At 47.1% G+C, this 138,934-nt stretch overlaps 8 protein-coding genes and 1 pseudogene across 13 annotated transcripts in view; 7 read left to right on the top strand and 2 right to left on the bottom strand.

Annotated features, from left to right (window-relative positions):
* The window catches only part of Rrad (RRAD, Ras related glycolysis inhibitor and calcium channel regulator), a 3,335-nt gene extending 1,906 nt beyond the window's left edge, over positions 1-1,429 (bottom strand). The window contains exons 1-3 of the mRNA XM_042700673.1: positions 1,319-1,429; positions 680-1,085; positions 1-13 (exon numbers count right to left, since the gene is read on the bottom strand). The exon at positions 1-13 is cut by the window's left edge and continues 61 nt beyond it. Of these exons, the coding sequence (XP_042556607.1) occupies positions 1-13; positions 680-1,067 (401 nt within the window). The 5' untranslated portion in view covers positions 1,068-1,085; positions 1,319-1,429. The remainder of the gene's footprint in view (positions 14-679; positions 1,086-1,318) is intronic.
* Positions 1,430-6,135: 4,706 nt separating this feature from the next.
* Positions 6,136-9,116, bottom strand: Ciao2b (cytosolic iron-sulfur assembly component 2B). The gene is made up of 5 exons (XM_042700674.1): positions 8,914-9,116; positions 7,703-7,782; positions 7,332-7,457; positions 6,830-6,875; positions 6,136-6,375 (listed from the first exon to the last, which is right to left on the bottom strand). The coding sequence occupies exons 1-5, from the start codon at positions 9,050-9,052 to the stop codon at positions 6,278-6,280; spliced, it is 489 nt and encodes a 162-aa protein (XP_042556608.1). The 5' UTR covers positions 9,053-9,116; the 3' UTR covers positions 6,136-6,277.
* A 1,095-nt stretch (positions 9,117-10,211) lies between these two features.
* Positions 10,212-39,494, top strand: LOC122126094 (pyrethroid hydrolase Ces2e-like). Of its 5 annotated transcripts, none has more exons than XM_042700661.1 (13): positions 10,212-10,348; positions 11,386-11,793; positions 32,621-32,825; positions 33,804-33,939; positions 34,571-34,704; positions 34,785-35,043; positions 35,438-35,536; positions 35,821-35,961; positions 36,102-36,182; positions 36,421-36,565; positions 37,071-37,208; positions 37,727-37,799; positions 38,232-39,494. In XM_042700661.1, the coding sequence occupies exons 2-13, from the start codon at positions 11,718-11,720 to the stop codon at positions 38,413-38,415; spliced, it is 1,671 nt and encodes a 556-aa protein (XP_042556595.1). In that variant the 5' UTR covers positions 10,212-10,348; positions 11,386-11,717; the 3' UTR covers positions 38,416-39,494. The 5 variants fall into 5 exon arrangements, with proteins under 5 accessions (XP_042556595.1, XP_042556591.1, XP_042556592.1 ...); XM_042700657.1 differs by lacking the exons at positions 32,621-32,825; positions 33,804-33,939; positions 34,571-34,704; ... (6 more) ...; positions 37,727-37,799; positions 38,232-39,494 and adding exons at positions 14,095-14,299; positions 15,194-15,335; positions 15,874-16,007; ... (6 more) ...; positions 18,900-18,972; positions 19,337-19,771 and having other exon boundaries at positions 11,620-11,793; XM_042700658.1 differs by lacking the exons at positions 32,621-32,825; positions 33,804-33,939; positions 34,571-34,704; ... (6 more) ...; positions 37,727-37,799; positions 38,232-39,494 and adding exons at positions 14,095-14,299; positions 15,194-15,335; positions 15,874-16,007; ... (6 more) ...; positions 18,900-18,972; positions 19,337-19,771 and having other exon boundaries at positions 11,617-11,793.
* Positions 39,495-48,280: 8,786 nt separating this feature from the next.
* LOC122126070 (pyrethroid hydrolase Ces2e-like) lies at positions 48,281-57,077 on the top strand. The gene is made up of 13 exons (XM_042700616.1): positions 48,281-48,356; positions 50,413-50,617; positions 51,554-51,665; positions 52,305-52,438; positions 52,520-52,778; positions 53,198-53,296; positions 53,585-53,725; positions 53,866-53,946; positions 54,181-54,325; positions 54,841-54,978; positions 55,464-55,536; positions 55,963-56,137; positions 57,060-57,077. The coding sequence occupies exons 1-13, from the start codon at positions 48,281-48,283 to the stop codon at positions 57,075-57,077; spliced, it is 1,656 nt and encodes a 551-aa protein (XP_042556550.1).
* An 8,488-nt stretch (positions 57,078-65,565) lies between these two features.
* LOC122126069 (pyrethroid hydrolase Ces2e-like) lies at positions 65,566-76,169 on the top strand. Its single transcript, XM_042700614.1, has 14 exons — positions 65,566-65,641; positions 67,724-67,928; positions 68,845-68,980; positions 69,618-69,751; positions 69,833-70,091; positions 70,435-70,533; positions 70,820-70,960; positions 71,094-71,174; positions 71,404-71,548; positions 72,056-72,193; positions 72,654-72,726; positions 73,366-73,536; positions 74,205-74,302; positions 76,093-76,169. Exons 1-14 carry the CDS (start codon positions 65,566-65,568, stop codon positions 76,167-76,169), a joined length of 1,833 nt encoding a protein of 610 aa, XP_042556548.1.
* A 7,609-nt stretch (positions 76,170-83,778) lies between these two features.
* LOC122126099 lies at positions 83,779-91,791 on the top strand (annotated as a pseudogene).
* A 4,114-nt stretch (positions 91,792-95,905) lies between these two features.
* On the top strand, positions 95,906-103,911 carry LOC122126098 (pyrethroid hydrolase Ces2e-like). 2 transcript variants are annotated; one of them, XM_042700670.1, is made up of 12 exons: positions 95,906-96,047; positions 98,056-98,260; positions 99,186-99,306; positions 99,911-100,044; positions 100,126-100,384; positions 100,770-100,868; positions 101,162-101,302; positions 101,444-101,524; positions 101,752-101,896; positions 102,413-102,550; positions 103,058-103,130; positions 103,539-103,911. In XM_042700670.1, exons 1-12 carry the CDS (start codon positions 95,972-95,974, stop codon positions 103,705-103,707), a joined length of 1,641 nt encoding a protein of 546 aa, XP_042556604.1. In that variant the 5' UTR covers positions 95,906-95,971; the 3' UTR covers positions 103,708-103,911. The 2 variants fall into 2 exon arrangements, with proteins under 2 accessions (XP_042556604.1, XP_042556605.1); XM_042700671.1 differs by having other exon boundaries at positions 103,058-103,135; positions 103,539-103,619.
* Positions 103,912-108,029: 4,118 nt separating this feature from the next.
* LOC122126100 (pyrethroid hydrolase Ces2e-like) lies at positions 108,030-115,818 on the top strand. Its single transcript, XM_042700672.1, has 12 exons — positions 108,030-108,174; positions 110,175-110,379; positions 111,303-111,423; positions 112,042-112,175; positions 112,257-112,506; positions 112,903-113,001; positions 113,296-113,436; positions 113,578-113,658; positions 113,886-114,030; positions 114,520-114,657; positions 115,160-115,232; positions 115,641-115,818. Exons 1-12 carry the CDS (start codon positions 108,099-108,101, stop codon positions 115,816-115,818), a joined length of 1,641 nt encoding a protein of 546 aa, XP_042556606.1. The 5' UTR covers positions 108,030-108,098.
* Positions 115,819-119,583: 3,765 nt separating this feature from the next.
* Positions 119,584-127,508, top strand: LOC122126096 (pyrethroid hydrolase Ces2a-like). Its single transcript, XM_042700667.1, has 12 exons — positions 119,584-119,656; positions 121,659-121,863; positions 122,741-122,876; positions 123,502-123,635; positions 123,717-123,975; positions 124,395-124,493; positions 124,788-124,928; positions 125,070-125,150; positions 125,378-125,522; positions 126,012-126,149; positions 126,657-126,729; positions 127,137-127,508. Exons 1-12 carry the CDS (start codon positions 119,584-119,586, stop codon positions 127,321-127,323), a joined length of 1,671 nt encoding a protein of 556 aa, XP_042556601.1. The 3' UTR covers positions 127,324-127,508.
* Positions 127,509-138,934: the final 11,426 nt, after the last annotated feature.

Below are 138,934 nucleotides of genomic sequence, written 5' to 3'. Positions count from 1 at the left end.
TCATATGTGTGCCCTGGACGGAAGATATAGCCAGGTTACCAACTGACTGTCAAAAGCTCCCCCCCTCCTACCCATTTCCCTGCTGTGGCCACACCCTATCACTCCTTCCTACAGCTCTCCAAACACTTCTCTACTTGAAGAAGGCTGCTAATAGCAACAGAATGAACAAGACTAGAATCTGGGAATGGTGAGTGAGCATGTTATGCCTGATCTCTACCTATGTCCCCCAAATTAGCAATGTCCCAAGTGTCTACACCAGTGCTCTCTGCCCTCCTGCCGCCTAGGCTGGGCTCTTTGTGATCACCATAGCTGGAGTCAGAATTAGTGACTGTCACGAACCCGTGGAGGCCTTGGTCAACCTAAAGCTTTTCTAGAAACTCCCAACTCTTGCAGGGAGAAATGTCTTGCCCTCATGCCACAGAGAAATCCAAACCTTGGGTCTTCTATTCTGGGCATTTCTTCCCTATCAAGGGCTGGCACATGGCCGAAGGGGAAGAAGATGGTTGGAGGTGGTCCTTCCTCCTTTAATTTTCCCGTCTTGAAGTGGGAAGATAGAGGTATGCATATTAGTATTTTTAGGGTCTCATAGTATTTTGCAACTGTTAGTTGTGGGCCCCCCCGTGTTCCCTGTCCTAACCCTGGGGTCTTCCCTCCCCCAGAAATGTCCCCTTCCTCTCACCTGCGGTCTCTGCTTCAGGACCATCCTCGACACCACCGAAGATGCGCGCCAGGGCGCTCTTGCCCACGCCGGGCGCGCCCAGCAGCAGCACCTTGTACACGCTCTCGTCGGAGCCGCTGCCCCCGGAGCTGAGCGAGTCCGAGGAGCCCTCGGGCCAGTCCAGCCTTCGGCCCTGGGTCGCGGCGCCGGCGGCAGAGGCGGCCAGGGCGCCCGGAGTCAGCGCCGCCTGCAGGTCGCGCTCGTCCACCGGCATGCTCCGGCGGTGCAGCGGGGGCGCCGGGCCCCAGGGGGTACTGCCCCGACGGCGCTCGCGCTCGCGGCCCGCGCCGCCGCGGCTCCCCGCGGCTCCGCCGCCGCCGCCGCTGCCGCTGCTGCCATTCAGGGTCATCTCGTCCGACGCCGCCGTCTGGAGGAATAGGAACCAACCGGGATGGCCGTGTAAGCCGCAGCGGGGGGCAAGTGGGACCCCGAGTCCGGCAAGATGCTTGGCCCAGAGAAGTGGGATCTGGAGTCAGGAAAGATGCTTGGCCGCAACCCACTCCCGGCCACTAGGGTCTTTAACCTGTAACCCCGCCAAAGCCTGGCCCAGCCATCGGCGACTCAGACGGCGCGCCGCACCCCGCTCCCCGGGACACTCACCCACTCGCGCACAGACACCGTGAGGACCAGGGTGGGGCTCCGACGCAGGCCGATGGGGCTCAGAAGCACCCCGCTCGCAGAGCTGGGCTCAGACCCTCGGACCTTCCGCGCGGCTGGAGTCCTCAGCCCGCTCTGGGTCGGCGATTCCAGAGCTGCCTATTTAAGCCTCCGCCCGCCCCCGCCCCGCCCCGCCCCCGCCCCCCGTCCACGCCGCTGCTGCGGGCTGATGTGTCCACACTGCGGGGAATCCCCACCTTCAGGGGAGGGCCTCGCACCCACTGAGATTACCCCCCCCCCCCCCCACACACACACCAGGGGCTGGCTAGACAGCTCCCAAGGACTGGGCGTGTTAGAGAAGGAGGGAGGGAAAAGAGGGAGGGGGAGAACGAGTGTGTGTGTGTGTGTGTGTGTGTGTGTGTACTGTGGGGGGTTTGGGGGGAGTGGTGGACACGGGTGGGGAGGCAGGCTAGACCAGCCAAAGTGCAACTCCTCTTGGGGAAAAATTAGGTCTGTCCCTTTAAGAATGAATTCTCCCTTCCTTTGCCTGAGCCTGTAGACCAGTTAGGACTGGACAAATTCTCAGTCCCTAACCCCCCACTCCTCACAGGCCCATATGAGAGCTAGAATTTATTAGAGTTCCTAAATCATTGCTAGAGTTCCTAAAGAGTCCACACCAAATCCTTCTGGCACTTCCCTGTCCTGGAGAATTGAAGATTGTCTGTAATAAGACTGTCTTTAGGGATGAAAGGTAGAGGTGATGGTGGTGTCTGTGAATCCCTGGGGACCAGTAGCAGGTGGCTGGGAAGGGACCAGGAGGACCCCCTGGTAGTGCCTAGCAGGCAGGATTGCATGCTTCAATCCTAGAGGGAAGACACAGGCCCAGAGATGGGAAAAGGTGAACTCAGCCCCACAACTCTACCTTCCAAGCAACTGCCAGCAACTCTGCTAAAAATATCTGCCCCTGGCACTGGTTATTCTGCCCCTGGGCTGGAGGTTGCCCTGAGTTGGGGAAATCCAGGCAGACAGTGTAGGATGCCAGCAAGATGTAGACACTTGACTCTTTAAGCTTTTCCTGCTTCCTTAGCCCCAGGAAGAGCACATGCAGACAGAGTATGGGCAAGAGGTGGGAAGTGACTTGCTACCACTTTGGTGTCTAAAGTTTACTCTCCCTCAGACCTAGGGTTGGGGGGGGGGCACAGAGGAAGGAGAGGTGATCAGGAAGCTGAGTGTCTAGTGCTAGCCATTCCTCTGGTCTACTGGATCTTGGCTCTCTCCGGCTTCAGGGAGATAAAATTGGACATAAATTGGACATCATGACCTATTCCACCTTGTTCATCTTTGTCATAAGGACTGGGGGGTGGGGAGGCTGTGACGTATTTTAGAACAAGAACTTGCTATCAGTCTCTGATGTTAGATTGTGAGAAGTACGGGTGTCAGTGGGAGGGCACCTATTCAAGACTCAGGTGACATCACAGATAGATGGACCCTAGTGGGCTGTAGCAGGTTGTCATGGAGACTTGGGCTAGAGTTTCTGACTGCTGCATCAGTTTCCTTGGCAACATCTAAGAAGTCCTTGGATGGATAAGGGCCTGACTAGGAAAGGTTAGGGGTTCATGAAGGGCTCTCTTATTCTTGAAGTCTTCGAAGTAGGCAAGAGTTGGTCAGAAGGAGCCAGCCCGTGTGTCATCCCCATTAGGAAAGACCTTGGAAACCTGGGAAACCTTGGAAGACCTTGGAAACTTGCTGGCTGTGGCTTCTCGGATAAGATCTAGCAGGAAGAGAAAGTCAGCTCAACCTCTCATCAGAGGATAGAAGTTTCTAGAACCAGCATACCATTTCCCATCAAGAATACTGGCCACCTGCTTATAACCTTCCCCCTGCCCCCCTCCCCCCGCCTGCCCAACATACACATGTGGTGTAGCTGGGAAGAACCCCTAGATGTCTGGCAGAGGGGTGGGGGAGGGCAGTAGCTGTGGCCCTTCCCAGCAGAAGGCTGAGCATATAAACAGGGCTGGCTTTCCCCTCTGGTAATTTGAGCTCTTGACTTCAGCAGTGTGTCTTCATTGCCAAGGAAACAGCATACACACAGGCCACTCAGATCCCAGGCATTCTGGTAGCTGCCCCAACAGGGTAGAGACACTTATCAGGAACCTAGGTAGGGCCAGAGGACTTTCACACCAGAATGTGACCTTGAGACACATTTTTCTACTCCTTCCATCTAGTCCTCCCAGCCCTCTGTGCTGAAGTTGGTCGCCTAGAATGCACAAAGTGAGTCTGGAAGCAGCCCTAAGGCCCTCTGTTCCTTTCTAGTTATGTCATCCTTTGTGCATTTATCCTGGCTGAGCCTCAGTTTCCTCCTGTGTCCACTGCGGTTAATATTTTGTTGGGAGTTGTTCTGAGATACACACACACACACACACACACACACACACACATATGTAACATAATACGTAGAGGTACTGTAATTGGTTCAAGACACACATGGAGCCATCTCAAAACACTTGTATTATTACCACCCTTGGGTGGATAGGGCAGGCTGAGTGAATCAGTAGGCTTTCTCTTGCTTCTGCACCATTCTCTCTCCAGGATAGTGGTTTGCTCAGGATTGTTCCAGGGATCCCTTTAACAATGAAGACAACTCTTCCCTGTATTCTATACCCATCTTCTTCTTCCTTTTTTGTTTTTTGGGTCCGGTCGTGAGGCCTGAACTCTGGCCCTGGGCGCTGTCCCTCAGCTCTTCAGCTCAAGGCTAGCGCTCTACCACTTGAGCTACAGCACCACTTCCGGCTTTTTTCTTTTTGCCTGTGTGGTGCTGAGGAATCGAACCCAGGGCCTCAGGGATGCAAGGCAAGTGCTCTACCACTGAGCCACCTTCCCAGCCCCTCTATACCCATCTTCTCACTGTGGTACCCCACCTAATCTCAGGTGGGGTGCAAAGGAAACTTGGGAACTGGCTTCAGTGTCCTCAGCCCTCCTTGACCACAGCCTCCAGGTCTCAAGGACTGTACTCTGTTCTAAGGCTTCACTCATCCATCCATCCATCCATCCATCCATTCATTTTACTGACCTATACTCAGTATCTGAGTATAGGCCCTTTTACCAGGGGCAATATAATGAATAGACACGGCTGGGCTTGTTCATGTGTCACCTGATCTAGAGATCAATCTCATTTAGCTATGATTTGTTTTCACATTTTGTAGACATGGTAACAGAGGCTTCAGGGGTCACTGGCCAGAAATAGCAGAGCCAGATATACCTAGAGATGGGTTTCAGAGAACTTGAGCTCTTCCCCCCTACCGTTACTTCTGCATCCTCACCCAACAGCTGGGGGTTCCAGAAGGTTCCCTGGGTGCTGGCCCAGTATGCACAGATGGTGTCCCACAGGCAGTCAGAGGCCAGGCATTTATGAGTCAAGACTGTCAAGGGGACTATCTGAAATCCCAACCGTGGCATGAACAGCTTGGTATCCCTTACCCAATCATGCTCTGGCTGCCAAGAGGGCCGATGGAATGACTCAGTGACACATCCCTTCTCTGTGACCCCCACTTCCAGTTGAACACAGATACATCCAGTAGAGGCCGCATGTGATGAGGCTTATAATTCAGGAAGGCTGCCTGGGCCTGATCGCCCTGATCAGGCACCATGCCTACCTAGAGCCTTCAGCTCCTTATCTGTGGAATGGGGGTCTAGTCCCTGGAAGATCATCTGAAATAGGACCAGGGCCTATTCATATCCCCTACAGAGCAGTCCCAAGAGACTGCCACGACTATCCCAATCATGTATGAAGAGTGACATGTACTGAGCAATCAGTTCCAGTGTCCTCTCAGTCATCAGTGAGCAGTGATCACAACAGAAGCTGGGATCTGGGGTGGGCCTAGGCCTTTCTATGGAGGTAACAGCGCCCCCTACCAGATGTTTAGATTCCCTTTACCTCTTGAGCTATAAGCGTTGAAAACTATTCTAGAAGCTAATTTCCTCATGGATAAAAGCAACTGCCACACAGGGCTGGATGGAAAACTGTAAACAGTAAATAAAGCTAAACAGTAAACCCCTGGGCCCAAATGCCCACTCTCAGGACAGGCAAAGTGTTGTCAATGGGCCATCAAGAATAGATTTGTGCAGGCTGTAATCCTAGCTACATGGGAGGCAGAAGTCAGGAGGATTGATATTCAGGGCTAGCCCAGACAAGAAAGTTAATGAGACTTTCATCTTAACTAATAGAAAACTTGGGCATTGTGGTGCATATCTGTCATCCCAGCAGAAGCACAAACAGAAGGATCATGGTCCAGATCAGCCCAGGTATAATGTGAAATCTTTTAAAAAAAACTTTATTATTATTGTTACTATTATTATTATTACTATTGTTTTAGTTGGTCATGGGGCCTGAACTCTGGGCCTGTGCGCTGTCCCTCAGCTCTTCAGCTCAAGGCTAGCACCCTACCAGCTGAGCCACAGTGCCACTTCCTGCTTTTTCTGCTTATGTGGTTCTGAGGAATTGAACCCAGGGCCTCATGCATGCAAAGCAAGCACTCTACCACTGAGCCATCTTCCTAGCCCCTAATGTGAAATCTTATTTGAAAAATAATTAATGCAAAAGTGGCTTGCGGTGTAGTTGCACATGCTTAGCCAGAACAAGGCCTGAGTTAAAACCCCAAAACAACCAACCAACAAAACAAAACCAGACATGATGGCCTGTGCCTGACCCAGCTACCTGCGAGGTCTAGGTAGGGTCCACTCTGCAGGGACACCCACTGCCCCTGCCTTCCCTCCTAATCCCAAATGATTCCAAGACAAAGTCACTAAGGCATCCTAGAAAATGAATATAAATTAAAGGTTTATTACAAAATGCAAAATGTTAATTTCTCATTGTCAGTGATTCAAGAAAACAAAGTCATGACCCCTGGATGCAGCTGGGGCCAGTAGAGAACAGTGTGCAGGCTGGGGGGTCAGAAGCCAAGCTTAGGAGCGAGCTGACAGACACTGATTCACAACCTCCAGTAGGTGGGTGTTCTCCAGGGCAGCTGCTACTCGCTCCTTATCTGCAAGCTGTTTGTTCACTGTGTGAAAGAAGGGGTGAGAAAGGCAGAATCAAAACCAGCTCTGGTTAAGCTGCTAGCTAGCCTAATCTCTAAGCCTTAGTATAAGCTACATTCCCACCAATATAAGGCTCTCCTATCACCTTCCTAGGACCCCATATCTTAAATCAGACTACCCAACCAATCATATAAGCCCACAGTGATCCTGTCTTCTTAAGACTGCCTCTCACCTGCTTCTGATACTGTCAAAATCTGACACAACTTTCCTGTTTACTTGGAGAGCACAGGGGGGTGGTACATGGTAAGCAGGAGATTTGAGTCAGGTGAGCTTTGTTATAGGCTAAATCTCACAGACAATTCCATTCACCTAGTCGGAATTCCGTTCCCCAATTTCCCTATAGACCACTGTGGCAAGGTAGTACCTCCCACAGCACAGGGCCCTAGGATATCACTTTCATCACCAGCTCACACTTACCTGCATGCTCCGAGGCATGGGTTCCTGGGGTAATGTGCACATCCATCTGAGAAGGAAACAACCTGAGCCTGAGCACTCACCCCTTCTTGTCTCCCCCTCCCCCCACCCCCTTTCCCCGCCCCCAACCCTCCAGTGCTACTTCCAACGAATTCTTCCTCCTAATCATGCCTCTAGATTCTGGTCCCACCATTACGCCCCAAACTCACCCACAGCCATTCCAACTCTACCCAAAGGACTGGCCAACGACCGTGGGTCAGATCCAAATCCACCTACAGCTCCTCTTGCCACACCCTTCACTATTTTTTTTTTCCTTTGCCACTTTCCAGTTCAGATCTCTCTTACTATCACACCAACTTGGCCAATTTCAGCCCACTTTCATCTCTGCTAGTTGGGATCCTCCTAGGCCCTAACTCTGATATCCTCTCCATGTCCCTGTTCTTCCAGTCCCCTCCTCCTTAGCAGCAGACTTAGTTGCACCCTCCGGTGCTCAACTCCAACTGACCTTGAAACGCTGGGGAAGGGACCGCAGAAGCTTGACTTTGATAGACAAGCCAATAAGGGTGGCCATGCTGCAGTGCGGAATGGTGGGTGTGAAGGCCACTGCCACTGTGCTCTCAGGGTCACTAACCTGGTGGGAGGTGTTGGGGGAGGGGGAGAGAGGTCGGACATCACAATTATCCCCAGCCCAGGTGCCCTCCAAGCCTGTTGCTGTGGGCAAATCACCTAATCTTTACGGGCTTCAGCATCAATACCCCTAAAATGGGCATGGTAAAGATCCCCCGCTTCCCCCAACTCAGGTGTCTGCTGCTCAAATCCAAACGAGTCGCTTCCCCGCCCCCCCCCCCCCCCCCCCCGATGCTGGGCGTGCCTCACCTGAACCCGAACTTGCTCGACGACGTTCAACTCCTCTAGCGTCAGGGGATGCTCTGGGTCATTGATGGAGCGAATAAGATGTGGTAAGTGAAGGAAAGCACGTCCTGTGTTTCTGTCCACTTAGAAGCTCAGCCAGCGGTCGGACTCCAGTCACTTCCCCGCTCCCCGCCGCCCCCGGCCCGGCCCGTCCCGGCCCGTCCGCTCCCCGGCCCGTACCGTCCGCTCCCCGGCCCGCCCCGTCCCGGCCCGTCCGCTCCCCGGCCCGGCCCGCCCCGTCCGCTCCCGGCCCGTCCGCTCCCCGGCCCGTCCCGTCCGCTCCCCGTCCCGTCCGCTCCCCGTCCCGCCCCGTCCCGGCCCGGCCCGTCCCGTCCGCTCCCCGGCCCGCCCCGTCCCGCCCCGTCCCGGCCCGTCCCGTCCGCTCCCGGCCCGTCCCGTCCCGTCCGCTCCCCGTCCCGGCCTGCCCCGCCCCGTCCCGGCCCGTCCCGTCCGCTCCCGGCCCGTCCCGTCCGCTCCCCGGCCCGTCCGCTCCCCGGCCCGCCCCGTCCCGGCCCGTCCCGTCCGCTCCCCGGCCCGCCCCGTCCCGGCCCGTCCCGTCCGCTCCCCGGCCCGTCCCGGCCCGTCCCGTCCGCTCCCGGCCCGTCCCGTCCGCTCCCCGGCCCGTCCGCTCCCCGGCCCGCCCCGTCCCGGCCCGCCCCGTCCGCTCCCGGCCCGTCCCGTCCGCTCCCCGGCCCGTCCCGTCCGCTCCCCGGCCGGCCCCGTCCCGGCCCGTCCCGTCCGCTCCCCGGCCCGCCCCGTCCCGGCCCGTCCCGTCCGCTCCCCGGCCCGTCCCGGCCCGTCCCGTCCGCTCCCGGCCCGTCCCGTCCGCTCCCCGGCCCGTCCGCTCCCCGGCCCGCCCCGTCCCGGCCCGCCCCGTCCGCTCCCGGCCCGTCCCGTCCGCTCCCCGGCCCGTCCGCTCCCCGGCCGGCCCCGTCCCGGCCCGTCCCGTCCGCTCCCCGGCCCGCCCCGTCCCGGCCCGTCCCGTCCGCTCCCCGGCCCGTCCCGGCCCGTCCCGTCCGCTCCCCGGCCCGTCCGCTCCCCGGCCCGCCCCGGCCCGGCCCGTCCGCTCCCCGGCCCGCCCCGGCCCGGCCCGTCCGCTCCCCGGCCCGCCCCGTCCCGGCCCGTCCGCTCCCCGGCCCGCCCCGGCCCGGCCCAGGCCCAGCACCGGCGGATATCGAAGATCTCCCGTGCGTCTATGCTGTCGGGAACCTCCTCGTCCTCCTCCCCTGCAGTCACGGGCCGCTCCCCAGAGCGCTCATAGATGAGGGGGTTTGCATTCTCCAGCAGCCCACCGCCTCCGCCGCCGCCCACCATCCCGCAACGGCGGCCGACCCCAGCCGGGGTCCACTTCCGCTCCTAATAGCCCACTTCCGGAGTACGGGAAGGAGGCGTGGCGTGGCTACGGGGTGGCGCGAGGGACCCGGCGCGCTTTTCGGAATCCGCCTAAGGTTTGGGGGAAGCGGTGGCTTTGCGTGCTGGCCTCTGAGACCGAGGGAAAATGCGGATGGCTCCCGCCAGGCTTTAGAAGGGACCCGGGTCAGGCGAGGCCTGGCGATCCCGCGGAGACCTTGACAGAGGCCAGGGTCGTTCCCATACAGCCTATCGGCTCTCTGAGGCCGAGTCTCGCCATTTCCTCCGAGAAATCCGGCTGGCCTGGCGTGTCGGGGACTCTGACACCAAGCTGTGAAACCTGGGGGAAGGTTCGAGAGTTTGGAACGCGGCCTCGGAACGCTGAGAGCTGGCCATGAAGGGTTAAAGCAGACAGCTCTGGAGATACTCGGGATCTTGTGGATAAAAGAGCTGAGCTAGCAGCTTAACCTTGGGAGGCTAGGTAAGGACTTCTGGTCTGGGCTCTCCCTGGGCTGCAGCCTCCTGCAAAAGAATAAAGGAACTAGTATCTCTCACAAGCTCTGTTTCGGCTCTGATTGTGATAATATAGATGCTTTTCTTTTTGCCCGTATCCATGGTAACCTTCTTTGTGTAAACTCAAATAAATATGCTTGCTGGTGGAAACTTGGGGCCCAAGTGCCCGTGAGCCTTGGGACCCCCATGCCCCTCCCCCATCTCTCTGTCAGTGTCTCTGTGTTTTCTCTACTTTTCTTCTGCTCTGATATCCCATCGCTAGCCTTGGGTTGTGTTTAGCAACACCAGTGTCCAGACTGGCTATTGCTATCCCAGCAGAGGTCTTGGCTTCTCCAGAAGTGATGTGCCTGCTACTCCTACAGAACCATAGGGCCAGGAGGGACTCTGGGTTTGAGGAGAGAGTCCTGGTAACTCAGAGGCTACAGAAGTCACTGAGTACCTTCAAGGAGACCAACAGGGGCACAGGAGATAAGGAGGTAGACATGGCCTTCTGGCTCCTCAGGAATTTTACCAAGTTCAGTGCCCACTCTTTCGCAATGCAAACCTTGCACAGTACCACGTGTTCCTGCCCCGTCCAAAGTCTGGAGTGGGAAAGCTCTAATTTGCTATTGCTGCTGCGGCCAGTGCCGCCTGTGGATGAAACTCAGCATGCTCTGCAGCACTGACAGAGGTCTGGGTTCCCACCATGCTGCTGCATCAGCCTCGTGCATGCTATGGTGTATGGGCTCCGGTTTCTGCTTCTTCAAGGTGAGACTCCTCCAGGGGGCAACAGAGACTAAGGTCAGCTCTGCCGGACTGCGCAGAGGTGGAGCTTGAGGGGAAGGTGTCAAGGAGGAAGTTAACTGCTGAAGACAAAAAATGTCCACAGGCTATTTTGGAAACTCTTGGTTATGCGACTGTCTCTCCTACCTTACCACAGACCTTGAGAACCTAAGTCCCAGCATGACCACCAGCAAGTTCCCCTTAAATGTTTGTCAAGTGGGTACAACTGTGAATTTTATCTTGGTGGTAAAAGTAGCAAGGATAGCCATTGAGGGAGAGAGGTAAAAGGCTAAGTCCTTAAGTGTCAGTCACAAGTGTGATTGAATGGAACAGCTCTTTTTTTTTTTTTTTTTCGTGGGTTGTGGGGCTTGAACTCTAGGCCTGGACACTGTCCCTGACCTCTTCAGCTCAAGGCTAGCATTCTACCACTTGAGCCACAGTGCCACTTCTGGCTTTTTCTGTTTATGTGGTGCTGAGGAATTGAACCCAGGGCCTCATGCATGGGAGGCACTACCACTGAGCCACCTTCCCAGCCCCAGAACAGCTCTTTTCAAATAGGGAAGGGTCCATGCAGACCCTAAGACCATGACTCTAAGGATTGAGGGAACTTGAAGGAGTCCTAGCAATAAACTTGAGTCCTGATTTCAAGGAGGAGTTTCAGGCCAGGCACCAGTGGCTCACGCGTGTCACAGGAGGCTGAGATCTGAGGACCGTGGTTCAAAGCCAGCCTGGGCAAGGAAAGTCCATGAGACTCTTATCTCCAATTAAGCACCAGAAAACTGGAGGTGGAACTGGGGCTCAAGTGGTAGAGCACTCTCCTTGAGCTGAATTGCTCAGGGGCAGCACCCAGACCCAGAGTTTAAGTCCCAGGACAGAAGGAGTTTCAGGATGAAGAACACAGTCGCAGCTCCCTGTTCTTGTTCAAATGCTCACCTTTGCCCCATGGGAGCTGGGGGCACAGTCCATTTGTGGGTTCCTGAGCCTGCTTCTCTTCAGAGCACTCCTGAATTTCTCCATTACAGCCTTCACCTCAGTAAACATAATGATCTCAGGTCTGGAGACAGCTCCTAGTATCTCAAGAGCTGCAGAAGCCACACAACCCACCTGGAGGAAAGCGAAGGGGAAGTAGGAGAAGAGGAAGGCTCACATCCTGAGTGCGAGCCACTGACTTCCTGTGACTTCTGCCCTGTCAGTGCCACTTTCTCCACAGAAATCTCTTTCCCCAGCCCCACCCAGATCCCCACCTATTCCAGCAGGTCTAAACTCCTGCTTGCACAAGGCCCAGTTTAATTGTGCCTGTGAGTGAGTTGCAGTGTGCCACACAGAGGCACAGAAACAGTCCTGTGAGCCAACCATGCCTCTGGACCGATTTCCTGCCTGGCTGACTGCAATGATCTGTGGGTTCCTGCTTCTCCCACTCCAGATCCACGGTGAGACTCCTGCAGGGGGCGATGGGGACCAGGTGAGATCTGCCACATGGTGTAGAGCAGAGCTTGAGACTGGGGAAAGGGAAGGAGGAAAAGGCGAGTCAAGAGCAAAGTGTGGGAAACTTATGCCACTTTAAAGTACCCCCACGAGGTGACCAGATTGGTCTCCAAATATCTCAGAGAGGGATCATAGACACCTGAGGACACCAAGGAGTGAGCCAGCCCACTGTGGGAAGCTCTGATTTTCCCTAGATGGGCAGAAACCTCCAGGAAGAGGATGGTGTGTGTGTGTGTGTGTGTGTGTGTGTGTGTCTGTGTGTGTGTGTGTGTGGTGTGTGTGTGTGTGAGAGAGAGAGAGAGAGAGAGAGAGAGAGAGGAGAGAGAGAGAGAGAATATTCAGGACAATCATTTCTCTATATCTGTGGCTGTGTCTGGCTGTAGTTGCTAATGGTCCTGGGTAAAGCAACAATAATACCTTCATGCTGCCATTTGCTTTTGAGTAGGTTACCCCATTGGCTAGAGAAGTACCATGGCACCTCCAAAGTGGTTCCAGGCAAGGTGGTACACAGACCCTCAGCCACACAATGTCAAAGCTGAACTAAAGGACTGTCGGTTCTTTGCACTTATGTATCAGTCCTTGGCAAAGGCATAGCTCGGCTTTGCAGGGCAAAGCATATGCCCAGTGCCTGCTAGACAATCGAGGCCCTTATCAAGAGCTCATGCCAGAAAGAAACCATGCCCAGGTGTGTGTGTATAGCCCTTGATCTTTCTCATCCTACAGCCTCCTAGTAGGGTCCCTAACAATGTTCTCCATCTAATCTGCCTAAAGTGTCTCCCCCTTACCTTACCCATGGGCCTCACCTATTCCTTCCAGGCTTCTTCTCTTTCCTCTTCCCTTCTCTTCTCTTTCCTCTTCTCTTCTCTTCTCTTCTCTTCTCTTCTCTCCTCTCCTCTCCTCTCCTCTCTTCTCCTCTTCTCCCTCCCTCCCTCCCTCCCTCCCTCCCTTCCTTCCTTCCTTTCTTTCTTGCTTTTTTTTTTTTTTAGTTGGTCATGGAGCTTGACCTCTGGGTCTGGTTCTGTCCTTGAGCTCTTCAGCTCAAGGTGTGTGCTCTGCCACTTGAGCCACAGCGCCACTTCCAGTTTTCTGGTGGTTAATTGGAGATAAGGGTCTTATAAACTTTCTTGCCTGGGCTGGCTTGAACCACGATCCTCAGATCTCAGCCTCCTGAGTAGCTAGGAATTACAGGCGTGAGCTCCTGGCACCCAGCTTCCTCCCTTACTTTTTTTTTGGGGGGGGAGGGGGAGTTGGTCGTGGGGCCTGAACTCTGGGCCTGGGCGCTGTCCCTCAGCATTTCAGCTCAAGGCTAGCGGTCTACCACTTAAGCCACAGCACCACTTCTGGCTTTTTTTGTCATGTGGTGCTGAGGAATCGAACCCAGGGCCTCATGCATGCAAGGCAAGCACTCTACCACTGATCCACCTTCCCAGCCCTCCCTTACTTTTTTTGACCAGACTCTAGGAGGTCATCAAGGCCTTCTTGGCAGAAAGGTCTGCACTAAGACTTCTGTATTAATTCATCTTTAGCTTGGATTCATTGGTTCAGAATCTGACAAGACCCTAGTATCACCTATCCTACCCAGTCCTGGCTCCTCAGAAGGACCATCAGTCACAGGGTCTACTCTACAGTGTCAGGACTTTACCTAAGAACCCTTGGTTTTTGCCTAACTGTTCACTAACCCCCCACTTTCTGGAGCTGGGCTCTGACTCCTGACATGAGGAATACGTATCCCCATGTGTGGCTCAGCTTCCTGGTACTAGTTCACAGAGGTTCCTCTCTGAGGATGAAGCATCTTCCATGTAAACTGGTCTCTAACAGGAGCATATCAGCAATGCTTGTCCTTTGCGGTAACAAATATTAGACATCAGTGTCTGATGGCCACAATGAGGTACATGGTCTGAAATCCCATCTTTCAAGACATCTCAGGTAGCCTGTCTATTCCCAGGGTCAAGGATGTATTTTACTGGACTTGAGGTTGGTAAATGGCTGTCACTGGCGTCTGTACGTAGCTACTGCTCAGGCCTCCCTACACAAGGTTAATCAAACTTGCTGATCCTTAAAGTTCTAATGGGGAAAGGGAATAGCACCACTCCGAGAGTTCTTGGGGCTTTAATTTTTTTCTTATAGGAATAGTTCAGATCTGCCAATTTCTTTTTTCCCCCCTCTTTTGTTGGTCATGAGGCTTGAACACCCACAGCTGCTGGTTGGGCAGACCCAACCCTGATGTAGCATTACTCTACCCACAGGTCATGACTCATCCAGCCCCATCAGGACCACACAATATGGGCAGGTGAAGGGCAGCCTTGTCCATCTGAGGGACACTGATGTCAAGGTCCACACCTTCCTGGGAATTCCTTTTGCCAAGCCACCTGTAGGACCACTGCGGTTTGCCCCTCCAGAGCCCCCTGAGCCTTGGAGTGGTGTGAGGGATAGCACCTCCCACCCAGCCATGTAAGTTCTTGCAGGGAGCCCAGGGGACTTCAGTGTCGGAGTGGGACAGGAGCTCCGAGCTGTGGGTCAGGCTGAGCAGTTCTTCCATCTGAACACCACAGCTAGTTCCCTTAGCATGTGGGAAAACCTCCCAGTGCATTTTCCTAAAAATATGTTGATGTTCAAAGAGTGCAGCATCTTTGCTAGGCTCAGGGATCTAGTCTTGACATGTGGACAATATTAACACCAGGTGCTAAAGAGAGGAGCAGAGATAAACTTCCTTTGTCTTGATTTGGACTAATCTTCCACTGTTATCTGGGAGATGTGCAGGCTGGCTGTAAGAGTCTCTGCCCCAGCAGCTGATGGTATGTACAGATCCTTAAGGAGGGCAGCAGTGGTGGTTCTTTGGAGAAGTTAAACTCTTCAGTTCACTGTGCCAACCCACAGGGCCACGTGCCACTGACCCATGAAAAGTCTATGTGCTCCCAACTGGAGACTCTGTGGAAGGGTGAAGTTCCATGAGAGTCTGAACTTGGGGTGAGGAAGGTCCTCCCATCTCAATTCACTCACTTGTGTGATGGCAGCAACTCTGTTCCAGGCCTGAATGGGTACTGGGTGAATTGGTGAATGTCAGTCCTTACAGCCAATGGTTCCTACAGAGTCCTCTAAGAGTCGAGAACTTCCAGCCTGGAGAGTGGTGGGATCGAAGCCCCCAACAACCTTGAGGTCTACCTGGAAGTCAAGGCTTCATCTAAGTCTGAGACCTGCACCTGTGTAGGAAGAAACTTTAGAGAAGGGCTGTGCCTGAACAGAACACGAGGGATGGCAGAGGCTGAGAATAGCTGGGAGCAAGTCCCAGGGGCTGGGTTTCACCACTGTATAATCCTTAGAATATCTGTCTGCCATTGTTATTAGGTGTCTGCAAAATGCCGAAGGAAACAATGCCATATCCACGATCCTGTTGAATATGACCATGACTCCCATCCCTGTATCTGAGGACTGTCTGTACCTCAGTATCTACTCACCTGTCCATGCCCATGAGGGCTCTAACCTGCCTGTGAGTATCAGGACATGGTCACCTGAGTGTTGAGTAGGAGGACATTTCTTTTGTGTGAATATTAGAAAAGTCAAACAGACCTAGGCTCTACTACAGCATGGATACTAATAAGAAGTGAGACAGTGAGGATACTGTCAGGTCCAGAAGGCCTTCTTACCCAGACAGGGGCTTTACCCTAGGTATGGAGACCCCAAGTCTTGATGGCTCCCAGAGATCAGATGCTCCATTGCACTTTACTCAACTGGACAATGGGTAATTGTCCTTTGGGGGAATTTCAGAGAGACCTTCTTTTATTGCCTACCTTAGAAATTTTCTGGGAGAACTAGATCCATGCTTTTATACATGGGGCAGATGAAAGCACAAGAGTGCTATATTCCTAATTGAACTTGGATCTTTAGCCATGGCAGAGACCATGGCCCCTTCTGGGCTCTGGAAGGAAGATAGTCTCAGAGAGCCAAATCAATGGATAATGTAGGGGGTAGCCGCGGAGGGCCTTGAGTTGGATCAGAACCAATGTCAACTATCTTGACTTTTCCAGGTGATGGTGTGGATCCATGGTGGGGGTTTAATTATGGGCATGGCTTCCTTGTATGATGGATCCAGGCTGGCAGCCATTGAGGATGTGTTGGTGGTCACTATCCAGTACCGTCTGGGAGTCCCAGGCTTCTTCAGGTGAGCCTGGGATTGAAATGGGCAATGAGTGCCAAGCACAGCTGCGACAGCCCTGTGACCCTTGTCTCTACCACTTCTCAGCACTGGAGACCAGCATGCCACTGGCAACTGGGGCTATCTGGACCAAGTGGCCGCCCTACGCTGGGTCCAACAGAATATCGCCCACTTTGGAGGCAACCCCAACCGTGTCACCATTTTTGGCGAGTCTGCAGGTGGCATTAGTGTGTCCTCACATGTCGTGTCCCCCATGTCCCAAGGACTCTTCCATGGGGCCATCATGCAGAGTGGGGTGGCCCTGGTACCTGGATTCATGTCCAGTTCCTCTGAGGTGGTTGTCAAGGTGAGTGCCCTCAACCATCCAGCCCAGACCCACTGTTTCACCCTTCATCCTCACAGCCTCTGGTTCTCTGTTTTGTGGAAACAATAAGGACCAAGGAGAGGCCTTGAGTATGTCTCCTTGGGAATTGTTGAGGGGTCAGGGATCAGAATTCACACCTCTCTGCCTCTCTGAGGCTGAGTATATTTTATGGCCAAGTTTCCTCATCCTGCACAGAACTATGTAAGTAAGCAGAAGGGAATGGCCCTTCTGGCTGGGGCCTCTGAGCATCAGAGAAGTGGGTACAATTTCACTCCTGCAACTCCACACTCCATACCCTGGGAGATTTAGGAGCACTGCACCCATCTGGGTCTGGGAAAACTCTTCCTCCTGCCTGGAACGATAAGATAGCCCCTGCCTGGTTGCTTTCTAGATGGTGGCCAATCTGTCTGCCTGTGGACAGGTGGACTCAGAGGCTCTGGTGTACTGCCTGAGGGGCAAGAGTGAAGAGGAAATGCTGGCTATTACCAAGGTCAGACCAATAGAGTGGGTATGGGGAAGGCAGAAAGACCACTGGCCTATGTGGGGAAAAGGGCAATAGGGTATAAAATAGCCAATCCTTAATAGTCTGAACTCTGTCTGTGACATGGCCTTTCCATGGGTTGCTGTCCTTGTAACCCTGGATGCAAAATGGAGACCAAGGGAAGCTCAGCCAAGTGTTGGATCTCTGGGGATAGGTTTGAGGCAGCATACTGGGAGGAGTTGGGAGGTGGTGAATTAGTTGAGTATGTTAGAAAAATGCCTGGAACCCGACCTCAACTCCCTGACCTTGAATGTCCCCTTAGGCCCTCACTATCAGCTCTGGTGTGGTGGATGGGACCTTCCTACTCAAGCACCCTCAGGAGCTGCTGGCTGCTGCTGACTTTCAACCTGGTCCCAGCATCATTGGCATCAACAATGATGAGTTTGGTTGGATCATCCCCAAGGTGAGGCCCAGTTCTAACTTGGTAGAAATCTGAGGAATGTATCTGGCATGATGACAAGGGCATCAGGACTCCATACCCTTTAATACCCTCAGACCCCAACTTGAATCTATTTTCCTCTTTGTCACCCAGCTCATAGGGATAGCAGACACTGAGGAGAAAATGGACAGAAACACCATACAGGCTGCTCTGCAGAACATATCAGCACACATGGTGAGACTTCTTGGGTCTCCCCATGAAGAGGCTACTCCCACATTCCTACCCATGCAGTGACTCCCAGGAGCAAAGGCCTGTGCTTGTGTGTTTGTGTGTCTAGGGGAAGATGGAAGGCTCACATCAGGGACTCGCCCTTTCCCCCAGTATTTTGTCCATCACAGGCTTCATCTCCCCACCAATAAGCTGCCTCCTCCCTGCCACTTCCTGCCTAGCCTGACTGTTTCTGATCCTCTAGGGCCAGATATTGTCTGCTGAGTATGGTGACCTGCTGATGGAGGAGTACATGGGGGACACTGAGGACCCCTATACCCTCCAGGCCCAGTTCCATGAGATGATGGGGGACTTCTTCTTTGTGATACCTGCACTGCAAGTAGCACATTTTCAGCGTGAGTACATCTGTAGCTGAGACTGACCACCTAGTGGATAGCTCAGGGCTATGTATCCCAGGTATACTCTGTGATGTCCAGGTCCTCATCTTTGTCTTTCTTGGACACCTGGTACCAGACACTGGATGATCCTCATGTCACTAAATCCTCATATCTAGTGTAAGAGACTAACAGAATTCTATTTTACAAGGAGGAAACAGATTAATAATATTTAATGACTTGCCCAAACCACATAGTTGGGAAATGTAAAGCCATGTTTCAACCAAGGTCTTCCCACACCATAGCTCCAGCCTGGGTATTCCAATCTCACTGTCTACATTCCAACCATCTTTGAACCTAGCACTGTAGCCAATGTTGTTGAAGTTGAAGAGTTCTAAGAAATGGAGCTACATATCAGATATAACCTCTTCCACAGGCTCCCATGCCCCAGTTTACTTCTATGAGTTCCAGCATCCGCCCAGCTTCTTCAATAAACCCCCCAACGTGAAGGCTGACCATAGTGATGAGATTCCCTTTGTCTTTGGATCTTCCTTCTGGGGCAGCAACAGTGAGTCTTTCTTCTTCCCTGGGAGCTGGGTCCCTGAGGTGATTGTCCTCACCATCCACATCAGGAAACCATGGCTGAGAGAGAGGATAGGATCCATGCTACAGCTGAAATGTGAAATGTTAATATTTGGACCCTTTCTCAAGTAGCCTGGGCTCTGTTCACTTGTTCCCATGTTATGTATATATGGTAGTCATGTATGGTAGGCAGGTTTTAAAAGGTAGGATTGTTCCTAAATGACCTCCCAGAGCAAAGAGAAGTCTTTGTAGGCCAGGAATGAGCCAGAGACAGACACAGCTAAAAGCAGGGATGAGTAATGCAAGTTGGATATTGGGAAGGGCCCTGCTCTGGAAGTAGGGGAGACATGATGACCAGGCCTGGTTTTCAGGGTCAAGTACAGATGATTGATGAGGATTGGCCAAACCTGAAACCTTGTTCTCTGTGCAGTTGACTTCACTGAGGAGGAGGAACTACTGAGCAGGAGGATGATGAAGTACTGGGCCAACTTTGCTCGGAATGGGTGAGATGACACTCCCACACCAAGCTCCCTAAGGTGGGCTCCACCCAGAGCTTCCCTTGTCTGTGGTGGCCTCATTAGCATATATGGGTCCTTCATCACATGAAAGTTCCATCTCTAGGCAGGGTACATTGTGGGTGCTGGTTACTGTGTCTTGCTCCAGTAATCTAAAAGATGGAGTCCAGTTCTGTGGAACAATCAAAGCTTGCCTGAATGAGATAGCACTGTGAAGACAATAGTAGTAATCCTTGCATTCCAGAATCAGAAGTTTCCCTGGACCCCTAACCTGCTAGGCTGCCTGGCTTGATCCACATGTGGGAGTCCTGGACTGGGCACAGCAAGACTTAGACTATTGCTATGTTTACAGGAACCCCAACAGTGATGACCTGCTCCATTGGCCCCTATTTGACCAGAATGAGCAGTACCTACAGCTAGACATCCATCCTGCTGTGGGCCAGGCTCTGAAGGCCTCCAGGCTGAAGTTCTGGACCAAGACCCTACCCCAGAAGATCCAGGAGCTCAAGGGGGCTGAGGAGAAGCATGTAGAGCTATAGTGGTCTATGTCAGGAGGAGTGGGCTTGAGTGCTGGTAGGGACATGAGGTGTCTACACATTTATCATGAAATAGGAATTGACTCCAATATTCACTTAGCCATTTATCTCCTCTTTATCCAGCCAGCCACCCAACCAGCTGATACTTATGAACAACTGCCTGTATGATGTTCATGATCAACTTGCCTGAACATTCTCTTGTTAGACACACTCAATAAATGTCCCCATGGCAATGAAGCTGGATCACCCCAGTGGTGCGTACTGTCCTCCATACCCCATTGGGCCTGGGACCCTTCCTTTCTTGCTCATCTCATCTCCTCAACCTCTGTCTGCTCCAAGCCACCACCCCCTCTTCAAATGAAGATGTTTTGAACACTGGCAGGGGGTTGATCCCATGCTGATCCTTCAGCAAACCCCACTTTATCTCTAACTTCTAAGTAACCATCAATGAAGCCAACATATTTTCTAAGTGTCTCTAAGACACACACACACACACACACACACACACACACACAGTGCTTTGTTGTGGATTAATTTATATGCAATTAAATTCAGTCATTCACCTGCATAGTTTGATAAACCTGAACATATACAGGAGATATACATCTACTCTCATATCATGTGTTAGAATGTTTCTTTCATCCAAAGAACTTCCTTTACATTCTTTACAGTTAATTATTTCCTTTTACTCAGCTTTTTGCAAACACCCAAATGTGTTTGTTTTTTATTCAAGTACTGGGACTTGGACTCAGAATCTTGTCTTCTTATTTGGCTTTTTACACTCAAGGCTGATGCTCTACCACTTGATACAACCCCCACTTTTAGCTTTCTGCTGGTTAATTGGACACAAGAGTCTCATGAACTTTTCTACCTGGACTGGTTTTGAACCTTGATCTTCAGCTCTCAGCCTTCTGAGTTGCCAGGGTTATAGACATGAACCACTACTGCCTGGCTCAAAAGTTGCTATAGATATTGTATGTAGTTTGGAAAAATTATATCCCAATGTGAGTTGTGTCACTACAATTAATGCTTTGAGAATCAAGTGGAACTTCCTTTCTTTTATTGAGGAGTGCTTTCTAGAATTCACACACCATTTTTTATCCACCCACAACTAGATGCACATCTGAAAGTGACACATTCTTTGCTATTTTTAATGAAGTTGCTTAGGACACATTCAGACCTCACTTTATGTGGACACATGCTTTCATATCTTTTGAATAAAAAACTGAAATTGTAATTACTGAGTTATATGATGAAAAGTATGTTTAACTTTTAATGAAAATGTCAAACTGCCTTCCCAAATGATTATTCTATCCCCTCTAGCCGTATATGAGGGTCGGAGTTACTCTATATCCTCAATACATGGCCTTATGGATGTTAAGACTGAGTATATTAAACAGAAATGTCATATAATATCACTATAGATGTTTCCTTGGACATTTAGATTCTACTTCCAACTTCCTCTTTGTCTTTGTCTCTTTCTGTATGTCTCGGTCTCTGTCTCTGTCTCTAACTCTCTCCCCCTGACTTCTTTCTGGTTTTCTTTGCTTGGGTGCTGTCCTTGTGCTCTTCAGCTCAAGGCGAGTGCTCTACAGCTTGAGCCACAGCGCCACTTCCAGTTTTCTAGTGGTTTAATGGAGATAAGAGTTTCACAGACTTTCCTGCCAGGGCTGGCTTTGAACCACGATCCTCAGATCTCAGCCTCCTGAATAGCTAGGATTACAGGCGTGAGCCACCAGTGCCTGGCTCTTCTTTCTGGTTTTCTTTGGATCCCTAGATATATGTGACTTTCCATCAATCTCTTCGTAAATTCAAATGTTTCTAAGACTCCCACATTGCATACATTTACCATTACCCAGTTGTCATGGAGAGCAAGATCTCTGAATGCTTGTTCAATAAGTGACAAATCATGAGAGCCTTCACCTCAGTAGTGGTTCACAGCGGCCTCAGAATTAAGAACTGCTCTGTTGTCCAGTTACAATAAAGAAATTTATAATATGTCCCTGAGACAAGCTAGGATCTCAGCCCCATAGCTTAGGTGCCAATAAGGTAAGGAAAATGAAGAGAGACCATCAGCCCAGAATGGGTCTGGGACCATGGCTTGGGCCGAGTTCATTAGATTGGATCTTCAGTGCACATCATGTGGATGGAATGGAGGTCAGAGGCTCTGTAGCCAAGTCATACAAGGACGATGAGTCCTTCAGGAAGACTACCAAGAAGCAAAACCCATGATGCCAGGCTGTAGGTTCATGGGGACCTTCAACCTTGCAGTGGTGCACCACAGCCACAGTATTAAGAAGAAGCATTGTGATTTTCAGTTAAAATAAAGGAACTTGTTCCTAGACCCTGAATTTCAAGGACCTAGACTCTCATCCCCTCAGCCCAAGTTACAATTAGAATAGGAGAATGAAGGTCAGAAAGAGCTATTGAGTCTGAGTAGCCAAATGTCCTTATCTTGAGGTTCCAGACCAGTGCCTTGATTTACCAATACTGCAGCCTCACTTTTTCCCCTTATCCAGTAACCGATTCAGCTGACCCCAGCCCAGCATCTTGAACTAACTTATACAGGAATTCAATCAAGAGAAACAGAGAAGCCACATCTTGAAAGGTCCAACTGAGAGTCTTATTACAAAGCTGACAACTGCAGATGAACTCCTGTCTCAAAGACCTGCAGCCCAGAATGTAGCTTGAACAAAGATTTTAAAGACAAAAACCACATGTTTGGTGTGGAGACCCAAGCCCAACAGAAGAAAACCAGATAGGGAATTACTCAGTGGCAAGCAAAGCTTTCCCCATAGGGGTGGCAAGCAAAGCTTTCCCCATAGGGGAGCTGTCAGGGTGGACAAATCAAACCAGCGAGGGAAATCATCAAGGGTGAGAATTATCTGTAGCAAAGCTTTCGTGGGGCTAAAAGCATGACATCTGCAAATGACCTATCTCATCTCTATGCTTTTGGAACTGGGTGAAAGGTCCCCTCCACCCAGCAAGGTGCCAGGATAGCTATGAGGAGAAGGCATGTTACTTAGAACCTGTAACATTATTTCACTAACACCCTGCTTCATTCCCTCTCTTCTTCAGCTTACATAATATCTATATCTCACTATTTGTTACTTTCTTATCAACCCCACCAGAACACTTGGGTGGAGCCACACCCTGGTAGCCTGTACCTAACTCTCAAGAGACTGAGATCTGAGGATTGCAGTTTGAAGCAAGACTGGGCAGAAAAGTCTATTAGATGCTTATTTTCAGATAACCAGCAAAAGCTAGAGTGCAGCACTGGTATTGAGGTGGAAAAGCTAAGGCATAGCTTTCAGACCCTGAGTTCAAGTCCCAGTACCGGCACACATAGACACTGACACAGACACAGACAGACACACACACACACACACACACACACACAGACACACATACACAGAATCCACAGGCAGAAGCACAACATTAGTTACTTTCTTATCAGCCACTACTGGATTATACTAGCATTCCCATGAACCCACTACAAAACCCAAGCATGTAAACAGGAGAGAATCTTTAAGCTTTGGCAAAGAGGCGCTGCAATAAACACGTGCTGATGGTGATTTTCTATTCTCCAAACTTGTCTGAGTCTAACAAGAGCATCTGCTCAAGTCTGGGTAGAGGAGTCTGGGTCCATGTCCTGAGCCAGAGTTCATTAGATTGGAGACCTTGAATGTATATCAGACATTGTGACTGGAATGGAGTTCAAAGAAACTATTTTTTTTTTTTGTGGGGTCTGAACTCTGGGCCTGGGCACTGTCCCTCAGCTCTTCTGCTCAAAGCTAGCACTCTACCATTTGAGCCACAGCACTACTTTGGGCTTTTTCTGCTTATGTGGTGCTGAGGAATTGAACCCAGGGCCTCATGCATACAAGGCAAGCACTCTACCACTGAGCCACCTTCCCAGTCCCAGTTCAGAAAAACTTTATCCAAGCTAGTCATGCTCTCCAGGAAAGCCTAAGAAGGAAAGCCTGTGGTACCAGGCTGTAGGTTCTCAACAGTATTATGCACCAGATAGAAGAGTCAAAGCTGGTTTTCACTGGCACCACGTCCTCTGAGAAGTCAGGCTGGGCTGCAGCTCCCGACCCCTGCTGTCTCACTACATCCTAGCAGGATTCTATGTATTTCACACACTCCTGATTACAGACCTGACTCCCAGATTACCACAGGCCCAGAGAGCCCTGTCTCCTCACAGTGCTCCAACCAGCAAGTTTCCTTTAAATGTTTTTCAAATGAGTCAAAGACTGCCTTTGAGCTCAGCCACCAGGGTAGCCGTATTTGAGGGTATGATGAATAGGGAAACAGATCCTTAAGAAATGCCAGAGTGACAAGTATGTTTGAATGGACCAGCCATTCCTAAATAGGAAGGGGTCCATGCAGATCCTCAGACCACAACTCTAAGGGACGAGGAACCTTGAGGGGGAATTGTTAATCTATGCCCAATGAGATCAATGGGGAATTTCAAAATGAGCACAGTCATAGATCCCTATCTCTGCTCAAGTGCTCACCATTGCCCCATGGAAGGTGGCAGGGGCATTGTCCATCTGTGGGATCCCAAGCCTGCTTCTTTGCAGACCAGCCCCGAATCTCTTCAGTACAACCTTCACCACAGTGACATTTCCCAGTATATCTCAAGGATTGCAGAAGCCACACAGCACCTCTGGAGGAGGGCAAAGGCAAAGTAGGAGAAGGGAAGGCCTCAGACCCAGAGTGCTGGCCACTGATTTCCTGTGACCACTGCCCTGTTAGTGCCACACTCTTGGTAGGATCAACCTTGCCCAGCCTAGAAAAGTCTCCGCCTACTCCCTGTCAAGTCCAGACTCCTGGCTGGGCAAGGTCTAAGTGAATTGTGTCTGTTGGTGGGTTGCAGTGTGCTGCATAGAGACACAGAAACAGTCCTGTGAGCCAGCCATGCCACTCCACCAACTTCCTGCTTGGCTGGCTTCAGTGGTCTGTGGATTCCTACTTCTCCCACTCCAGATCTAGGGTGAGACTCTTGAAGAGGATGGGGGCGGGAGTCAGGGACCAGAGTGAGGTCTGCCATACTGTGTAGAGCTGAGTTTGAGGTTGAAAAGGGGAGGGAAGAAGGGAAAGATGGAGATGACCAGATGATAGAGTAGGAAACTTGTGCTATTTAAGCCTCCACAAAATGCCCAGGGTGGTGATTATATAGCTCAGAGAGGGTCATAGATACCTGAAGACATAGAGGAGTGAGCCCAATATGAAAGAGTCAGAGGTGCACTGATATGTGCTAGGCAGAATCAGGGATTCTGGACATTTCCTTCCTCTGTGTGCTGTTGCTACTGAATCTGCTAATGTAATTGTCATTCACATTATTCTCTGTTCTTTAGTGGGTCCCCTGTATCACCAGAGAAGCATCATGGCATGGTCCAATAGGCCCCAGCAAAGGTTTTTGGTCCTGGAAGAGATATACTTCCCCAGAAACACATCCTCAGGTTGAACCGAGATGCCCCTGGTTTCTTTCATCTATGTATGAACTCTGGCCAAATGTTTGGCTTGGCTTCCAGGGCATGGTATCTCCTGGGCTTGCCACAAACTCTCCAGGCCCTTATCAGGAGCTCATGCCACCAGAGAATTATATCCATAAATATATGTGCAACCTTTGATCACCTCAGTCCACGGCAAGTTGGGATGGGTCCTACCCTCTCTTATCTAATTTGTCCTAAGCAGTTCCCTTCACTTCACCCACGGTCCACTCCTACCACAACCCCTCCCTCACTTGCTCTTGATTAGGCTCTGGATAGTGATTCTGAAATAGTGAGTCAAAGATAACAATTATTTATATGAGAAGGAGCTGGTTATTCAAATCTTGCTACCCAGAAGACCCAGGGTTTAAAATCTCCTAATTCAAGGGTCAGCTGCCTCATACCATTTCATGAGGGACTTGAAGCAACACACAAGTAGCTGATCTCTAATAGGAACCTATGAGCAATGTTTATCCTTAAACACATCAATTATGTAACAATTATGAAGCATGAGTGGCTGGTGGCCACAGTGAGGTCCAGGGTCAGAGTTCCCATGTAGCCAAAACCTCTTGTGTAGATAACGTGGAGGTCAGTGGTATGTCTTTGGACCTTGGAAAGATATTGGGAAATTGCTGCCTGTGGTATCTGTTTGTGATTGCTATCTTGATTCAGCCATACTAGGTGACATGGAACTTTATGATTCACAAATAGCTCCTGGAGAGTTCATAGGGACAGGAGAGTTACATTTTTTAAAAAATGAATTAGGTCCCATTTGTGAATATCTACAACTTGAAGGAGATACTGGGCAAAAGGGTTCCAGTAGACTTGGAATTGGTCCTGATGACAAAATTACCAGAGATTGTGGGCCTGACTAGATGTCTCAAAACACCTGAAGGAGAATGAATTTTGGGGCTACCAAATGGGAGCACACATGAAAGGATTCTATCTTATGGTAGGACCCCCCCCCCCCAAGGTATACAGCATCCATTTAAAGAATTATCATGTTTGTACAAGCCAGGTTGATGAGGATCATAAGATGATTTCCAAAGACCTCCTCCCTCCTCTATACCCAACACAAGTGGGCCAGAATTTTCATGATCTGATCAGAATTGTGTGACTCTCTCCTTGCAGCCTATTTCTTTTGGAATTTTTGATACCTCCAGTGTGAGTTCCTTGAGAGTTGGAAATGTTCAGTCCAATCCCCAGAGTCCTGCTAGTGGCTTGTAAAACCTGTTGGGTTGATGGACATGATGCTTATTATCCAGTACCTAAGACCCATGCCGAGCTCCACAGTCACTGTGCCTACTCAAAGGGCCAAGTGCCCCTGGTTAAGGAAATGTGTCTGTTCTTCAAATTGGAGACATGGTGGAAGGATTACAATTCCCTTGTGTGTGGATTTTGATTTCAGCAATGTTTCACTACCCTATGTATAAGTGAGCTTCATTCATTCATACTACACTGGTGTGGTGGCAACAACCCTGGACAGGCTTTAATTGGCACAGAAAGAAGGTATAAATGTCAACTATGGCAGCCAATGCTTCTAGAAAACTCTATGTGTCGAGATTTCCAAGGCTTAGGGGGAGAGAAACCAATGTTTCCAACAGAGCGAAGGCTTCCCGGAAATCAGAGCTCCATTCTAGTATGAGATGGAGAGTGTCACTCATCCCAAGCCTGTGGCCTGCACATTCTTTGGAAAAGACATGAGAGAATATTCTGTATAAATAGGACACTGGTGCAGCACAGGTTCACAGAGACTTCATTCTAACTTATTAGTTGTCTGGGGAGCTCATCTGTTAGGTGTCTGAGTGGCAGGGGGTACAGGGTTGATAACTTCATGACCATGTCATTCCAACTTAAACTGTCTCCCCACCACTCAGAACTTGAGACTTGCTGACACCATAAAGGAAATAAACAGAAAGACCTTGCCAGCTGTTACGCAGAACACAGTAGGACTCATGGTAAGGATCTGAACACCTACACCAATGAATGGGGTACCCCAAGGTATCTGTTCACATAGTAACCTCCAGGAATACACAATGGGATATCTGTGTGTTGGTGGTGGGGTTATTCCAGCACTTGGCTCTTTCTCCCCTTATATTATGTCCCATCCCAATTCCATCTCTGCACCCAGAGGCTGCCCCCTCCCTGACACTGCACTGCCTGCCTAGCCTGACTCTCTCTGATCCTCTTGACACAGAACTTGACTGCTGAGTGTGCTCACCTGCTGATAGAAGAGTACATGGGGGACACTGATGACCCCCAGACCCTCCAAGCCCAGTTCCAAGACATGATGTTCGTGATGCCTGCACTGCAAGCAGCACATTTTCAGTGTGAGTACATCTGTAGCTGAAGCCTGCCTGAGCTGTCCCATATCCCTGTCTACTTCTGTGAGTTCCAACATGATAAGATCTTCTCCTCCAACCCCAGTCCCCCACATGTGAGGGATGACCATGTTGAGGAGGTTGCCTTTGTCTTCGGGTCTTCCTTGAATGGCAGCAGCCATGAGTATTCTTCATTTCCACAAGCTAGAATGGGCCACATTAGAATCCCAGTAGGAAAAGTCTTCTCATGGTCAACATAAGGAAACTGAAATTCAGAGAGAGGAAATGATCAAGTGTGCAAAATCTTACCACTGAAAAAGCTGCAGCTGTTTACATTCCAAGTCTTTTCCCAAGCAGCCTGTGCTCATAACACCTGTCCCCACCTGCCATAAGGTGTCAGACATGGGTACAGAGTGCATGATTGGAAATTATAAATGTTCCTAAGTTACTCCAAGGACTGAGAGTAGAAATGTCCTCTAGGACAGGAATATACACTGATGTATTATTCAGCTAGAGGCTAGGATGAGTAAGAGAAGGTTAATCAATGGGAGTGGCTGATACTGGGTGGAGTAGAGAAAAAGGATTAGGCCTGATAGGTAGAACCAGACTACAGTTGAATGCAGGGTGGAGAACAGATTTAGGCACCCTGAAATTAGCCAAGATCTTGACCCTCGTTCTCCTCTGTGCAGCTGAACTTTCTGAGGAGGAGGAGCTACTGAGCAGGAGGATGATAAAGTACTGTCCAGAATGGGTGAGATAATACACCTAACCCTGCCTCCCCAGAAAGGGTCCACCTGGTGATCCCCTTGTGGCATCCTCATGAGCACTCATGAACCTTAGTTAAGTGACAGCTCTCCTTCAAACCCCAGGACTCACTCACACACACAGAGGCTTTGTAGGTTCAAGTCACACTCTCTTGACCCAGAGACCTGAAGGGTGGACCACAATTTTGTGGAAACATCAGCGCTCACTGTGAGGTGGCTCTGAGCCATATGGAACAGACACCAGTAGAGGTCTTTGTTTCCCTATGTTCTATATCCCTTGTTTCCCTCTATTCCTGGTCTTTTGGGCTGCCTGGCATGACCCTAATGAGGTGATTGGGTCCAGGCTCACAAGGACTCAGAATGACCCTTATCCCTCTTTCTCCTGGGGTGTGTCCACAGGAACCCCAGCAGGGTACATGGGGACCTTCCGTATTGTAGTGGTGCTCCACAGCCATGGTATTAAGAAGAAGCATCATAATTTTCAGTTAAACTAAAGGTATTTGTTATTGGATCCTCAACTTCAAGGACTTAAATGCTCAGTTCCTCAGCCCAGGTGATGATTAGGTTAGGAGAATGAAGGTCAGAGAGTTCTTAACTCGGAGTAGCCAAATATACTCATCCTGAGGTTCCAGACCAGAGCCTGGATTTATCAACACTCCAGCCTCACCTTCTCCCCTTATCTGGCTGCAACCCAATTGGCTGGGGCCAGACCAGGACCTTGAACTAAAATCCCTACTTCATTCCCTCCCTTCTTCATCTGTGTCCCAGTTTGCATAATATCTATTTCTCGCTATTAGTTACTTTATTATCAACCTCCACCACAATGCATGGGTTGAGCCACACACTGGTGGCCTCTACCTAACACTCAGGAGAGATCTGAAGATTGCAGTTTGAAACCAACCTGGGCAGGAAAGTCCATGGGATTCTTATCTCCTGTTAAGCAGCATAAATTGGCAATGGAGCTGCAGCTCCAGTGGAGTGCAACATCAGCTTTGAGTGAAAAAGCTAAAGGATAGCTCTCAGGACCTGCGTTCAGGCCCTAGTACTAGCACACATGTGTGCACACATGCACACACACGCACACATGCACACACACACGCACACACACACACATGCACAGAATGCAGGGGCAGGAGCACCACATTAGTTCCTTTCTTATCAGCCCCTACCGGATTACACTAGGATTCCCACAAACCCACTACAAAAACCTTAGCCTATAAGTAGGAATAAATCATTAAGCTTTGGCTGAAGGCTCTGCAATATGCCTGTGCTGATGGCGATCTGTCACTTGGTCTATTATCCAAACTATGTGGGAGTTTACCAAGAGCATCTGCCCAGGTCTAGGTAGAAGGGTCTGGGATCATGTCCTGGGCCTCAGCTCCTGAGACTGGAGATCTGGAGACCTTGTGGCTGGAATGGAGGTCAGAGAATCTTTAGCAAGTCATGCCAGGGGAAATGAGCCCTCTGGGAATGACACCAAGAAGGAAAGCCTGTGGTGCCAGGCTATAGGTTCTCAATAGGATTGTGCACCAGATGGAAGAATCAAAGCTGGTTCTCACAGGCAGTAAAGACCGTGTGAGGTTGAGCCTGGCACCACATCCTCTTGGAAGTCAGGCTTTGCTGCAGCTCTTGACTCCTCGTGTCTCACTGCATCCTAGCAGGATCTACGTGTTTCACACACTCTGGATTACAGACCTGGTTCCCAGATTACCCCAGGCCCAGAGAGCCCTGCCTCCTCATAGTGCTGCCATAAATTCACCTTACATGGATTTCAAGTGGATAAATGACTGCCCTTGATTTCAGCCACCAGGGTAGCCACAGATGGGGGGTGGGGGGGAGGGTGAATATGGGAATGAGTCCTTAAGAAATGCCAGAGGGACAAGTATGCTTGAATGGACCAGCAATTCATAAATAGGAAGGGGTCCATTCAGATCCTCAGACCACAGCTCTAAGGGATGAGGAACCTCGAGGGGGAATGGTAATCTATGAGCAATGAGATCAATGGAGAATTTCAAAATGAGCACAGTCATAGCTCCCTGTCTGCTCAAGTGCTCACCTTTACCCCAGTGTGGGGGTGGTGGGGAGGGGAATCTGCTTTTCTGCCATCCAGCCCTGAATTTCTCCAGTACAACCTTCACCCTGGTGAAAGTTCCCAGTATCTCAAGGGCTGCAAAAGTCACACAGCGCCTCTGGAGAAGGGCAAAGGGAAAGTAGGAGGAGGGAAGGGCTCACAACCAGATTGCTGGGCCCTGATTACTGCCCCATCAGTACCACTCTCTTGCAGGAACAACCTTGCCCAGCCTCTCCTATGACCCGCCTACTCCAAACCTGGCTGGGCAAAGTCTAGGTGAATTGTCTGTTGGTGAGTTGCAGTGTGCTGCATAGAGACACAGAAACTGTCCCGTGAGCTAGCCATGCCACTCCACCAACTTCCTGCTTGGCTGACTTCAGTGGTCTATGGATTCCTTCTTCTTCCACACTGGATTCAGGGTAAGACACTGCAAGGGGAAGGGTCAGGGTGGAGGGAAACAGGGACTAGCTTGAGATCTGCCACATTATGTAGAACAGAGTTTGAAGTTAAAGAAGGGAGGGAGAAAGGAGTAGGTGGACATGACAGATGACAATGTGGGAAAATTGTGTTATTTAAACCTCCATAAAATGCCAGGATGGTGATCATATAGCTCAGAGAGGGTTATAGATGCCTGAGGAAACACAGGAGTGAGCCCAATATGAGAGCCAGAGGTGCACTGACATGTGCCAGGCAGCGTCAGGGATTCTGGACATTTTCCTCCTCTGTGAGTAGGTGCAGCTGGAGCTGTAACTGCTACTGAATCTGATCATGTAATTGTTGTTCACACTATCCTCTGTCCCTGTGTGGGTCCCCTTCATTGCCAGAGAAGCATCTTGGTAGGTCCAATATTCCCCAGCAAAGGTTTCTAGTCCTGGAGTAGATATACTTCCCCAGAAAAACATCAGTAAGTTGAACCGAGGTGGACCTGGATTTCTTTCACCTATGTATGAAGGCTTGGCTTAGTTTCTAGGACTCAGAGGGTATGTACTGTGCCTGCCACAAACTCTTGGGCCTCATATCGGGAGCTCATGCTACTTAGAGAATTACATCAGAAATATATGTGTAACCTTTGATCCTCTCAATCCACAGCAAGCTGGGATAGGCTTTGATGAACTCCCCTACCCTCTCTTATTTAATCTGCCCTAAGGAGTTCCCCCTCACCTCACCCATGGCCCACTCCTACCGGATCCCCTCACTTTCCTGCTTGATCAGGATCTGGGTATGGATTCTGAAATAGTGAGTTGAACATAACAATTGTTTATATGAGAAGGAGCTGGTTATGCAAATCTTGCTACCCAGAAGACCCAGGTTTAAATTCTCCTAATTCAAGGGTTACTTTTTCCACTGTAGGACTCAGCTTTCTCATATCATTTCATGAGAGGCTTGAAGCAACATTCAGCTAGCTGGTCTCTAATAAGAACCTATGAGCAATGTTTATCCTTAAACACATCAATTATATAACTACTATGAAGCATGAGTGGCTGGTGGGCACAGTGAGGTCCAGGGTCAGAGTTCCCATGTAGCCAAAATCTCTTGCACAGACTACATGGAGGTCAGTGGTATGTCTTTAGATTTTGGAAAATATTGGGAAATTGCTGTCTGTGGTTTCTATCTTGGCTCCAGCCATACCAGGTGACATGAAACTTTGTGATTCACAAATAGTTCCTGGAGAGTTCTTAGGGACAGGAGAGTTACTTTTCTTATTGGAGGGTGATCCTGGGGGATTCAGCGGAGAGTGAATTGGTCCTGATGACAAAATTGCCAGAGATTGTGGGCCTGACTACTTGTCTCAAAACATCTTAAGGAACATGAGTTTTGAGGCTACCAAATGTGAGCTCACATGAAGGATTCTGCCTTACATTCGTTAAAAAAAACAACAACCCACAAAGTATGCGGCATACATTTAAAGAAATATCATGATTGTACAAGTCAGATTGATGCAGATGATATCCTATGTCCTCCTCCATTATTGATCCCCAACACAAGCCGGCCAGGGTTTTCACAATCTGATCAGAGCTGTGTGACTCTCTCCTTGCAGCCCTATTTCATCTTGGCATTTCTGATACCTCCATTGTGAGGAATCTGAGGGTTGGAAATGTTCAGTCCAATCCCCAGTGTTACTAGTGCCTTGTAAAACCTGTTAGGTTACTGGAAATGATGCTTATTCTGCCAAAAACTAAGCTCGAAGCTCCTAGTGCTTAATGATGGTATAACGTTCCAAAGAACCTCAGGGAGCCTGCCTGGTAGGAAGGTCTGGGTCAGGTCAGTGAAAACAGTGGTGTTGGAGCACAGTCATGCAGGCAGAATGTATGTTAAGCCATTGAACCTGCAGATCAGAGGACCTTGCCAGGCTGAGCTGTGGGTGGCATAGAGCCAACAGGAGCCACAATGTGAGTGGCAGCTGATGGGGCACACCCAACTCTCATGTGCATCTCTCTACCCACAGGCCAGGACCCAGCCAGCCCCATCAGAACCACACACACCGGGCAGGTGCGGGGCAGCCTCATCCATGTGAAGGATAGCAATGTGGGAGTGCACACTTTCCTGGGAATTCCCTTTGCCAAGCCACCTGTAGGACCACTGCGGTTTGCCCCTCCTGAGCAACCTGAATCTTGGAGTGGTGTGAGAGATGCCACCTCCTACCCAGCCATGTAAGCTCTTCCGGGGTGAGAATCTCTGTAGTGGAATGGTCACCCTGGACCACACTGAGTATTTCTCCTATGTATACCCCCAGTCCATTTCAATCTGAACTGGAGAATTTCCCATGTTGATTTTTCCAATGAATTTGCTGAGATTCAGTAGGTGGAACAGCTTTGCCAGGCTCATAGCTCTAGCTTTGCATATAAACAGTGCTAGGCACCAGGTGCCAAAGCACAGAGATATACTTGTGCCATGACTTGGATCATGCCAATTGTTCTCTGCCACCAGGGGAGGCATCCCTGGGAAAGGTTCAGCTGGGCTGTATGGACCTGACAGAGCTTATGGTCCACCTTGTCTATATGGACCTGACAGAGCTCCTGGTCCAGCAGCAGCTGCTACAGATCGCTGAGGAGGGCAGCAGTGGGGGCTCCTTGGAGAAGCCAAGCTCCACAGTCACTGTGCCTACCCAAAGGGCCAGGTGCCCCTGGTTAAGGAAATGTCTCTGTTCTTCAAATTGGAGACATGGTGGAAGGATTACAATTCCCTTGCGTGTGGATTTTGATTTCAGCAATGTTTTACTACCGTATGTATAACTGAGCTTCATTCATTCATACTACACTGGTGTGGTGGCAACAATCCTGGACAGGCTTTAATTGGCACAGAGAGAAGGTATGTCAACTCTGGCAGCCAATACTTCTAGAAAACTCTATGTGTCGAGATTTCCAAGGCTTAGGGGGAGAGAAACCCAATGTCCCCAACATGGTGAAGGCTTCCTGAAGGTCAGAGCTCCATTCTAGCTTGAGATAGAGAGTGTCATCCACCCCAGCCTGTGGCCAGCACATTCTTTGGAAAAGATATGAGAAAATATTCGGTATAAACAGGACACCAAAGTATCAAATGTTCACAGTGGCTGGGAACAAATTGAGCTTCAGGTTCAGATTTTTGACTATAAGACAAACACTGGAATAATTGTCTTCTATTGCAACCAGGTGTCTGCAAAATTTGGATATGATGAATATAGGGGAAATGTCGAGCCTAACTACACTTCCCATCCCCATGTCTGAAGACTGCCTTTATCTCAACATCTATTCTCCTGCCAGTGCCCAGGAGGGCTCTAACCTGCCTGTGAGTGTTGGATTTTCTGGGAGAACATTTCTTCTGTAAGACTCTTAGTAGTGGAAAGAACAGCCTGGGTTCTGAGGCAGTGTGGCTCCTAATGAAAAGTTTCATTATCAGGTTCCAAACACCACTTGTCAGGAAGCGTGAATCACCAATGGTAGGGGATTCAGAGTTCTAACTGCTCCCAGTTGTTAGAGGCCTTGGTTCTTTAATCAAACAAGAACTCACTACCAACATGAGCCCAGAAGACTCAGTGAGGAGCCCAATTGTGGAACTTTGAGATCACTCAAGTTGTGGGTTATCTATTGTGCCAATGATAGTATGTGATTCTTTGACTCATATTAAAGTGAGACAATCAGGAAAATGCCCCTTTTCTTTCCACGTTAGATAGACAAGAGCGTAAGGTCACTGGTACTCCAGGCTTGAAGCCACTAATTAAGACTTGGATTCCTGCAGTTGTCCTCAAGGATAGTGACTGAACTTGTGGCCCTCCTCCAGGGCCAAGTTCAGAAGGTCTCAAGGGAGTTTTTTTCTATGTTGGCAACTACACACAGCCAAAGCCATGAGCAGTGTAATGGACACAGAGGTAGGAAAGGGGCTGAATGAGAATCAACGACAGCTGTCTTGACTTTCCCAGGTGATGGTGTGGATCCATGGTGGTGCACTGGTTGTAGGTATGGCTTCCGTGTATGATGGATCCATGCTGGCAGCCACTGAGCATGTGGTGGTGGTCACTATCCAGTACCGTCTGGGAGTCCCGGGTTTCTTCAGGTGAGTGTGGGATTGAGATGGGCAATGAGGGCCAAGCACAGCCAGGACAGCCCTGTGACCCTTGTCTCTGTCACTTTCAGCACTGGAGACCAGCATGCCACTGGCAACTGGGGCTACCTGGACCAGGTGGCCGCCCTACGCTGGGTCCAACAGAATATTGCCCACTTTGGAGGCAACCCCGACCAGGTCACCATTTTTGGCGAGTCTGCAGGTGGCACAAGTGTGTCCTCACATGTCGTGTCCCCCATGTCCCAAGGACTCTTCCATGGTGCCATCATGGAGAGTGGGGTGGCCCTGCTGCCAGACCTCATCTCCAGCTCCTCTGAACCAGTCCGCTCAGTGAGTACCCTCAGCTGCTCTGGTCCAGACTCCCTATACTATCCTTATCCAAAGAGGCTTTAATTTTGTCTTGTTGGGTACAAAATTGACCATGAAGGTAACTTTGGAACGTCTTGATAATTGCTGAGGAGTCAGGGTAGAATCCATACTTCTCAGCCTCACTGAGTTAATGCTAAACCCAGAGTCTCCTATGTGGATATAACCGTGTAAGCAGCAAAGATGTCCCCTCCAGGCAAAGTCCCTGAGCATCATGAATGTGGGAACAATTTCACACCTACAGAAATACACACAGTAAACCCTAAATGATCTGGAGTAACTTGCATCAATCTGGGTCTGGGAAAACCTCTCTTGCTACTTCAAAGGGTGAGGCAGCCTCTGTCTGTTTGCTTTCCAGATCGTGGCCAACCTGTCTGCCTGTGAGCAGATGGACTCAGAGGCCCTGGTGCGCTGCCTGCGGGCCAAGAGTGAAGAGGAAATGCTGGCTATTACCAAGGTCAGGCTGAATGGTGTGGGTGTGGACCAGCCCACTTCTCCATGAAGGGGGAAAAGGACATACGATGTGTATCATCCAGTCCTAATACTCTGAACCAAACACTCTGTTCTTGTACCTCTGGATAGGAAATGAAGGCTAAGGGAGGCTAACCTAAGTGTTGCATCTTTTGGTATATGTATGGGAGAGAATGCAGGGAAGAATTGGCATAGGGTGGAAGTAACATAGGGATATAAGAAAAATATGTGTTATGTGATCTCAAATCCTGGTCATGGATGCCTCCTCAGACCTTCAAGATCATCCCTGCAGTGGTAGATGGGGTCTTCCTACCCAAGCACCCAACGGAGCTGCTGGCCTCTGCTGACTTCCACCCAGTCCCTAGCATCATTGGTGTCAACACTGATGAGTATGGTTGGATCCTCCCCATGGTGAGACTTCATTCTAACTCATTAGTTGTCTGGGGAGCTCATCTGTTATGTGTCTAAGTGGCAGGGTGTATAGGGTGGGACAAGGCTTGATACCTTCATGACCACGTAATTCCAACTTAAACTGTCTCCTCACCACTCAGATCTTTGGACTTGCTGACACCATAAAGGAAATAAACAGAAAGACCTTGCCAGCTATAATGCAGAACACAGTAGGACTCATGGTAAGAATCTGAACACCTGCACCAATGGATGGGGTACCCCAAGGCATCTATTCACACAGTAACCTCCAGGAATATACAATGGGGTATCTGTGTGTTGGTGGTGGGGTTACTCCAGCACTTGACTCTTTCCCTCCTATGTTAATGTCTCAGTCAGGTGCCATCTCTGCACCCAGAGGCTGCCTCCTCCCTGCCACTGCACTCCTGCCTACACTGATGCTCTCTGATCCTCTTGGCACAGAACTTGCCTGCTGAGTGTGCTCACCTGCTGATGGAAGAGTACATGGGGGACACCGAGGACCCCCAGACCCTCCAAGCCCAGTTCCAAGACATGATGGGGGACTTCATGTTCGTGATGCCTGCACTGCAAGTAGCACATTTTCAGCGTGAGTACATCTGTAGCTGAAGCCTGCCTGAGCAGCGGGCAGCTTAGAGCTGTGCATCCAGGGTGACCTCTGTGATGTCCAATCTCCACCCTTGTCTCTCTCAAGGCAGTGGCAGGCACTTGATGCCACACAGGTCAATAAATTCTCAAGGCTTCTGTAAGACACAGGCATCACTGGCACTTTACAGAAGTGGAAACTTAGATAATGATTAAGCCAAGAACACACAGAAAATCAAAGCCATGATTTAACCAAAGGTTTTTCCCACTGGGGTCTTGTGGAAGATGAAAGTAACATGCAGTTCTTGACCTCAAAGCTCATCCCAAAGTCAGAGAATGGAGCATTTAATGTGATGACCATCTTTGGTCTTTGAGAAGCCTCTTCCTGAGGCTTCTCACTTCACAGTCCAGATTCCAGCCAGGTTCAGTCTAGGCATCTTATCACTAAAGACAAGGAAGGACAACTCCAAATGAGGGGTCACCATGTCATAATTTGTCTCCACTTCCAGGTTCCCATAGCCCTGTCTACTTCTATGAGTTCCAACATCCTTACAGCTTCATCAAGGACCTTAAGCTCCAGAATATAAGGGCCGACCATGGTGCTGAGGTTGTCTTTGTCTTCGGGTCCTCCTTTGGTGGCAGCAGCCGTGAGTCTTCTTCATTTCCATAAGCTAGAATGGGCCACACTGTAGGTGATTGAATGGGTCCCTGTAGGTGAATTTCCTCGTGGTCTACATAAGGAAACTGAAGCTTAGATAGAAGACAAGATCAAGTGTGCAGAATCTTACCACTCAAAAAGCTGCAGCTGTTTACATTCCAAGTTTTTTCCCAAGCAGCCTGTGCTCATAACACCCGTCCCCACCAGCAATAAGGTATCAGTCATGGGTACAGAGTACATGCTTGGATGTTATAAATGTTCCTAAGTTATTCCAGGGACTGAGGGTAGAAATGGCCTCTATTCCAGGAATACACACTGGTGTATTCAACTAGAGACAAAGAAGAAGAATGGAGGGTTATGGAATGGGAGTCTCTGATACTGGGTGGAGTAGAATGAAAGGATTAGGCCTGGTATGGAGGATCAGACTACAATTGAATGGAGGGTGGAGAGCAGCAGTAGGCACCCTGAAATTAGCCAAGATCTTGACACTTGTTCTCCTTTGTGCAGCTGACTTTTCTGAGGAGGAGGAGCTACTGAGCAGGAAGATGATGAAGTACTGGGCCAACTTTGCTCGGAATGGGTGAGATAATACACCTAACCCTGCCTCCCATGAGTGAGTGGAGTCTACCTAGTGATCCCTTTGTAATGTACTCATGACTGCTCATGACCTTAGTTACTTGGCATTTCCCCCCTCAAACCCCAGGAGTCACTCACACACAGAGAATGAATGGTAAGTTCAAGTCACACTCTCTTGATCCAGGAACCTGAAAGGTAGAGCACAGTTTTGTGGAAATATCAGCGCTCATCTCTGTGAGGTGGCTCTGAGCCATATAGAACAGACACTTGTGGGAGGGCCTTGTTTTCCTTATCAGAAAAGTTTCCCTCATTCCCTCATACCCCCACTCCTGACCTTTGGGCTGCCTGCCCAAATCACCTAATGAGGTGATTGGGTCCAGGCTCACCAGGCCTTAGAATGACCCTCACCCCTTCTCCTTGTGGGGTGTGTCCACAGGAACCCCAACAGTGAGGACCTGATACATTGGCCCCTGTTTGACCAGAATGAGCAGTATCTACAGCTGGACATCCATCCTGCCGTGGGACAGGCCCTGAAGGCCTCCAGGCTGAAGTTCTGGACCAAGACCCTGCCCCAGAAAATCCAGGAGCTCAAGGGGGCTGAGAAGCATGTAGAGCTGTAGTGGTCCATGTCAGGATGAGTGGATGAGTAGGATCAGTAGGAGGTGCCCATACATTTACCATGAAATAGAAATTGACTCAATCATTCATTCACTTGGCCATTCATCCCCCTGTATCCTGTCAGCCAGCCAACCAGCTGATACTTATGAATAACTCCCTGCATGATGTTCATGACCAACTTGCCTGAGCACTCTCTGGTTAGACACACTCAATAAATGCCCCCTGGCAATGAAGCTGGATGAGCTCCAAGTGCTCACAGTCCTCCATACCCCATGGGCCTGGGCTACTTTCTTTCTCGCTCATCTCATCTCCCCAACCTCTGTCTGCTCCAAGTCCCCAGCCTCTCTTCAAATGAAGAAGATGTTCTGAGCATGTTACTCCTAGAAGTGGGTTAAAATCCCAGATTGACCCTTCAGCAAATCCCATTTTTTTCTCTAACTTCTAAGTAGCCAAAATTAAGCCAATTTAATTTCTAAGTTTCTCTAATACTCTCTCTCTCTCTCTTTCTCTTTCTCTCTCATCCACACAAGTGTACAAGGAGTTTTGTTTTGGATTAATTTCCATGCAGTTAAATTTACCCACATCCACTCCTATATCATGTGTTAAAATGTTTCTTTCATGCAACGAACTCCCTTCACATACTTTACAGTTAATTACTTTCTTTTACTCAGCTTTTGTAAACACTTGATTGTGTTTGTTTTATATTCCAGTACTAGGACTTGAACTCAGGGCTTTGTCTTCTGACTTGTTTTTTTATTTTCCTCCTCAATGTTGCATCTCTATTTCTTGAGCCATCCTCCACTTCTGGCTTTCTGCTTGTTAATTAGACATAAGAATCTCCAAAATCTTTTCTGCCTGGACTGGCTTTGAACCTTGATCTTCAGCCCTTAGCATTCTGAGTTGCTAGGATTTTAGGTAAGAACCACTACGTCCTGGCCCAATTGTATTTAGTTGCAATCAAGATTCAATATTGTTTGGAAAAATAATAACACAATATAGCATATCATAGTAACTGAATTGTTTGTGACTTGAAGTCAAGGCGATTAATACTTTAAGAATCAAGTGTTATTTCTTTTATTGAGGAACGCCTTCTATGAATGCACACATTACTTTTTATTCACATAGCACATCTGAGTGTGACAGATTCTCTGCTATTTTTAAGTTGTTTAGGACTTTACGCAGGCACGTACTTTCGTTTCTGTTGGATTCTATTCTGGGTTTTTGAGTGTTTAATTGGCGACTTTTCGAACTGGGCTGTCTTTGAACCAGTATCCTCAGATTTCAGCCTCCTGAGAAGTTAAGATTACACTGTGAGCCACTGGCACCTTGCTTGTGTCTCTGATGCTTTCTTTCTATCTCTCTGTCTCTCTATGCTTATGTCTATGTCTGTGTCTGCTTCTCTGTCTGTGTCTGCCTTTCTTTCTCTCTCTTTCTCTTTCTGTCTCTTGTCTTTGTGTCTCTGTCTCTGTCTGTCTGTCTGTGTGTCTGTCTGTCTCCTCATCTTTGTCCAGATCACTAGCTATATGTAAGTTTTCATAAACCTCCTCGCAGATACAAAATGCTTCTAAAAGGCTTTCATTCCATGCTTTTACTATTAGCATGGTTATTGTGCATGCCAAGGTCTCTGAATGATGGTGCAGGAAATGGCAGGGCATGAGGGGACCTTCAGCCTTGCAGTGGACACCACAGCCATGGTATTAAGAAGCAGCAGCATGATTTTCAGTTAAAATAAAGGGATTGGTTACTGGATCCTGAATTTCAAGGATCTAAATGCTCAGTTTCCCAGCACAGGTGATGATTAGGTTAGGAGAATGAAGGTCAGAGAGAGCTCTTAATTCTGGGTAGCCAAATGTCCTTATCCTGAAGTTCCAGACCAGAGCCTGGATTTATAAACACTCCAGCCTCACTTTCTCCCCTTGTCTGGCTGTAATCCTTTTGGCTGGGGCCAAACCAGGACCATGAGCTAACGTCCCTGCTTCATTTCCTCCCTTCTTCAGCTGTGACCCAGTTTGAATTATTACTATTAAATTAATTACTTTCTTATCAACCCCCACCAGAATGCATGTGTTGAGCCATGCACTGGTGGTCTGTACCTAACACTCAGGAGACAGAGATCTGAGGATTGCAGTTTGAAACCAGCCTGGGTAAGAAAGTCCATGAGATTCTTATCTTTTGTTAAACAGCAAAAACCCCACAATGGAGCTGCTGCTATAATAGTGTGTAGTACCAGCTTTGAGTGAAAAGGCTAAGGGATAGCTCTCAGGCCCTGAGTTCAGGTCCCAATTCCAGCACACACATATACAGAAGAGAGAGAGAGAGAGAGACAGAGACAGAGAGACAGAGAGACAAAGAGAGACAGAGAGACAGAGAGAGACAGAGACAGAGAGACAGAGAGACAGAGAGACAGAGACAGAGACAGACAGAAACAGACAGAGACAGACAGAGACAGAGAGACAGAGAAAGAGAGGGAGAGGGAGAGACTCCAAGGGTAGAAGCACCACATTAGTTGCTTTCTTATCAGCCCCTACTGGATTACACTAACATTCTCACTAAACCAATACAAAAACCCTAGCTTGTAAGCAGGAGTGAATATTTAAGCTTTGGCTAAAGGCTCTGCAATAAACATGTGTTGATGGTAATCTGTCTCTTTGTCTATTCTCCAAACTGTGTGTGAATCTACCAAGAGCATCTAGCCAGGTCTGGATAGAAGGGTCTCTGTCCATCTCCTGGGCCAGAGTTCATTAGGCTGGAGATCTTGAGTGCACATCAGATCTTGTGACTGGAATGGGGGTCAGAGGAATACACACCGCCGTTTTCAGCTAGAGGTAGGGAAGAAGAATGAAAGGTTGTATAATGGGAGTGCCTGCTCCTGAGTGGAACAGAGGGAAAGGATCAGGCCTGGTATGGAGGACCAGACCACAGTTGAATGAAGGGTGTAGAGCAGAAGTAGGCACCCTGAAAGGTTGTCCAAGATGTAGACTCTTGTTCTCCTCTGTACAGCTGGCTTTTCTGAAGAGGAGGAGCTACTGAGCAGGAGGATGATGAAGTACTGGGCCAACCTGGCCCAGAATGGGTGAAATAACACACCTAACCCTGCCTCCCATGAGTGGAGTCCACCTAGTGATCCCCTTATGGCATTTTTATATGCATGTATGATCCTTAATTCTATGACAGTCCTCCCTTAAACCCCAGGACTCACACTGAGAAAGAGAAAGAGAGAGACAGACAGACAGAGACAGATACAGACACAGACACAGGCACAGAGAGAGAAACACAGAGAGAGAGAGAGAGAGAGAGAGACAGAGACAGAGAGACAGAGACAGAGACAGAGAGAGAGAGAGTTTTATAGGGTCAAGTCATTCTCTCTTGCTCAAGAGACCTGAAAGGTAGTTCACATTTTTGTGGAAACATCAGCACTCAACTCTGTGATGTGGCTCTGAACCATATAGAACAGACACTAGTGGGAGTGTTTTCCTATATCAGAAGTTTCCCTCATTCCCCTACTCCTGATCTTTTGGGATGCCTTGCATGACCCTAATGAGGTGATTGGGTCCAGGCTCACAAGTACCTGGATTGACCCTCACTCTTCCTCCTGGGAGGGTGTGTCCATAGGAACCCCAATAGTGAGGACCTACTCCACTGGCCCAAGTTTGACCAGAATGAGCAGTAGCTACAGCTGGATATCCATCCTGCCATAGGTCAGGCCCTGAAGGCCTCCAGGCTGAAGTCCTGGACCAAGACCTTGCCCCAGAAGATCCAGGAGATCAACGGAACCTCACATCTGAGTGTGACACATTCTTCATTGTTTTTTTCTCTTCTCTCTTCATTTATTTAGTTTTTTTGGTAATGAGGATCAAACCCAGGATGTTGTACTTGCTCGGCAAGTGCTTTGCCACTGAGCTACATCCCAGTCCTTGATATTTTTAATCAAGTTGTTTAGGACACTTTCAAACCTAATTTTATGCAGAGACAGACTTTCATTTCTATTGAATTCTATTCTGGGTTTTTGAGTGTTTACTTGGAGATAAAAATGTCACCTAGGCTAGCTTTGAACCAAGATCCTCAGTTCTAGGTCTCCTGAGAAGCTAGGATTACAGGTGTGAGCCACTTGCCCCGGCTTGTTTCTTTGATGCTCTCTCTCTGTCTCTCTTTGGTTGTCTCTCTATATCTCTTTGGTTGTCTCTCTATGTCTCTGTTGATGTCTGTGATTGCCTCTCTGTGTCTGCCTCTCTTGTGTCTTTCTCTGTTTCTCCCTCTCATATTCTCTCTTTTTGTCCTGTCTCTGTTGCCTTGTCTTTGTCCAGATCACTAATGAATCTCAAACCCTTTCATTCCATGGTTTTGCTATTAGCATGGTTATTGTGGATGCTGGGATCTCTGAATCATGGTACAGGAAGTGACAGTGCATATGAGGGCCATCTGCCCTGCAGTGGTGCCCCAGAGCCACAGTATTAAGAAGAAACATTGTGAGTTTCAGTGAAAATGAAGGAACTTGTTACTAAACCCTGAACCTCAACGACCTAGACTCTCAGCTCCCCAGCCCAGGTGCTGATCAGGTTAGGAGAATGAATGTCAGAGAGAGCTATTCAGTCTGTGTAGCCAAAAGTCCTTATCCTGAGGTTCCAGACCAGTGCCTGGGTTTACACACACTCCAGCCTCACTTTCTCCACTTGTCTGGTTGTTGACTATTTGGTTGATACCAGACCATCACCTTGACCTAATACCACCTGCTTCATTCACTCTCTTCTTCAGCTGTGCCCCAGTTTGCATAATATCTGGATCAACCTCCACCAGAATGCATGGGTTGAGCCATGCACTGGTGTCCTGAACCTCTCAAGAGACTGAGATCTGAGGGCTACTGTTTGAAGCCAGCCTGGGTAGGAAAGTCCATGAGATTCTTCTCTCCTGTTAAGGAGCAAAAAGCTGCCAATGCAGCTTCAGCTCTAGTGGTGTGGAACACCAGCTTTGAGTGAAAAAGCTAAGGGATAGCTCTCAGGCCTTGAGTTCAAGACCTACTACCAGCACACAGACAGATGCACGCATGCGCGCACCCACGTGTATACACACACACACACACACACACACACACACACACACACACACACACACACACACACACACACACACACCCCAAATCCAGGAGCATAAGCACTATATTAGTTACTTTCTTATCAGGTCCTACCGGAATACATTAATGTTCCCATGAACCCACTACAAAAATTCTATCCTCTAATCAAGAGTGAATCATTGAACTTGAGCTAGAGGCTCTGCAATAAACCTGTGCTCATGGTGATTGGTGTCATTGTCTATTCTCCAAACTGTGTAAGAGTCCAACAAGAACATCTACCCAGGTCTGGGTAGAAGGGTCTGGGTCTATATCCTTGGCCACAGTTCCTTAGATTGGAGACCTTGAGTTCACATCAGACCTTGTGGCTGGAATGGAGGTCAGAAAGCCAAGTCATGCCAGGAGAAATAAGCCTTCCAGGAATAGCACCAAGAAGGAACACCCATGCTACCAGGCTGTAAGTTCTCAAGAGTATTGTGCACCAGATTGAAGAGTCAAAGCTGATTTTCACTGGCACCACATCCTCGTGGAAGTCAGGTTGGGCTGCAGCTCCTGGCCCTGGTGTCTCACTGCATCTTAGCAGGATCTACATGTTTCACAAGCTCCTGATTACAGACCAGGGTCTCAGATTACCAGAGGCCCAGAGAGTCCTGTCTCCTCACAGCGCTGCAACCAGCAAGTTCCCTTCAAATGGTTTTCAAGCGGGTAAATGATTGCCCTTGATCTCAGCCACCAGGGTTGCCACAGGTTGGAAGGGGAATGGGTCCTTAAGGCAGGCCACAGTGAAGAGTATGTTTGAATGGACCGCCACTCCCAAACAGGAAGGGGCCCACGCAGACCCTCAGACCAGGTCTCTGAGGGATAACGGAACTATAGTGGGAATTGGCAACCTGTGCACAATGAGTTCAAGGAAGAATTTCAAAATGAGCACAGTCATAGCTCCCTGTCTCTGCTCAAGTACTCGTGTTTGCACTCATGTTGTGGGGACATTATCCATCTGTGGGATTCTGAGCCTGCTTCTCTCAGGATAGCGCCGAATTTACAAACTTCACTTTAGTGAGAGTTCACAGTATTCCAAGGACTGCAGAAGCCACACAGCTCCCCTGGAGGAGGACAAAGGAAAAGTAGGGGAAGGGAAGGGCTCACAAAAAGTGCTGACCACTGACTTCCTGTGACCACTGCCCCATCAGTGCCACTCCCTTGCAGGACCAACCTTGCCCTGCCTCTCCTATGTCCCTGCCTACCCCCATGTCACATCCAAACTCCTGGTTGGACAAAGACTAAGTGCATTGTGCCTTTTGGTGAGTGCAATGGAATAGCTTTGAACCAGGATCCTCAGATGTTAGCCTCCTGAGAAGTTAGGATTGCACTTGTGAGCCACTAGTACCTGGCTCACATATCTGATTCCTTCTCTCTCTCTTTGCTTGTCTCTCTGTGTCTGTGACCATGTCTGTGTCTGAGTCTGTGTCTTTGTCTGCCTGTCTCTGTCTCTGTCTCTGCAGAGCACACATGTAGCATCATGCTTAGACTAATAAGTTTCACTCAATTTATCCAAATACTTCAAATATACCAGTATGAAACCACACCAATAACTAACTCTTATATCTCAGCAGGTTCTGCTTTAGCTGGTCACCTTAGTAAAGTCTTTGGCTCCCTGGGTGTGTACTTATCTCTGTATTCCATAGTTCTAACTCCTAATTTCACAGCTTAATATTTCATACTGTTTCACAGTACACGTACACTCAATATATTCCCTATTTAACAATGCACTATGCCATTATTCCATAAGTCTCACTCACTACACTTTCTGTCTCTCTGTCTCTTTTTTTTAAAATTGTGAAAATACTGGACAGAGGGGTTACAATTACATGAACAAGGTAATGAGTACATTTCTTATCAAGCATTGTTGCCTCCTCCTTTGTTTCCCCTTCCCATCCCTTCCCATCTCCCCCCTCCCTCCTGCCCCCTGTGTCTCTTTCTCTCTTTCTCTGTCTCTCCCTGTGAATCTCCCTATATGTCTTTCTGTGTGTCTGTCTCTCTCTTTCTCTCTCTTGCTCAGTTCTTCTGTGTCTGTCTCTCTGCCTCTCTGTGACTCTCTCTGTGTGTCTGTGTGTCTGTGTGTCTGTGTGTCTGTGTGTCTGTGTGTGTGTCTGTCTTTTTCTCTCTCCTGGCCCTGCCTCCTCATCTTTCTCCAGATCACTAGATATATGTAAGTTTTCATCAACCTCCTCAAACATACAGAATGCTTCTAAGAACTGTTCATTCCGTGTTTTTTAGCATGGTTATTGTAGGTGTCATGTCTCTGAATGATGGTGGAGGAAGTGGAAGGACCCATCGGGACCTTCAGCCTTGCAGTGGTGCACCACAGCCAGAGAATTAAGAAGAAACACTGTGATTTTCAGTCAGAATAACTCAACTTGATCCTGGACCTTAAACTCTCAGCACCCTAGTCCAGGTGCTATTTGGATTGAGAATGAAGGTCAGAGAGAGCTACTGAATCTGAGTAGCCAAATATCCTTATTCCAGTCTCCAGACGAGTGTCTTGATTTACCAACACTGCAGCATCACATTCTCCCCTTGCCCACCCATTTGGCTGGCATCAAACCAGGATCTTGAACCCATTTTGTACAGGAATTCAACCAGGAGAAATAGAGAAGCCACATCCTGAGAGGTCCAATTGAGAGTCTCATTAGAAAGCTGGCAACTGCAGCTGGACTCCAGTCTCAAAGACCTGAAGCCCAAGCCGGGCACTTGTGGCTCACATCTGTAATCTTAGCAACTCAGGAGGCTGAGATCTGAGGATTGTGGTTCAAAGCCAGCCAGGGCAGGAAAATGCACTGCACAATGCACCTAAATTGGATAAGGCACCACTTTGCTTAACGCTGACTTCTGCTACTGTTGATTCCTGTTTGCTTGTAGCTGTAAGATTAGGGAAAAGGGAACTTACAAACTCTCAGGTGAGGGGTATATGAACCTGACTTGTTTGGGAGGCTATTACACTTGAGTACGCTGAAGTATCCCAACTTCCCTGGCTGGTGGGACTCGAACCTATGATTGGCGAAAGGAGTCACCAACAGTCAATTGGGCTTGGAATTGTTTATTAGCCAGGGCAGGTGAAGACATTGAAGACCAGCAATAAAGTCAAATAGCTCAGGGTATTTTAAGGCAAGCCATGGGGGAAGGGAGGGCCTACTTGCAGGTGGCCAGGGTAGTTTTGTGATAGGCAAAGAAGTAAGTTAAAGAAGCAGAGCTAGCAGTTAGGATTACAAAATGGTGATTATCATTCCAGTCATTCAAATCACAAGGCAATAAGTCACAAGACAAAGTCCTCATCCCAATCTTCCCATCAAAGATGCCAGTTAATGAAATAGCAATTACAACCTCACTAAGCAGAACAACAAAAATAGCAAAAATCGCATTCCAAATGTCTTACTTATCACACCCCAAAATCAAACCACTTTCTAGGTTTTCTGGCTCTTTCTGAGTCTCACTGTTATTTACCAAATTCTAGTAACCTGGTGTTTAACTCACAATTTACTTCAAGCCTTTTATCTTTGGAAGTTTTCTTTTTAATGACTAGCCTGGAGATTTTTTTCTGTATAGGCAGATCCTGCCTTTCAAGTTTGGCCTTATTCTTGATCATAAGTAATTGTTCCTCTTTCTAATTTCATATTTTATATTCTATTTGAGGGGATCATCACACCTAACACTCGAGTGTGGTCAGCAGTCGGCTAGTGAAGACTTTCCATTGGCTATATATTTTGTCTGAGTGATGACTCCTGGGAATTCCCCATTTCAGTTCAGAGAATCTTTAGATAAGTCATATTAGTAGAAATGACCCTTCCAGGAATGGTCCTAAGAAAGAAAGCCTGTGGTGCCAGGCTGTAGGTACTCAACAGTATTATGCACCAGCTTGAAGAATCAAAACTGATTTCCAATGGCACTACTTCTTCTGGGAAGTCAGGCTGGGCTGCAGCTCCTGGCCCCTTACTGAATCCTAGCAGCATTCTAAGTACTTCATACACTCCCAGTTACTGACCTGGCTCCCAGATCACCACAAGCCCAGAGAACCCTGTCTTCTCTTTTCAGTTTTGCAACTACCAAGTTCCCTTAAATGTGTTTCAAGTGTGTAAATGACTGCCCTTGAGGTCAGAAACTATGGTAGCCACAAATTGAGGGCTGGATGAATAGGAGAATGAGTCCTTAAGAAAGGCTACAGAGACAAATAGGTATAAAGGGACCAGCCATTCCTAAATAGGAAAGGGTCCATGCAGATGCTGAGACCACAACTCCAAGACATGAGCGAACTTGAAAGTAGACTCAGGAATCTATGAGCAATGAGATCAAGGAGGAATTTCAAAATGAGCACAGTCATAGCTCCCTGTCTCTGCTCAAGTGCTCACCTTTTTCCCATGGAAGGTGGGGGGCATATCCATCTGTGAGATCCTGAGTCTGCTTTTCTGCAGACTACCCATGAACTTCTCCATTACAACCTTCACCTCAGTGATAGCTCCTAGTATCTCAAGGGCTGCAGAAGCCACACAGCACCTCTGGAAGAAGGCAAAGGCAAAGTAGGAGAAGGGAAGTCTCACACCCACAGTGCTGACTACTGACTTCCTGTGACCACTGCCCCATCAGTGACAACATTCTCTTGCAGGAATAACCTTGCCCAGCCTCTAAATGTCCCTGCCTACTCCATGTCAGGTCCAAACTCCTGGCTGGGCAAGGTCTAGTTGAACTGTACCTGTTGTTCAGTTGCAGTGTGCTGTCTGGAGGGCCAGAAAAGGTCTTGTGAGGCAGCCATGCTACTCCACCAACTTCCTGCTTGTCTGACTGCAGTGGTCTGTGGATTCCTGCTTCTCCCACTCCAGATTCAGGGTGAGACTCCTGCAGGGAGTTGGGGTGGGGGTTGGAGAGTACAAGGACTAGGCTGAGATCTGCCACATTGTGTAGAGCAGAGTTTGAGCTTGGAGAAGGGAGGGGGGGGGGCGGTGGACATCACAAATGATAGTGTGGGAAAATTGTGCTCTTTAAGCATCCATAAAAGCCCACGGTGGAGATCATCGAACTCAGAGAGGGTCATTGATGCCTGAGGACACAGAGGAGTGAGCCCCAAATCGAAGAGTCTGAGGTGCACTGAAATGTGTCAGGCAGAGTCAGGGATTCTGGACATTGCCGTCCTCTGTGTGTAGGTATACCTGTGGCTATAACTGCTACTGAATCTGCTAATGTCATTCCCACATTCCTTTGTTTATGGATGGGTCTCCTTTATCTCCAGAGAAGCATCTTGGCATGGTTCAATATGCCCTGGCAAAAGTTTCTAGTTCTTGAAGAGCTCAGAAACACAACATGAAGTTGAATTGAGATGTCACTGGGTTTCATTCAAATCTGGGCAAAAGCTTGTTGGCTCCTTGGGTAAAGGGTATGTACCCTGTGCCTATCACAAAGTCCCCAGGCCCTTATCAGGAGCTCATGCCACCAGAGAATTATATCCAGAAATATATGTGCAACCTTTGATCCCCCTCACCACAGAGCGTGTTAGGGTAGGTCCTGATGAACTCCCCTACTCTCTCTTATTTAATCTACCCTAAGCAGTTCCCCTCCCCTTACCCATGGCCCACTCCTACCAGATTCCCTCCCTTACCTGCTCTTGATCAGGTTCTGGGTATTGATTGTGAAATAGTGAGTCCAAGACCACAACTGTTACTATCATGAGGAGCTGGTTGAGCAAACCATGTATCTAGAAGGCCCAGGGTTTTAAATCTCTTAATTTAAGGGTCATTTTGTGACTCTGTATGGCTCAACTTCCTCAGAAACTTTCATGACGGGCTTCAATCACATCTATGTAGCTGGTCTCTAACAGGAACCTAAGAGCAATTTTTATCCTTTACTGTAACAGCTATGAGTATGAGTGGTTGGTGGCCACACTGAGGTTCAGAGTTCCCATGTAGCCAAAACCTCTTGTGTAGACAACATGGAGATCATTGGTATGTCTGTGGACTTGCAACAATGTTGGGAAATTGCTGTCTGTGGTGTCTATTTGTGGTTGCTATCTTGATTCGGCCATAGCAGGTGACATGAACCTGGCTGATTCACAACTAGCTCTGAGCCATTGCTTAGGAGCAGGAGAGTTAATTTTCTCATAGGAACAGGTGAAATTTGTGAATTACTGCAACCTGAAGTTAGTAATGGGGGAGAGAAGATTCCATTAGAAGTGGAATTGGTACTGATTAAAATATAGCCAGAAATTGTGGTCTTTACTGGATGTCTAAAACACATAAAGGAGCAGGAGTTTTGGGACTACCAAACATGAGCACAAACAAAACTGTTCTCTGTCTTAAGTTAGAAGAAACAAACCCAATGTAATCGGCATCCACTTAAACAATTATCATTGTACAAGCCAGTTGGATGTGGACTATGGGTTGGTATCCAATGGACTGCCCTATTCTTAAAACCCAACAAAAGCCAGCCAAGGTTTTCATAATCTGCTCAGAGATGTGTTCCTCTCTTCTTAGGGCCCTTATCTCTTCTTAGCATTTTAGCTACCTCCACTGTGAGTTCCATGAGGATTGGAAAGGTTCAGTCCAATCCTTAGCTTTCTCATGGTGCCTTTATAAAAATGTTGGGTAACTAGAAATGATGCTTATTCTCCCATCACTTAAGACATAAGCTGGAAGCTGGTAGGGCTTAATGATGAAATCAAGTCCCAAAGAACCTCAGGGAGCCTGCCTGGTAGGAAGGTCTGGGTCAGGTCAGTGAAAACAGTGGTGTTGGAGCACAGTCATGCAGGCAGAATGTATGTGAAGCCATTGAACCTGCAGGTCAGAGGACCTTGCCAGACTAAACTGTGGGTGGCATAGAGCCAACAGGAGCCACAATGTGAGTGGCAGCTGATGGGGGCCAAACTAATTCTGATGTGCATCTCTACCCACAGGCCAGGAGCCAGCCAGCCCCATCAGAACCACACAATATGGGCAGGTGCAGGGCAGCCTCGTCCATGTGAATGACACCAATGTGGGAGTCCACACCTTCCTGGGCATTCCCTTTGCCAAGCCACCTGTAGGCTCATTGCGATTTGCCCCTCCAGAGCCCCCTGAACCATGGAGTGGTGTGAGGAATGCCACCTCCTACCCAGCCATGTAAGTTCTCATGGGGTGAGGATCTCTGTGGTGGGAGGGGCACCCTGAACCAGGCTGAGTATTTCTCCCATGTAAATCAATCCACACTCCATTTCCTTCTGCACTGGAGAATGTTTCCTGTCCATGTTTACATTGAATTTGTTGAGATTCAGTGCCAGGCTCCGGACTCTGCCTTTACATATGAACAGTGCTAGCACTAGATGTCAAAGCACAAACATATATTTGTGCTATGGCTTGGATAATGCCAATAGTTATCGGCCACCAGAGGAGGAGTCTCTGAGAAAGGATCACGTTGGCTATAGGTACCTGACAAAGGTCCTGGTCCAGCAGCAGATGCTACAGATCCCTGAGGAAGGCAGCAATGGGGGCTCCTGGGAGAAGCCAAGCTCCATACCCACTGTGCCTACTCAAAGGGCCTGGTGGCACTGGTTAAGGAAATGTGTAAGTGCTTTCAAGTGGACATATGGTTGAAGGAATGTATTTCCCTGGGGTCTGGATTTGGATTTCAGCAATGTCCCACGACTCTAGGGGTAACTGAGCTTCATGCATTCATACTATACTGGTATGGTGGCAGCAACCCTGGCTGGTCTTTAATTGGCACAGAGAGAAAGTATAAATGTCAATACTTGCAGCCAATGCTTCTAGAAAACTCTATGAGTCAAGATGTACAAGACTTAGGAGGAGAGATACCCAATGCCCACAACAATGTGAAGGCTTTCTGAAAATCAAAGCTACAGCCTAGCTTGAGATGGAGAGCTTCATGAATCCCAAGTAATGTGGTCTGTGTCTTGTTTGGGAGAAACACGAGAGAAGATTCTGTATAAACAGGGCACCAGTGCGGCAGATAGTTACAGTGACTGGAAACAAATCTAGCCTCAAGATCAGATTTTTTGCCATGAGATAAACCCTGGAATAATTATCTACTCTTCAAAACAGGTGTCTGCAAGTTGCTTTTAATATAAATATACCTTCCATCTCAATGTCTGAAGACTGCCTTTATCTTAACATCTATTCACCTGCTGGTGCCCAGGAGGGCTCTAACCTGCCTGTAAGTGTCAGGACTTGGCTGTACTTTGTGGGAGGACATTTTTTTTCTGTAAGACTCTTAGTACTGGAAGGAACAGCTCTGAGCCAGTGTGGAACCTAATGAGAAGTTTCATTATCAGGTTCCAAACACCACGTGCCAGGAAGGGTGACTCACCAATAGTAGGGGATGGAGAGTCCTAACTGTTCCCAGATGTTAGAGACGTGGGCTCTCTAATGAAACAAGATCTCACTCTACCAACATGAGCCCAGAAGTCTCAGTGAGAAACTCAAGTGCTATACTTTGAGATCACTCAAATTGTGGCTTGACTATTGTGCCAATGCTATTATGTAATCCTTTTGACTCATTTTAAGGTGAGACATTCAGAGGAATGCACCTTTTCTTTCCATTTTAGATAGGCAGCAGAGTAAAAACACCAATATTCTAGTCTTGGAGCCCTTAATTCAGACTTGGATTCCTAGAGTGGACCTCAAGGATACTGAATGAACTTGGGGCCCTCACCCAGGGCCAAGTTCAGGAGGTCTTGAAGGAATTCTTTGATGTTGGCAACTGCCCACTGCCAGAGCCATGGGCAGTGTTAGGGCAACCAGAGTTAGGATAGAAGCTGAATGGGAATCAGTGACAGTTGTCTCACTTTCTCAGGTGATGGTGTGGATCCATGGTGGTGCATTTGTTATGGGCATGGCTTCCTGGAATGATGGATCCATGCTGGCAGCCATTGAGAATGTGGTGGTGGTCACTATCCAGTACCGTCTGGGAGTCCTGGGCTTCTTCAGGTGAGTGTGGGATTAAAATGGGCAATGAGGACCAAGAAGAGCCAGGACAGTCCTGTGATCCTAGTCTCTGTAACTTTTCAGCACTGGAGACCAGTATGCCACTGGAAACTGGGGCTACCTGGACCAAGTGGCCGCCCTACGCTGGGTCCAGCAGAATATCGCCTACTTTGGAGGCAATCCCAATGGTGTCACCATTTTTGGCGAGTCTGCAGGTGGCACAAGTGTGTCCTCACATGTCGTGTCCCCCATGTCCCAAGGACTGTTCCATGGTGCCATCATGGAAAGTGGGGTGGCTGTGGTGCCAGACCTCATCTCCAGCTCCTCTGAACCAGTCTCCTCAGTGAGTGCCCTCAGTTGCTCTGTGCCAAACTCCCTGTATTTCCCTTCACCCTTAGAGCTTCTGGTTCACTCTATTTAATTGGGACTATAAGGATCATGGATGTAATTTGGGACCTTCTTGAGAATTGGAGACTGCTCATGGGTAGAATCTATACATTTCATCCTCACAGAGTTTGAGTGTGGTCTGTGGGCAGCAAGGCTACACTCAGATTCTTCCATGTGGTCATAATCATGTAAGCAGACAGGATGAATCCTCCATTGAAGGTCCCTGAGCATCACGAAAGTGGGAATGATTTCACACCTATAGCAACCCAAACACTATACCTAAGAGATTTGGAGTAATTTGCATCAGTCTGAGTATGGACAAACCTCTCTTGCTACTTCAAAGAGTATGGCAGCCATTGCATGGTTACTTTCCAGATGGTGGCCAACCTGTCTGCCTGTGTGAAGATGAACTCAGAGGCCCTGGTGCGCTGCCTGCGGGCCAAGAGTGAAGAGGAAATGCTGGCTATTACCAAGGTCAGGCTGAATGGTGTGGTGAGGGTCCATCAGGGGAAACTGTCCACTGCTCCCTGAGGGAAAAAGGGAAAAAGGGTACGAATCACCCGGTTCTAATGTGAACCAATGACTGGTTAGTAGCCCTGGATACAAAACAAAAAGCAAGGGAGGCTAACTCAAGGGTTGGATGTCTTGGTTTCTGTGTGGGAGCGAATGCTGGGAAGAAATGGAATATGGTGAAAGTAACATGAGGACAATAAAAAATGTGTGGTATGTGATCTCAACTCCTTATCATTGATGCCTCCTCAGACCTTCAAGGTCATGCCTGGAGTGGTGGATGGGGTCTTCTTACCCAGGCATCCCAAAGAGCTGCTGGCCTCTGCTGACTTCCACCCTGTCCCTAGCATCATTGGTGTTAACAGTGATGAGTATGGCTATGGCATCCCCCAGGTGAGACTTCATTCTAACTTATTAGTTGTCTGGGGAGCTCATCTGTTATGTGTGTGAGTGGTAGGGGGTTTATGGTTGGACAGGGCATGATACCTTCATGATCACGCAATTCCAGCTCAAATTGTCTCCCCACCACTTAGATGTTGGGATTATTTGACATGATAATGGGAATAAATAGAAGCAACTTGCCATCTGTCATGCAGTACATGGTACAACGCATGGTAAGGACGTGGACACCTGCCCCTATGGATGGGAAATCCCAAGCTATTTATTCCCACAGTAACCTTCAGTAATAAAGGATGGGATATGTGATGGTGGTGGGGTTTCGCCAGAGTTTGGCTCTTTCCCCCTTATACTCGTGTCCCATCCAGTCCCATCTCCCCACCCAGAGGCTGCCTCCTTCCTCCCACTCTATTGCCTGCCTAACCTGACTCTCTCTGATCTTCTTGGCACAGAACTTGCCTGCTGAGTGTGCTCACCTGCTGATGGAAGAGTACATGGGGGACACAGAGGACTCCCAGACCCTCCAAGCTCAGTTCCAAGACATGATGGCGGACTTTACATTTGTGATGCCTGCACTGCATGTAGCACATTTTCAGCGTGAGTACATCTGTGGCTGAGATCTGCCTTTGCAGTGGGCAGCTCAGAACTGTGCATCTCAGAGAAAATGTATGATGTCCAAGTCCCCACTTTTGTGTCTCACAAGGCCCCAGTGCCAGGCACCTGCTGTCCCATAGGCCAGCAAATTCTCATGGCTATGGCCAGGCACAGGCATCACTGGCAATTTACAGAAAAGAAAACTTAGTCTGTTACTAGTCTAAGACCACACAGATAGGAAATCCAAGCCATGATTTAACCAAAGCTTTTCCCATTGATCATCAGGAAAATGGAAGTACCTTGAAATTCTTGGCCTCAAAGCTCATCCTAGAAGTCAGAGAATGGATCATTCACTGTGATGACCATCTTTGGGGTTTACAAAGCCTCTTCCTGCCTGAGGTTTCTCACTTCACAGTCCAGATTCCAGGCAGCTTCAACCTAGCTATTTTGTCACCAAAGATGAGGAAAGATGACTCCAGTTGAGAAGTCAGCATGTCATAATTTGTCTCCACCTCCAGGTTCTCACGCTCCTGTCTACTTCTACTTGTTCCAACATCGTAAGAACTTGACCTCGAACCCCAGGCCTCCATATGTGAGGGCCGACCATAGTGATGAGGTTGAATTTGTCTTTGGGTCTTCTTTGTATGGCAGCAGCCGTGAGTCTTCTTCATTTCCATAAACTAGAATGGGCCTGTAAGTGGGGTCTTCTCATGGTCTACCATGGAAGCTCAGAGAGAGGACACGAAGTGTCTGAAATCTTAGCATTCCAAAAGCTTCAGGTGTTTACAATCCATACCTTTTCCCAAACAGCCTGTGCTTCCAACACCTGTCCCCACTTGCTATAAGGTGTCAGACATGGGTACAGAGTAGATGATAGGACATGAAGATTGTCCATACATTATTCCCAAGGACTGGGGAAGAACTGTCCACTAGTCTAGGAATACACACTAGTCTTTTCAGCTAGAGGTAAGGAAGAAGAATGGAAGGTTGTGCAATGGGAATACCTGATCTTGGGTGGAAGAGAGGAAGAGAAGTTGGCTTGGTATGGAGGACCAGACTACAATTGAATGGAGGGTGGAGAGCAGGAGTAGGCACCCTGAAATGTTGTCCAAGATGCAGACTCCTGTTCTCCTTTGTGCAGCGGGCTTTTCTGAGGAAGAGGAGCTACTGAGCAGGAGGATGATGAAGTACTGGGCCAACTTTGCCCGGAATAGGTAAGAACATACACCTAACTCTGCCTCCCACCAGTGGAGTCCACCTACTGATCCCCTTGTGGCATCTTTATGTGCATCCATAATTCTTACTCAAATGACAGCTCTGCCTCAAACCCCAGGACTCACTCATACACAGTGAGTGCTTTATAGGTTCAAGTCACTCTCTCTTGCCCCAGAGAGCTGAAAGTTGTCTGCATTTTTGTAGAAACATCAGCACTAACTCTTTTGGGTGGTTGTGAGCCATATGCAACAGATACTATAGGGTGGTCTCAGTTTTCCTATAAAGTTCCAATAAATTTTCTCTCATTCCCTCCACTCCTGATCTTTTGGGCTGCAAAGCAGGACACTAATGAGGTGATTGGGTGCAGGTTCACAAGAACTCAGAATGACTTTTACCACCCCACTTCTCCTGGGGTGTGTTCACAGGAACCCCAACAGTGCGGATCTGCTCCACTGGCCCATGTTTGACCAGAACGAGCAATATCTACAGCTGGACATTCATCTTGCTGTGGGTCAGGCCTTGAAGACCTCCAGGCTGAAGTTCTGGACCAAGACCCTGCCCCAGAAGATCCAGAATCTCAATGGGGCCTCACATCTGAGTGTGACATATTCTTCACTGTTCTTTTTTCTCTTCTCTCTTCATTTATTTACTTTTTTCTGGTAATGAGGATTGATCCCAGGATATCATACTTTATCAGCAAGTGTTTTGCCACTGAGCTACATCCCAGTCTTTGATATTTTTAATAAAATTGTTTAGGACACTTTCAAATATAACTTTATGCAGACAACTACATTCATGCCCGTTGGATTTATTTAGGGTTTTTGAGTGTTTAATCAGAGGTAAAATTATAAGCTAGGCTGGATTTGAATCAAGATCCTCAGTTCTAAGCCTCCTGAGAAGCTAGGATTACATGTGTGAGCCACTGGAACCTGGGTTAGATCTCTAATGCTTTCTCTGAGTCTCTCTTTGGTTGTCTCTCTGTGTCTGTGTCTATATCTGTGATTGCCTCTCTGTTTCTGTCTGTCTCTTTGTTTCTCAATCATATTCTCTCTCTCTGTATATCCTGTCTCTGTCACCTTGTCTTTGTTGAGATCACTATTTTTATGTAAGTTTTCATCAACATCCTCACTCATACAGAATGCTTCTAAAACCCTCTCATTCCATAGTTTTACAATTAACATGGTTATTGTAGATGCCAGGGTTCTGAATGGTGGTGCAGGAAGTGAGAGTGCAGATGGGGACCTTGCAGTGGTGCAACACAGCCACACTAGTAAGAAGAAGCATTGTGAACTTCAGTGAAAATAAAAGAATTTGTTACTAAACCCTGAACTTCAACGATCTAGACTCTCAGCTCCCCTGACCATGTACTGTTTAGGTTAGGAAAATGAAGGTCAGAGAGAGCAATTGAGTCTGTGTAGCCAAAAGTCCTTATCTTGAGGTTCCAGACCAGTGTCTGGGCTTACACACACTCCAGCCTCACTTTCTCCCCTTGTCTAGCTGTATCCCATTTTGCTGATACCAGATCAGCATCTTGAACTAACGCCCCTGCTTCATTCATTCTCTTCTTCAGCTGTGCCCCAGTTTGCATAATATCTATTTGTCACTATTAGTTACTGTCTGATCAACCTCCAGCAGAATGCATGGGTTGAGCTATGTTCTGGTGGCCTGTACTAAATCTCAAGAGACTGATATCCAAAGACTGTAGTTTGAACCCAGTCTGTGTGGGAAAGTCCATGAGATTCTTCTCTCCTGTTAAGCAGCAAAAAATCTGGCAATGGAGCTTCAGCTTCAGTAGAGTGCAACACCAGCTTTGAGTAAAAAAGCTAAGGGATACCTCTCAGTCCTGATTTCAAGCTCTACTACCAGCACAAACACACCAAATCTCTCTCTCTGTCTGTCCCTCTCTCTCTCTCTCTCTCTCTGTCTCTCTCTGTCTCTCTCTCTCTCTCACACACATACACACACACAATCCAGGAGCATAAGCACTATATACTATATTAGTTACTTTCTTATCAGGTCCTACCGGAATACACTAACATTCCCATGAACCCACTACAAAAATTCTATCCTCTAATCAAGAGTGAATTATTGAACTTGAGCTAGATGCTCTGCAATAAACTTGTGCTCACGATGATTGGTGTCGTTGTCTATTCTCCAAACTGTGTGAGAGCCCAACAAGAACATCTGCCCAGGTCTGGGTAGAAGGGTCTGGGTCCATATCCTTGGCCACAGTTCCTTAGATTGGAGACCTTGAGTGCATATCAGACCTTCTGGCTGGAATGGTGGTCAGAGAATCTTTAGGAAAGTCAATCTAGGACAAATGAGCCTTCCAGAAATGGCATCAAGAAAGAATACACATGCAGCCAGTCTGTAGGTTCTCAAGAGTACTATGCACCGGTTTAAAGAGTAAAGCAGATTTTCACAGGCACCATGTCCTCTTGGAAGTCAGGTTGGGCTGCAGTTTCTGGCCCCTGGTGTCTCACTGCTTCTTAGCAGGATCTACATGTTTCACACACTCCTGATAACAGACCAGGCACCCAGATTACTAGAGGCCCAGAGAGTCCTGTCTCCTCACAGTGCTGCAACCAGCAAGTTCCCTTCAAATGGTTTTCAAGTGGGTAAATGACTGCCCTTGATCTCAGCCACCAGGGTTGCCACAGGATGGGAGGGGTATGTGTCCTTGAGAAATATCACAGTGTGTAGCCATTTTGACTGTGCAACTACAGGACTCTGGTTGATGCTTGCCTTAAAGTAGTGTTCTAGCACAAAATTGGTGTTACTTTCATACCAAATGGGTAGAACAAGCCTGAAAAACACAAGAAAAATGGCAAGTCCAGGTACCTCAACTCCCACTCATGATAATCAGGTGATAGAAGCGTTAATGAATAATCCAGAGAAGAGTTCCCAAAAAGCTCTACAAACAGTAGTAAACATGGTAAGTGAAAAGACTGAAAACCTGCAAAGGACTCAGTGTGAGCATGGTAGGGAACCAGAGGAGGCAAACCAAGGATTAATACAGGAATCTCGTGAGCATGAGGAATCTACTCAAAGAGTAATATGGAATTGTGTGAGCAGGTTGAGAACAGTCAAAGAGAAATAAAGAAATTGCGTGAGCAGGCTGAAAGCAGTCAATGAGAAAGACATGAATTGCGTGAGCAGGCTGAGAACAGTCAAAGAGAAGCACAGGAATTGTGTGAGCATGCTGAGAACAGTCAAAGAGTAATACAGGAATTGGGAAAGTGGGATGAGAATAGACAAAGATCAGTACAGCCATTCATGGAATCCAGAAACAGACAGCTGAAAGAATTCAGGGAGACCACAAAAGGAATGCTGAATGGAGCCCGACAGAAGGAATAGGAGTCCAAGGAAACCATAACCAATCAACTAATTGATTTGAGAATAAACACTGAACACCAAATTAAGGAAGTAAAGAAGTTCATACAAGATCTAAAACAATGCTCCAACAAAGAATTTGAAGCCATCAAAGCTGACCAATTAGAAGAAAAAGGAATAAAAAAGTAATAGAGGGGACTGGGAAGGTGGCTCAGTGGTAGAGTGCTTGCTTTGCATTCATGAGGCCCTGGGTTCAATATCTCAGCAACACATAAGCAAAAAGAAAAAAGCTGGAAGTGCACCGTGGCTCAAGTGGTAGAGCGCTAGCCTTGAGCTGAAGAGCTGAGGGACAGTGCCCAGGCCCAGAGTTCAGACACTATGACCAGACAGACACACACACAAAAAACTAAGTAGAAAGTCTTGACAGTAGGTTAGACCGAGCAGAAGATCGAATCTCAGAGACTGAAGACAGCCTAGATATCATAGAGAAAGAACATACAACTATCCAAGACAAACCCCAGGAATATGATAGATCTATTCAACATTTGGAAGACACCATCAGAAGCCCTATTCTGAGGATAATGGGTGTAGAGGAGCACTTAGAGGCAGAAGTTAATGGTTTAGGAAATTTGTTTAACAAGATCCTAGCAGAGAACTTCCCAAACATGCAAAAAGATAGGCCTATTCAGATATAAGAAGTTTTTAGAACCCCAAATAGACCAGACTAAACAGGACATCCCACCCACACAGGATCAATTCAGACCAAGGAAAAGATCCTTAAAGCTGTCAAGAAGAAAAGCTCAATCACCTATAAAGGGAAACCAATTAGAATCACCTCAGATTTTTCAGCAGAGACAATTAAAGCAAGAAGAGCCTGGAATGATGTATGCCATGGCCTAAAGACAAACAACTGTGGATCAAGAATGCCGTACCCAGCTAAACTCTCCTTCATAACTGAATGTCAAATAAAAACCTTCCATAGCAAAGAAAAACTGAAACAATGTATCTCCACCAAACAAGCCATACAAAAGACATTTTAAAAATGTCCTATGCATAGAAATTCAACAAGACCACAATAAAGGCCAAGAAACAGCATACAAATTGAGAAATCAAGAACCACAGGAAGAACCCAGTTGTCACAGCCCCCAAGAAGGTAGATAGCATGGCAGGAACTACCAAACACCTCTCAGTCCTAACTCTCAACATTAACGGACTTAACTCTCCAATTAAGCGCCATAGATTGTCTAGTTGGATTAAAATGCAAGATCCTTCTATCTGCTGCCTTCAGGAGTCACACCTTGCCCATAAAAACAAACACATTTTGAAAGTGAAAGGCTGGAACAAAATGTACAAGCAAACGGCCTCCATCAACAAGCGGGAGTTGCAATCCTACTATCAGATAAAATAGACTTCAAGTTAAAACTAGTGAGAAGAGATAAAGAAGGTCGCTACATACTAATTAAGGTCTCTCTCCTTCAGGAGGATATTACAATTCTAAATATATATTCACCAAACAATGGAGCACCCAAATTTATCCAAGAAACACTACTACGTTCCCTCAAACTCACATAGATCCAAAGACATTAATTGTTGGGGATTTTAACACACCACTATCCCCACTAGATAGATCAACTCAGCAAAACCTCAACAGAGGAACTGCACATCTAAACAACTGCATAGAGCAACTAGATGTAACAGACATCTACCAAATATTTCACCCAGCAGCATCAGAATACATGTTTTTCTCAGCAGTTCATGGAACATTTTCCAAAATAGACCACATTTTAGCTCACAAAGCAAACTTGTCCAAATTCAGAAACATTGAAGTTATACCTTGCATTCTCTCAGACCATAAGGGAATAAAATTAGAACTGAACACCAAAAGCCACCAAAGAAAGTCCTGTAACACATGGAGGCTGAACAACACACTGTTGAATCACCAGTGGGTCATGGAAGAGATTAGAAAGGAAATTCAACTGTTCATGATATTCAATAAAAATGAACACACAAATTACCAGCTCCTCTGGGACACAGCAAAGGCAGTACTCAGAGGCAAGTTTATTGCTCTGAGTTCCTACATCAACAAATTGGAGAGATCTGAAACCAACAACATCTGAACCTCCTTGAGAAAGAACAGCAAGATAAACCCCAATCCAGTAGATGGAAAGCAATAATTAAAATTAAATCAGAATTAAATGAATTAGATTCCAAAAAACACATAGAAAGAATCAACAAAACAAAGAGTTGGTTCTTTGAAAAAATTAACAAATTGATAGACCCTTGGCAAATCTTATCAGAGAAAGAAGAGAACACACCCAAATAAATATACTCAGAGATGAGAATGGAAACATCACCACAGAAACAACCAAGATTCAGAACATTATAAGGGAATACTTCTCAAACCTTTATTCTAATAAGTTTGAGAACTTGGCAGAAATGGACTTTTTCCTAGCAAATATCGACATGCTGAAACTAAACCAAGATGAGTTAAACCATCTTAACAGGCCCATATCAAGCATTGAAATAGAAACAGCAATAAGAGATCTCCCATCTAAGAAGAGCCTAGGACCAGATGGATTTACAGAGGAATTCTACAAGGCCTTCAAAGCAGAGCTCACACCAATATTCCTCCAACTCTTCAATGAAATTGAAAGAGAAAATTCACTACTGAACTCGTTCTATAAAGCCATCATAACCTTCATCACCAAACCAGGAAGGGACTCATCAAAGGATGGACAAATGGGATTGCATGAAATTGAAGAGCTTCTTCATGGCAAAGGACATAGCTAGCAAGATCAATAGAAAGCCCGCGGATTGGGAGAAGATCTTCACTAACCATACAACGGACAAGGGTCTCATATCTAAAATATACCTGGAACTCAAAAAATTAAATCCCCCAACAACAAGTCCTCAAAGAAACAACTGCCCAATACATAAGTGTGCTAAAGACTTAAAGAGAAACTTCTCTGAAGAGGAAAGAAGGATGGCCAATAAACACATGAAGAAATGTTCAACTTGCCTAGTCATAAAAGAAATGCAAATCAAAACAACATTGAGATACACCTCACCCCAGTTAGAATGGCTATTATCAAGAACTCTAATAACAACAGATGCTGGAGGGCATATGGACAGAAGGGAACCCTACTTCATTGTTGGTGGGAATGTAAACTTTTTCAAACCACTAAGGAAAGTAGTATGGAGGTTCCTCAAAAGACTCTGCATAGAACTCCTGTATGACCTAACAATCCCACTTTTGGGCATTTACTCAAATGATCAAAAACAAGAACATACTAAAGCTACCAGCACAACCATGTTTATTGAAGCATTATTATTTACCATAGCTAAGATATAGAACCAACCCAGATGCCCCTCAGTAGATGAATGAATCAAGAAAATGTGACACACATACACACACACACACACACACACACACACACACAATGGAATTCTATGACTCCATCAGAAAGAATGACATATTATCATTTGTAAGGAAATGGAAAGAGCTGGAAAAAATTATATTAAGTGAAGTAAGCCAAGCCCAAGGAAACATAGGTCCCATGGTTTCACTTATTTGCAATAACTTGTATATGTCCAGGACAAGAAGAAAAGCTCAAAAGCTATGTACATATGAACATATAAGATGGTGTTAAGTGAGTGAAATCAACCCCCCCCCACACACAGTGACACAGTGGTTTTTTTCTTTTCTTGCTATTGTTTTAAAAGTACTTATAATGTACTATATGATTTTTTTTATTTCTTAAGTATGTTCCTCCCACATGGTATAACTCTTGTTTTCACTGTATTTGATTCCCATGCCCTACATCTTGTATATACACTTTTCTTATTTGGGGAGGGTAAGGAAAATAAACAAAATGCTTAAACAGGGATACTGGTTGACCCACTATAACAGTGAGATGTACAAGACACTATGTTGAAAAAGAACTTTACAACTTGTGGGAGGGGAGGGAGGGAGGAGTTGGGGAGGTAGGTAGGGAAGGGATATTAGAGAAAAACAAAGGAAGAGGTAACAATGCTCAATAGGAAATGTACTCAATACCTTACTCATGTAACTGTAAAACCCCTCTGCACAGTATTTTTATGACAAAAAATATATTAAAAAATGAAGGGTTACAGTGAAGAGTATGTTTGAATGGACAGCCACTCCTAAACAGGAAGGGGTCCATGCAGACCCTCAGACCATGTCTCTAAGGTATAACAGAGCTACAGTGGGAATTGGCAACCTGTGAACAATGAGTTCAAGGAAGAATTTCAAAATGAGCACAGTCATAGCTCCCTGTCTCTGCTCAAGTACTCATGTTTGCACTCATGTTGTGGGGGCATTATCCATCTGTGGGATTCTGAGCCTGCTTCTCTCAGGATAGCGCCGAATTTACAAACTTCACTTTAGTGAGAGTTCACAGTATTCCAAGGACTGCAGAAGCCACACAGCTCCCCTGGAGGAGGACAAAGGAAAAGTAGGGGAAGGGAAGGGCTCACAAAAAGTGCTGACCACTGACTTCCTGTGACCACTGCCCCATCAGTGCCACTCCCTTGCAGGACCAACCTTGCCCTGCCTCTCCTATGTCCCTGCCTATCCCATGTCACGTCCAAACTCCTGGTTGGAAAAGGACCAAGTGAATTGTGCCTGTTGGTGAGTGCAATGGAATAGCTTTGAACCAGGATCCTCAGATGTTAGCTGAGAAGTTAAGCTTGCAGTTGTGGGCCATTGGTACCTGGTTCATGTATCTGATTCTTTCTCTCTCTCTTTGCTTGTCTCTCTGTGTCTGTGTCTGTGTCTGTTTTTGCCTGCCTCTCTCTCTCTCTGCAGAGCACACATGTAGCATCATGCTTAGACTAATAAGTTTCACTCAATTTATCCAAACACTTCCAATATTCCAGTATGAATCCACACCAATAACTAACTCTTATACCTAATTCTAGTAAGCATGTCCCACACGTGGAGAGCTCACGAGGCATGTCACTTGGATTGGAGGTTGAGGGGTGTCCATTGAGAGTGTCCTCCAGGCTGCTCTGGATAGCTGGAGGGAGTAGTGGCCACCTTGCCTGGGCGCTCCAGTGGAGGGTCAGTCTGATGTGGAGTCGATTGGCTCAGGGAGGTCGTCTCACTTGGTCTTCGCTTTCCTGGGTTTTTATGTTTTAGGCTGGGCTTCTTCACTTCTGTCCTTTCTGGTTATTGCTGCCGGCTGGTTGCCTTGGTGATGGCTTCACTTCTGGCCTTGTCTAGTTATCTCTGCAGGTTCTGCTTCAGCTGGTCCCCTTGGTAAAGTCTTTGGCTCCCTAGATGTGTACTTATCTCTGTATTCCATAGTTCTAACTCCTAATTTCAAGCTTAATATTTCATATTATTTCACAGCACACATACACTCAATATATTCCCTATTTAACAATGCATTGTGCCAGTATTCCATGATTCTCACTACATTCTCTCTTTCTCTCGCTCTGCCTCTCTGTGTCTTTCTCTCTGTGTCTCTTTCTCTGTCTCTCTGTCTCTCTGTCTCTCTGTATGTCTCTCTCACATTCTCTCTCTCTCTTTCTCTCTCTCCCTCCCTCTCTCTCCACACACACACACACACACACACACACACACACACACACACACACACACATCCTGGCTCTGTCTCCTCATCTTTGTCCAGATCATTAGGTATATGTAAGTTTTCATCAACCTCCTCAAACATACAGAGATTCTTCTAAGAACCTTTCATTCCATGTTTTTAGCATGGTTATTGTAGATGTCATGGTCTCTGAATGGTGGTGCAGGAAGTGGAAGGACCCATCCGGACCTTCAACCTTGCAGTGGTGCACCACAGCCACAGTACTAAGAAGAAGCATTGTGATTTTCAGTCAAAATAAAGGAATTTGATCCTAGACCCTGAACTTCAAAGAGCTAAACTCTCAGCCCCCTCAGCTCAGGTGCTATTTAGATTAGGAGAATGAAGGTCAGAGAGAGCTATTGAATCTGAGTAGCCAAATATCCTTTTTCTGAGTTTCCAGACGAGTGTCTTGATTTACCAACACTGCAGCATCACTTTCTCCCCTCATCCAGCAGTAACCCATTTGGCTGGCACCAGACCTGGAACTTGAACTAATTTTATACAGGAATTCAACCAGGAGAAACAGAGAAACCACATCATGAGAGGCCCAACTGGGAATCTTATTAGAAAGCTGGCAACTACAGGTGGACTCCTGTCTCAAAGATCTGCAACCCAGAATGTAGATTGCACAAAGTTTTTAAAGACAAAAACCACATGTTTGGCATGGAGACCCAAGCAAACCATATAAGAAATTACTCAGTGGCAAGCAAAGCTTCCATATAGGGGAGCTGTCAGGGGTGAGCAAATCAAACCATCTAAGGAAATAATCCAGAGTGAGTATTGTCTGTAGCAAAGCTTTTGTGGGACTAAAAGCATGACATCTGCAATTCAAAGAATTGGGCTGGGAAGGTGGCTCAGTGGTAGAGCACTTGCCTTGCATGCATGAGGCCCTGACTTCCTGTGACCACTGCCCCATCAGTGACATTCTCTTGCAGGAACAACCTTGCCCAGCCTCTAAATGTCCCTGCCTACTCCGTGTCAGGTCCAAACTCCTGGCTGGGCAAGGTCTAGTTGAACTGTACCTGTTGTTCAGTTGCAGTGTGCTGTCTGGAGGGCCAGAAAAGGTCTTGTGAGGCAGCCATGCTACTCCACCAACTTCCTGCTTGTCTGACTGCAGTGGTCTGTGGATTCCTACTTCTCCCACTTTGGATTAAGGGTGAGACTCCTGCAGAGGATGGTTCTGGGTGGGGAGTGGAGGGTAATAGGACCCAGAGTGAGATCTGCCACATTGTACAGAACAGAGTTTTAGCTTGGAGAAAGGAGGGGTGGAGGGGCAGGTGGACATAACAGATGATAGTATGGGAAAATTGTGCTCCATAAGTATCCATAAAATGCCCACAGTGGTGATCATAGAACTCAGAGAAGGTCATTGATGCCTGAGGACACAGAGGAGTGAGCCCCAAATGAAGGAGTCTGAGGTGCACTGAAATGTGCCAGGCAGTCAGGAATTCTAGACATTTCCCTCCTGTATGTGTTGTGGCAGCAGTAGCTGTAATTACTCCTGCATTTGCTCATGTAATTGTCATTCACACTATCCTCTATTCCTGACTGGGTCTACATCATCACCAGAAAAGCATCTTGGGATTGTGCAATATTCCCCTGCAACAGTTTCTCGTTCTGGAAGAGCTATATCTCCCTAGAAAGGTATCATGAATTTGAATTGAGATGCCACTGGGTTTCTTTCACCTAGGTTTCAAATCTGGGCAAAAGCTTGTTGGCTCCTTGGGTAAAGGGTATGTACCCTGTGCCTACCACAAAGTCCTCAGGCCCTTATCAGGAGCTCATGCCACCAGAAAATTATATCCAGAAATGTATGTGCAACCTTTGATCTCCCTCACCCCAGAGCGTGCTAGGGTGGGCCTTGATGAACTCCCCTACTCTCTCTCCCCTAAGCCGTTCCCCTTACCTCACCCATGGCCCACTCCTACCAGATTCCCTCCATTACCTGCTCTTGGTCAGGCTCTGGGTATTGATTATGAAATAGTGATTCCAAGATCACAACTGTTACTATCAGGAGGAGCTGGCTGTGTAAATCAATGTATCCAGAAGTCCCAGGGTTTTAATCTCCTAATTCAAGGGTCACTTTTTGACACTGCATGACTCAGCTTCTTCATAATATTTCATGCGAGGCTTGAAGCAACATCTATGTGGCTGGTCTCTAACAGGAACCTATGAGCAATGTTTATCCTCTAGTGTAAAACTATGAAGTATGGTGGCCACAGTGAGTTCCAGGGTCAGAGTTCCCATGTAGCCAAAACCTCTAGCGAAGACAACATGGAGGTCAGTGGTATGTCTTTGGACTTGCAAAGAGGTTGGGAAATTGCTGTCTGTGGTGTCTATTTGTAGTTGCTATCTTGATTCAGTCATACCAGGCTACATGAAACTGGCTGATTCACAACTAGCTCCAAGATAGTGGTTAGGGGCAGAGGAGTTATTTTTCTTATAGGAACAGGTCAGATTCGTGAATTTCTGCAAACTGAAGATGATAATGGGGGAGAGAGTGTTCTCATAGAGGTGGAATTGGTACTGGTTAAAATATAGCCAGGGATTGTGGCCCTGACTAGATGTCTAAAAACACGTAAAGGAGCAAGAGTTTCGGGGCTACCTACTATGAGCACAAATAAAAGCAATCTCTGTATTAAGGTAGTGGAAATAAACCTAATGTATGCAGCATTCACCTAAACAGTTACTATGATTGTACAAGCCAGTTTGATGTGAACATGAGATAATTTCCAATGACCTTCTCCATTCTTGAACCCCAACAAAAGCTGGCAAGGGTTTTCATGATCTGATCAGAGCTATGTTCCTCTCTCCTTAGGGCCCTTATCTCATCTTAGCATTTTAGATACCTCCACTGTGAGTTCCATGAGGACTGGAAAGGTTCAGTCCAGTCCTCAGCTTCCTCATGGGGCCTTGTTAAAAATGTTGGGTAACTAGAAATGATGCTTATTCTCCCATCACTTAAGATATAAGCTGGAAGCTGGTAGGGCTTAATGATGATATGAAGTCCCTGAGAACCTCGGGGAGCCTGCCTGGTAGGAAGGTCTGGGTCAGGTCAGTGAAAACAATGGTGTTGGAGCACAGTCATGCAGACAGAATGTATGTGAAGCCATTGAACCTGCAGATCAGAGGACCTTGCCAGGCTGAGCTGTGGGTGGCATAGAGCCAACAGGAGCCACAATGTGAGTGGCATCTGATGGGGCACACCCAACTCTCATGTGCATCTCTCTACCCACAGGCCAGGAGCCAGCCAGCCCCATCAGGACCACACACACCGGGCAGGTACGAGGCAGCCTTGTCCATGTGAATGACACCAATGTGGGAGTCCACATCTTTCTGGGAATTCCCTTTGCCAAGCCACCTGTAGGACCACTGCGGTTTGCCCCTCCAGAACCCCCTGAACCATGGAGTGGTATAAGGAATGCCACTTCCTACCCAGCCATGTAAGTTCTTGTGTGGTGAGAATCTCTGTGGTGGGATGGGCACCCCGGACCAGACTCAGTGTTTCTCCCATATAAACCTCACACTCCACGTCCTTTGCATTGCAGCATTTCCCATTTAGTGGGTGGAGCAACTTTGCCAGGCTCATGGCTCTGGCTTTGTGTATGAACAGTGCTAGGCACCAGGTGCCAAAGCACAGAGATATACTTGTGCCATGACTTGGATCATGCCAATTGTTCTCTGCCACCAGGGGAGGCATCCCTGGGAAAGGTTCACCTGGGCTGTATGGACCTGACAGAGCTCCTGGTCCAGCAGCAGATGATACAGATCCCTGAGGAGGGCAGCAGCGGGGGCTCCTTGGAGAAGCCAAGCTCCACAGTCACTGTTACTCAAAGGACCAGGTGGCACTGGTTAAAGAAATGTCTATGTGCTTCCAACTGGACATGTGGTAAAAGGAGTGTGTTTTTCTGGGGTCCTTGATTTGGATTTCAGCAATGTCCCACTACCCTAGAGGTAACTGAGCTTCATTCATTCATACTACACTGGTGTGGTAGCAGCAACCCTGGCTGATCTTTAATTGGCACAGAGAAATGGTGTAAATGTCAATACTTGCAGCCAATGCTTCTAGAGAATGCTATGAATCAAGATGTACAAGCCTTAGGAGGGGAGATATCCAAGGCCCACAACAACATGAAGGTTTCCTGGAGATCAGACCTGCACCTAGCTTGAGGTGGAGAGCCTCACCCATCCCAAGTCATGTGGTCTGCGTTTTGTTTGGGAGAGTCATGAGAGAAGATTCTGTATAAACAGAGCACCAGTGCAGCAGAGATTTACAGTGACTGGAAACAAATCTAGCCTCAAGGTCAGATCTTTGACCGTGAGACAAACCCTGGAATAATTGTCTACTCTTTGAAACAGGTGTCTGCAAAAGGCTCTTCCTATGAATACACTGAAGATGGTGAAGCTAACTAGACCTCCAATCTCAATGTCTGAAGACTGCCTTTATCTCAACATCTATTCACCTGCCAGTGCCCAGGAGGGCTCTAACCTGCCTGTGAGTGTCAGGACTTGGTTGTACTTTGCGGGAGGACATTTCTTCTGTAAGACTCTTAGTAGTGGCAAGACTAGATCTGAGGCAGTGTGGAACCAATGAGAAGTTTCATTATTAGGTTCCAAATACCACTTGCCAGGAAGGGTGACTCACCAATAGTAGGGGATGCAGAATCCTAACTGTTCCCAGATGTTAGAGGCCTGGGCTCTTTAATCAAACAAGAACTCACTCTAGCAACTTGAGCCCAGAATATTTACTGAGAAGCCCAAGTGCTTTACTTTGAGATCACCCAAGTTGTGGGTTATGTATCATGCCAATGCTAGTATATGATCCATTTGACTCATATGAAAGTGAGACTGAGGGAAATGCACCTTTTCTTTCCACTGTAGATGGGCAAAAGAGTTAAGGCAATAATACTGTAGTTTTGGAGTCATGAATTCAGACTTCAATTTCTGGTATGGATCTCAAGTATAGTGATTGAACGAGGGACCCTCACCCAAGGCCAAGTTCAGGAGATCCTAAGGGAGTTCTTGACATGTTGGCAAATGGCACACAGCCAAACCCATGGACAGTGTTATGGACACCAGAGGTAGGATTGTGGCTGAATGAGAATTGATGACAGTTGTCTTGACCTTCCCAGGTGATGGTGTGGATCCATGGTGGTGCACTGGTTTCAGGAATGGCTTCCTTGTATGATGGATCCAGGCTGGCAGCCATTGAGAATGTGGTGGTGGTCACTATCCAGTACCGCCTAGGAGTTCCAGGCTTCTTCAGGTGAGCCTGGGATTGAGCTGGCCAATGAGTGCCAAACACAGCTGCAACAGCCCTGTGACCCTTGTCTCTGCCAATTCTCAGCACTGGAGACCAGCATGCCACTGGCAACTGGGGCTACCTGGACCAAGTGGCCGCCCTACGCTGGGTCCAACAGAATATCGCCCACTTTGGAGGCAACCCTGACCAGGTCACCCTTTTTGGCGAGTCTGCAGGTGGCACAAGTGTGTCCTCACATGTCGTGTCCCCCATGTCCCAAGGACTCTTCCATGGTGCCATCATGGAGAGTGGGGTGGCCCTGGCACCAGCCCTCATCTCGAGCTCCTCTGAACCAGTCTCCTCAGTGAGTGCCCTCGGCTGCCCTGGTCCAGATTCCCTGTTTTTCTCTTCACCCGAAGAGCCCCTGATTCCCTTTGCTTGCTTGGTACAAAAAGAACCATGTGGTAAGTTGGGAACTTCTTGGGAATTGGTGAGGGCTCAGAGGTAGGATCCACACCTTTGAGCTGGGGGAAGATCTCTCTAGCCAAGGCCCCTGAGCATCACGAATGTGGGAATAAATTTCATACCTACAGTAATCCACACACTATACCCTAAGAGATCTGGAGGAACTTGCATCAATCTGGGTCTGGGAAAACCTCTCTTGCTACTTCAAAGGGTGAGGCAGCCCCTTCCTGGTTGCTTTCCAGATGGTGGCCAACCTGTCTGCCTGTGAGCAGGTGGACTCGGAGGCCCTGGTGCGCTGCCTGCGGGCCAAGAATGAAGAGGAAATGCTGGCTATTACCAAGGTCAGGCTGAATGGTGTGGTGAAGTTTCAGCATGGGAAACTGATCCCTGAGGGAAAAAGGGAGATAGGGTGAGAATCACCCAGTCTTAATACTCTGAAACAATGACTCTGATTTGCACCCCTGGATACAAAACAAAAACAAAGGGAGGCTAACTCAAGTGTTGGATCTTTTGGTATATGTGTGGGAGAGAATACTGGGAAGAATTAGGATAGGGTGGAAGTAACATGAGTACAATAGAAAATGTGTGCTATGTGATCTCACTTCCTTATCACTGATGCCTCCTCAGACCTTCAAGGAAATCCCTGCAGTGGTGGATGGGGTCTTCCTACCCAGGCACCCCAAGGAGCTGCTGGCGTCTGCTTACTTCCACCCAGTCCCTAGCATCATTGGAGTCAACACTGATGAGTTTGGCTTCCTCCTCCCCATGGTGAGCCTTAGTTCTAACTCATGATTTTCTGGTGAGCTTATCTGCTATGTGTGTGAGTGTTAGGGGGTGCATGGTTGGACAGGGCATGATACCTTCATGACCACGCATTTCTAACTGTCTCCCCACCACTCAGGTCTTGGGATTTCTTGACACGATAAAGGGAATAAGTAGAAGTACCTTGCCATCTGTCATGCAGAACATGGTAGGACTCATGGTAAGGATCTAGACACCTGCCTCAATGGATGGGGAACCCCAAGATATTTGCTCATACACTAATTTTCAGGAATATAGGATATGTGTTTGTGGCAGGGTTACACCAGAGCCTGGCTCTTCCCTCTTATACTAATCTCCCACAGAGTCCCCATCTCTCCACCCAGAGGCTGCCTCCTCCCTGTCATTGAACTGTCTGCTTAGCCTGACTCTCTCTGATCCTCTTGGCACAGAACTTGCCTGCTAAGTGTGCTCACCTGCTGATGGAAGAGTATATGGGGAACACTGAGGACCCCCAGACCCTCCAAGCCCAGTTCCAAGACATGATGGGGGACTTCATGTTCGTGATGCCTGCACTGCACGTAGCACATTTTCATAGTGAGTACATTTGTAGTTGAGGCCTGATGGCACTGCGGGCAGCTCAGAGCTGTGCATCCCAGGTGACCTCTGTCCAAATCCCTACCTTCTCTGTCTCAAGGCTCCAGTGCCAGGCACTTGATGTCCCACCAGTCATCAAATTCTCATGGCTACTCTAAGACACAGGCATCACTGGCACTTTACAGAAGAGAAAACTTAATCAGTTACTAGTCTAAGACTACACAGGAAATCGAAGCCATGATTTAACCAAAGTTTTTCCCATTGGGATAACTAGGAGAACAGGAGTAGCATGCAATTCTTGACCTCAAAGCTCATCCTAGAAATCAGAGAATGGAGCACTGACTGTGATGAGCACCTTTGGTTTTTACAAGGCCTCCTCCTGCCTGATGCTTCTCACTTCACAGTCCAGATTCCAGGCAGCTTCACCCTAGCTATCTTGTCACCAAAGGTGAGGAAGGACAACTCTAGTTGAGGGGTCACCATGTCCTAATTTGTCTCCACATCCAGGTTTCCATGCCAGCGTCTACTTCTATGAGTTCCAACATCGTAAGAACTTGACCGTGAACCTCAGGCCCCCGTATGTGAGGGCCGACCATGGTGATGAGGTTGACTTTGTTTTCGGGTCTTCCTCCTATGGCAGCAGCCGTGAGTCTTCATTTCTATTAGCTACAGTTGGCCACACTAAAATGCTAAGAGAGAGGACACAATCAAGTGTCCAAAACCTTACTATTCTAAAAGCTGCAGGTTTTTAGAATCCTAGCCTTTCCCCAAGCAGCCTGTGCTCCCAACACCTGTCCACATCTACAATAAGGTGTCAGACATGGGTACAGAGAGCATGATTGGAAGTTATGATTGTCAATAAATTATTCCCAAGGACTGGGGGTAGAAATGACCTCTAGACCAGGAACACACACTGGTGTATTCAGCTAGAGGCTGGGATGAGTAATGGAAGGTTGTGCAATGGGAGTATCTGATCCTGGGTGGGACAGAGGAAAAGGATCAGGCCTGGCATGGAGGACCAGACTACAATTGAATGTAGGGTGTAAAGCCAGAGTAGGCACCCTAAAATTGTCCAGGATATGGATCTTTGTTCTCCTCTCTGCAGCTGGCTTTTCTGAGGAAGAGAAGTTACTGAGCAGGAGGATGATGAAGTACTGGGCCAACTTTGCCCAGAATGGGTGAGATAATACATCTAACCCTGCCTCCCACCAGTGGAGTCCACCTAGTGATTCCCTTGTGGCATTCTCATAGGGACACATCATCCTTAATTATGTGATAACACTCCTCCAAACCCCAGCACTCACTCACACAGAGGGTCAAGTCATGCTCTCTTGCCCCAGAGATCTCAAAGGTGGACCACAGCATTGTGGAAAGATCAGCACTCACCTCTGTGAGGTGGCTCTGATCCATAAGGAACACACACTAAGGGTGGGTCTTGGTTTTCCTATACCAGAAAAGTTTCCCTCATTCCCTCCATTCTTGATCTTTTTTTTTTTTTTTTTTTTTTGGGGGGTCTGGTCGTGGGGCCTGAACTCTGGGCCTGGGCGCTGTCCCTCAGCTCTTCAGCTCAAGGCTAGCATTCTACCACTTGAGCTACAGCGCCACTTCTGGCTTTTTTCTTTTTGCTTATGTGGTGCTGAGGAATCAAACCCAGGGCCTCATGCATGCAAGGCAAGCGCTCTACCACTGAGCCACCTTCCCAGCCCTCCACTCCTGATCTTTTGGGCTGCCTGGCATGACTCTAATGAGGTGGTTGGTCCAGGCTCACAAGGACTCAGAATGACCTTCACCCTCCTCCTGGGAGGGGGTGTCCACAGGAACCCCAACAGTGAGGACCTGCTCCATTGGCCCATGTTTGACCAGAATGAACAGTATCTACAGCTGGACATCCATCCTGCCGTGGGCCAAGCCCTGAAGGCCTCCAGGCTGAAGTTCTGGACCAAGACTCTGCCCCAGAAGATCCAAGAGTTCAATGGGACCTCACATCTGTGTGTGACATGTTCTTCACTGTTTTTTCTTCTCTTCTCTCTTCATTTATTTTCCTTTTTTTGGTAATGAGCATCGAATATACTTGCTCAGCCAGTGCCTTGCCACTGAACTACATCCCAGTCCTCTTGTATTTTTAATCAAGTTGTTTAGAACACTTTCAAACCTAACTTTATGCAGACACATACTTTCATTTCTATTGGATTCTCTTCTGGGTCTTTGAGTATTTAATTGGAGATACAAGTATCATCGACTTCCATGCCTGGGCTGGCTTTGAACCAAAGTCCTCAGTTCTAGGGTTCCTGAGAAGCTAGAATTATAGGTGTGAGCCACTGGCACCCAGCTTGTGTCTCTGATGCTTTATCTCTTGTCTTTTTTTGTCTCTCTGGATCTACATCTATGTGTATATTTGCCTCTCTGTTTGTATCTGCCACTCTTTCTTTGTTTCTCTCCCCCTCTCCCTCCCTCCCTCCCTTTCCCTCTCCCTCCCTCCCTCCCTTTCCCTCTCCCTCCCTCCCTCCCTCCCTCCCCCCTCCCCCCCCCCCTCTCTCTATATATATCCTGATTCTGTCTCCTCATCTTTGTCAAGATCACTAACTATATGTAAGTTTTCATCAACAGCCTCACTCATACAGAATGCTTCTAAAACCCTCTCATTCCATGATTTTAGTATTAACATGGTTATTGTGGATGCCAGGGTGCTGAATGGTGGTGCAGGAAGTGAGAGTGCGGATGGGGACCTTGCAGTGGTGCACCACAGCCACACTAGTAAGAAGAAGCATTGTGAACTTCAGGGAAAATAAAGGAACTTGTTACTAAACCCTGAACTTCAAGGACCTAGACTCTCAGCTCCCCAGCCCAGGTACTGATTAGATTAGGAGAATGAAGGTCAGAGAGAGCTATTGAGTCTATGTAGCCAAAAGTCCTTATCCTGAGGTTCCAGACCAGTGTCTGGGCTTACACACACTCTAGCCTCACTTTCTCCCCTGGCTGTATCCCATTTGGCTGATACCAAACCAGCACCTTGATCTAACGCCCCTGCTTCATTTTCTCCCTTCTTCAGCTGTGCCTCAGTTTGCATAATATCTATTTCTCACTATTAGTTACTGTCTGATCAACCTCCACCAGAATGTATGGGTTGAGCCATGTGCTGGTGGCCTGAGCCTAACTCTCAAGAGACTGAGATGTGAGGATTGCAGCTTGAAGCCAGCCTGGGTAGGAAAGTCCATGAGATTCTTCTCTCCTTTAAGCAGGAAAAAGCTGGCAATGGAGCTTCAGCTCCAGTGGAGTGCAACTCCAGTTTTGAGTGAAAAAGCTAAGAGATAGCTCTCAGCCCTGACTTCAGGCCCTGGTGCCAGGACACTCACTCACACACACACACCACCACCACCACCACTACCACCACCAAAACCAATACTAACAACACCAACAATTTCAGGAGCAGAAGCACTATATTAGGTACTTCCTTATCAGACCATGAACCCAGTATAAAAACCCTATCCTATAAGCAAGAGTGAATCACTCAGCTTTGGCTAGAGGCTCTGCAATAAACTTGTGCTGTTAGTCATCTATCTCTTTGTCTATTCTCCAAACTGTGTGTGAGAGTCTGCCAAGAGCGTCTGCTCAGGTCTGGGTAGAAGGGTCTGGGACCATGTCCTGGGCCTCAGTTCCTTAGACTGGAGACCTTGAGCGCACGTCAGACCTTGTGGCTGGAATGGAGGTCAGAGTCTTTAGTCAAGTCATGCCAGGGAAATGAACACTCCAGGAATGGCACCAAGAAGGAAAGCCAGTAGTGCCAGGCTGTAGGTTCTCAACAGTATTGTGTAGCATATTGAAGAATGAAACCTGGTTCTTAGAGGCAGTGAAGTCTGTGTCGGGTTGAGCCTTCCACTTCCTCTGGGAAGTCAGGCAGGGCTGCAGCAACTGGCACCTGCTGCATCCTAGCAGGATTCTATACTTTTCACAAACTCCCAATTACTGACCTCACTCACAGATTACCACAGTCTCAGAGAGCCCTGTATCTTCGCAGTGCTGCAATCATAAAGTTGCCTTTAAATGTTTTTCAGGTGTGAAAATGCCTGACCTTGAGCTCAGATTGGGGGTTGGTGAATAGGGGGATGGGTCCTTAGAAATCACACAGTGACAAGTATGTTCGAAGGGTCAGTCATTCCTAAAAAGCGTCAGACTATGACGCTGGGGGATGAGGGAACTTTAAACATGGATTCTGTAATCTATGAACAATGAGAACAAGGAGGAATTTCAAAACAAGCACAGTCATACCTCCCTGTCTCTGCTCAAGTGCTCATCTTTACCTCACAGGAGGTGGGGGCATTGTGCATCTGTGGAATCCTAAGCCTGCTTCTCTGCAGACCAGCCCTGAATTTCTCCAGTACAACCTTCACTTCAGTGATAGTTCCTAGTATCTCAAGGGCTGCAGAAGTCACCCAGTACCTTTGGAGGAAAGCAAAAGGAAAGTAGGAGAAGGGAAGGCCTCACATCCAGAGTGCTGACCACTGATTTCCTGTGACCACTGCCCCATCAGTGCCCCTCTCTTGCAGGAACAACCTTGCCCATCCTCTCCTATGTCTCCACCTACTCCCTTTCAGGTCCATACTCCAGGCTGGGCAAGGGCTAGGTGAATTGTGCCTGTTGGTGGTTTAAAATGTGCTGCATAGAGACACAGAAATGGTCCTGTGAGACAGCCATGCTGCTGGACCAACTTCCTGCTTGGCTGATTGCAGTGGTCTATGGGTTCCTGCTTCTTCTACTCTTGATCCAGGGTGAAACTCCAGAGGGCACCAGTTGGTGGGGAAGGCACCAGGGTGAGATTTGGCACATTGTGTAAAGCAGAGTTAGAGCTTGGATGAGGGAGGGAAGAAGGGATAGGTGAAGATTACAAATGATATTGTGGAAAAATTGTGCTACACAATGCTCATTGTGCTGATCATATAGCTCAGAGAGGTCAGAGATGCCTGAGGACACAGAGGAATGAGGCCCATATGAAAGCATCTAGGGTGCACTGACATGTTCCGGACAGAGTCAGAGATTCTGAACATTTTCCCTCCTTTGTGGATTGTTACAGTTGTTGTAACTGCTACTAAACCTGCTAACATAATTGTCATTCAAACTGATTGGATCCCCTCATTGCCAGAGGAGCATCTTGGCATGGTCCAAAGCCACTGCAAAGGTTTCTGATTCTGGAAGAGCTATACCTCCCCAGAAACACATCAGGAAGTTGAACTGAGATGCCACTGCGTTTCTTTCACCTACGTAACAACTCTAGGCAAAGGCTTGGCTTGGCTTCTAGGACAAAAGAGGATATGCCCTGTGCCAGCTACTCAGTCCTCATGATCTTATCAGGAACTCATGCAACCAGAGGATTATATCCAGAAATGTATGTGCAAACTTTGATTCCCCTCACCCCAAAGAAAGCTGGGATGTGCCCTGATGCACTCACCTACCCTCTCCCATTTAATCTGCACTGAGTTCCCCTCAGCTCACCCATGGCCCACTCCTTCCAAATTCCCTCCCATATCTGCATTTGATCAGGATCTGACTAGTGATTCTGAAATAGTGATTACAAGGTAACAACTGCTTATTACAAGAATAGTTTGCTGTGCAAATCTTGCTATCCAGAAGACCCAGGGTTTTAAATCTCCTAATTGAAGAGTCACTTTTGCCACAGCATGGCTCAGCTTCCTCATACCATTTCATGAGGAGCTTGAAGCAACATGCAGGTAGCTGGTCTCTAATAGGAACCTGGGAGCAATGCTGGTCCTCTCCTGTAACAACTATGAAGAATAAGTGGCTGGTGGCCACAGTGAGGTCCAGAGTCAGAGTTCCTATGTAGCCAAAACCTCTTGTATAGACAACATGGAGGTCAGTGGTATGTCTTTGGACTTGGAAAGATATTGGGAAACTGCTGTCAATAGTGTGTTTGTGGTTGCTATCTTGGCTTTAGCCATAGGAGGGGACATGAAGCTTGCTGATTCACAACTTGCTCCTGGAGAGTGCTTAGGGGCAGGAGAGTTACTTTTCTTAACAAACAGATCAGATTTGGGATTTTCAGCAACTTGAAGGTGATAATGCGGGAGAGAAGGTTCCAGTGGAGGTGGAATTGGTACTGATGACAAAATAGCCAGAGCTTGTGGACCTGACTGGATGTCTCAAAACATCTGAAGGAGCAGGAGTTTTGAGACTACCAAATGTGGGCACACACAAAAGGGTTCTTTTTAAGGTAGAGGAAAAAGCCCAATGTATGAAGCATCCATTTAAACAATTACCATGATTGTACAAACATGTTGATATGGACCATAAGATGATTTCCAATGGCTTCTTCCCTCCTTGATTCCCAATACAAACCAGCCAAGGTTTTGACAATTTGATCACAGTTGTGTGACTCTTACCTTGCAGCCCTATTTCTTTTGGGCAATTTTGATACCTCCAGTATGAGTCCATGAGGATTGGAAATGTTCAGTGCAATCCCCAGCTTCTTGATGGTGCCTTTTAAAAACCGTTAGGTTACTAGAAATGATGCTTATTCTCCCATCACCTAAGCTGGAAGCTAATAGGGCTTAATGATGGTATAACGTTCCAAAGAACCTCAGGGAGCCTGCCTGGTAGGAAGGTCTGGGTCAGGTCAGTGAAAACAATGGTGGTGTAGCACAGTCATGCCGGCAGAAAATAGATGAAGCCATTGAACCTGCAGATCAGAGGATCTGTCCAGGCTGAGCCATGTGGATGGCATAGAGCCAACAGGAGCCTCGGTGTGAGTGGCAGCTGATGGAACACACCCAACTCTGATGCGCATCTCTCTATCCACCAGCCAGGACCCAGCCAGCCCCATCAGGACCACATACAAGGAAGATGTGTACATGTAAAGGACAGCAGCATGACAGTCCACACCTTCCAGGGCATTCCCTTTGCCAAACCACCTGTAAGACCACTGTGGTTTGCCCCTCTGGAGTTCTCTTAACCTTGGAGTGCTCTGAGAAATGCCACCTCCTACCCAGCCATGGAGGTTCTTGCTTGGTGAGAATCTCTGTGGTGGGATGGGTACCCTGGACCACGCTGAGTGTTTCTCCCCTGTAAACCTCATTCCATTTCCTTCTCCACTGGGAATGTCTCATGCCCATGTTTACAATGAATTTGCTGTGCTTCAGTGGGTGGAGCAACTTTGCCAGGCTCATAGCTCTGGCTTTGTATATGAGCAGTGTTAGCACCAGGAGCCAAATCACAGACATATATTTGTGCCATGACTTGGATCATGACATTTTTCTCTGCCACCAAGAAAGGCATTTCTGGGAAAGTTTCACCCGGGCTGCATGGATCTGACAGAGCTCCTGGTCAGGCAGCAGATGCTACAGATCCCTGAGGAGGGCAGCAGTGGGAGCTCCTTGGAGAAGCCAAGTTTCACAATCCCTCTGCCAACTCAAAGGGTCAGATGCCACTAGCTGAGGAAAAGTGTATGTGCTTCCAACTGCAGACATAGTATAAGGCGGTGGTTCTCTTGGGGTCTTGATTTGGATTTCAGCAATGTTCCACTCCGCTATGTGTACCTGACCATCATTCATTCACACTACTCTAGTGTGGTGGCAGAAACACTGACCAGGTTGCAACTGGCACAGAGAGGAGCTGTAAATGTTAACTCTTGCAGCCAACACTTCTAGAAGACTCTATGAGTCAAGATTTCCAACGCTAAGGGAGAGAGAAATCCAAAGTGCTTTGTGGAGGTCAGAGCTCCATACTAGCTTGGGATGGGGAGCCTCACCCATCCCAGGCAGGTAGCCTGGGTTGGTGGTTGGAAGATACAAGAGAGAAGACTCTGTATAAACAGGGCACCATGCAGCAGAGGTTCACAGTGGCTGGGAACAAATCTAGCCTCAAAGTCAGAGAAAAACACTGGAATAATTGTCTTCTATTGTAAGTAGGTATCTACAAAATTCTGATATAATGAATACACAGAAGATGGTGAAGCTAACTATACCTCCCTTCCCTATGTCTGAATACTGCCTTTATTTCAACATCTATTCTGCCAGTGCTAAGGAGGGCTCTAACCTGCCTATGAGTGTCAAGACTTGGCTGGCCTTGGTGGGAGGACATTTCTTCTGCAAGACCCTTAGTAGTGGCAAGAACAGCCTGGTTTCTGAGGCAGTGTGGAACCTAATGAGAAGTTTCATTATCAGGTTAAAAATACCACTCACCCAAGGAGGGTCAGTCATCACTGGTACTGGGGGATGCAGAGTCCTAACTGCTCCCAGATGTTAGAGGCCTTGGTTCCTTCATCAAACAAGAACTCACTCTACCAACTTGAACCCAGAAGACATACTGAGGAACCCAAGTGCTGAAGTTTGAGATCACTCGAGTTGTGGATTATATATTGTGCCAATGTGAATATGTCAACCATTTGAGTCATATTAAAATGAGACAATATGAGAAATGCCCCTTTTCTTTCCACATTAGATGGGAAAGATAGCAAGGGCACCAATACTCCAGGCTTGGAGCCATTAATTCACACTTGGATATCTGGAGTAGATCTAAAGTATAATGATTTCACTTTGGACCCTCAACCAGAGCCAACTTCAGGAGGTCCTAAGGGAGTTCTTTCCATGTTGGCAACTGGACAGTGTAATGGAAAACAGAGGTAGGATTGGAACTGAATGAGAGTCAATGACAGCTGTCTTGACTTTCCCAGGTGATGGTGAGGATCCAGGGTAGTGCACTGGCTATAGGTATGGCTTCCATGAATGATGGATCCAGGATGGCAGCAACTGAGGATACAGTGCGAGTCCCAGGCTTTTTTAGGGGAGCCTGGGATTGAGCTGGGCACCGAATGCCAAGCAAAGCCAGGACAGCCCTGTGACCCTTGTCTCTGCCACTTCTCAGCACTGGAGACCAGCATGCCACTGGCAAGTAGAGTTTCCTGGATCTCATGGCCTCCCTACACTGGGTCCAACAGAATATCACCTACTTTGGAGGGAACCTCAACCATTTTTGGCCAGTCTGCAGGTGACACAAGTATGACCTCACATGTCGTGTCCCCCATGTCCCAAGGACTTTTCCGTGGTCCCATCATGGAGAGTGGGGTGGCCCTGCTGCCAGACCTCATCTCCAGCTCCTCAGCAAGCCCCAATTTTTAACTTCTAGGTAGTTAACAGTTAAAACAATTTGATTTCTAAGTATCTCTAACACACACACACACACACACACACACACACACACACACACACACACACACACACACACATGCATGCGTGCGCGTGCAGAAAATCCTTTGTTATGGATTAATTTATATGCAATTAAATTTACCCACATTCATTCCCATGTTGTGTTAAAATGTTTCTTTCATGCAAATTAATTCTTTCCTACTCTTCACAGTTAACTACTTCTTCCTTAGCATTTTGCAAACACCTGATTGTATTTGCTTGTTTTCTATTCCAGTACTGGGACTTGAACTCAGGACTTTGCCAGCTCACTTGGCTTTTTCTACTCAATGCTGGATTGCTAAAACTTGCACCAACCTCTACTTCCAGCTTTCTGCTGGTTAATTGAACATAAGAGTCTCAGTGATTGATGACAATGTTATCGGACACTTTGTGTTCATATGCCAATTGTAGAATGGGAACTTCTTTGTACAAGTACTTAAAGATAATAATTTTTTAAATAAGTCTCAGGAACCTTTCTACCCTAGCTGGCTTTGAACCTTGATCTTCAGGTCTCAGTATCCTGTATCGCTAGGATTAGAAGTAAGAGACACCACTGTTTGGCTCAGTTGTTTTTACTTGCTATTGAGATTATATATAATTTAGGACAAAATAACAGTGCAGTGTAGCATACCATACAAACTGAATTATTTCTGACTTGTGTCTCTCATCCTTTGTCTCTCTTTGGTGTCTCTCTGGGCCTATGTCTATGTCTGTTTGCCTCTCTGTATCTATCTCTTTTTTCCTCTCTCTCATTCTCTCTGTGACTCTCTCTTGCTCCATCTTTGTCCAGATCGCTAGGGATATGTAAGATTTCATCAATCTCTCAAAGATACAGAAATGCTCCTAAAACCCCTTCAATCCATGTTTTTATTATTAACAAGGTTATTGTGGATGCCAGGGTCTCTGAATGATGGTGCAGGAAGAGGCAGGGCACCCGCGATCTTCAGCCTTTCAGTGGGCACCACAGCCATGGTATTAAGAGGAAGACATGATTTCCAGTGAAATTCACAGAACTTGTTACTGAACCCTGAACATCAAGGACCTATATACACTCTTAGCTCCCCAGCCTAGGGGCTGATTAGTTTAGGAGAATGAAGGTCAGAGAGAGCTGTTGAATCTGTGCAGCCAAATGCCCTTTTCCTGGGATTCTAGACCACTGCTTGGGTTTACATACACTCCAGCCTCAATTTCTCCCCTTGTCTATGAGCAATGTTTATTCTTTACTGTATCAAGTATGCAGCATGAGTGGTTGGTGGTCACAGTGAGGTTCAGAGCCAGAGTTCCCCTGTTGCCAAAATCTCTCACACAGACAACATGGAGGTCAGTGGTATGTCTTTAGACTTGGAAAGATATTGAGAAATTGATGACAATTGTGACTACTTGGGGTTGCTATCTTGGCTTCAGCCATACCAGGTGATATGAAACTTTGTGATCCACAAATAGCTTCTGGAGAGTGCTTAGGGGCAAGAGAGTTACTTTTCTTATGGAACAGGTCAGATTTGTGAATTTCTGATCAACCTCTACCAGAATGCATGGGTTGAGCCATACACTGGTGGCATGTACTGAACTCTTAAGAGACTGAGAATTGAGGATTGCAGTTTGAAGCCAGCCTCTACAGGAAAGTCCATAAGATTTTTCCCTCCTGTTAACCAGGAAAAAGCTGGCAATAGGGCATCAGCTCCAGTAGAGTGCAGCACTAGCCTTGAGTGAACAAGCTAAGGGACAGCTCTCAGGCCCTGAATTCACACGCTAGTATCAACACACACACACACACACACACACACACACACACACCCCAAAAACAGGGGCAGAAGTACCACATCAGTTACTCTTCTCTGCCTTTACTGCATTAGTCTAGCACTCCCATGAACCCACTACAAAACCCTAGCCTATAAGCAGGAGTGAATCATTAAGCTCTGGCTACTGGCTCTGCAACATACCCATGCTGTTAATGATCCATTTTTTGTCTATTCTCCAAACTGTCTGTGAGTCTACCAAGAGCATCTGCTCAGGTCTGTGTAGAAGGCTCTAAGACAATGTTCTGGGGCTCAGTTCCTGAGACTGGAGATCTTGAGTGTGCAGCAGACCTTGTGGCTGGAATGGAGGTCAGAGGATCTTTATTTAGCAAGTCATGCCAAGGGAAATAAGCCCACCAGGAAAGGTACAAAGAAGGAAAGCCAGTGGTGCCAGACTGTAGGTTCCCAAGAGAAATGTGCACCAGATTGAAGAGTCAAAGCTCTTTTTCACTATTGCCACGTCCTCTGGGAAGTTGGGCTGGGCTTCATCTCCTAGACCCTGCTGTCTCAATGAATCCTAGCAGGATCTATGTGTTTCACAAACTCCCGATTACAGATCCAGCTCTAAGACCACCAGAGGCCCAGAGAGCCTGTTCTCCTCACAGTGCTGCAACCAGCAAGTTCTCTATAAATGGTATTCAAGTAGATAAATGATTTTCCTTGATCTCAGAAACCAGGGTAGACCCAGATTGGAGATGGGTGAATAGGGAAATGGGTCCTTTAGAAATGCCACAGTGACAACCATGTTTGAATGGTTAGTCATTTTTAAACAGGAAAGGATCCATGAAAACCCTCAGATCAAGACTCTAAGGGATGAGGAACCTTGAGGGAATATTGGTAATCATTGAACAATGAGTTAAGGAGGAATTTCAAAATGAACATAGTCATAGCTCCCTGTCTCTGCTCAAGTACTCACCTCTGTCCCATGTGAGCTTGGGACGTTGTCCATCTTCTGTGGGATCCTGAGCCAGTTTCTCTGCAGACCAGCCCTGAATTTCTCCATGACAACCTTCACCACACTGACTGTTCCCAATATCTCAGGGGCTGCTGAAGCTACACAGCACATCCGAAGGATGACAAAGGGAATATTGGAGAAGAGAAAGGCTCTCAAACAGTGGACTAACCACTGACTTCCGATGACCATGCCCCATCAGTGCCCAGCTCTTGCAAGAACAACCTTGCCCAGCCTCTGCTATGTCCCCGCCTACTTCCTGTCAGGTCCAAATTCTGGCTGGGTAAGGTCTAGGTGAATTGTGCCTGTTGGTGAGGTGCAGTGTGCTGCATAGAGGCCCAGAAACAGTCCTGTGAGTCAGCCATGCTGCTGGACCAACTTCCTGCTGGGATGATTGCAGTGGTCTATGGATTCCTACTTCTGCCACTCCTGATCCAGGGTGAGACTCCTGCCATGGGGAGGGAGAAAGGCACCAGGAGGAGATCTGTCACATTGTGTAGAGCAGAGTTTGAGCTTGGGAAAGAAAAGGAAAAAGGGCAGGTGGAGATGACAGATGATACTGTTGGATAATTGTACTATTTAAGCATTCAAAAATGCTCACGGTGGTGATCAGATAGCTCAGAGAGGCTCATAGATGCTTGAGGATACAGAAGAGTGAGCCCCAAATGGAAGAGTCTGAGATGCACTGACATGTGCCAGGCAGAGTCAGGGATTCTGGACATTTCCCTCCTCTGTGTGTAGGTGCAGTTACAGCTGTAACTGCTACTGACTCTGCTGTCACTCACACTATCCTCTCTTTCATCCCCAGAAAAGCTTCCTGGCATAGTCCAAGAGGCCCCAGCAAAAGTTCTGGTTCTGGTAGAACTACACCTCCCCAGAAACACAACATGAAGTTGAGCTAAGATGCCACTGGGTTTCTTTCACCTAGGTATCATTTCTGGGCAAATTCTTGGCTTACCTTCTACGACAAAGGGTATGTGCCAAATGCTTACTATAGAGTTGCCCTTCTCAGGAGCTTAAGCCACCAGACAAGTATATCTAGAAATGTATGTTCCACCTGATTCCCCTCACCAAAGGTAGGTCCTGATGAGTTCCCCTACCCTCTCCTATTTATTCTGCCCAAAGAAGTTCCCCTCATCCTCATCCATGGCCCACTACTACCAAATTCTCTCCCTTACTTGCTCTTGATCAGGCTCTGGCTAGTGAATCTGAATTAGTAATTCCATGATAACAACTGTTTATAACAGGAGGAGCTGGTTGTGCAAATGGTGCTATCCAGAGGACTCAGGGTTTTAAATCTCTTAATTCAAGGGTCCCTTTTTGCCTCTACATGGCTCAGGTTCCTCATACCATTTCATGAGGAGCTTGAAGCAACATGCAGATAGCTGACTCTAACAGTAACCTATGAGCAATGTTTATTCTTTACTGTATCAAGTATGAAGCATGAGTGGTTGGTGGTCACAGTGAGGTTCACGGCCAGAGTTCCCATGTTGCCAAAATCTTTCACACAGACAACATGCAGGTCAGTGGTATGTCTTTAGATTTGGAAAGATATTGAGAAATTGATATCAGTGTTGTCTATTTGTGTTGTTATTTTGGCTTCAGCCATACCAGGTGATATGAAACTTTGTGATTCACAAATAGCTCCTAGAGAGTGCTTAGTGGTAGAAGAGTTACTTTTCTTATGGAACAGGTCACATTGTAAATTTCTGCAACTTGAAGGTGATAATGAGAGACAGTGGGTTCCAATAGACATGGAATTAGTAGCAATGTCAAAATTGCGAGTCCGGGACCTAACTATGTCGCAAAACACCGAAGGAGTAGGAGTTTGGGGCCCACCAAATACGAGCACACATGAAAGGGTTTTCTGTCTTAAGTTAGGGGAAATAAACTAGCATCCGCCTAAACAATTATGATTGTACAAGCCAAGTTGAGGTGGACCATGGGGTGATTTCCAGTGACCTCCTTCTTCTTTGTTCCCCAACATAAGGAGACCAGGGATTTGGTGATGTAATCACAGCTGTGTGACTCTGTCTTGTGGCCCCCACTTCCTCTTGGCATTTTAGACAATTCCAATGTGAGTTCCTTGAGGATTGGAAATTTTCAGTCCAATATCTCAAGTCCTGCTAGTGCCTTGTCATACTTGTTAGCTTGCTGGTTCTCCTATTACCTAAGACATAAGCCAAAAGTTAGTAGGCCCAAATGATGCCATCAAGTCCAAAGAACCTCAGAGAGCCTACTAGGTAAAAAGGGCAAGTTAATGTCCAGTGAAAACGGGGGTATTGTGGCTCAGTCATGCAGACAGCAAGTACATGAAACCACTTGACCTACAAACTTTGCCAGGCTGAGCTGTGGGTGGCATAGAGCCAACAGGAGCCACAGCATGAGTGGCAGCTGGTGGGGCACACACAACTCTCATGTGCATCTCTCCACTCACAGGCCAGGTCCCAGCCAGCCCCATCAGGACCACACACACCGGGCAGGTGCGGGGCAGTCTCATCCATGTGAAGGATAGCAATGTGGGAGTGCACACCTTCCTGGGCATTCCCTTTGCCAAGCCACCTGTAGGACCACTGCGGTTTGCCCCTCCTGAGCCCCCTGAACCTTGGAGTGGTGTGAGGGATGCCACCTCCTACCCAGCCATGTAAGTTCTTGTGTGGTGAGAATCTCTACAGTGGGATGGGCACCCCAGCCAGGGCTCAGTGTTTCTCCTATGTAAACCCCACAGTCCATTTCCTTCTGCATCGTGGAATGTCCCATGCCAAATTTTCCAATGAATTTCCTGAGATTCCTTCTGTGGAGCAAATTTCTAGGCTCATTGTTCTGGCTTTGCCTATGAACAGTGCTAGCACCAGGTGCTAAAGCACAGAGCTATACTTGTGCCATGACTTGGACCATGGCAATTGTTCTCTGCCATCTAGGAAGGCATTTCTGGGACAGGTTCACCTGGGTTGTGTGGATAAGACACAGCTCCTGTCTTAGCACAGATGCTACAGCTCCCTGAGGAGGACAGCAGTGGGGGTTCCTTGGACAAACCAAGCTCCACAGTCACTGTGCCTACCCAAAGAGCCAGGTGCCACTGGCTGAGGAAAAGCCCATGTGCTTCCAACTGGAGATATGGTGGAAGGAATGTGGTTCCTTCAGGGTCTGGATTTGGGTTTCAGCAAAGTCCCTCTACCCTGTGTAACTGAGTTTCATTCATTCATAATACAATGGTGTGGTAGCAACCCGACCAGGCTTTAATTGGCACAGAGAGAAAGTGTAAATATCAATCTTTGCAGCCGATGCCGCTAGGAGAATCTATGAGTCATATTTCCAAAGCCTAGAGGGACAGAAATCTAATGTTCACAAGAACATGAAGGCTTCAGGGAAGTTAGAGCTCCATGCTGGGATGTTCAGCTCTCCAGCTGAAAATTGGTTGGCAGAGACATGAGAGAAGATTCTGTATAAACAGGGCACCAGTGCAGCAGGGGTTCACAGTGGCTGGGTACAAATCTACCTTCAAGGTCAGATTTTTGACCAGGAGACAAATGATGGAATAATTAATTGTCTACTATTTTAACCAGGTGTTTGCAAAATTCTGATCCTATGGTCAATGTCACAATACCACCAATCTCCATGTCTGAAGATTGCCTTTATCTCAACATCTATTCTCCTGCCAGTGCCCTGGAGGGTTGTAACCTGCCTGTGAGTATCAGGACTTGGCTGGTCTCGGTGGGAGGACATTTCTTCTGCAAGGCTCTTGTAGTGAAAAAGACATCCTGGGATCTCAGGTAGTGTGGAACCTCAGGAGATCACGTTCCAAACACCATTTACCAGGAAGGATGATTCGCCAAGGTAGGAGACACAGAGTCCTAACTGCTCCCAGATGTTAGAGGCCCTAGTTCTTTAGTCATTCAAGAACTCACTTTACAACTTGAGCCCAGAAGACACAGTGAAGAGCCCAAGTGCTGAACTTTGAGATCACCCAACTTGAGGGGTATCTATTGTGCCAATGCTAGGATGTGATCCTTTGGACTCATACTAAAGTAAGACAATCAGGGAAATGCCCCCCTTTCTTTCCACGTTAGGTGGACAAGAGAGTTAGGAACAAATACTCCAGGCTTGTGGCTATTGATTCAGATTGGATGCCTGGAGCAGAGCACAACCATAGTGTTTGAACTTGGAGCTTCACCCAAAGACAGGTTCAGGAGGTCCTGAGGGAGTTCTTTCTATGTTGGTAATTGCCTTCAGCCAAAGCCATGGACAGTGTAATGCACACCAGAGGTAGGTCGGGATGGATGGAGCTGTATTGACTTTCCCAGGTGATGGTGTGGATCCATGGTGGTGGACTGGTTACAGGTTTGGCTTCTATCAAAGATGGATCCAGGCTGGCATCCACCGAGGATGTGGTGGTGGTTATTATGCAATACCGCCTGGGAGTCCTGGGCTTCTTCAGGTGAGTGTGGGATTGAGTTGGGCAGTGAATGCTAAGCAGAGCCAGGACAGCCCTGTGACCCTTGTCTCTGCCACTTTGCAGCACTGGAGACCAGTATGCCACTGGAAACTGGGGCTACCTGGACCAGGTGGCCGCCCTACGCTGGGTCCAAGAGAATATCGCCCACTTTGGAGGCAACCCTGGCTGTGTCACCATTTTTGGCCAGTCTGCAGGTGGCACAAGTGTGTCCTCACATGTCCTGTCCCCCATGTCCCAAGGCCTCTTCCATCGTGCCATCATGCAGAGTGGGGTGGCCCTGGTGCCCTTCCTCATCTCCAGCTCCTCTAAAGAGGTCCGCTCAGTGAGTGCCCTCAGCTGCCCTGTTCTAGACTCCCTGCATTTGCACTCACCCTCTGAGCTTCGGGTTCACTGTGCTTGTGGGACATAAAGGACCATGGAGCTCACATGGGAACTTCTTGGGAATTGCTGAGGGATCGGGGTAGACTCCACAGAGGCTGAGGGTCATCTGTAACAAGCAAGTCTGCTAATGTCCCATGTCGGCATAACCATGCATTCAGAGCAGATGAACCTTCTGAGTCTTACAAAAGTGGGAACAATTTCACATCTACAGCAATCTACACTCTATACCCTAAGAGATCTGGAGGGCCTTATATCAATCTGGGTCTGGGAAAAATCTCTCTTGCTACTATGATGAGTAAGGCAGCCCCTGACTGGTTGCTTTCCAGATGGTGGCCAACCTGTCTGCCTGTGCACAGGTGGACTCAGAGGCCCTGGTGCACTGCTTGAGGGCCAAGAGTGAAGAGGAAATGCTGGCTATTACCAAGGTCAGGCTGAATGGTGGGGTGAGGGTCTGACTGGGCAACCAGCCCACTGCTCCCTGAGGGAAAAAGGGAGATATGGTGTGAATCACCTAGTCCTAACATTCTGAACCAGTGACTCTAGTTTGTACCCTGGATATAAAATGAAAACTGTCAGAGGCTAACTCAAGTGTTTGATGTCTTGGGATGTGTGTGGGAGAGAATACTGGGAAGAACTGCGATAGGGTGGAAATAAAAAATGTAGTATTAGAAAATATGTAGTATGTGATCTCAAATTCTGATCATTGATGCCTTCTCAGACCTTCAGGATCATCCCTGGAGTGGTGGATGGCATCTTCCTACCCAGACATCCAAAGGAGATGCTGATGTCCGCTGACTTCCACCCTGTCCTTAGTATCATTGGTGTCAACACTGATGAGTATTCCTGGGTCGTCCCCAAGGTAAGACTTTGTTCTAACTCAATAGTAGTCTAGGGAGCTCTTCTGTTATGTGTGTGAGTGGCAAGAGGTACAGGGTGGGACAGGGTATGATACCTTCATGACCACACAATTCCACTCATAAACTCTCTGCCCACCACTCAGGTCATGGGACATCTTGATATCATAAAGGGAATAAATAAAAGCACGTTGCCAGCTATTATGCAGAGCATCGTAGGACACATGGTAAGGATCTGGATACCTGCACCAATGGATGGGAAACCACAAGGTATTGTTCACACAGCTAACTTCAGGGTTACAGGATGGTATATGAATGTGTTTATTGCAGGGTTACCCCGGAGCTTGGCTTTATCCACAGTACCATCCAAGTCCTATCTCCCTTCCCAGAGGCTGTCTCCTCCCTGCCACTGCACTCCTGCCTACACTGATGCTCTCTGATCTTCTTGGCACAGAACTTGCCTGCTGAGTGTGCTCACCTGCTGATGGAAGAGTACATGGGGGACACCGAGGACCCACAGATCCTCCAAATCCAGTTCCAAGATATGATGGGAGACTTCACCTTTGTGATGCCTGCACTGCAAGTAGCACATTTTCAGAGTGAGTACATCTGTAGCTGAGCCTGTCTGTGCAGTGCACAGCTCAGGGCAGTGCATCCCTGCGCAGCTCTGTGATGTCCAAGTCCCCATCCTTGTGTCTCTTAAGGACCAAGAGCTAAGTACTTGATGTTCCACATGTCAGTAAACTCTCATGGCCACAGTATGGCACAGGCATCCCAGGCACGTTACAGAGGAGGAAATTTAGATCTTCAGTTACTTGTCTAGGACCATGCAGATAGGAAACTCAAGCCTTGACTTAATCAAATCTTTTTCCATTGGAGATACCAGAAAGATGGCAGGGATATACAATTGTTGGCCTCAAAGCCCATCCTAGAAATCAGAGAATGTATCACTCACTGTGATGAGCACCTTTGGTCTTTGCAAGGCCTCCTGCCTGAGGCTTCTCACTTCACACTCCAGATTCCAGCAAGCTTCAGCCTAGCTATTTATCACAAAAGGTGAGGGAGGACAACTCCAATTGAGGGGTCACCATGTCCTAATTTGTCTACACTTCCAGGTTCCCATGCCCCTGTCTACTTCTATGAGTTCCAACATCATAAGAACTTGACCTCAAAACCGAGGGTCCCACATGTGAGGGCTGATCATGGGGATGAGGTTGTCTTTGTCTTCGGATCTTCCTTGTATGGCAGCAACCGTGAGTGCTCTTCATTTCCATGAGCTAGAATGGGACACACTATGAAACCTGTAAGGTCATTCTCCTCATGGTCTATGTAAGGAAACTGAAGCTCAGAGACAGGCCAAGATCAAGCGTACTAAATCTTACCATTCAAAAAGCTTCAAGTGTTTAGAATTCAAGCCTTTTCCCAAATAGTCTATGTTCCCAACATCTGTCCCCACCTGCAATAAGATGTCAGACATAAGTACAGAATGCATACTTAGAAGTTATGATTGTCTCTAAATGACTGCCAGGGACTGGCAAGGAAGTCCAAGTGCTTTCCAGTCCAGGAATACACACAAGTGTATTCAGCTAGAGACAGGATGAAGAATGGAAGGTTGTGCAATGGGAGTGCCTGATCCTGGGTGGGGCAGAGGGAAAGGAGCAGGCCAGGTATGGAGAATCAGACCACAGTTGCAGGAAGGGTGTAGAGTAGAAGTAGGCACCTTACACTGGCCAAGTCGTGGACCCTTATTGTCTGTGCAGCTGACTTTTCTGAGGAGGAGGAGCTACTGAACAGGAGGATGATGAAGTACTGGGCCACTTTGCCCGCAATGGGTAAGATAATTCACCTAACCCTGCCTCCCCAGAATGGGGTCCACCTAGTGGATGCCCTTGTGGCATCCTCATGAGCACTCGTGAGTCTTAATTACACGACCTCTCTCTCTCTACCTCAAACTCCAGGACTCACTCGCATACAGAGTGCTTTATAAGGTCAGGTCCTTCTCTTCTGCCCCTGAGACCTGAAAGGCTGACCACAGTTTTGTGGAAACATCAGCACTCACCTCTATGAGGTGGCTCTGATCCATAAGGAACAGACACTTGGGGGAGGGCCTTGTTTTCCCTCATTCCCCCCACTCCTGATTTTTCGTGCTGCCTATCATGACTCCAATGAGGTGATTGGGTCCAGGCTCACAAAGACTCAGAATGACCCTCACCCCTCCTCCTGGGAGGGTGTGTCCACAGGAACCCCAACAGTGAAGACCTGCTCCATTGGCCCATGTTTGACCAGAAGGAGCAATACCTACAACTGGGTATCCATCCTGCCGTGGGCCAGGCCCTGAAGGCCTCCAGGCTGAAGTTCTGGACCGAGACCCTGCCCCAGAAGATCCAGGAGTTCAACGGGGCTAAATAGAAGCACCTGCAGTTGTAGTGGTCTATGTCAGGAAGAGTGGGCTTGAGTGCAGGTAGGGTCAGCAGGGGTGCTCAGGTGTTCATCCTCTGTTTATCCAGCCGGCCAGCCACCCAACGAGACTATACTTATGAACAACTGCCTGCATGATGTTCATGACCCACTTGCCTGAGCACACTCAATAAATGCCCCCTTGGCAAGGAAACAGTATTACTCCAGTGGTGCGTACTGTGCTCCAGGCCCCATTGACTCTGGGTCCCTTCCTTACTCATGTCATCCTCTCAACTTCTGTCTGCTCCAAGTCCCTAGTCCCTCTTCCAATGAAGATGGTCTGAACACTTTACTCCTAGCATGGGTCAAAATCACATGTGGAACCTTCAGCAAGCCCCAATTTTTAACTTCTAAGTAGTCAACATTTAAACTCATTTGATTTCTAAGTATCTCTAACACACACACACACACACACACACACACACACACAGAGTCATGTTCAGAAAATCCTTCGTTTTGGATTAGTTTACATGTAATTAAATTAACCCACATTGACTCCCAAAGTAATTCCTTCACACTCTATACCGTTAATTACTTCCTCTTACTCAAGATTTTGCAAACACCTGATTGTGTTTGCTTGTTTTCTATTCCAGTTCTGGGACTTGAACTCAAGGCATTGCCAGCTCTCTTGGCTTTTTCTACACAATAACCTCTACTTCTGGCTTTCTGCTGGTAAACTGAACTTAAGAGTCTCACAAACTTTTCTACCTGGGCTGGTTTTTTTTTTAATTTAATTTTATTTTATTTGAGAACATACTGTACAGAGGGGTTACAATTACATGGGCAGGATAATGCATACATTTCTTACCAAGCATTGCAGCCTCCTCCTTTGTTTACCCTTCACCTCCCTTCCCAGCCTCCCCCCTCCCCCCCACCCAATCATACCCCTCCTCCCCCCCCCACACCGACATTGTAAAGCTGGTTTTGACATGACATTTTGTACTTCTAATTGTTGCAACAGGTCCACCTGAATCCTTAAACGACTTGTTTGTCCCCGTCTCCTCCACATGTTATACTGACATCAAATATAGTGAAAGCAGGGGTTACACTGTGGGGGAGGGACATACAAAGCAACAAAGAAATAATCTTATAAATGCGTTAGAAACACATGCATGAAAGAAACAAAAACCTTAAAATACATATTTGAGGGTTCATTTTCCTAACATCACATTATCTGACTTTTTCCGCTTGACTCATACCTATACTAGATATTGCAAATAAGGGAAACCATGGGACCTATGTTTCTTTGGGCCTGGCTTACTTCACTTAATATAATTTTTTCCAAGCCTTTCCATTTCCTAACAAATGGGGAAATGTCATTCTTTCTGATGGAGGCATAGAATTCCATTGTCCTGGGCTGGTTTTGAAACTTGATCTTCATATCTCAGCTTCCTGAGTTGGTAGGTTATAGGCAAGAGCCACTACTACCTGGCCCAATTGGTTTTAGTTGGTATTGAGATTAGGTATAATTTGGGAAAATAATAGTGCAATGGAGCATAACATACCAACTGAATTATTTGTGGCTTATAGTCAGTATAATTAATGCTTTCAGGATCAAGTTTACATCCTTTCTTTTATCGAGGAGTGATTTCTATGAAGGCACACACCATTTTTAACCAGAACAACTGGGTGCACATCTGAGTATGAGACATTATTTGCTCTGTGTGTGTGTGTGTGTGTGTGTGTGTGTGTGTGTCTGTGTGTCTGTGTGTCTGTGTGTGTGTGTTTTCTCTCTTTTCTTGGTACTGGGATTGAATCCAGAACATTGTTCTTGCTCATGAAGTGATTTGCTACTGAGCTACATCCCAGCCTTCTTTGCTATTTGTAATCTAGTTGTTTAGGACACTTTCAAACCTAACATTATGAAAACAAATACTTTCACTCCCATTGGATTCTCTTCCAGGATTTTGATTGTCTAATTGGAGATAAAAGTATTAGCTGGGATGGCTTTGACCCAAGATCCTCAATTTCATGCTTCCTGAAATGCTAAGATTACAGGTATAAGCCACTGACACCAGGCTTGTGTCTTTCTTGCTTGCTTTCTCTTTCTCTCTTTGGTTGTCTCTCTGTGTCTACGTCTATGTCTGTTTGCCTCTCTGTTTGTATCTGTCTCCCTTTTTCCCTCTGTCTCATTCTCTCTTTTCCTTTGTCTTTCTATTCTGTCTCTGTGGCCCTGTCTTTGTCAAGATCACTAGGGATATGTAAGTTTTTATCAACTTCTCAAACATACAGAAATGCTTCATAAATCCTTTCATTCCATGTTTTTACTATGAACAAGGTTATTGTGGATGCAAGGCTCTCTGAATGATGGTGCAGGAAGTGACAGGACATCCTGGATCTTCAGCCTTGCAGTGGGCACCACAGCCATGGTATTAAGAAGAAGACTTGTGATTTCCAGTGAAATTCACAGAACTTGTCACTGAACACTGAACATCAAGGACCTGTATACACCTTCAGCTCCCCAGCCCAGGGGCTGATTACTTTAGGAGAATGAAGGTCAGAGAGAGCTGTTGAATCTGTGCAGCCAAATGCCCTTTTCCTGAGGTTCTAGACCACTGCCTGGGTTTACACACACTCCAGCCTCAATTTCTCCCCTTGTCCGCTGTTTCCCATTTGGCTGGTGACAGACCAGGACATTGAGCTATCACCCCGTGTGTCATTCCCTCCCTTTTCAGCTGTGCCCCAGTTTGCATAATATCCATATCTCACTATTAGTTACTGTCTGATCAACCTCTACCAGAATGCATGGGTTGAGCCATGCGCTGGTGGCCTGAACCTAACTCTCAAGAGACTGAGAACTGAGGATTGCAGTTTGTAGCCAGTCTCTTCAGGAAAGTCCTTAAGATTCTTCCCTCCAGTTAAGCAGGAAAAAGCTGGCAATAGAGCTTCAGCTCCAGTAGAGTGCAGCACTAGCCTTGAGTGAACAAGCTAAGGGATAGATCTCAGGCCCTGAATTCACACTCTAGTACCAACACACACACACACACACACACACACACACACACACACACACACACCCCAAAAACAGGGGCAGAAGTACCACATCAGTTACTCTTCTCTGCCTTCACTGCATTAGTCTAGCACTCCCATGAACCCACTACAAAACCCTAGCCTATAAGCAGGAGTGAATCATTAAGCTCTGGCTACTGGCTCTGCAATATACACATGCTGTTAGTGATCCATCTCTTTGTCTATTCTCCAAACTGTGAGTCTGTGAGTCTACAAAGAGCATCTGCCCAGGTCTGTGTAGAAGGCTCTAGGACAATGTTCTGGGGCTCAGTTCCTGAGACTGGAGATCTTGAGTGTGCAGCAGACCTTGTGGCTGGAATGGAGGTCAGAGGATCTTTAGCAAGTCATGCCAGGGGAAATGAGCCCACCAGGAAAGGTACAAAGAAGGAAAGCCAGTGATGCCAGACCGTAGGTTCCTAAGAGAAATGTGCACCAGATTGAAGAGTCAAAGCTCTTTTTCACTATTGCCACGTGCTCTGGGAAGTTGGGCTGGGCTTCATCTCCTAGACCCTGCTGTCTCAATGAATCCTAGCAGGATCTATGTGTTTTACAAACTCCGGATTACAGATCCAACTCTAAGACCACCAGAGGCCCAGAGAGCCTGTTCTCCTCACAGTGCTGCAACCAGCAAGTTCTCTATAAATGGTTTTCAAGTAGATAAATGATTTTCCTTGATCTCAGCCACTAGGGTAGCCCCAGATTGGAGATGGGTGAGTAGGGAAACGGGTCCTTTAGAAATGCCACAGTGACAACCATGTTTGAATGGTTAGTCATTTTTAAACAGGAAAGGATCCATGAAAACCCTCAGATCAAGACTCTAAGGGATGAGGAACCTTGAGGGAATATTGGTAATCATTGAACAATGAGTTAAGGAGGAATTTCAAAATGAACATAGTCATAGCTCCCTGTCTCTGCTCAAGTACTCACCTTTGCCCCATGTGAGCTTGGGACGTTGTCCATCTTCTGTGGGATCCTGAGCCAGTTTCTCTGCAGACCAGCCCTGAATTTCTCCATGACAACCTTCACCACACTGACTGTTCCCAATATCTCAGGGGCTGCTGAAGCTACACAGCACCTCCGAAGGATGACAAAGGGAATATTGGAGAAGAGAAAGGCTCTCAAACAGTGGACTAACCACTGACTTCCGATGACCATGCCCCATCAGTGCCCAGCTCTTGCAAGAACAACCTTGCCCAGCCTCTGCTATGTCCCCTCCTACTTCCTGTCAGGTCCAAACTCCTGGCTGGGTAAGGTCTAGGTGAATTGTGCCTGTTGGTGAGGTGCAGTGTGCTGCATAGAGGCCCAGAAACAGTCCTGTGAGTCAGCCATGCTGCTGGACCAACTTCCTGCTGGGATGATTGCAGTGGTCTATGGATTCCTGCTTCTGCCACTCCTGATCCAGGGTGAGACTCCTGCCATGGGGAGGGAGAAAGGCACCAGGAGGAGATCTATCACATTGTGAAGAGCAGAGTTTGAGCTTGGGAAAGAAAAGGAAAAAGGGCAGGTGGAGATGACAGATGATACTGTTGGATAATTGTACTATTTAAGCATTCAAAAATGCTCACGGTGGTGATCAGATAGCTCAGAGAGGCTCATAGATGCTTGAGGATACAGAAGAGTGAGCCCCAAATGGAAGAGTCTGAGGTGCACTGACATGTGCCAGGCAGAGTCAGGGATTCTGGACATTTCCCTCCTCTGTGTGTAGGTGCAGTTACAGCTGTAACTGCTACTGACTCTGCTGTCACTCACACTATCCTCTGTTTCGTCCCCAGAGAAGCTTCCTGGCATAGTCCAAGAGGCCCCAGCAAAAGTTCTGGTTCTGGTAGAGCTATACTTCCCTAGAAACACAACATGAAGTTGAGCTAAGATGCCACTGGGTTTCTTTCACCTAGGTATCATTTCTGGGCAAAGGCTTGGCTTGTCTTCTATGACAAAGGGTATGGGCCAAATGCTTACCATAGAGTTGCCCTTCTCAGGAGCTTAAGGCACCAGACAAGTATATCTAGAAATGTATGTTCCACCTCTGATTCCCCTCACCACAGAACATGCTAGGGTAGGCCCTGATGAGCTCCCCTACCCTCTCCTATTTATTCTGCCCAAAGAAGTTCCCCTCATCCTCATCCATGGCCCACTACTACCAAAATCTCTCCCTTACCTGCTCTTCATCAGGCTCTGGCTAGTGAATCTGAATTAGTAATTCTATGATAACAACTGTTTATAACAGGAGGATCTGATTGGGCAAATTGTGTCATCCAGAGGACTCAGGGTTTTAAATCTCCTAATTCAAGGGTCCCTTTTTGCCTCTACATGGCTCAGGTTCCTCATACCATTTCATGAAGAGCTTGAAGCAACATGCAGGCTCTAACAGGAACCTATGAGCAATGTTTATTCTGTACTGTATCAAGTATGCAGCATGAGTGGTTGGTGGCCACAGTGAGGTCCAGGGCCAGAGTTCCCATGTTGCCAAAATCTCTCACACAGACAACATGGAGGTCAGTAGTATGTCTTTAGACTTGTAAAGATATTGAGAAATTGATATCAGTGTTGTCTATTTGTGGTTGCTATATTGGCTTCAGCCATACCAGGTGATATGAAACTTTGTGACTCACAAATAGCTCCTGGAGAGTGCTTAGGGGCAGAAGAGTTACTTTTCTTATGGAACAGGTCAGATTTGTGAATTTCTGCAACCTGAAGGTGACACTGAGAGACAGTGGGTTCCAATAGACCTAGAATTAGTAGCAATGTCAAAATTGCCAGAGACTGTGGTCCTACCTATGTCTCAAGACACCGAAGGAGTAGGAGTTTGGGGGTACCAAATATAAGTAAGCATAAAAGCCTTCTCTGTCTTAACTTAGGGGAAATAAACTAGCATCCATCTAAACGATTATGATTGTACAAGCCAAGTTGAGGTGGACCGTGGGGTGATTTCCAGTGACCTCCTTCTTCTTTGTTCCCCCACATAAGGAGACCAGGGATTTGGTGATGTAATCACAGCTGTGTGACTGTCTTGTGGCCCCCATTTCCTCTTGGCATTTTAGACAATTCCAATGTGAGTTCCTTGAGGATTGGAAATTTTCAGTCCAATATCTCAAGTCCTGCTAGTGCCTTGTCATACTTGTTAGCTTGCTGGTTCTCCTAATACCTAAGACACAAGCCAAAAGTTAGTAGGTCCAAATGATGGTATCAAGTCCAAAGAACCTCAGAGAGCCTACTAGGTAAAAAGGGCAAGTTAATGTCCAGTGAAAACGGGGGTATTGTGGCTCAGTCATGCAGGCAGCAAGTACATGAAACCACTTGACCTACAAACTTTGCCAGGCTGAGCTGTGGGTGGCATAGAGCCAACAGGAGCCACAGCATGAGTGGCAGCTGGTGGGGCACACCCAACTCTCATGTGCATCTCTCCATTCACAGGCCAGGCCCCAGCCAGCCCCATCAGAACCACACACACCGGGCAGGTGCGGGGCAGCCTCATCCATGTGAAGGATAGCAATGTGGGAGTGCACACCTTCCTGGGCATTCCCTTTGCCAAGCCACCTGTAGGACCACTGCGGTTTGCCCCTCCTGAGCCCCCTGAACCTTGGAGTGCTGTGAGGGATAGCACCTCCCACCCAGCCATGTAAGTTCTTGTGTGGTGAGTATCTCTATAGTGGGATGGGCACCCCAGGCAGGGCTCAGTGTTTTTCCCATGTAAACCCCACAGTCCATTTCCTTCTGCATCGTGGAATGTCCCATGCCAAATTTTCCAATGAATTTCCTGAGATTCCTTCTGTGGAGCAACTTTCTAGGCTCATTGTTCTGGCTTTGCATATGAACAGTGCTAGCACCAGGTGCTAAAGCACAGAGCTATACTTGTGCCATGACTTGGACCATGCCAATTGTTCTCTGCCATCTAGGAAGGCATTTCTGGGACAGGTTCACCTGGGTTGTGTGGATAAGACACAGCTCCTGTCTTAGCACAGATGCTACAGCTCCCTGAGGAGGACAGCAGTGGGGGTTCCTTGGACAAACCAAGCTCCACAGTCACTGTGCCTACCCAAAGAGCCAGGTGCCACTGGCTGAGGAAAAGCCCATGTGCTTCCAACTGGAGATATGGTGGAAGGAATGTGGTTCCTTCAGGGTCTGGATTTGGGTTTCAGCAAAGTCCCTCTACCCTGTGTAACTGAGTTTCATTCATTCATAATACAATGGTGTGGTGGCAGCAACCCGACCAGGCTTTAATTGGCACAGAGAGAAAGTGTAAATATCAATCTTTGCAGCCGATGCTGCTAGGAGAATCTATGAGTCATATTTCCAAAGCCTAGAGGGACAGAAATCTAATGTTCACAAGAACATGAAGGCTTCAGGGAAGTTAGAGCTCCATGCTGGGATGTTCAGCTCTCCAGCTGAAAATTGGTTGGCAGAGACATGAGAGAAGATTCTGTATAAACAGGGCACCAGTGCAGCAGGGGTTCACAGTGGCTGGGTACAAATCTACCTTCAAGGTCAGATTTTTGACCAGGAGACAAATGATGGAATAATTAATTGTCTACTATTTTAACCAGGTGTTTGCAAAATTCTGATCCTATGGTCAATGTCACAATACCACCAATCTCCATGTCTGAAGATTGCCTTTATCTCAACATCTATTCTCCTGCCAGTGCCCTGGAGGGTTGTAACCTGCCTGTGAGTATCAGGACTTGGCTGGCCTCGGTGGGAGGCAAGGCTCTTAGTAGTGTCAAAGACAGCCTGGGAACTCAGGTAGTGTGGAACCTCAGGAGATCACGTTCCAAACACCATTTACCAGGAAGGATGATTCGCCAAGGTTAGACACAGAGTCCTAACTGCTCCCAGATGTTAGAGGCCCTAGTTCTTTAGTCATTCAAGAACTCACTTTACAACTTGAGCCCAGAAGATGCAGTGAAGAGCCCAAGTGCTGAACTTTGAGATCACCCAACTTGAGGGGTATCTATTGTGCCAATGCTAGGATGTGATCCTTTGGACTCATACTAAAGTAAGACAATCAGGGAAATGCCCCCCATTCTTTCCACGTTAGGTGGACAAGAGAGTTAGGAACAAATACTCCAGGCTTGTGGCTATTGATTCAGATTGGATGCCTGGAGCAGAGCACAACCATAGTGTTTGAACTTGGAGCTTCACCCAAAGACAGGTTCAGGAGGTCCTGAGGGAGTTCTTTCTATGTTGGTAATTGCCTTCAGCCAAAGCCATGGACAGTGTAATGCACACCAGAGGTAGGTCGGGATGGATGGAGCTGTATTGACTTTCCCAGGTGATGGTGTGGATCCATGGTGGTGGACTGGTTACAGGTTTGGCTTCTATCAAAGATGGATCCAGGCTGGCATCCACCGAGGATGTGGTGGTGGTTATTATGCAATACCGCCTGGGAGTCCTGGGCTTCTTCAGGTGAGTGTGGGATTGAGTTGGGCAGTGAATGCTAAGCAGAGCCAGGACAGCCCTGTGACCCTTGTCTCTGCCACTTTGCAGCACTGGAGACCAGTATGCCACTGGAAACTGGGGCTACCTGGACCAGGTGGCCGCCCTACGCTGGGTCCAACAGAATATCGCCCACTTTGGAGGCAACCCTGGCTGTGTCACCATTTTTGGCCAGTCTGCAGGTGGCACAAGTGTGTCCTCACATGTCCTGTCCCCCATGTCCCAAGGCCTCTTCCATCGTGCCATCATGCAGAGTGGGGTGGCCCTGGTGCCCTTCCTCATCTCCAGCTCCTCTAAAGAGGTCCTCTCAGTGAGTGCCCTCAGCTTCCCTGGTCTAGACTCCCTGCATTTGCGCTCAGCCTCTGAGCTTCGGGTTCACTGTGCTTGTGGGACATAAAGGACCATGCAGCTGACATGGGAACTTCTTGGGAATTGCTGAGGGATCGGGGTAGACTCCACAGAGGCTGAGGGTCATCTGTAACAAGCAAGTCTGCTAATGTCCCATGTCGGCATAACCATGCATTCAGAGCAGATGAACCTTCTGAGTCTTACAAAAGTGGGAACAATTTCACATCTACAGCAATCTACACTCTATACCCTAAGAGATCTGGAGGGCCTTATATCAATCTGGGTCTGGGAAAAATCTCTCTTGCTACTATGATGAGTAAGGCAGCCCCTGACTGGTTGCTTTTCAGATGGTGGCCAACCTGTCTGCCTGTGCACAGGTGGACTCAGAGGCCCTGGTGCACTGCTTGAGGGCCAAGAGTGAAGAGGAAATGCTGGCTATTACCAAGGTCAGGCTGAATGGTGGGGTGAGGGTCTGACAGGGCAACCAGCCCACTGCTCCCTGAGGGAAAAAGGGAGATATGGTGTGAATCACCTAGTCCTAACATTCTGAACCAGTGACTCTAGTTTGTACCCTGGATATAAAATGAAAACTGTCAGAGGCTAACTCAAGTGTTTGATGTCTTGGGATGTGTGTGGGAGAGAATACTGGGAAGAACTGCGATAGGGTGGAAATAAAAAATGTAGTATTAGAAAATATGTAGTATGTGATCTCAAATTCTGATCATTGATGCCTTCTCAGACCTTCAGGATCATCCCTGGAGTGGTGGATGGCATCTTCCTACCCAGGCATCCAAAGGAGATGCTGATGTCCGCTGACTTCCACCCTGTCCTTAGTATCATTGGTGTCAACACTGATGAGTATTCCTGGGTCGTCCCCAAGGTAAGACTTTGTTCTAACTCAATAGTAATCTAGGGAGCTCTTCTGTTATGTGTGTGAGTGGCAAGAGGTACAGGGTGGGACAGGGTATGATACCTTCATGACCACACAATTCCACTCATAAACTCTCTGCCCACCACTCAGGTCATGGGACATCTTGATATCATAAAGGGAATAAATAAAAGCACGTTGCCAGCTATTATGCAGAGCATCGTAGGACACATGGTAAGGATCTGGATACCTGCACCAATGGATGGGAAACCACAAGGTATTGTTCACACAGCTAACTTCAGGGTTACAGGATGGTATATGAATGTGTTTATTGCAGGGTTACCCCGGAGCTTGGCTTTATCCACAGTACCATCCAAGTCCTATCTCCCCTCCCAGAGGCTGTCTCCTCCCTGCCACTGCACTCCTGCCTACACTGATGCTCTCTGATCTTCTTGGCACAGAACTTGCCTGCTGAGTGTGCTCACCTGCTGATGGAAGAGTACATGGGGGACACCGAGGACCCACAGATCCTCCAAATCCAGTTCCAAGATATGATGGGAGACTTCACCTTTGTGATGCCTGCACTGCAAGTAGCACATTTTCAGAGTGAGTACATCTGTAGCTGAGCCTGTCTGTGCAGTGCACAACTCAGGGCAGTGCATCCCTGCGCAGCTCTGTGATGTCCAAGTCCCCATCCTTGTGTCTCTTAAGGACCAAGAGCTAAGTACTTGATGTTCCACATGTCAGTAAACTCTCATGGCCACAGTATGGCACAGGCATCCCAGGCACGTTACAGAGGAGGAAATTTAGATCTTCAGTTACTTGTCTAGGACCATGCAGATAGGAAACTCAAGCCTTGACTTAATCAAATCTTTTTCCATTGGAGATACCAGAAAGATGGCAGGGATATACAATTGTTGGCCTCAAAGCCCATCCTAGAAATCAGAGAATGTATCACTCACTGTGATGAGCACCTTTGGTCTTTGCAAGGCCTCCTGCCTGAGGCTTCTCACTTCACACTCCAGATTCCAGCAAGCTTCAGCCTAGCTATTTATCACAAAAGGTGAGGGAGGACAACTCCAATTGAGGGGTCACCATGTCCTAATTTGTCTACACTTCCAGGTTCCCATGCCCCTGTCTACTTCTATGAGTTCCAACATCATAAGAACTTGACCTCAAAACCGAGGGTCCCACATGTGAGGGCTGATCATGGGGATGAGGTTGTCTTTGTCTTCGGATCTTCCTTGTATGGCAGCAACCGTGAGTGCTCTTCATTTCCATGAGCTAGAATGGGACACACTATGAAACCTGTAAGGTCATTCTCCTCATGGTCTATGTAAGGAAACTGAAGCTCAGAGACAGGCCAAGATCAAGCGTACTAAATCTTACCATTCAAAAAGCTTCAAGTGTTTAGAATTCAAGCCTTTTCCCAAATAGTCTATGTTCCCAACATCTGTCCCCACCTGCAATAAGATGTCAGACATAAGTACAGAATGCATACTTAGAAGTTATGATTGTCTCTAAATGACTGCCAGGGACTGGCAAGGAAGTCCAAGTGCTCTCCAGTCCAGGAATACACACAAGTGTATTCAGCTAGAGACAGGATGAAGAATGGAAGGTTGTGCAATGGGAGTGCCTGATCCTGGGTGGGGCAGAGGGAAAGGAGCAGGCCAGGTATGGAGAATCAGACCACAGCTGCAGGAAGAGTGTAGAGTAGAAGTAGGCACCTTACACTGGCCAAGTCGTGGACCCTTATTCTCTGTGCAGCTGACTTTTCTGAGGAGGAGGAGCTACTGAACAGGAGGATGATGAAGTACTGGGCCAACTTTGCCCGCAATGGGTAAGATAATTCACCTAACCCTGCCTCCCCAGAATGGGGTCCACCTAGTGGATGCCCTTGTGGCATCCTCATGAGCACTCGTGAGCCTTAATTACACGATCTCTCTCTCTCTACCTCAAACTCCAGGACTCACTCGCATACAGAGTGCTTTATAAGGTCAGGTCCTTCTCTTCTGCCCCTGAGACCTGAAAGGATGACCACAGTTTTGTGGAAACATCAGCACTCACCTCTGTGAGGTGGCTCTGATCCATAAGGAACAGACACTTGGGGGAGGGCCTTGTTTTCCCTCATTCCCCCCACTCCTGATTTTTCGTGCTGCCTATCATGACTCCAATGAGGTGATTGGGTCCAGGCTCACAAAGACTCAGAATGACCCTCACCCCTCCTCCTGGGAGGGTGTGTCCACAGGAACCCCAACAGTGAAGACCTGCTCCATTGGCCCATGTTTGACCAGAAGGAGCAATACCTACAACTGGGTATCCATCCTGCCGTGGGCCAGGCCCTGAAGGCCTCCAGGCTGAAGTTCTGGACCGAGACCCTGCCCCAGAAGATCCAGGAGTTCAACGGGGCTAAATAGAAGCACCTGCAGTTGTAGTGGTCTATGTCAGGAAGAGTGGGCTTGAGTGCAGGTAGGGTCAGCAGGGGTGCTCAGGTGTTCATCCTCTGTTTATCCAGCCGGCCAGCCACCCAACGAGACTATACTTATGAACAACTGCCTGCATGATGTTCATGACCCACTTGCCTGAGCACACTCAATAAATGCCCCCTTGGCAAGGAAACAGTATTACTCCAGTGGTGCGTACTGTGCTCCAGGCCCCATTGACTCTGGGTCCCTTCCTTACTTATGTCATCCTCTCAACTTCTGTCTGCTCCAAGTCCCTAGTCCCTCTTCAAATGAAGATGGTCTGAACACTTTACTCCTAGCATGGGTCAAAATCACATGTGGAACCTTCAGCAAGCCCCAATTTTTAACTTCTAAGTAGTCAACATTTAAACTCATTTGATTTCTAAGTATCTCTAACACACACACACACACACACACACACACACACACAGAGTCATGTTCAGAAAATCCTTCATTTTGGATTAGTTTACATGTAATTAAATTAACCCACATTGACTCCCAAAGTAATTCCTTCACACTCTATACCGTTAATTACTTCCTCTTACTCAAGATTTTGCAAACACCTGATTGTGTTTGCTTGTTTTCTATTCCAGTTCTGGGACTTGAACTCAAGGCATTGCCAGCTCTCTTGGCTTTTTCTACACAATAACCTCTACTTCTGGCTTTCTGCTGGTAAACTGAACTTAAGAGTCTCACAAACTTTTCTACCTGGGCTGGTTTTTTTTTTAATTTAATTTTATTTTATTTGAGAACATACTGTACAGAGGGGTTACAATTACATGGGCAGGATAATGCATACATTTCTTACCAAGCATTGCAGCCTCCTCCTTTGTTTACCCTTCACCTCCCTTCCCAGCCTCCCCCCTCCCCCCACCCAATCATACCCCTCCTCCCCCCCCCACACCGACATTGTAAAGCTGGTTTTGACATGACATTTTGTACTTCTAATTGTTGCAACAGGTCCACCTGAATCCTTAAACGACTTGTTTGTCCCCGTCTCCTCCACATGTTATACTGACATCAAATATAGTGAAAGCAGGGGTTACACTGTGGGGGAGGGACATACAAAGCAACAAAGAAATAATCTTATAAATGCGTTAGAAACACATGCATGAAAGAAACAAAAACCTTAAAATACATATTTGAGGGTTCATTTTCCTAACATCACATTATCTGACTTTTTCCGCTTGACTCATACCTATACTAGATATTGCAAATAAGGGAAACCATGGGACCTATGTTTCTTTGGGCCTGGCTTACTTCACTTAATATAATTTTTTCCAAGCCTTTCCATTTCCTAACAAATGGGGAAATGTCATTCTTTCTGATGGAGGCATAGAATTCCATTGTCCTGGGCTGATTTTGAAACTTGATCTTCATATCTCAGCTTCCTGAGTTGGTAGGTTATAGGCAAGAGCCACTACTACCTGGCCCAATTGGTTTTAGTTGGTATTGAGATTAGGTATAATTTGGGAAAATAATAGTGCAATGGAGCATAACATACCAACTGAATTATTTGTGGCTTATAGTCAGTATAATTAATGCTTTCAGGATCAAGTTTACATCCTTTCTTCTATCGAGGAGTGATTTCTATGAAGGCACACACCATTTTTAACCAGAACAACTGGGTGCACATCTGAGTATGAGACATTATTTGCTCTGTGTGTGTGTGTGTGTGTGTGTGTGTGTGTGTGTCTGTGTGTCTGTGTGTCTGTGTGTCTGTGTGTGTGTGTTTTCTCTCTTTTCTTGGTACTGGGATTGAATCCAGAACATTGTTCTTGCTCATGAAGTGATTTGCTACTGAGCTACATCCCAGCCTTCTTTGCTATTTGTAATCTAGTTGTTTAGGACACTTTCAAACCTAACATTATGAAAACAAATACTTTCACTCCCATTGGATTCTCTTCCAGGATTTTGATTGTCTAATTGGAGATAAAAGTATTAGCTGGGATGGCTTTGACCCAAGATCCTCAATTTCATGCTTCCTGAAATGCTAAGATTACAGGTATAAGCCACTGACACCAGGCTTGTGTCTTTCTTGCTTGCTTTCTCTTTCTCTCTTTGGTTGTCTCTCTGTGTCTACGTCTATGTCTGTTTGCCTCTCTGTTTGTATCTGTCTCCCTTTTTCCCTCTGTCTCATTCTCTCTTTTCCTTTGTCTTTCTATTCTGTCTCTGTGGCCCTGTCTTTGTCAAGATCACTAGGGATATGTAAGTTTTTATCAACTTCTCAAACATACAGAAATGCTTCATAAATCCTTTCATTCCATGTTTTTACTATGAACAAGGTTATTGTGGATGCAAGGCTCTCTGAATGATGGTGCAGGAAGTGACAGGACATCCTGGATCTTCAGCCTTGCAGTGGGCACCACAGCCATGGTATTAAGAAGAAGACTTGTGATTTCCAGTGAAATTCACAGAACTTGTTACTGAACACTGAACATCAAGGACCTGTATACACCCTCAGCTCCCCAGCCCAGGGGCTGATTACTTTAGGAGAATGAAGGTCAGAGAGAGCTGTTGAATCTGTGCAGCCAAATGCCCTTTTCCTGAGGTTCTAGACCACTGCCTGGGTTTACACACACTCCAGCCTCAATTTCTCCCCTTGTCCGCTGTTTCCCATTTGGCTGGTGACAGACCAGGACATTGAGCTATCACCCCGTGTGTCATTCCCTCCCTTTTCAGCTGTGCCCCAGTTTGCATAATATCCATATCTCACTATTAGTTACTGTCTGATCAACCTCTACCAGAATGCATGGGTTGAGCCATGCGCTGGTGGCCTGAACCTAACTCTCAAGAGACTGAGAACTGAGGATTGCAGTTTGTAGCCAGTCTCTTCAGGAAAGTCCTTAAGATTCTTCCCTCCAGTTAAGCAGGAAAAAGCTGGCAATAGAGCTTCAGCTCCAGTAGAGTGCAGCACTAGCCTTGAGTGAACAAGCTAAGGGATAGATCTCAGGCCCTGAATTCACACTCTAGTACCAACACACACACACACACACACACACACACACACACACACACACACACCCCAAAAACAGGGGCAGAAGTACCACATCAGTTACTCTTCTCTGCCTTCACTGCATTAGTCTAGCACTCCCATGAACCCACTACAAAACCCTAGCCTATAAGCAGGAGTGAATCATTAAGCTCTGGCTACTGGCTCTGCAATATACACATGCTGTTAGTGATCCATCTCTTTGTCTATTCTCCAAACTGTGAGTCTGTGAGTCTACAAAGAGCATCTGCCCAGGTCTGTGTAGAAGGCTCTAGGACAATGTTCTGGGGCTCAGTTCCTGAGACTGGAGATCTTGAGTGTGCAGCAGACCTTGTGGCTGGAATGGAGGTCAGAGGATCTTTAGCAAGTCATGCCAGGGGAAATGAGCCCACCAGGAAAGGTACAAAGAAGGAAAGCCAGTGATGCCAGACCGTAGGTTCCTAAGAGAAATGTGCACCAGATTGAAGAGTCAAAGCTCTTTTTCACTATTGCCACGTGCTCTGGGAAGTTGGGCTGGGCTTCATCTCCTAGACCCTGCTGTCTCAATGAATCCTAGCAGGATCTATGTGTTTTACAAACTCCGGATTACAGATCCAACTCTAAGACCACTAGAGGCCCAGAGAGCCTGTTCTCCTCACAGTGCTGCAACCAGCAAGTTCTCTATAAATGGTTTTCAAGTAGATAAATGATTTTCCTTGATCTCAGAAACCAGGGTAGACCCAGATTGGAAATGGGTGAATAGGGAAATGGGTCCTTTAGAAATGCCACAGTGACAACCATGTTTGAATGGTTAGTCATTTTTAAACAGGAAAGGATCCATGAAAACCCTCAGATCAAGACTCTATGGGATGAGGAACCTTGAGGGAATATTGGTAATCATTGAACAATGAGTTAAGGAGGAATTTCAAAATGAACATAGTCATAGCTCCCTGTCTCTGCTCAAGTACTCACCTCTGTCCCATGTGAGCTTGGGACGTTGTCCATCTTCTGTGGGATCCTGAGCCAGTTTCTCTGCAGACCAGCCCTGAATTTCTCCATGACAACCTTCACCACACTGACTGTTCCCAATATCTCAGGGGCTGCTGAAGCTACACAGCACATCCGAAGGATGACAAAGGGAATATTGGAGAAGAGAAAGGCTCTCAAACAGTGGACTAACCACTGACTTCCGATGACCATGCCCCATCAGTGCCCAGCTCTTGCAAGAACAACTTTGCCCAGCCTCTGCTATGTCCCCGCCTACTTCCTGTCAGGTCCAAACTCCTGGCTGGGTAAGGTCTAGGTGAATTGTGCCTGTTGGTGAGGTGCAGTGTGCTGCATAGAGGCCCAGAAACAGTCCTGTGAGTCAGCCATGCTGCTGGACCAACTTCCTGCTGGGATGATTGCAGTGGTCTATGGATTCCTACTTCTGCCACTCCTGATCCAGGGTGAGACTCCTGCCATGGGGAGGGAGAAAGGCACCAGGAGGAGATCTGTCACATTGTGTAGAGCAGAGTTTGAGCTTGGGAAAGAAAAGGAAAAAGGGCAGGTGGAGATGACAGATGATACTGTTGGATAATTGTACTATTTAAGCATTCAAAAATGCTCACGGTGGTGATCAGATAGCTCAGAGAGGCTCATAGATGCTTGAGGATACAGAAGAGTGAGCCCCAAATGGAAGAGTCTGAGATGCACTGACATGTGCCAGGCAGAGTCAGGGATTCTGGACATTTCCCTCCTCTGTGTGTAGGTGCAGTTACAGCTGTAACTGCTACTGACTCTGCTGTCACTCACACTATCCTCTCTTTCATCCCCAGAAAAGCTTCCTGGCATAGTCCAAGAGGCCCCAGCAAAAGTTCTGGTTCTGGTAGAACTACACCTCCCCAGAAACACAACATGAAGTTGAGCTAAGATGCCACTGGGTTTCTTTCACCTAGGTATCATTTCTGGGCAAATTCTTGGCTTACCTTCTACGACAAAGGGTATGTGCCAAATGCTTACTATAGAGTTGCCCTTCTCAGGAGCTTAAGCCACCAGACAAGTATATCTAGAAATGTATGTTCCACCTGATTCCCCTCACCAAAGGTAGGTCCTGATGAGTTCCCCTACCCTCTCCTATTTATTCTGCCCAAAGAAGTTCCCCTCATCCTCATCCATGGCCCACTACTACCAAATTCTCTCCCTTACTTGCTCTTGATCAGGCTCTGGCTAGTGAATCTGAATTAGTAATTCCATGATAACAACTGTTTATAACAGGAGGAGCTGGTTGTGCAAATGGTGCTATCCAGAGGACTCAAGGTTTTAAATCTCCTAATTCAAGGGTCCCTTTTTGCCTCTACATGGCTCAGGTTCCTCATACCATTTCATGAGGAGCTTGAAGCAACATGCAGATAGCTGACTCTAACAGTAACCTATGAGCAATGTTTATTCTTTACTGTATCAAGTATGAAGCATGAGTGGTTGGTGGTCACAGTGAGGTTCACGGCCAGAGTTCCCATGTTGCCAAAATCTTTCACACAGACAACATGCAGGTCAGTGGTATGTCTTTAGATTTGGAAAGATATTGAGAAATTGATATCAGTGTTGTCTATTTGTGTTGTTATTTTGGCTTCAGCCATACCAGGTGATATGAAACTTTGTGATTCACAAATAGCTCCTAGAGAGTGCTTAGTGGTAGAAGAGTTACTTTTCTTATGGAACAGGTCACATTGTAAATTTCTGCAACTTGAAGGTGATAATGAGAGACAGTGGGTTCCAATAGACATGGAATTAGTAGCAATGTCAAAATTGCGAGTCCGGGACCTAACTATGTCGCAAAACACCGAAGGAGTAGGAGTTTGGGGCCCACCAAATACGAGCACACATGAAAGGGTTTTCTGTCTTAAGTTAGGGGAAATAAACTAGCATCCGCCTAAACAATTATGATTGTACAAGCCAAGTTGAGGTGGACCGTGGGGTGATTTCCAGTGACCTCCTTCTTCTTTGTTCCCCAACATAAGGAAACCAGGGATTTGGTGATGTAATCACAGCTGTGTGACTCTGTCTTGTGGCCCCCATTTACCCTTGGCATTTTAGACAATTCCAATGTGAGTTCCTTGAGGATTGGAAATTTTCAGTCCAATATCTCAAGTCCTGCTAGTGCCTTGTCATACTTGCTAGCTTGCTGGTTCTCCTAATACCTAAGACACAAGCCAAAAGTTAGTAGGCCCAAATGATGCCATCAAGTCCAAAGAACCTCAGAGAGCCTACTAGGTAAAAAGGGCAAGTTAATGTCCAGTGAAAACGGGGGTATTGTGGCTCAGTCATGCAGGCAGCAAGTACATGAAACCACTTGACCTACAAACTTTGCCAGGCTGAGCTGTGGGTGGCATAGAGCCAACAGGAGCCACAGCATGAGTGGCAGCTGGTGGGGCACACCCAACTCTCATGTGCATCTCTCCACTCACAGGCCAGGCCCCAGCCAGCCCCATCAGAACCACACACACCGGGCAGGTGCGGGGCAGCCTCATCCATGTGAAGGATAGCAATGTGGGAGTGCACACCTTCCTGGGCATTCCCTTTGCCAAGCCACCTGTAGGACCACTGCGGTTTGCCCCTCCTGAGCCCCCTAAACCTTGGAGTGGTGTGAGGGATGCCACCTCCTACCCAGCCATGTAAGTTCTTGTGTGGTGAGAATCTCTACAGTGGGATGGGCACCCCAGCCAGGGCTCAGTGTTTCTCCTATGTAAACCCCACAGTCCATTTCCTTCTGCATTGTGGAATGTCCCATGCCAAATTTTCCAATGAATTTCCTGAGATTCCTTCTGTGGAGCAACTTTCTAGGCTCATTGTTCTGGCTTTGCCTATGAACAGTGCTAGCACCAGGTGCTAAATCACAGAGCTATACTTGTGCCATGACTTGGACCATGCCAATTGTTCTCTACCATCTAGGAAGGCATTTCTGGGACAGGTTCACCTGGGTTGTGTGGATAAGACACAGCTCCTGTCTTAGCACAGATGCTACAGCTCCCTGAGGAGGTCAGCAGTGGGGGTTCCTTGGACAAACCAAGCTCCACAGTCACTGTGCCTACCCAAAGAGCCAGGTGCCACTGGCTGAGGAAAAGCCCATGTGCTTCCAAATGGAGATATGGTGGAAGGAATGTGGTTCCCTCAGGGTCTGGATTTGGATTTCAGCAAAGTCCCTCTACCCTGTGTAACTGAGTTTCATTCATTCATAATACAATGGTGTGGTAGCAACCCGATCAGGCTTTAATTGGCACAGAGAGAAAGTGTAAATATCAATCTTTGCAGCCGATGCTGCTAGGAGAATCTATGAGTCATATTTCCAAGGCCTAGAGGGACAGAAATCTAATGTTCACAAGAACATGAAGGCTTCAGGGAAGTTAGAGCTCCATGCTGGGATGTTCAGCTCTCCAGCTGAAAATTGGTTGGCAGAGACATGAGAGAAGATTCTGTATAAACAGGGCACCAGTGCAGCAGGGGTTCACAGTGGCTGGGTACAAATCTACCTTCAAGGTCAGATTTTTTGACCAGGAGACAAATGATGGAATAATTAATTGTCTACTATTTTAACCAGGTGTTTGCAAAATTCTGATCCTATGGTCAATGTCACAATACCACCAATCTCCATGTCTGAAGATTGCCTTTATCTCAACATCTATTCTCCTGCCAGTGCCCTGGAGGGTTGTAACCTGCCTGTGAGTATCAGGACTTGGCTGGCCTCGGTGGGAGGACATTTCTTCTGCAAAGCTCTTAGTAGTGTCAAAGACAGCCTGGGATCTCAGGTAGTGTGGAACCTCAGGAGATCACGTTCCAAACACCATTTACCAGGAAGGAAGATTGGCCAAGGTAGGGGACACAGAGTCCTAACTGCTCCCAGATGTTAGAGGCCCTAGTTCTTTAGTCATTCAAGAACTCACTTTACAACTTGAGCCCAGAAGACACAGTGAAGAGCCCAAGTGCTCAACTTTGAGATCACCCAACTTGAGGGATACCTATTGTGCCAATGCTAGGATGTGATCCTTTGGACTCATACTAAAGTAAGACAATCAGGGAAATGCCCCCCTTTCTTTCCACGTTAGGTGGACAAGAGAGTTAGGAACAAATACTCCAGGTTTTTGGCTATTGATTCAGATTGGATGCCTGGAGCAGAGCACAACCATAGTGTTTGAACTTGGAGCTTCACCAAAAGACAGGTTCAGGAGGTCCTGAGGGAGTTCTTTCTATGTTGGCAATTGCCTACAACCAAAACCATGGACAGTGTAATGCACACCAGAGGCAGGTCGTGATGGATGGAGCTGTATTGACTTTCCCAGGTGATGGTGTGGATCCATGGTGGTGGACTGGTTACAGGTTTGGCTTCTATCAAAGATGGATCCAGGCTGGCATACACCGAGGATGTGGTGGTGGTTATTATGCAATACCGCCTGGGAGTCCTGGGCTTCTTCAGGTGAGTATGGGATTGAGTTGGGCAGTGAATGTTAAGCAGAACCAGGACCGCCCTGTGACCCTTGTCTCTGCCACTTTGCAACACTGGAGACCAGTATGCCACTGGAAACTGGGGCTACCTGGCAGCCCTACGCTGGGTCCAACAGAATATCGCCCACTTTGGAGGCAACCCTGGCTGTGTCACCATTTTTGGCCAGTCTGCAGGTGGCACAAGTGTGTCCTCACATGTCTTGTCCCCCATGTCCCAAGGACTCTTCCATTGTGCCATCATGGAGAGTGGGGTGGCCCTGCTGCCATTGCTCATCTCCAGCTCCTCTAAAGCAGTCCGCTCAGTGAGTGCCCTCAGCTGCTCTGTTCTAGACTCCCTGCATTTCCGCTCACCCTCTGAGCATTTGATTCATTGTGCTTGTGGGACAAGAAAAACCATGGAACTAACATGGGAACTTCTTGGGAATTGCTGAGGGATCGGGGTAGACTCCACAGAGGCCGAGGGTCATCTGTAACAAACAAGTCTACTAATGTCTCATGTCGGCATGACCATGCATTCCGAGCGGATGAACCCTCTGGGCAAAGTCTCTGAGCCTTACAAAAGTGGGAACAATTTCACATCCACAGCAATCCACACACGATACCCTAAGAGATCTGGAGGGACATACATCAATCTGGGTCTGGAAAAATCTCTCTTGCTACTATGATGGGTAAGGCAGCCCCTGACTGGTTTCTTCCAGATGGTGGCCAACCTGTCTGCCTGTGCGCAGGTGGACTCAGAGGCCCTGGTGCACTGCCTGAGGGCCAAAAGTGAAGAGGAAATGCTGGCTATTACCAAGGTCAGGCTGAATGGTGGGGTGAGGGTCTGACAGGGCAACCAGCCCACTGCTCCCTGAGGGAAAAAGGGAGATATGGTTTGAATCACCTAGTCCTAACATTCTGAACCAGGGACTCTAGTTTGTAACCCTGGATATAAAATGAAAACTGTCCGGGGCTAATTCAAGTGTTTGCTGTCTTGGGATGTGTGTGGGAGAGAATACTGGGAAGAACTGCGATAGGGTGGAAATAAAAAATGTAGTATTAGAAAATACGTAGTATGTGATCTCAAATTCTGATCATTGATGCGTTCTCAGACCTTCAGGATCATTCCTAGAGTGGTGGATGGCATCTTCCTACCCAGGCATCCAAAGGAGATGCTGATGTCTGCTGACTTCCTCCCTGTCCTTAGTATCATTGGTGTCAACACTGTTGAGTATTCCTGGGTCATCCCCAAGGTAAGGCTTTGTTCTAACTCAATAGTAGTCTAGGGAGCTCTTCTGTTATGTGTGTGAGTGGCAAGAGGTACAGGGTGGGACAGGGTATGATACCTTCTTGACCACACAATTCCACTCTTAAACTCTCTGCCCACCTCTCAGGTCATGGGACATCTTGACACCATAAAGGGAATAAATAAAAGCACGTTGCCAGCTATTATGCAGAATATGGTAGGACACATGGTAAGGATCTGGATACCTGCACCAATGGATGGGAAACCACAAGGTATTGTTCACACAGTAACCTTCAGGATTACAGGATGGTATATGAATGTGTTTGTGGCAGGGTTACACCAGAGCTTGGCTTTATCCACAGTACGGTCCAAGTCCTATCTCCCCTCCCAGAGGCTGTCTCCTCCCTGCCACTGCACTCCTGCCTAGCCTTACTCTCTCTGATTTTCCTGGCACAGAACTTGCCTGCTGAGTGTGCTCACCTGCTGATGGAAGAGTACATGGGGGACACCGAGGACCCACAGGCCCTCCAAATCCAGTTCCAAGACCTGATGGGAGACTTTATGATTGTGATGCCTGCACTGCAAGTAGCACATTTTCAGAGTGAGTACATCTGTAGCTGAGCCTGAATGTGCAGTGGGCAACTCAGGGCTGTGCATCCCAGCACAGCTCTGTGATGTCCAAGTCCCCATCCTTGATGTTCCACATGTCAGTAAACTCTCATGGCCACAGTACGGCACAGGCATCACTGGCACTTTACAGAAGAGGAAACTTAAATCTTCAGTTACTAGTCCAGGACCACACAGATAGGAAACTCAAGCCATGATTTAATCATTGCTTTTCCCATTAGGGTCACCAGGAAAATGGCAGGGACATACAATTCTTGACATCAAAGCCCATCCTAGAAATCAGAGAATGTATCACTGACTGTGATGACCACCTTTGGTCTTTGCAAGGCCTCCTCCTGCCTGAGGCTTCTCACTTCACACTCCAGATTCCAGCCAGCTTCAGCCTAGCTATCTTATCAACAAAGGTGAGGAAGGACAACTCCAATTGAGGGGTCACCATGTCTTAATTTGTCTACACTTCCAGGTTCCCATGCCCCTGTCTACTTCTATGAGTTCCAACATCATAAGAACTTGACCTCAAAACCCAGGCCCCCACATGTGAGGGCCAATCATGGGGATGAGGTTGTCTTTGTCTTCGGATCTTCCTTGTATGGCAGCAACCGTGAGTGCTCTTCATTTCCATAAGCTAGAATGGGACACACTATGATACCTGTACGTTGATTCTCCTCATGGTCTATATAAGGAAACTGAAGCTCAGAGACAAGATCAAGTGTACAAAATCTTACCATTCAAAAAGCTTCAAGTGTTTAGAATTCAAGCCTTTTCCCAAATAGTCTATGTTCCCAACACCTGTCCCCACCTGCAATAAGATGTCAGTCATACGTACAGAATGCATACTTAGATGTTATGATTGTCCCTAAATGACTGCCAGGGACTGGCAAGGAAGTCCAAGTGCTCTCCAGTCCAGGAATACACACAAGTGTATTCAGCTAGAGACAGGATGAAGAATGGAAGGTTGTGCAATGGGAGTGCCTGATCCTGGGTGGGGCAGAGGGAAAGGAGCAGGCCAGGTATGGAGAATCAGACCACAGTTGCAGGAAGGGTGTAGAGTAGAAGTAGGCACCTTACACTGGCCAAGTCGTGGACCCTTACTCTCTGAGCAGCTGACTTTTCTGAGGAGGAGGAGCTACTGAACAGGAGGATGATGAAGTACTGGGCCAAATTTGCCCGCAATGGGTAAGGTAATTCACCTAACCCTGCCTCCCCAGAATGGGGTCCACCTAGTGGATGCCCTTGTGGCATCCTCATGAGCACTCGTGAGCCTTAATTACACGATCTCTCTCTCTCTACCTCAAACTCCAGGACTCACTCGCATACAGAGTGCTTTATAAGGTCAAGTCCCTCTCTTCTGCCCCTGAGACCTGAAAGGCTGACCACAGTTTTGTGGAAACATCAGCGCTCACCTCTGTGAGGTGGCTCTTATCCATAAGGAACAGACACTATTGGGAGGGCCTTGTTTTCCCTCATTCCCCCCACTCCTGATTTTTCGTGCTGCCTGTCATGACTCTAATGAGGTGATTGGGTCCAGGCTCACAAGGACTCAGAATGACCCTCACCCCTCCTCCTGGGAGGGTGTGTCCACAGGAACCCCAACAACAAGGACCTGTTCATGTTTGACCAGAAGGAGCAGTACCTACAACTTGGTATCCATCCTGCTGTGTGCCAGGCCCTGAAGGCCTCCAGGCTGAAGTTCTGGACTAAGACCCTGCCTCAGAAGATCCAGGAGCTCAAAGGGGCTGAGCACAAGCACATAGAGCTGTAGTGGTCTATGTTGGAAGGACTGGGCTTGAGTGCAGGTAGGGTCAGCAGGAGGTGCTCAAGTGTTCATCCTCTGTTTATCCAGCCTGCCAGCCACCCAACGAGACTATACTTATGAACAACTTCCTGCATGATGTGCATGACCAACTTGCCTGAGCACTCTCTTGTTAGACTCACTCAATAAATGCCCCCTTGTCAATGAAACTGTATTACTCCAGTGGTGTGTACTGTGCTACAGGCCCCATTGAGCTGGGGCCCCTCTTTATTCATCTCATCTTTTCAACTTCTGTCTGCTCCAAATCTCTAGCCCCTCTTCAAATGAAGATGGTCTGAACACTTTCTCCTAGCACAAGTCAAAATTACATGTATAACCTTCAGCAATCTCCCCCCCCTTTTTTTTTACTTTTTTTTTTTACTTCTAAGTAGCCATTAAACCCATTTGATTTCAAAGTTGCTCTAACACACACACACACACACACACACACACACATACAGGTGCAGAAAATTTTTTGTTATGGATTAATTTATATGCAATGAAATTTAACAACATTCATTCCCATATCGTTTGTTAAAATGTTTCTTTATTCCAAATAAGTTCCTTCACGCTCTTTACAGTTAATTACTTCCTCATACTCAGCATTTTGCAAACACCTGATTGTGTATGCTTGTTTTCTATTCCAGTTCTGAGACTTGAACTCAGGGCTTTGCCAGATCACTTGGCTTTTTCTACTCAATGCTGGATCACTACAACTTGCAACAACCTCTACTTCTGGCTTTCTGCTGGTAAATTGAATTTAAGAGTCTCACAAATTTTCTACCAGGGCTGGCTTTGAACCTTGACCTTCAGATCTCAGCTTCTTGAATTGGTATGTTATAGGCAAAAGCCAATACTACCTGGCCCAATTGGTTTTAGTTGGTATTGAGATTAGGTATAAATTGGGGGAAAAGTAGTGCAATGTAATATAACATACCAACTGAATTATTTCTGGCTTATAGTCCCTATAATTAATGCTTTCAGGATCAAGTTAACATCTTTTCTTTTATTGAGGAGTGATTTTTATGAAAGCACACATCATTTTTAACCACACCAACTGGGTGCACATCTGAGTGTGAGACATTCTTTGCTCTGTGTGTGTGTGTGCGTGTGTGTGTGTGTGTGTGTGTGTGTGTGTGTTTTCTCTTTTCTTGGTACTGAGGATTGAATCCAGAACATTGTACTTGCTCATGAAATCCTTTGCCATTGAGCTACATCCCAGCTTTCTTTGTTATTTGTAATCTAGTTGTTTAGGACACTTTCAAACCTAACTTTTTGAAGACACATATTTTCATTCCCATTGGATTTTAATCTGGGTTTTTGATTGTCTAATTGGAGATAAAAAGTATTACCTGGACTGGCTTTGGACCAAGATCCTCAATTCTATGCTTCCTGAGATGCTAGGATTACATGTATAAGCCACTGGCACCAGGCTTGTGTCTTGCTTGCTTGCTTTCTCTGTTTCTCTTTTTGGTTGTCTCTCTGTGTCTATATGTCCATGTCTGTATTTGCCTCTGTCTGTGTGTCTGCCTATCTCTCTTTTTCCCTCTCTCTCCTTCTCTCTTTGACTTTGTCTTTCTATTCTGTCTCTGTCGCCCTGTCTTTGTCCATATCACTAGGGATAAGTAAGTTTTCATCAACCTCTCAAACATACAGAAATGCTTCAAAAATCCTTTCATTCCATGTTTTTACTATTAACATGGTTATTGTGGATGCCAGGGTCTCTGAATGATGATGCAGGAAGTGGCAGGGCACCTGGGAAACTTCAGCCTTGCAGTGGACACCACAACCATGATATTAACAGGAAGCCTTGTGATTTTCAGTAAAATTCATAGAACTTGTTACTGGATCCTGAACATCAAGGACCTAGACGCTCAGCTCCCCAGCCCAGATGCTGATTAGGTTAGGAGAATGAAGGTCAGAGAGAACTGTTGAATCTGAGCAGCCAAATGTCCTTATCCTGAGGCTCTAGACCATTGCTTGGATTTTCACACACTCCAGCCTCAATTTCTCCCCTTGTCTGCTGTTTCCCATTTGGCTGGCAACAGACCAGGACATTGAGCTATCACCCTCTGCTTCATTCCCTTCCTTACTTCCTGATTAACCTCCACAGAATGCATGAGGTACAGGCTGGTGGCCTATACTTAACCCTCAAGAGACTGAGATTTGAGGCTTCAGTTTGAAGCCAGCCTTGGTAGGAAAGTCCATGAGATTCTTCTCTCCTGTTAAGCAGCAAAAAGCTGGCAATAGAGCTTTAGCTCCAGTCAAGCGCAGCACTAGACTTGAGTGAACAAGTTAAGGGATAGCTCTCAGGCTCTCAGTTCAATCCCCAGTACCAGTGCGCGTGCGCACGCGCGCACACACACACACACACAAACACACCATACACAATAATCCAGGGGCAGAAGTACCACATTAGTTACTTTTTTTTTAATCATCACCTACCAGATTACACTAACATTCCCATGAATCCACTAAAAAAAAACAAAAACAAAAAACCCTAGCCTATAAGCAGGAGTGAATCATTGATCTGTGGCTAGAGGCTCTGCAGTAAATGTGTGCTGATGGTGATCTAACTCTTTGTTTAATCTCCAAACTGTGTGTAAGTCTACCAAGAGCATCTGCCCAGATCTGGGTAGAAGAGTCTCCTCTCTGTCCTGGGACAGTTAATCAGATTGAAGACCATGAGTGCACATCAGATTGTGTAGCTGGAATGGAGGTCAGAGAATCTTTAGCCAAGTCCTGCCAAGGGAGTAGGAAGGGTATCAAGAAGGAAAGTTTGTGGTGCCTGGCTGTAGACTGGTGGTGCACCAGATTGAAAAATCAAAGCTGGTTCTCACAGGCAGTAAAGATAGTGTGAGGTTGAGCCTGGCACACTTCCTAGGGAAAGTCAGGCTTTGCTGAAGCGCTTGGCTCCTGGTGTCTCACTGCATCTTAGCAGGATCTATGTTGTACACACTCCCAGTTATAGAACTGGCTCCCAGATTACCACAGGCCCATAGAGCCCTGTCTCTTCACAGTGCTGCAACCAGCAAGTTCCTTTTAAAGGTTTATCAGGTGTGTTTATCAGGTTTATAAAGGTTTATCAGGCCTGCCCTTGACCTCAGCCACCAGGGAAGCCACAGAATAGGATCATGGGTCCTTAAAAATGCCACAGTGACAACTATGTTTAAATGGAAAAGCAGTTCCTAATTGTGGAAGCATCCATGTGAACCCTCATGACTCTGGGGGATGGAGAAACTTGAAAGTGGACTTGGTAGTGTAAGAGCAATGAGTTCAAGGAGCAATGTCAAAATGAACACAGTCATAGCTCCCTGCTTATGCTCCAAGTGCTCAGCTTTGCCCCATGGGAGGTGAGGGCATTGTGCATCTATGGAATCCTAAGCCTGCTTCTCTGCAGACCAGCCCTGAATTTCTCCAATACAATCTTCACCACAGTGACAGTTCCAAGAATCTCGAGGGCAACAGAAACAACACAGCACCTGTGGATGAGGGCAAAGGAAAGTAGGAGAAAGGAAGGCCTCCCACCAAGAGTGCTGGCCACTAATTTCCTGTGACCTCTGCCCTGTCAGTGGCACTCTCTAACAGGAACAGCCTTACCCAGCCTTTCCTATGTCCCCACCTACTCCCTGTCAGGTCCAAACTCCTGGCTGGGCAAGGTCTAGGTGAATTGTACATGTTGCTTGAGTTTCAGTGTGCTGCATAGAGACACAGAAATCACGCTGGGAGACAGCCATGCTGCTGAACAGACTTCCTGCTTGGCTGACCACAGTGATCTATGGGTTCCTGCTTCTCCCACAGATCCAAGGTGAGACTTCTACAGGGGGACCTGTCTGTTGGGAAGGCACCAGGGTGACATCTGCCACATTGGGCAGAGCAGAGTTTGAGCCGGAGAAGGGATAGGGGAAGGTAGAGATGACAATGATATTACGGAAAATTGGTGCTACAAAATGCCCATGGTGGTGATCATATAGCTCAGAGAGGGTCATAGGTGCCTGAGGACACAGAGGAGTGAGGCCCATATGAAAGTGTGTAAAGTGCACTGACATGTTACAGACAGTCAAGGATTTGGGACATTTCCTTCCTCCATTTGTTGTTGCAGCTGTAGTTGTAACTGCTACTCAACCTGCTAACATAATTGTCATTCAAACTGATTGCGTACCCTTCATTGCCAGAGAAACATCTTGGTATGGTCCAAGGTTTCTGGTTCTGGAAGAGCTATACCTCCCCCAGGAACACATCAAGAAGTTGAACTGAGATGCCACTGTGCTTCTTTCACCTAAGTGTCAACTCTAGGCAAAGACTTGGCTTGGCTTCTAAGGTAATAGAGGATGTGCCCTTTGCCTGCTACACAGTCTTCAAGTCTTTATCAGGAGCTCATGCCACCAGAGAATTATGTCCAGAATTATGTATGTGCAATGTTTGATCCCCTCACACCAGAGCAAGCTTGGATGGGCCCTGATGAACTCTCCTACCCTTTCCTATTTAATCTGCACTAAGGAGTTCCCCTTACCTTACCCATGGCCCACTCCTACCAGATTCCCTCCCTTACCTGTTCTTGATCAGGATCTGGGTATTGATTATGAAATAGTGATCCAAGGTATCAATTTTCGCAACAGGAAGAGCTGATTGTGCAAACCTTGTTATTCAGAAGACCCAGAGTTTTAAATCTCCTATTTCAAGGGTCATTCTTTGCCACTGCATGGCTCAGCTTCCTCATAGTATTTCATGAGGGGCTTGAAGCAACATGCAGGTAGCTAATTTTTAACAGGAACCTGAGCAATGTTGGTCTTTTTACTGTAACAACTATGAAGCATGAGTGGCTAGTGGCCACAGTGAGGTCCAGGGTCAGAGTTCCCATCTAGATAAAACTCTTACATAGACAACATGGAGGTCAGGGGTATGTCTTTGGATTTGGAAAGATATTGGGAAATTGATGTCTGTTTGTGGTTGCTATCTTGGCTTCAGCCATAGGAGGCGACAGGAAGCTTGCTGAGTCACAACAGGCTCCTGGAGCATGCTTAGGAGCAGGAGAGTTACTTTTCTTATACAAACAGATTAGATTGGTGAATTTCTGCAGCCTGAAGGTAATAATGGGGGAGAGAAGGTTCCAGTGGAGGTGGAATTGGTACTGATAACAAAACAGCCACAGATTGTGGGCCTGACTGGATGTCTCAAAACACATGAAGGAGCTTTGGGGCTACTATATGTGAGCACACACAAAAGGATTCTCTGTCTTAAAGGAGAGAAAAACCCAATGAATGAAGTATCCATTTAAAGAATTATCATGATTTTACAAACATGTTATTGTGGACCCTAAGTTGATTTCCAATGGCCTCTTCCCTCTTCAATCCCCACCATAAGCAGGCCAGATTTTCATGATCTGATCAAAGCTGTGTGACTCTTCCCTTGCAGCCCTATTACTTTTTGGCATTTTAGATACCTCCAGTGTGAGTTCCTTGAGAACTGGAAATGTTCAGTCCAATCCCCAGAGTCTTGCTAGTCCCTAGCAAAACCTGTTAGGTTCCTGGAAATGATGCTTATTCTCCAATCACCCAACATTGAAGTTCCTAGGGTTTAATGATGATATCAAGACCCAAAGAACATCAGGAGCCTGCCAGGTAGGAAGGTCTGGGTCAGGTCAGTGAAAACAGTGGTTTCGGAGCACAGTCATGCAGACAGAATGTATGTGAAACCATTGAACCTGCAGGTCAGAGGACCTTGCCAGGCTGAGCTGTGGGTGGCATAGAGCCAACAGAAGCCACAGCATGAGTGGCACCCAACTCTCATGTGCATCTCTCTACCCACAGGCCAGGCCCCAGCCAGCCCCATCAGAACCACACAAACTGGGCAGGTGCGGGGCAGCCTCATCCATGTGAAGGATAGCAATGTGGGAGTGCACACCTTCCTGGGCATTCCCTTTGCCAAGCCACCTGTAGGACCACTGCGGTTTGCCCCTCCTGAGCAACCTGAAGCTTGGAGTGGTGTGAGAGATGCCACCTCCTACCCAGCCATGTAAGCTCTTGTTGGATGAGAATCTCTGTGGTGGGATGGGCACCATAGACCAGGCTCAGTATTTCTCCCATGTAAACTCTACATTCTATTTTCATTTCCCATATAGTAGGTGGAGCAGCTTTGCCAGGCTCATTGCTCTGGCTTTGCATATGAACAGTGCTAACGCCAGGTGCTAAACACAGAGATATACTTGTGCCATGACTTGGATCATGCCAATTGTTTTCTGCCATCAAGGAATGAATTTCTGGGAAAGCTTTACTTGGATTGTCCATACAATCCACAGCTCTTGGACACAGCTCTTGGTCCAGCAGCAGATGCTACAGATCCCTGAGGAGGACAACAGTAGGAGCTCTGTGAAGAAACAAAGCTCCGCAGTCACTGTGCCAACCAAAGGGCCAGGTGGCATTGGCTGAGGAAAAGTCTATGTGCTTCCAACTGGAGACATGGTAGAAGGAATGTGGTTCCCTCAGGGTCTGGATTAGGATTTCAGCAGTGTCCCACTACTTTATGTGTAACTGACTATCACTCTTCTTACCAGCAGCAACAATGGCCATGCTTTAACTGGCACAGAGAGGTCTGTTAGCCCTTGTAGCCAACACTTCTAGAAGACTTATGAGTCAATATTTCCAAGGCTTAGAGGGAGAGAAATCCAATGTATACAACAAGGTAAAGTCAGAGCTCCATCCTAGCTTGAGATGGAGAGTCTCACCCAATCCAGGTATATATGTCCTATACCTGGGTTGGAAGAAACATCAGAAAAGATTCTGTATAAACAGAGTACCAGTGCAGCACAGGTTCACAGTGGCTGGGAACAAGTCTAGCCTCAAAGTCAGATTCAGAGACAAATTCTGGAATAATTGTCTATGACTGTAACCAGGTGTCTGCAAAATGCTGATATAATGAATATGCTGACTACGGTGAAGCTAATAATACCTCCCATCTCCATATCTGAAGACTGCCTTTATCTCAATATCTATTCTCCTGCCAGTGCCCAGGAGGGCTCTAACCTGCCTGTGAGTGTCAGAACTTTGTTTTTACTTTGTGGGAGAACATTTCTTCTGCATGACTCTTAGTAGTGGCAAGAACAGCCTGGTTTCTGAGGCAGTGTGGAACCTCATGAGAAGTTTCATTATCAGGTTCCAAATATCACTCACCCAGGGAGGGTCACTCACCACTGGTACAGGGGGATGCAGAGTCTAACTGTTCCCAGATGATAGAGGCCTTGGTTCCTTCAAACAAGAACTCACTCTGCTAACTTGAGCCCAGAAGACTTACTGAGGAACCCAAGAGCTGAAGTTTGAGAAGGCCCAAGTTGTGCGTTATGCATTGTGCCAATGCTAGTATGTGATTCATTTGACTCACATGAAAGTGAGATAATCAGGGAAATGTCCCTTTTCTCCCATTTTACATAGGCAAGAGAGTAAGGACACCAATACTCCAGACTTGGATTCCTGGAGTAGACCTCAAGGATAATGATTTCACTTGTAACTCTCACCCAGGGACAAGTTCAGGAGGTCCTGAGGCAGTTCCTTATATGATGGCAGCTGTACGAAGCCAAAGCCATGGATAGTGTAATGGAAACCAGAGGTAGAAAAGGGGCTGAATGAGAATCAACAACAGCTGTCTTGACTTTCCCAGGTGATGGTGTGGATCCATGGTGGTGCACTGGTTGTAGGTATGGCTTCAATGAATGATGGATCCAGGCTGGCAGCCACTGAGCATGTGGTGGTGGTCACTATCCAGTACCGTCTGGGAGTCCCGGGCTTCTTCAGGTGAGTGTGGGATTGAGATGGACAATGAGGGCCAAGCACAGCCAGGACAGCCCTGTGACCCTTGTCTCTGCCACTTCTCAGCACTGGAGACCAGCATGCCACTGGAAACTGGGGCTTCCTGGACCAGGTGGCCGCCCTACGCTGGGTCCAACAGAATATCGCCCACTTTGGAGGCAACCCCGACCGTGTCACCATTTTTGGCGCATCTGCAGGTGGCATGAGTGTGTCCTCACATGTCGTGTCCCCCATGTCCCGAGGACTCTTCCATGGTGCCATCATGCAGAGTGGGGTGGCCCTGCTGCCAGACCTCATCTCCAGCTCCTCTGAAGCAGTCTCCTCAGTGAGTGTCCTCAGCTGCTCTGGTCCAAACCCCCTGTATTTCCCCTCACGTAAGAGCCCCTCGTTCACTCTGCTTGCTTGGGACAAAAAGGACCATGGAGGTAACTTGGAAACTCCTTGGGAATTGCTGAGTGTTCAGGGGTAGCATACATACCTTTCAACCTCACAGAGGTTGAGTGTGGTCTGTGATCATCAAGGCTACACCCAGATTCTTCCATGTGGACATAACCATGTAAGCAGGGGAGATGAACCCTCCAACCAAGGTCCCTGAGCATCATGAAAGTGGGAACAATTTTATACCTACAGCAATCCACAGTGTAAACCCAAAGAGATTTGGAGTAACTTGCATCAGTCTGGGTTTGGGCAAACTTCTCTCGCTACTTCAGAGGGTGAGGCAGATGCTGCCTGATTGCTTTCCAGATGGTGGCCAACCTGTCTGCCTGTGAGCAGCTTGACTCAGAGGCCCTAGTGAGCTGCCTGCGGGCCAAGAGTGAAGAGGAAATGCTGGCTATTACCAAGGTCAGGCTGAATGGTGGGGTGAGGGTCTGACAGGGCAACCAGCCCACTGCTCCCTGAGGGAAAAAGGGAGATATGGTGTGAATCACCTAGTCCTAACGTTCCGAACCAGTGACTCTAGTTTGTAACCCTGGATATAAAATGAAAACTGTCAGAGGCTAACTCAAGTGTTTGCTGTCTTGGGATATGCATGAAAGAGAATACTGGGAAGAACTGCGATAGGATGGAAATAAAAAATGTAATATTAGAAAATATGTAGTATGTGATCTCAAATTCTGATCATTGGTGCCTTCTCAGACGTTCAGGATCACCCCTGGAGTGGTGGATGGCATCTTCCTACCCAGGCATCCAAAGGAGATGCTGATGTCTGCTGACTTCCACCCTGTCCTTAGTATCATTGGTGTCAACACTGATGAGTATTCCTGGGTCATCCCCAAGGTAAGGCTTTGTTCTAACTCAATAGTAGTCTAGGGAGCTCTTCTGTTATGTGTGTGAGTGGCAAGAGGTACAGGGTGGGACAGGGTATGATACCTTCATGACGACACAATTCCACTCTTAAACTCTCTGCCCACCTCTCAGGTCATGGGACATCTTGACACCATAAAGGGAATAAATAAAAGCACGTTGCCAGCTATTATGCAGAATATGGTAGGACACATGGTAAGGATCTGGATACCTGCACCAATGGATGGGAAACCACAAGGTATTGTTCACACAGTAACCTTCAGGATTACAGGATGGTATATGAATGTGTTTGTGGCAGGGTTACACCAGAGCTTGGCTTTATCCACAGTACGGTCCAAGTCCTATCTCCCTTCCCAGAGGCTGTCTCCTCCCTGCCACTGCACTCCTGCCTAGCCTGACTCTCTCTGATTTTCCTGGCACAGAACTTGCCTGCTGAGTGTGCTCACCTGCTGATGGAAGAGTACATGGGGGACACCGAGGACCCACAGGCCCTCCAAATCCAGTTCCAAGACCTGATGGGAGACTTTATGATTGTGATGCCTGCACTGCAAGTAGCACATTTTCAGAGTGAGTACATCTGTAGCTGAGCCTGACTGTGCAGTGGGCAACTCAGGGCTGTGCATCCCAGCGCAGCTCTGTGATGTCCAAGTCCCCATCCTTGATGTTCCACATGTCAATAAACTCTCATGGCCACAGTACGGCACAGGCATCACTGGCACTTTACAGAAGAGGAAACTTAAATCTTCAGTTACTAGTCCAGGACCACACAGATAGGAAACTCAAGCCATGATTTAATCATAGCTTTTCCCATTGGGGTCACCAGGAAGATGGCAGGGAAATACAATTCTTGACATCAAAGCCCATCCTAGAAATCAGAGAATGTATCACTGACTGTGATGACCACCTTTGGTCTTTGCAAGGCCTCCTCCTGCCTGAGGCTTCTCACTTCACACTCCAGATTTCAGCCAGCTTCAGCCTAGCTATCTTATCAACAAAGGTGAGGGAGGACAACTCCAATTGAGGGGTCACCATGTCCTAATTTGTCTACACTTCCAGGTTCCCATGCCCCTGTCTACTTCTATGAGTTCCAACATCGTAAGAACTTGACCTCAAAACCCAGGGCCCAACATGTGAGGGCTGATCATGGGGATGAGGTTGTCTTTGTCTTCGGATCTTCCTTGTATGGCAGCAACCGTGAGTGCTCTTCATTTCTATAAGCTAGAATGGGACACACTATGATACCTGTAGGTTGATTTTCCTCATGGTCTATATAAGGAAGCTCAAGCTCAGAGACAGGCCAAGATCAAGTGTACAAAATCTTACCATTCAAAAAGTTTCAAGTGTTTGGAATTCAAGCCTTTTCCCAAACAACCTTTGCTCCCAACACCTGTCCCCACCTGCAATAAGATGTCAGACATAAGTACAGAATGCATACTTAGAAGTTATGATTGTCCCTAAATGACTGCCAGGGACTGGCAAGGAAGTCCAAGTGCTCTCCAGTCCAGGAATACACACAAGTGTATTCAGCTAGAGACAGGATGAAGAATGGAAGGTTGTGCAATGGGAGTGCCTGATCCTGGGTGGGGCAGAGGGAAAGGAGCAGTCCAAGTATGGAGAATCAGACCACAGCTGCAGGAAGAGTGTAGAGTAGAAGTAGACACCTTACACTGGCCAAGTCGTGGGCTCTTATTCTCTGTGCAGCTGACTTTTCTGAGGAGGAGGAGCTACTGAACAGGAGGATGATGAAGTACTGGGCCAACTTTGCCCGCAATGGGTAAGATAATTCACCTAACCCTGCCTCCCCAGAATGGGGTCCACCTAGTGGATGCCCTTGTGGCATCCTCATGAGCACTCGTGAGTCTTAATTACATGACCTCTCTCTCTCTACCTCAAACTCCAGGACTCACTCGCATATAGAGTGCTTTATAAGGTCAAGTCCCTCTCTTCTGCCCCTGAGACCTGAAAGGATGACCACAGTTTTGTGGAAACATCAGCACTCACCTCTGTGAGGTGGCTCTGATCCATAAGGAACAGACACTATGGGGAGGGCCTTGTTTTCCCTCATTCCCCCCACTCCTGATTGTTGGGCTGCCTGTCATGACTCTAATGAGGTGATTGGGTGCAGGCTCACAAGGACTCAGAATGACCCTCACCCCTCCTCCTGGGAGGGTGTGTCCACAGGAACCCCAACAGCGAAGACCTGCTCCATTGGCCCATGTTTGACCAGAAGGAGCAGTACCTACAACTTGGTATCCATCCTGCCGTGGGCCAGGCCCTGAAGGCCTCCCGGCTGAAGTTCTGGACCCAGACTCTGCCCCAGAAGATCCAGGAGCTCAAAGGGGCTGAGGAGAAGCACGTAGAGCTGTAGTGGTCTATGTTGGAAGGACGGGGCTTGAGTGCAGGTAGGGTCAGCAGCTGGTACTCAAGTGTTCATCCTCTGTTTATCCAGCCGGCCAGCCACCCAACCAGACGATACTTATGAACAACTGCCTGCATGACGTTCATGACCCACTTGCCTGAGCACTCTCTTGTTAGACACACTCAATAAATGCCCCCTTGTCAATGAAACAGTATTACTCCAGTGGTGCGTACAGTCCTCCAGGCCCCATTGAGTCTGGGTCCCTTCCTTACTCATCTCATCTTCTCAACTTTTGTCTGCTCCAAGTCCTTAGCCCCTCTTCAAATGAAGATGCTCTGAACACTTTACTCCTAGCACAAGTCAAAATTACATGTATAACCTTCAGCAAACCTCCTTTTTTTTTTTAAATTATAAGTAGCCAACAATTAAACCCATTTGATTTCTAAGTTGCTCTAACACACACACACACACACACACACACACACACACACACACAGGTCCAGAAATTTTTTTGTTATGGATTAATTTATATGCAATGAAATTTACCCACATCACTCCCATATCATTTGTTAAAATGTTTCTTTCATCCAAATAAGTTCCTTCACGCTCTTTACAGTTAATTACTTCCTCATACTCAGCATTTTGCAAACACCTGATTGTGTATGCTTGTTTTCTATTCCAGTTCTGGGACTTGAACTCAGGGCTTTGCCAGCTCACTTGGCTTTTTCTACTCAATGCTGGATCACTGGGACTTACACCAACCTCTACTTCTGGCTTTCTGCTGGTAAATTGAATTTAAGAGTCTCACAAACTTTTCTACCTGGGCTGGCTTTGAACCTTGACCTTCAGATCTCAGCTTCTTGAATTGGTATGTTATAGGCAAAAGCCACTACTACCTGGCCCAATTGGTTTTAGTTGGTATTGAGATTAGGTATAATTTGGGGGGAAAAATAGTGCAATGTAATATAACATACCAACTGAATTATTTCTGGCTTATAGTCACTATAAACAATGCTTTCAGGATCAAGTTAACATCTTTTCTTTTATTGAGGAGTGATTTTTATGAAAGCACACATCATTTTTTTTTAATTTAATTTTATTTTATTTGTGAACATACTGTACAGGGGGGTTACAATTACATGGGCAGGATAATGCGTACATTTCTTACCAAGCATTGCAGCCTCCTCCTTTGGTTTACCCTTCACATCCCTTCCCAGCCTCCCCCCTCCCCCCCTTCTCCTTCCCCCCTTCCCTCCTCCCCGCCCCCCCCCCCCCCCGCACCGACGTTGTAAAGCTCGTTTTGGACATGACAACTTGTACTTCTCATTGTTGCAACAGGTCCACCTGTATCCTTAAACAACTGGTTTTTCCCCACCTCCTCCATAAGTTATACTGACATCAAATATAGTGAAAACAGGGGTTATACTGTGGGGGAGGGACATACAAAGCAACAAAGAGATAATCTTATAAATGCGTTAGAAACACGTGCATGAAAGAAAAAAACATTAAAATACATATCTGAGGGTTCATTTTCCTGACATCACATTATCTGACCTTTTCCGCTTGACTCATACATATACTAGATATTGCAAATAAGGGAAACCATGGGACCTATGTTTCTTTGGGCCTGGCTTACTTCACTTAATATAATTTTTTCCAAGCCTTTCCATTTCCTAACAAATGGGGCAATGTCATTCTTTCTGATGGAGGCATAGAATTCCATTGTGTATATATACCACATTTTCTTGATCCATTCATCTACTGAGGGGCATCTGGGTTGGTTCCATATCTTAGCTATGGTAAATAATGCTGCAATAAACATTGTTGTGCTGGTAGCTTTAGTGTGGTCTTGTTTGTAAACATTTAGTAAATGCCCAAAAGTGGGATTGCTGGGTCATAGGGGAGTTCTATGTGAAGTCTTTTGAGGAACCTCCATACTGCTTTCCAAAGTGGTTGTGAAAGATTGAAATTGGGGCTATGTTCATTTTACAATATGCTAACTGCTAATTCTGCTTCTGTAAACCTGCTTGCGCTAACACTGACTCTTCCCCTCCCAGAAATAAGTAAAAAGTTACAAAGTCCAGATGCAGGCCGGCCCAGGGACAAGGTCTGCAAACATAAAGAACAAGAGAGTATGTTCTTCTAAATTCCTGTTTAGAAACTCTCAGCAAGGGGCTCAAGACAAGGACCATCTGGCGAGCCCAGCAAACTAAGTCAAATGTCAACCAATCACGAGCCTGTAACTATGTGGACTCCCCCCCCCAGGGAAGCCTCCCCCTAGAGAGCCAACCAGTTTACCACTAGTGTTACAAGACTTCCCACACAACAAAATGATTGCTGGAGTATATGATAATTTTTAACCTGAGCCAATCCTGGGGAGCCTGGGGTCTTATGCTAATCCTGTGGTTTTTGTCTTTAAAAGTGCCTGTAACCACTGCTTGGGGCTTCCAGTCTGCCTTGGAAGGGGAGCCCGTTTGCGCAAACGCCTAATAAAATCCTCTTGCTTGTTGCATCTGCTGGTTTGGAGTCTTGGTTCTTGGGGTGCCCTCCCGTTGAAGAAAGCATCCCAGTGAGTCTGGGGTCTTTCAGTTGGGGGCTCGTCCGGGATCCAGGCGCCCCCAGACCCCAAATTCCAGGACCGGTAGGAGGTAAGATAGAGCTCTTGTGTCTCGTGTCTTTCGTGTTTGTCATTTCCGTTTTGCATTCTGGGATCCAAATCTGTATTTGGACTAGAGGGAAAAGCAGACGAGCCCAGTACCCTAGTCCCGCCCTGGAGTCCTGCTCCAGGGTCGTCTGAATCTGTATTTGGGCCAGAGGGAAAAGCAGATGTGCCCAGTACCCTGGTCCCACCCTGGAGTCCTGCTCCAGGGTCGTCTGGAGGAAGGAGGAGATCCGAGTGTCTCTGTTCTGGGGAGTTAAGGCGAGGCCAGCCACTCCCATCTGTAATTCCTTCCTCATCTGCACTCGGTTGCCGCGCGGCGTCTGGTTTTGTCTGTCTCTGTTCAGTGTTACTCGTTTTTAGTGTGTGTTTTGTATTCTCTATAGAGATGGGACAACAAGTGAGCCCACTCCTAGGACACTCGAGACCTTGTCCTAGTTCGTTTGAAAACTGCTGGTTCTGCTTTTGTAACTTGCTTGTTTGTCAATTATGAAATTGCCACTGACCACCTGCGAGTGGCCCCAGTTAGATCTCAGCCTTGGGCCTTGGCTTGGGGGGGTCTGAGCGTGGGGGAGAACCTGTCAGTCTGAGGGGACGGCCGCTAGGGACTTTTGTCCCTTGCCCCAAGATGACTGGGAATTCTCAGCCTTGGAAGGCCCCTGGGTCAACGTCTGCAGGAATCTAAGAGAAAAATCCTCTGGAGGTGATAGGGGGGTTGAGTCCCCTGGTAAGTGAATGGTGGTGAGATGTGGCCCCATTCACTGAGACTTGATTTTGTCTTTGTGGCCACTTTGTCTTGTTAACTTTAGTGTGTGTTTGTTTTATGTTTTCTGGGGTAGGGAAGTTCTGGGTGAGTGGCAGGCTCACTCAGCAGACTCTGGATTCAGCTTGCTGAGTGGGAGCAGCACAGAGTTCCGGTAGGAATAAATTGGGGCCCATTAGTCCCCAACTCAGCCTTCAGTCCTTGTCTAGTTCTGTTTTAGAATTGGTACCAGTTTTAAATGTGGATCCTTGGTTTTTGTGTTTATCTGTGTTTTTGTTATTTAATTGAACATCTCTGGGGGAGTAAAAGTTCCAGCTGGGCTCGGTCTCAGACCTGCTCTGCCCACCCTCCCTGTGAGGCATGGACGGTTACTGGGCTAGTTTGGTTCCCTTCTAGCCTCAGGCAGCATTTTCTCCTTGTGGAGGCTGCCAGCAGGGAGGGTGTAGAAGGCTGTGTACCTAGTTTGGACTTTTTCAGCTAGTCCTGACAATGTAACAATTTGTAAAGAGCTCTTGTCTAAATTGGATAAACAATCTGGCCAGTTTAGTTTAAAGTGACCCCCTCCCCCAGACCTCCTCCAACAGAAGGGATTCAAAAGACTAATTAGTGAGTTGCCTTGCTAGACAAACAAGCTCTGGGAAAATAAAGCCCAACAAAGGTACCTAGTTTAAAAGAAATACTGTCTTAAATTTTTGTTTAAAAACTTTAAAAGGTGTACGTACGACTGATTTTGATTTTTGCGTGCTTTAAGATCCGTGTGTTTTGTGTATGTCTGTGATAAGAATTGTCAGCATGCTGTAACAATTGGGTGAGTTAAAATTTAAATGTAAAGGTTAGTTTAACACTGTCAAAGATGTTACCTGTTCTGTCTGTCTAAAACTGTGTATTTCATTCGAGAACCAAGAGAAGAGACGGGGAAAAACTTAAAAGCCAACAGAAGACCTATCTTTAGGGGTGAGGGGTGAACGAGCAGAAGTGCAGTTCAGCTGGTCATGCATGGTGGGACAGGCCCTGGGAGGAGGCCACGCATGGTGAAAGAGGGTAAGCTGGCACAAACACAGTTCATCTAACCCTAAAGAGTCGGATTGGGTGCGTGCCCATTCCATAGAAGGGGCTGAGTGGCCCATCTTTGTTCTCTCTCTTTTCCCTGCAGATACAGACTGAAAACATGATGGTTAAAATGAGTGATGTGATGATCTGATTAGTATTGCTAAAACTTCCCCTTGGATGTGTTAACATTAAAATTAGGATTATCAAAATGATTGCTATTCCAGTTTGCTCTTATAGGTTGTTTTTTTTTAAGTTTCCAGCAAAGTCCAGAGCAAACCACAGAGGATTCTTAAAAGTTTGTCAGATGTAACTTTGACTCTCAATAAGTTTTAGGTAAGAGCATGCTTAAAAGCTACTTCTATGTTGACCCCCTTGTTGCTTTTAATTGGAGTAAGATGGCCTTTTATAAGACTCATTGATCTGAAACTGGTTCAAGGCCAGCCCGGGCACAAAAAGGTTCCTGTGAGACTGTCACCTCTACTCAGCCAGCAGAGTGCTGAAAGAGCAAGCAGAGTTGCTTTGGGACTCAAAGTGGCAGAGTGCTAGCCTTGAGCTGGAGAGCTGAGGGACAGTGCTCAGGCCCGAGTTCAAGTCCAGTGACCAGCTAAAGGGAAATGCCAATGAGGCATTTACCCCAATGTGGAGAAGACACTCCTGGGACAAAAGCATTGGAGGAGCATCCAGAGGCAGTAAGCCACTGCTTGGATGGCAGAAATGTCAGATCCTAGAGTCATTTGTGCGTGGCCCTTCAAAACTGGTCAGAGCCGGGAGGTCATGGGAAGAGTTTGTAAGCATGCCTAATGTTCATGACTACCTTGTAAGGAACAGGAACTTGCCACTTGCCAGTCCTCTGTGATAGTAAAAAGCTAATGTTATGAAATGTGGGGGATAGTTTAAATCTCAACCCCTTTATGTGCCAAAAGCTTTAATTGGCAGTAACAATTGAGCTGACACTAGTTACATGAAATTCATCTGCTCAGGAAAAAGTTTGTAAACCAGAGAGTCCATTGATATCTGTCTAAAGGCCTGCAAAGGTAACTTAGGCATTGTTAGGGTCACTAAAGATCACGTTCCTAAGTCATCCAAAAGGATGTTTTTGCAAACCAGAGTGCTAAACAAGCTACACTGCTGTAGCCGGAGAAAAGGTCTGTGCAGTTGTCAAAATATTGTTCTTAATGACATCTAACCCTGATGGCCTCTTTGTAAAATAGGCTAAGGTTATAGGTTCCTGGCTAGGTAAGATCAACGCCCCTGAAGTCAGCTTGAAAAAGTTACAGAAGATGGACCTTCGCTCTTCTACCCCCATTTTAAGATCAAGGGTCCAGAGTCAGTTTTGGAGAAATGAGGCAAAATAGATAAAATAATTTTTTTAAAAAAAGACATAAAAATAGTGTTAACTGTTATAGGTGTGCAAGGTGTGGAGACTGCATCTGTCAGAGATGGTTACAAGATGGTTACAAGACTGAGCCTTCTGTGTCTATTTACAAAAATATCTGGCTAGTAAAAAAGTTGTGATTTTGGTAAATTGTCCTGGGCTATTGTTTAAAGATCTTAAAAACCAGCAGGATCAAAACCTGCCAAGCCTATGCAATGTATCTTTAACCAGTCTGTGTAGGAATTTACAGCATGAGGTGTGACAGTCCCTTGAAGCCACCGAGAGACCCTGCTGCTGCTGCTGCATACCCTAATGGGTAAAGTTCAACGACGGCCTGACAGCCACCTGGAGAAACTCCTGCCTGATTCCATCACCTGAGTCTGCTTCCTGTTTGACTGCTGCTAAATCCAAGATCTTGTGGGACATTCTTTTGGGTAATATCCAGAAACCCTCTCTTCCCATAGTGGATATTGGGGACAAGGATATCACTGGCTTGCTTGCCTTAGGCAATTCAGTGCATAGTGACTGGAAATCCACTGGTCATAGCCTAGTTTGGCTCTGGTATGGTAATAACCTGAGTATGTTATCAATGGAAGTAATAAACTGAAAAGGAGAGGGGGTTAGTAAAGAAAGCCTTGGGAAAGGAATTGGGGAAAAATTGGTATCCCCTTTGGATAAGAAAGGATTTGAAAAGTAAGGATTGTCTTTAAAGAAGACAAACCTCAGAAAGTTTAAGTATGTCGCAGATGGTATGAGTATGTCTTAAAATTGGAGCTTACAAGTACAGCTGATATAAAATTAAGTTAACTGTGATACACGGAGTCAGGACTGGTGGAAAAAAATGTAAGGGGCCCTGGTCAACTGTTACTTTTGTTACAATCGGACCTTGTATACTCAACAGACTTGTAAAAGAAAAAGATCAGCTCAGTCCGTCTATTAGTTCTGAGATCCAAATACCAAGCATTGAGAACAACTGACACACCACAAGATAATATAGAGACACCCTAAATTTTAAGATTAAAATTAGTCCAAAGACAAGAGGAGGGAATGAAAGATTGAAATTGGGGCTATGTTCATTTTACAATATGCTAACTGCTAATTCTGCTTCTGTAAACCTGCTTGCGCTAACACTGACTCTTCCCCTCCCAGAAATAAGTAAAAAGTTACAAAGTCCAGATGCAGGCCGGCCCAGGGACAAGGTCTGCAAACATAAAGAACAAGAGAGTATGTTCTTCTAAATTCCTGTTTAGAAACTCTCAGCAAGGGGCTCAAGACAAGGACCATCTGGCGAGCCCAGCAAACTAAGTCAAATGTCAACCAATCACGAGCCTGTAACTATGTGGACTCTCCCCCCCAGGGAAGCCTCCCCCTAGAGAGCCAACCAGTTTACCACTAGTGTTACAAGACTTCCCACACAACAAAATGATTGCTGGAGTATATGATAATTTTTAACCTGAGCCAATCCTGGGGAGCCTGGGGTCTTATGCTAATCCTGTGGTTTTTGTCTTTAAAAGTGCCTGTAACCACTGCTCGGGGCTTCCAGTCTGCCTTGGAAGGGGAGCCCGTTTGCGCAAACGCCTAATAAAATCCTCTTGCTTGTTGCATCTGTTGGTTTGGAGTCTTGGTTCTTGGGGTGCCCTCCCGTTGAAGAAAGCATCCCAGTGAGTCTGGGGTCTTTCAGTTGAACAAGTTTACATTCCCACCAACAATGAAGTAAGGTTCCTTTCTGTCCACATCCCCTCCAGCATCTGTTGTTGTTAGAGTTCTTGATTTTTGCCATTCTAACTTGGGTGAGGTGATATCTCAATGTTGTTTTGATTTGCATTTCTTTTATGGCTAGGGATGTTGAACATTTCTTCATGTGTCTATTGGCCATCCTTCTTTCTTCTTCAGAGAAGTTTCTCTTTAAGTCTTTCGCCCACTTATTTATTGGGCAGTTGTTTCTTTGAGGATTTGTTGTTGGGGGGTTTAATTTTTTGAGTTCTAAGTATATTTTAGATATGAGACCCTTGTCCGTTGTATGGCTAGTAAAGATCTTCTCCCAATCCATGGGCTTTCTATTGATCTTGCTAGCTATGTCATTTGCCCTGCAGAAGCTCTGCAACTTTATGCAATCCCATTTGTCCAACCTTTCTTTGATTCATTGTGTTTCCGGGTGTCTATTCAAAAAATTTCAGCCTGAGCCAAGGAGACCTAGGGTTTCTCCTATTCCATCCTGTAATGTTTTCAGAGTGTCTGCTTTGACTTCAAGGTCTTGATCCATTTGGAGTTGATTCTGGTGCAGGGTGATATATAAGGATCTAACTTTAGTTTTCTACATGTAGTTAACCAATTTTGCCAGCACCATTTACTGAAGAGGCTGTCTTTCTTCCATTCTATTGTTTTAGCTCCCTTATCGAAGATTAGATGGCTATAGGTCTGTAGGTTCATTTCTGGGTTTTCAATTCTATTCCATTGGTCCTGAGGTCTGTTCTTATGCCAATACCAAGCTGTTTTGATTACTATGGCTTTATAGTAGAGTTTGAAATTTGGTATTGATATTCCTCCAGCAGTGTTCTTTCCGTTGAGGAGCGTTTTTGCTATTCGGGGTCTTTTATTGTTCCATATGAATTTTTGGATTGCCTCTTCTATTTCCTTGAAGAATGAGGTTGGAATTTTGATAGATATTGCGTTGAATTTGTAGATAGCCTTGGGAAGTATTGCCATTTTCACGATGTTAATCTTTCTAATCCAGGAGCATGAGAGTCTTTGCCATTTTTTTAGTTCTGTGTGGATTTCCTTTTTCAAGATTTTAAAGTTTTCATCATAAAGGTCCTTCACTTCTTTAGTTAAGTTAATTCCTAGGTATTTTATTTTTTGTGGGGCTATTACAAATGGAGTTGCTTTCCTAATTTCAGCCACACTTTTCTCATTGTTGGCATACAGAAAAGCCATTGATTTTTTGGGGTTAATTTTATAACCTGCTACTTTGCCAAAGTTTTGAATCAGCTTGAGTAATTTGGAAGTGGAATCTATGGGATTCTTTAAATACAAGATCATGTCATCTGCAAAGAGGAAGAGTTTTATTTCTTCTTTCCCTATTTGGATCCCCTTTATGTCTGCATCTTGTCTTATTGCTGTAGGTAGGCATTCTAATACTAGATTGAAGAGAAGTGGAGAGAGTGGGCATCCTTGTCTTGTTCCTGAGTTAAGAGGAAATGGCTTTAGTTTTTCACCATTGAGTATAATGCTGGCTATAGGTTTGTCATATACAGCCTTTACTGTATTGAGGAATGTTCCATGGATTCCTAATTTTTCCAAAACCTTCATCATGAAGGGGTGTTGGATCTTGTCGAATGCTTTTTCTGCATCTATTGAGATAACCATGTGGTTCTTATTCTTGCTGCTGTTGATGTGATGAATAATATTAATTGATTTGCATATATTGAACCAGCTTTGCATCCCTGAAATGAATCCTGTTTGATCGTGGTGTATGATTTTTTGGATGAATTGTTGAAGTCGATTGGCCAAAATTTTGTTGAGAAGTTTTGCATCAATGTTCATCAAAGAAATGGGTCTATAGTTCTCTTTCTTTGATGAGTCCTTGCCTGGTTTTGGGATGAGCGTTATGATGGCTTCATAGAATGTGTTCAGTAGTGAGCTTTCTCTTTCAATTTCATTGAAGAGTTGGAGGAGTATTGGTGTGAGCTCTGCTTTGAAGGCCTTGTAAAATTCCGCTGTAAAACCATCTGGTCCTGGATTTTTCTTAGCTGGGAGGTCTCTTATTGTTGTTTCTATTTCAGTGCTTGATATGGGCCTGTTAAGATAGTTTAACTCATCTTGGTTTAGTTTTGGTATGTCAATATTTGCTAGGAAAAGGTCCATTTCTGTCAAGTTCTCAAATTTATTAGCATAGAGTTTTGAGAAGTATTCCCTTATAATGTTCTGAATCTTGGTTGTTAGCACACATCATTTTTAACCACAACAACTGGGTGCACATCTGAGTGTGAGACATTCTTTGCTCTGTGTGTGTGTGTGTGTGTGTGTGTGTGTGCGCACGCGCGTGTGTGTGTGTGTCCGCGTGTGTGTGTATGTGTTTGTGTGTGTGTGTGTGTGTGTGTGTGTGTTTTCTCTTTTCTTGGTACTGGGGATTGAATCCAGAACATTGTACTTGCTCATGAAGTGCTTTGCCATTGAGCTACATCCCAGCTTTCTTTGTTATTTGTAATCTAGTTGTTTAGGACACTTTCAAACCTAACTTTTTGAAGACACATATTTTCATTCCCATTGGATTTTAATCTGGGTTTTTGATTGTCTAATTGGAGATAAAAAGTATTACCTAGACTGGCTTTGGACCAAGATCCTCAATTCTATGCTTCCTGAGATGCTAGGATTACATGTATAAGCCACTGGCACCAGGCTTGTGTCTTGCTTGCTTGCTTTCTCTGTTTCTCTCTTTGGTTGTCTCTCTGTGTCTATATGTCCATGTCTGTATTTGCCTCTGTCTGTGTGTCTGCCTATCTCTCTTTTTCCCTCTCTCTCCTTCTCCCTTTGACTTTGTCTTTCTATTCTGTCTCTGTCGCCCTGTCTTTGTCCATATCACTAGGGATATGTAAGTTTTCATCAACCTCTCAAACATACAGAAATGCTTCAAAAATCCTTTCATTCCATGTTTTTACTATTAACATGGTTATTGTGGATGCCAGGGTCTCTGAATGATGATGCAGGAAGTGGCAGGGCACCTGGGAAACTTCAGCCTTGCAGTGGACACCACAACCATGATATTAACAGGAAGCCTTGTGATTTTCAGTAAAATTCATAGAACTTGTTACTGGATCCTGAACATCAAGGACCTAGACGCTCAGCTCCCCAGCCCAGATGCTGATTAGGTTAGGAGAATGAAGGTCAGAGAGAACTGTTGAATCTGAGCAGCCAAATGTCCTTATCCTGAGGCTCTAGACCATTGCTTGGATTTTCACACACTCCAGCCTCAATTTCTCCCCTTGTCTGCTGTTTCCCATTTGGCTGGCAACAGACCAGGACATTGAGCTATCACCCTCTGCTTCAGTCCCTTCCTTACTTCCTGATTAACCTCCACAGAATGCATGAGGTACAGGCTGGTGGCCTATACAGGGACTGAGATGTGAGGCCTCAGTTTGAAGCCAGCCTGTGTAGGAAAGTCCATGAGATTCTTCTCTCCTGTTAAGCAGCAAAAAGCTGGCAATAGAGCTTTAGCTCCAGTCGAGTGCAGCACTAGCCTTGAGTGAACAAGCTAAGGGATACCTCTCAGGCTCTCAGTTCAAGCCCCAGTACCAGCACACACACACACACACACACACACACACACACACACACACACACACACATACAATGAATCCAGGGCCAGAAGTACCACATTAGTTACTTTTTCTTTTAGTCATCACCTACCAGACTATACTAACATTCCTATGAATCCACTAAAAAAAAACAAAATCAAAAAACCCTAGCCTATAAGCAAGAGTGAATCATTAATCTGTGGCTAGAGGCTCTGCAGTAAATGTGTGCTGATGGTGATCCATCTCTTTGTTTAATCTCCAAACTGTGTGTAAGTCTACCAAGAGCATCTGCCCAGATCTGGGTAGAAGGGTCTCCTCTCTATAATGGGACACTTAATCGGATTGAAGACCATGTGTGCACATCAGATTGTGTGGCTGGAATGGAGGTCAGAGAATCTTTAGCCAAGTCCTGCCAAGAGAGTAGGAAGGGTATCAAGAAGGAAAGTTTGTGGTGCCTGGCTGTAGACTGGTGGTGCACC

The sequence above is a fragment of the Dipodomys spectabilis genome, unplaced genomic scaffold, assembly GCF_019054845.1.
Source record: "Dipodomys spectabilis isolate Male_0828 unplaced genomic scaffold, ASM1905484v1 ptg000273l, whole genome shotgun sequence".
NCBI classification, from domain to species: Eukaryota; Metazoa; Chordata; class Mammalia; order Rodentia; family Heteromyidae; genus Dipodomys; species Dipodomys spectabilis.
Note: the sequence above shows the minus strand (reverse complement) of the source record. Positions and strands in the feature narration are given on the sequence as shown.

What these genes read in the sequence shown, in the direction of transcription:
- Ciao2b (XM_042700674.1), bottom strand. Translation starts at nt 9,052, where the DNA reads ATGGTGGGCGGCGGCGGAGGCGGTGGGCTGCTGGAGAATGCAAACCCC. An exon ending in AGACGCACGGGAGATCTTCG is followed by an intron (nt 7,783 to 8,913) that starts ATATCCGCCGGT and finishes TTCACTTACCAC; the next exon opens with ATCTTATTCGCTCCATCAAT. An exon ending in CCCTTCCCCAGCGTTTCAAG is followed by an intron (nt 6,876 to 7,331) that starts GTCAGTTGGAGT and finishes TTTCCTTCTCAG; the next exon opens with ATGGATGTGCACATTACCCC.
- LOC122126094 (XM_042700657.1), top strand. Translation starts at nt 11,718, where the DNA reads ATGCCTCTGGACCGATTTCCTGCCTGGCTGACTGCAATGATCTGTGGG. An exon ending in AAATGCTGGCTATTACCAAG is followed by an intron (nt 16,856 to 17,168) that starts GTCAGACCAATA and finishes ATGTCCCCTTAG; the next exon opens with GCCCTCACTATCAGCTCTGG. An exon ending in GCCAACTTTGCTCGGAATGG is followed by an intron (nt 18,973 to 19,336) that starts GTGAGATGACAC and finishes CTATGTTTACAG; the next exon opens with GAACCCCAACAGTGATGACC.
- LOC122126070 (XM_042700616.1), top strand. Translation starts at nt 48,281, where the DNA reads ATGCTACTCCACCAACTTCCTGCTTGTCTGACTGCAGTGGTCTGTGGA. An exon ending in TCTCCCACTCCAGATTCAGG is followed by an intron (nt 48,357 to 50,412) that starts GTGAGACTCCTG and finishes CTCTACCCACAG; the next exon opens with GCCAGGAGCCAGCCAGCCCC. An exon ending in CCTCTGAACCAGTCTCCTCA is followed by an intron (nt 52,779 to 53,197) that starts GTGAGTGCCCTC and finishes GTTACTTTCCAG; the next exon opens with ATGGTGGCCAACCTGTCTGC.
- LOC122126069 (XM_042700614.1), top strand. Translation starts at nt 65,566, where the DNA reads ATGCTACTCCACCAACTTCCTGCTTGTCTGACTGCAGTGGTCTGTGGA. An exon ending in TTCCTCCTATGGCAGCAGCC is followed by an intron (nt 72,194 to 72,653) that starts GTGAGTCTTCAT and finishes TCCTCTCTGCAG; the next exon opens with CTGGCTTTTCTGAGGAAGAG. An exon ending in TTCAATGGGACCTCACATCT is followed by an intron (nt 73,537 to 74,204) that starts GTGTGTGACATG and finishes CCATGATTTTAG; the next exon opens with TATTAACATGGTTATTGTGG.
- LOC122126098 (XM_042700670.1), top strand. Translation starts at nt 95,972, where the DNA reads ATGCTGCTGGACCAACTTCCTGCTGGGATGATTGCAGTGGTCTATGGA. An exon ending in AAATGCTGGCTATTACCAAG is followed by an intron (nt 100,869 to 101,161) that starts GTCAGGCTGAAT and finishes ATGCCTTCTCAG; the next exon opens with ACCTTCAGGATCATCCCTGG. An exon ending in GCCAACTTTGCCCGCAATGG is followed by an intron (nt 103,131 to 103,538) that starts GTAAGATAATTC and finishes GTGTGTCCACAG; the next exon opens with GAACCCCAACAGTGAAGACC.
- LOC122126100 (XM_042700672.1), top strand. Translation starts at nt 108,099, where the DNA reads ATGCTGCTGGACCAACTTCCTGCTGGGATGATTGCAGTGGTCTATGGA. An exon ending in AAATGCTGGCTATTACCAAG is followed by an intron (nt 113,002 to 113,295) that starts GTCAGGCTGAAT and finishes ATGCGTTCTCAG; the next exon opens with ACCTTCAGGATCATTCCTAG. An exon ending in ATTCCTGGGTCATCCCCAAG is followed by an intron (nt 113,437 to 113,577) that starts GTAAGGCTTTGT and finishes CCCACCTCTCAG; the next exon opens with GTCATGGGACATCTTGACAC.
- LOC122126096 (XM_042700667.1), top strand. Translation starts at nt 119,584, where the DNA reads ATGCTGCTGAACAGACTTCCTGCTTGGCTGACCACAGTGATCTATGGG. An exon ending in AGAATATGGTAGGACACATG is followed by an intron (nt 125,151 to 125,377) that starts GTAAGGATCTGG and finishes TTCCTGGCACAG; the next exon opens with AACTTGCCTGCTGAGTGTGC. An exon ending in GCCAACTTTGCCCGCAATGG is followed by an intron (nt 126,730 to 127,136) that starts GTAAGATAATTC and finishes GTGTGTCCACAG; the next exon opens with GAACCCCAACAGCGAAGACC.